The 144,179-nt window shown below is 40.7% G+C and overlaps 2 protein-coding genes, 1 long non-coding RNA gene and 1 pseudogene across 8 annotated transcripts; 1 reads left to right on the forward strand and 3 right to left on the reverse strand.

Annotated features, from left to right (window-relative positions):
* Positions 1 to 22,422: 22,422 nt before the first annotated feature.
* On the reverse strand, positions 22,423 to 100,608 carry LOC127530710 (NACHT, LRR and PYD domains-containing protein 12-like). Its single transcript, XM_051938062.1, has 11 exons — positions 100,538 to 100,608; positions 47,458 to 47,666; positions 45,544 to 47,338; positions 33,489 to 33,662; positions 32,059 to 32,232; positions 29,858 to 30,031; positions 28,613 to 28,786; positions 27,828 to 28,001; positions 26,126 to 26,299; positions 25,341 to 25,514; positions 22,423 to 22,495 (listed from the first exon to the last, which is right to left on the reverse strand). The coding sequence occupies exons 1-11, from the start codon at positions 100,606 to 100,608 to the stop codon at positions 22,423 to 22,425; spliced, it is 3,366 nt and encodes a 1,121-aa protein (XP_051794022.1).
* Positions 75,702 to 87,022, reverse strand: LOC110945372 (NACHT, LRR and PYD domains-containing protein 3-like; annotated as a pseudogene).
* Positions 100,609 to 123,013: 22,405 nt separating the features above from the next.
* On the reverse strand, positions 123,014 to 139,714 carry LOC127530517 (NACHT, LRR and PYD domains-containing protein 12-like). 6 transcript variants are annotated; one of them, XM_051937422.1, is made up of 15 exons: positions 138,594 to 139,709; positions 138,435 to 138,515; positions 135,671 to 135,953; positions 133,186 to 133,269; positions 130,713 to 132,564; positions 130,462 to 130,635; positions 130,013 to 130,186; positions 129,564 to 129,737; positions 129,115 to 129,288; positions 126,656 to 126,829; positions 126,207 to 126,380; positions 125,758 to 125,931; positions 125,414 to 125,587; positions 124,811 to 124,857; positions 123,016 to 124,660 (listed from the first exon to the last, which is right to left on the reverse strand). In XM_051937422.1, the coding sequence occupies exons 3-15, from the start codon at positions 135,945 to 135,947 to the stop codon at positions 124,140 to 124,142; spliced, it is 4,173 nt and encodes a 1,390-aa protein (XP_051793382.1). In that variant the 5' UTR covers positions 135,948 to 135,953; positions 138,435 to 138,515; positions 138,594 to 139,709; the 3' UTR covers positions 123,016 to 124,139. The 6 variants fall into 6 exon arrangements, with proteins under 6 accessions (XP_051793387.1, XP_051793383.1, XP_051793386.1 ...); XM_051937423.1 differs by lacking the exon at positions 125,758 to 125,931 and having other exon boundaries at positions 123,015 to 124,660; positions 138,594 to 139,712; XM_051937424.1 differs by lacking the exons at positions 125,758 to 125,931; positions 126,207 to 126,380 and having other exon boundaries at positions 138,594 to 139,710.
* LOC127530518 (uncharacterized) lies at positions 135,961 to 137,240 on the forward strand. Its single transcript, XR_007937098.1, has 2 exons — positions 135,961 to 136,821; positions 137,171 to 137,240. It is a non-coding gene; the product is annotated as an uncharacterized LOC127530518 (long non-coding RNA).
* Positions 139,715 to 144,179: the final 4,465 nt, after the last annotated feature.

A 144,179-nucleotide genomic window follows, 5' to 3' on the forward strand; every position in this document is an offset into this window, starting at 1 on the left:
CCTTTATCCACTGGATCGTTAATAAAAGCTGTTCTACGCCAAAACTCGCTCGCTTACTGACTGAATGAATGAGGAAATGAAACAGCGTGTGGCTGAAAGAGGGCGGAGACGGAGAGAAACTCGAGGTTTTCTCAGATAAACCTGCTGGTGACCAGGTTAGAGTCATAGAGTCTGTTACTGCGGTAACTGACCGAGAGTTTAAGTTACCCCTCTTTGTGAAACAGGCTAGAGTTACCCCGCATTCCCTGGTTAGTTACCTCGCTTTGTGAAACGGAAAACTCTGAGTTTCCCCTCATTTCAGGGTTAACAAACTCAGAGTTTTCAATAAACCTGCTTCGTGAAACAGGCCCAATAAGTTAGAGGCAGTTTTCTTACTTTGTGTCTGAGGGTTCAGGTTCATTACTGAAATATGGAGGATCTCCTTTGAACCGGTCACTCTTCATGGACGCACAGCTGGAGGCTGCAGATTCTTCTCCCTGTCTGCTGAAACATGTTTGTAGTCTCATGAAACACTGATCAAGTCTGAGATGAAAACAGGACAGATAATTTTTATTTGTATCACAAAAACCTTTTTAAAGTGCATTTTAAATGAGCAACTAAAATCAACAACATGTAACCGACAGATGCAATTATGAAAGGAGACACATTAGTAAGTTAGAGGCAGTTTTCTTACTTTGTGTCTGATGGTTCAGGTTCTTCACTGAACCATGGAGGAGGATGATTGGACCGGTCACTCTTCATGGACAGACGGCTGGAAACTCCTCCTCCTCCTCCGAATCACTCATCTTGAGGACTTCAGTCAGTCTGAGAGGAAAACCAGCAACACTGACTGAGCTCAGGAAACAAGAGAAGTCAGAGGAACACACAAGTTCAGATTTGTCTTCATTTAAGTTCTATGTCCACACAAGTGAACTCTGAAAAAATTCCTCAGAGAGAAAACTGACTCAGTGATTGAGACTCGAACCAGCCTCTACAACCAGGATTCTTCCTCTGAGTCTGAACTACCCAACAGCTGGAGCGTTTCCTTCCTGTTCTCATTTAACTTCCACATAAAGACTTTAACTGGTTCTATTCACTACATTTACTAACTTTATTCATGAAGATCATGTTTCCCGACTCATATTTAACCCCCCTGCGAGCAACTCCAAATGTTTACGGCGTCTACAGTCCATCTCTGGCACGATAAACTCTTCATTTTTGTTGGAAAACTGTCGCACAAATCACTCGTTGTCATTGAAGACTTAAACAAGCAACATTGAGTCTGATACACAACGTGTGACGGGGCGGTTGGAGAACCCAGGCGCAGGCACAAACAGACAGGTGATCAGGAAAAGGGGTTTTATTAAACGAGAATCTAAACTACTATATAATTGAGAACAGGACTGAGGACGCAGAGCAAAAACCAAACAGCTGAAAACAACAGCGCTAAAGAGAGGTACTCACACACAGGGGAAACTAATAACCGAGGGAGCAAACAGGCTGAGGTCAATCCAAAACAACAGTCCAAGAGGGGGAATCCACAAAAGGGGAAGCAGACAGGTCCACAAACTGACACAGTCCAGAGGTGGTAGGTTGTGCGGGGGACGGAGTCTGGGACGACATGTGAGTCAGGCAACGATCCGGCAGAGACTGAGAGAAGGCACAGAGCTTATATAGCTGAGGTGGGGGACAGGTGAGTAGTGTTTTAGCTGATTACTGCAGCTGACACCCACAGCAGCAATCAGCAGGTAGGGAGGTGAGTGACTGGGAGAAAGAGACAAGAGGGAAAGATGACAGACAGAGGGAGCCAAAGAAAAACAAGTCAAAACACACACAGATGAGCAAAATGGGGAAGGGAAGGAAAAAGGAGGAAGAAGGGCAGGAGCTGGAGCAGGATCATAACACAACGAGAATCAGGGCAAACAAGTCTGTTCAAGAGTCACAGTTAAAACTTTCAGATCAAGAAATAAAACAGTCCAGAGTGGAACAAAGCCAGTCAACAGTCCACCTGGTAAATGAAAAGATCCACAGACTGAGAGACTCTGACAGGATAACAATGATAATATTGGACTAACACTCGCCTTGTTGTTGACTCCACTGTAAAATGGAGTCTGAACTCACTGAAACTTTTATTATACAAGGCCAGACAGTGTTATCAATTCCACAAATTGGACCATAGATTTGGAAAAGAGGTGTTTCATCTGAAAATGAACAACAATTATCCTGAAGGTGTCACTGCAAAACAGAAACATGCAATCAAAAGACAAGCTGAGACCTTCATGTTACACGGTAAGGGAGTAGGATAAGGCTTTGTAGTTTGACAGCTACACCGTCTAAACTCTGGACTTTCATGGTAAATGTGCTTTACATCCAAACAGTCTGAGCAACTCCCATAAGTCATTTGCTCTGCCAATGAGACGAGCAACACTTTCCATGAATTTCATGGTAGTACTTTTGGGGGCCACTGTGGTTGGGAGAAGACCAACAGTGAAATCATCAAGCGTTGTTACTGGCCTGGCATGGAGACTGACAGCCAAAAGTGGGTGAGCTGACATCTTCATGAGTTTTAAAATACACATGCAAGTGCATTGTTAGTGCATAGATGTAAAAAGGCTGTCTGAGGTTCTCAGACTAACTCATGTTCTGCAGGTGTAATGACTTCTGATGCTTATCCTTCTTGTTGATTCTCAAAGTTCTACTTTTAGTTTTCAGTATTAAAATTTATTTGCACTACAATCTACTACAGTGGATCATTAGAGAGCAAAACAAAAAGATTCCAATTCAACAATTAAACCAGATCTTTTCCTTCTGTCACCCATAATTAATAAGTCCCACCTGAAGTTGGTCAACTGTTGTCAATCTGTGCTTGTCTGCAGAGCACTGGTCCACACAAAGAGTCCTACAGTAGGAAAGTGGACATGCTGGACAACGCCTCATCCCAATCAGCAAGATTCAACATCATGTGGTGTATTTCTGTGCAAGGTAAGTGTGTGATTATGTGTACACGTGGTCCAATAAGTAATGTCGATCCTCAGGGCCAGTGACCCCCTAATTAACTTATTCAGCTGTCAGGGAATCACCGGACCAGCTCTCCATCCTTCGGGTCCGGTTCTACTGCCCCCTGAGATCTTACTCAGAGGGATGCTGCAGAACTGTTAAGCTGGTAATACGAGGAAAACTCGCCTAGCTGTCTCACTGCCTTCATCCGGACGCCTATCCCTGCTTCCTCTGATAATTAATTTAACTGAGTAGCCACTTCGGTATAGTTAAATTTAACCACCAGACACGCCCGTTAACGGCAGCCTTTCCTCTCATAGATCTTACACTTGGTAAATTGCTAGGTTTATTCAGAGATTATGGACATATAGACAACCTCTAGGATATGTTTATACTGGGCCAACCTGACCCCTATGATTAGGTAACCTTTCAGAACCTCTACTATTGTTATGCACGCTGTAAACTGACTTTTTACATCCAGAGCTAGATGTATAAGTATTTATTCAGGGATAATACAGAATAGAAATAGAAATTAAAAAATAAAAAATAGCACTTGCAATTTGTTGTCTTTAATTGCAGAATAATGCTTTATTAATATATTTTTAGCAGGGCAAAAGCATAGCCAATAAATCATCAGACAAATAATCAAACATTAGATAATATTCAACACACTCAGCCTAACTCCCGACTGGTCTTATGCTTTCTTAAAAGGGGAGTGTGAGTTACCTAATGTAACCTGTAATTTGGAGGGAGTAGAACAGCCGGTGTGGCCACACCCGGCTGCTCACCTGAGCCCGCCAAGGAACCCAGGGGGAAGCTGGAGAGAGCGTTAGTCCAAATTTCAGGTCTGCTTGTAATCCAATTTTGTGGTTTTGGGCCAGGAAAAAAAACTTTGTTAATCCATTCAGGTGTTATTCCTCTGGAAATAATAGAATCCAGTGACACTCTATCAGTCAATTGTCAAGTCCAGATCACAGTCCTGTAATCCTTAACAATGAAAAAGATGCAGTTCCTTTAGTCCATTAATCCATCAGAATAGTCCTTCCTTCTGCAGACCAAGTTATTCCACTCATCCAGAGTTACGTGGTAATCATCCCCTGTGCTCAGACTAATGTCTGGATTGCATCCAGGCAGATACCCGCAACGATCTCCCACGAAATCCTTCCAATAGGTACAATTTATACATCACAGCTCTCTTAATTTTGCATACGTGTTGACAACATACCTCAGCCCACGCAAACAAATTACAGCCACGTCCTCCCCCCTCCGCACATGTGCACTTCCTCATTCCTCACCCAGTGACCTTCGCTTGCCCCAGACATGTTCTTGTCCCTTTCTTCACCCCTTTTCTGGTTTCAGGAACTGAGAAAAGTGAATGTCAGCAGCTTTAGAAGTTGCTGACATATGCACCACACATTTCAGCACGGTGCACACAGACTTACAACACTCCCCTACCCTATATACAGAGCTAATAACCCCATGACCCTCTAAGGGCATAATCTAACACTATCCTATCTTAGCTCTTTTGAATTACTCACTAGTATAGCAATTCATTATCTACTCAGGGTGATCAAACTCTTCTGTAAACATTCTTGTTTCACAGTGATCCACCCCTTGAAAGCATTCTCATTTATCTAATAGCAGCAAAACCCTATTTAACTTTTGTCCTGTCCTGTTAACCAAAGGCCCTCACAGCTCCCTGTGAGGTGCTGCCCTCAAGTGGTTACTTCCTAGAATACAGTTACTCCTCTCTTGCTGAACCCTACCAGACCAGTATTCATTACTCAACATCAAACAACGCAAAAAACAATGATATATGTATATATTCCAGAATAAGAAGATAAAAAGACATTCCTCAAAAATAATCAAACCATCACTTTTTATAGTGAGACACGCTTCTGATTTTTACACTGTTTCAAAATTTTAAAAAAATAATAAAAAGACATCCTTCCCATATAATCAAACCATCATTCTTCTGAATAAGGCACTCTTTTGATTTCTACACTGTTTCAACATTAAAAATGTAAAAATATAAAAATGTAAGCATTTGATTAATTCACACACATTCACTTGGTTATAGCGTACTGCATTTTAAATCACAGGTTATAATATCATACCGCGCTCTCTCATTCTGCCGCCGCTCCTTCATAATTCCATCCTTATGGCTGACTAGGGATCCCATATCCATGACCAGGAATATTGACAGTAATCACATTTACATTTATAGAGAAGGTACAGTATCCTGTGGACCAGGAGGGGATGGACAGGCTGAGGCTGGACATAGCAATGTCCTTGATGAAAGACTCCGGCAAACTTGAGGAGGTAAATGAGGATGTGTTTGCATTGAACTATCTTGCATGTTTGCAATTTTTTTCTCTTTTTCCAGATGACCTATCCCAGATGTATCGGGCTTATGAGGAGTCCAGCTCAGGCGAAAAAGTGGATGAGTGGGAACGAACATACGAGAACGTTCTGACTCCAAAGACCCGTAATTCAGACTTCTACACTGAGATTTACAACACTGGACAATTTTTAAAACATGGTTGTATTTAAAGTTTGTCTTTGAATTTCTTTAATGGACACTTTAAACTGTTTAAACAAACAAGTATATTTTGAAAGTAATGTTGTTGTCTTCTGTATGCAGACAATAAGTTAGCTAGTTAGCATCAACGCTAACCCCAATGCCGGGCCGCTGTGCTACGATAACTCCATCCACAATGAGGTGGGACTCAATCGTAATGGAAAACTACCGAAACAGAGTCCAGTCTAGTAGAGCTGAGCCGAGTAGGTGCTAGTGGAAAAGCGCCTTTAGATGTTAGTGAATTTGAATAACCCAGTACTGCAAAAACTTGACCTAAATCCGCCAATACTGCATCAATATATTGATATTCTATTTAAACATTTGATAGTTGAACGGTTGACACTGTTTATCATGCTTCTTTGAGGTTTATTACTAATTGTAAAGTGTCGACGCACCACTACGAGTTCTACTCTCGGGTTGGATGGCCAGCTGTAACCACCAGGAGGATCTGTCACTGGTCTACTTTCATAAGTTAATACTTGGACTACTGCCCATCTACATTTGCTCCTTAACTGCACAGAAAAGTTCTGATCTTTAACCTCTCCGTTCACAGGATCATTTGCTGCTTTCTGTTCCATATGCCCGTACTGAATTGGGGGAAAGTCTTTTGTTTACTCTGCACCTTTTGCATGGAACATGTTGCAGAAAAACTTTAAACTCATCGAGTTAATCTCCTTGAGCGCTTTTAAATCCAAACTGCAAGTTCTTGAGGCCGGTTCCACAACATGCACTTGGTTGTCATAATTTGCTTGTCAACGTAATCTTTTTAGGGTTTTTTTGCTCGTGTCTTAATTGTGTTCTAACTGTGTAATTTTATTACTGTGTTCTGTATTTGCTGTTGCCTATCTCGGTCAGGAGTCCCTTGCAAAAGAGGTTGTTAATCTCACTGGGATTTGTCCTGGTTAAATAAAGGTTAATAACAATAAACAATAAATAATTCTGTTTAGTTTTGCTCATGTCAAAATAAGGTTCTTACCGTGTGCTGGTCTTCTGTCTCTGCTGCTTTAACGTGTTTTAACAGGAATCAGTGATCACAGCTCCACTGGTTCCAACTGCACACGCATAGTTTCTTTCCTGTAGCCCGACAGCTTAGAATAGAATAGAATAGAATAGAATAGAATGACTTTAACCTATGAGCTTTAAAACAAAAAGCCTCTTATTTTCACATTATTTCATCAAAAGTGAAAACAGCAGAAATCTCATTTTACAGTAGGCCTGTCCTGATAATCAATAAATCAATTAACCGAACGATAAATAAAAACATACTCAATAATTTTGTCGGCCTCGATAAATTAATATGTGTGGGCATCATGTTTGTTTCCTCCTCTGAGCTATCAACCACGCTGGATGCCAAGAGAGGGTTCACTCTGTGCATTATTCTTGAAACCTGGGTGCATTGGATCTATAGCGGAAAGAACATACATGGCAATAGGATATTCTGATTTCAGCTGAAAACTATTGACTTGACGGGGGGGGGGACTCTACACTTCATGGTGATTCGATTACAGTACTGTACATGACTGCTCTCACTGAGTGGCAGCTAGCATTCAGCGCGGTGGATATTAGCAGCCGTTCGATATTACGACTCGCCGACCATAAACATACCTCACCCCCCTCAAAAGTTTTCTCCTCGAATTTAGACGATTCACAAGAATGACCCTGGCAATGATAAAATCCGCAGAATTCCGCGGATCCACGGAAAATTCTCATCCCTGCTTATTTAAATGTAGGGCACAGTAGCACTATCATCTCTGATAAAAATGACATCTCCTCTATAGGCCTACATGTTTTTTTTCTGCTTTTTCATTCAAAGTTTGAGTGTTTGATGAAACATCTCCACATGAAGTTGCCCCTTTCTTCCAAAGTATTCCTACTTTGGTTTTAGGTGTTACCTGCTGCTTTATTCATCTATGGTGGATATATATTTGTCAAATCCAGAACATGAATTAGGCCTACCAGAGTAAAAAGTGAAAACCACCATCACATTACACAAAACCAGGCTATGTTGTAGCCTCTTTCTCTCATATATATATATATATATATATATATATATATATATATATATATATATATATATATATATATATATATATGTATATATGTATATATATATATATGTATATGCATATATATGTTTATACACATAAAAAAATGTGTTCAGTGGGTTTTGAAAAGCTTTATTTCATCAAGATTGATCTCCTCTGGGCCACAGTAGTGTGACAAACTTCAGGGTGAGGAAAAACAGTCATCAACCACTGCAGTTGTGGGTTATCCCTAATCAGTGTCAAAAACTTACCCTCTGAAAATTAAATTTTCAGACGTGTGCGTGTGTGTACGCTCAGACTAAGTGCTTCATTAAAAAGAAAATAAACATGCATTTAAACGGTCGGCAATGCTTTGCCAGGCAGCGTCTCGAGCTTTATTTATCAACCGTGTTGCCTTTTCTTGTGATAATCTCCCTGTAGTCCTCGTACAACTCCGTGAGAAGTTTCTGCTCCGCCGAAGAGAAATTCTCCGCTCTGTTTTTAGACATAATATCATCATTTCGACGATCGACACGTCTGGGCTTTTTATCTCCCCCAGACGCGCGCTCAGCCTGGCTTGGATCAGCCTGGCTTGAATAAGCGTCTCTGAAAAACAGCTGAGCCTCGTTTGTGGAACTACTTGCAGCTGAGATTAAAGTTGTCGCTTGTTCAAGCCACGCTTACCGGCGTAAGCCCAGCCTGTTTTAGCCAGCTTCGTGGAATACCCCCCAGGCAGAGCCCTAGAGATAGTAAGAGTTGCGACACTCCCATAGGGTGCCGTTGTACGCTTTCTTTCGGTCTACTTCCGGGTTGTGGAGGCTTGTTTAGTTCCAAGCACCGCTTCTACAGTGACAGCCACCGTTCATTTGCACTGCAGGTCGTTCAGTATATGTGGAGGTAAGTTGATGAAATGCCTTCCTCTTTTGAATTGTCAATTGCCTATATTTATCAGAGGCTCTTTATGATGCATATGCTGAGCTTTACTTGTATTTGCGCAGCGTAATTATATATATTTTTTATCTTGGTAGACGACCGAATTTCTGCTACTTTTTTTTTTAGCTCGACTCTGCTGTTAGCTGTGAAGTTATCTCCAGGGATATATTGACGGATTAATTGTTGATGAGTCGCTGCCTCTTTTTAATTTTAACGTCTTTATATTATATCAGAAGCCCTTTGTGGTGCAGACATTTATCTGTATTTGTGAATATTGGCAGATGACCGACTTTCAGGCATTGCCTTGTGCTTGTTAGCTCTTCTTTGAAAGCTACCTAGCTACATCGCTACCTCTTTTTAATTGTCAAGACTACGTCCTTTATATGAGACCCTTTCAGGGACGGACTGGCCATTGGGCAATGTGGGCAAATGCCACTGTGGCTGCCTGGTGATGCGGCCGCTCGCGGCGTGTTGGTGCGCTTTAAAGACGGGGCATTCCTGGGAGGCAACTTTATAGCCACCGTTGGAATAGACTTTAGGAATAAAGTGGTAGATGTCAACAACTTTAAAGTCAAAGCTGCCTGGTGATGCGGCCGCGAGCGGTCTGAAAATATAAAGCGGAGCGGAGCGGCCGCATCAATAGGCGGCCGCAAATGATTAGGCTAAATAAATAAATAAAGCGAACCGGCTGCGTCAATAGGCGGCCGCAAATCAATAAATGAATAAATAAAAATAATAAAAAATAAAGCGGAGCTGAAGGCGGCCACAAAAAAGAGGGGAAAAAAGCAAACAAAAAAAACAGCCTGTTAACTCTGACAAATAATAGGCCTATTCAACTAAACAATAATAATGACGTTTTTTATTTTTCCTGTAAAGGACAAATAGCGTGAATTTATCTAATGTCTAATCTATTATAAGGTTTTTTGGATGTTTTTTGGTCGTCAGTGGATTTTCTCGCGATTGTTGACCTGGTGAGACGACGGGTCAAATGACAATTGAATGATGGGTAATGCGAGCAGGTCAACAACACGGAAAGAAATAAAATGGATCGAGGAGGGAGAAAACGGTGAGTAGAAAAGGGTGGAGCAGAAAAAAAAGAGAGAAGAAGCGTAAGGCTTTATTGGCTGAATCTGGGAAAAGTGCAAATATTGTGGAGTTATTCTCTAAAAAGCCTGTGCCCGACGATGTGCCCAGCAGCGCTCCTGCTGCTAGCACAAGTGATAAAGGTGACATGATGGCAGACAAGAGTGGGAGCAGGTCTGAAGAGGAAAAAAGAGAGGAGGAATTAGTGGAGGAAGAGTCAGCAACACAGACTGTAGGCCAAGAAATGGACGCTGCCGTCACACCTGCACCTGCTATTGCAGCCACAAGTAGAGAACAGCTGCTCCAGTGACAGAGGTGATCCAGGATGAATGTAATTATTTCAAACGTCCAAAATCCAACACACTTGAATTATTTTTCAAGTTTCACCCAAATCAGCCTTCTGGTGCACAAGAATCTGTCAAGAAATCATACAGACATAAAGATGGATCACAAAGAAAATGGATGAGTTATGATGCTGAGAACCACTCATTATTTTGTGCAGTTTGCATGGCATTTTCTAAAGAAGACAAATGTGGCCTCTCTCTGTCAAAATTGCCAGGGCCTCTTTTTGGTGCCAGTCCGCCACTGGACCCTTTATAATGCATAAACTTATACTTGTATTTAACAAATATATTTATTAATATCTATCGTATCTATCTATCCTCCAGTATCCCGAGAGCCCTCACTGAAGACACGAAGACCCTCATTGTTTCTCCCATTGTCAATAAACATACTATTTCATTCATCAAAGCATAATGAGTTGTTATTCTTAAATATATATATAATTTTGTGTATGTCTTAAAATGGTTATAGTGAGTCAACTCCTGCCTCATCAGAAGTGGCTGGACACTATCTGCTGAATGGACTGTTGTTACTCTGCTTTTCAATAACTCCCAGACTACGGGTAAGTGAATCAGAGAAATATAGACATTGTCTGGAAATACAATAATCCAGCTGGGCAAAAATTAACATCTTCAATCATCTTACATTTCTGTGTAAAAGTCGATTTTTCATGCTAACACGAATGTGAAACATTCCCTCCAAAACCCCAAAAGTGTCTTTAATATGTCACCTTACGGCTCAAAATGTAAAACTGACATTTACATACATACTCCAATGAATTAATAATCAAACAAGTACTTGGAGGTGTGATTTTATTCCTTTTTTACCGTGAAATCGCCGCTCTCAGTCCCATTGAAAGAAATGACAGCGCTGCCTGTTTGGAACTATTCAGGCTTACATGAACCACGTGACCGCCCCGCTGCGAGAGCAGGAGTGTCGCAACTCTTACTATCTCCAGGGCTCTGCCACCAGGTACCCCTTGAACGGCTTGGAGCAGCTCGTCCCTCCGCCTCCTCCACAGGATGATTGAGGCACCAGAAAGTGGAGATACACGGGAAAAACGACCGTATCCGGCTCCTGACCCCCTGTTGCCTTTACTGTACTGTTATTTATACACTTCACTGTCATTTATTTATGATTTTATTCGACGGTTTCCGGCCACAAACATAAAATGACGGACACGTAGATCGTTCAACTTCTTCAACTGAACCTTCCAGCTCCAGAGAAAGTTCGCAGCGAGCGTCAAGTTCCTGCTGCTTTTCTAAACAAATATCAAAACATTAACGTGTTAAAAGCTGCTGACATTACCATGTCACATGGAGGCTTGACCGGAGAACACGAACGCTGCGCCACATCTCAGTAAGAACGAAAGTGAAAGTTTGAGAGGCGTTTAGGTTCAAGTGAAAAAAATCAGACATCAGAGAGTTGAGCTGGAGATGAACCGCGTTTAGGAAAATAAAACACCGTTTAAGATCTCTAAATGTTTGTTTTTATCGTTGTAATCTGACACTTGGGAATCCAAAACATGACGAACCATACATTAAAGAATTTATCCTACTTTTATGTGAGCGTTGTTGTTATTATTGTTGTTGTTGTTATGCATTTTATACTCTGCTGTCATTCTTCAATGTCTTCATTTATTTTGATGTCAAGACACATGAGAGCACTACTGATTATTAGTAAAGTCGCCCTTGTTCATACAGCACATGAAAAATAAAAACAGATGTTGTTGCTTTCCTGTCGACAAATAAGATCAGTTTGACAAATTAAATATACAAGTTTAAATACTGAGGTTCAGACCCTACAGTATTACCAATCACAGACCAATCATGTTTAAATGTGAGGTTTAGACCCAACAGTGTATAAATTATGGAGATTAATCAGACTCATTTAAATATTAAGACAAAGACCCTCCAGTATTAAACTACAGCGATAAACACATTTAGAAATAAAGTATTTATTATTAGTTTAAAAGTGACACAGAACATGTTAAGACAAAATGTCCCAGTGAGGAAATGCTGCAAGAATCTATTTTTTATTTTTCTGTAAAACAAATATTAATGTATAATTTTTTCCTCCACTTTCACCAAAATCCCTCCTGATGCTTACGACTAAATATACATTAATTATCAGGATTATAGCCTTTAAGTGCTGTTACTTTACCTGGGACCACTGTTGTTTTTCCAAAATCATTTTAAAAATGGAATATTTTGACATACTAAAGGTAAATAAACATTAGTAAAATACCAACATTTGCTGCTGATTGAAATACAACAAACAAATAATGTGAAAGATGTGCTGTTAATGTGGTTTTAAAAATGATAAATAATAATAATATAAAAGGTACCATTGGTAAAAAAAAAAAATAAATACAGATTTTTGACTTGGTCTGTTTTTCTTTCTTTCTTTCTTGCTTGTTTTACAGTTAACATGTAAATTATGGTTTTCCCTTTGATTTTACTGTAATTAATCAAAACGTGAAAATCATTGAAATTACATTAAATTGATCAAAATGACAGATAAATATTTATTATTTACAGTATTTACTGTACGAAAGGACAATGAAACATCAAGTTACCTTCTTTTTAAAATAATTTCCAAAACTGCCGACACTGAGCTAATATCAGTTTGAAAATGTTCCGTTTATTAAAGTAATCTGATTACAGTCAGAGTGTCGTGTGCATTTCTTCCAGTGATAAACCAATGCAGGCCAGCTGCTTATGAAAGCTACAACGAACACACATGACTAAGAAGTGATTTTTGGAGTCCAGAAATGTTTGTGGATCCTAGAAATGCCGTTGATCGCAAAGCTTGTGGTGGGAGCTCTGACAACAGACTGCTGCTTGTTGAGCTTTATCAAATGAGCGATGGGACCAACAGACAGGACGGACACATATCAGCCTTCTGTCACGTCACTTGGTTCTTCCCACGGTAGCCGTCTGCTGTAACTGTGACAGACAAGAAAGCAGAATAAAGTGTGAACACGAAGACAACGTGTAACAGACTCAGTAGAGCAGTGATGGTGCTGTTAAGTGATGTATAATATACATGCTGTGTTTTATTTTATTGTTCTTTTGTTGTATTACACAAAGTTTGGGTCTGCCTCAAGAAGCTGTTGTGTGGAACCTTTGCTGGGGGCTCTTATCCCTCCGTGCAACTTGGTGTCCGCCACAACAAGCTCTATACATGTATTTTCCCGCCTTCCTCTCCCCTTTGTTCGTTTGCGTTTCAAAAGAGAAGGGAAGCGATTGTGGCAGCCTGTGATTTGTGTTTAATGTTTCTGGAATCATGAGTTGACTTCCGTTTCTGACATGTTCGTCTTTGATTTTTTAGGGGCTCAAACTGGATCAGACGGGTGATTTTGGTGTGTTTTTTTTTTTGGTTCTGCTGTAAAAATAAACGTAGATCGGCCTTTCAGTGAGATATACGTGTCAGAGGTCAATCACAGCGCAGAGAAAGAAGCCACCGGGTTACAATATTTGAGCTTCCTCTCTGATACCGACGCATTTCGTCCTCATCCCTGGTTCAGAAAGTCATTTTAAAAAGATGTAAGTCACTCATTTAACAAATCTACTAGAAGAAGAAACAGAAAGACAAGACAAATTCTAGCATGTTCTAAACAACAAAAAGCAATTCTGCCGTTTTGGTTTTCTTGCATGTGCTCTGGAGACGCTTGTGAAGATCTCAGAACTGACCTTTTCTCTCATGTTTCTTAGCTGTACAGTGGAGTGTTCACCTCACATCTTCCAGCAATGCGCTCAGCAGAGAGAAATGATGACGGATATGAGGCGTCTGGTCCCTTCAAGTCCAAACTTCTACTGACCTTCCATGGAAAAATGTCCGTCTGGATGGGGATAAATCCAGAAACTCCTACAATTACATGTCTGTAAGTGGTAGTCTTTGACGTGACATTAATATCTATGAAGTGCTTTTATAATGGCTGGTGGTGGTTCTGTCAGAGGGTCTAGGACGGGTTCTTTAACCCTCGTGTCATCCTGCGGGTCAAATCGACCCGTTTGAACGTTTGAAAATGTGGAAAAAAAGATATTTTCACAGTGAAACTTCTGATGGTCACATCTTCATCATTTTTGGGACATTTTATGAACACGTCTGGTGTAAATAAAAAAAGAAAATGTTAATAAAATGTTTCTTAAGAACATTCATAAAAAATCAACCAAAACCCAGCGAAATTCGCTGGATTTTGGTTGATTTTTTGTGAATGTTCTTAAGAAAATATCAGATGTTTTACTGCTATATATGTAATCACTTTATATATTTTTAGGATTTTTGGAAGATTTTTGCAAGAATTTTCTTTTTTATTATAATTTTTGTAAGGGAAACTTTTAAGAAACTCTCTGAACTTTCTTCCTGAAGGTTTTGCAAATTTTCATTGAATTTTTGGATTTTTTTCAGACAAGGAAACAATAATTTTGGTGTCCGTAAATGAGGACAACAGGAGGGTTAAAACTGTTGAAACCACCTGTCATAGACACATTCTGGCCTTTCTGCTCTCGATCCGTTGTTCAAACATGTCACGAGTTTGCATGAAATGGCAAAACGGTCCACTGTAGTTGGGTCTTCCAGAACAGGAGGACATTTGGGCTTCAAAAGTTTTGAAAAATGCACCTTCTCTTTTACAATTTTCTGCTACATATTCATCATCATATATGCATTATAATCAAACATATAAAAACATTTATATTAAGTGTGATTATTGCCAACAAACTTTTTTTCCTAATATCTCTAAATAAGAATGCTGCGTTAAATACAGTGAAATGTTGTGATTTTATGATCAAATGTTGGAAAAGAACAAATTACTGAACGAGTAAACACGAAATAATTCTGCAGATTTTCTCAGATAATATCCAGCAAAATTATAGAAAGATTAATCATATCACTTTAGACACTGCAGACCAAAACAGCAAACAGAATTACTGTATTTTCAGAAATATTAATTTGTTCTTTTGCAGCGTTTGTAGTTTCTGTTCTGTGAAAATCTTTCTTTTACAGATATTTAAGAAAGGTTGATGCTAGAGGTACGGGCCCGTACCCGTAGCATCTGTGCTACAGGTACGGACCCGTTAAGGTCACTGAAGAGCTGGCGCCGGTTAACTACTATTTGCTGCACATTACAGGCAGTTTATATGAATAACTTTGACGGCGAACATTGTATAATTTAACTAAAAATACACCGTCTCCTCTCACACTTTAGACAAAGTAGTTTTTACGCTTTTAGACGCCGTGTCTAAATTGTTTGAAGTCCAGCTCCTATTAATTAGTTTACCGCGTTCAGTGGTGGAAGCGGCTGACGAACTCCATTGCAAATGTTCCCATTTAATTTCGGACGCTAATTTACAAGATAAAATTAAGGATGTCGAATATGAAACAAACATTCGTGAATGGTGAGGAGCAGCTCTTTAATTCGGCATGAATTAAAAAAAACCACAAACCGAGTCCGCTAACATTAAAGTGACTGACGTGCAGTGTCTGTGTTGACAGACGTAGAAAATACGTCAGGGTTTTGTTTAGGTTGTTATTATGTAATAGTCTGTCGCTACTTTGAAGGTAAAAAAATACTTATAGTTTGCTGGCTGTTAGTTCCGCCATTCATTCCTCAGATTCACCTCGAATCACGGAAGCGCCTTCATCAGCGTCGCCGGCTCATTAATATTTATGTCCGTCGGATTACCAGCCAATCACGAAGCGCGTTCATCAGCCGGCTCATTAATATTTATGTACGGCTCATTAATATTTATGAACGTAGGATTACCAGCCAATCACGAAGCGCGTTCATCAGCCGGCTCATTAATATTTATGTACGGCTCATTAATATTTATGTTAAGGGAAAGTGCCGTATCCGTAGGCCACAGGCTACGAGTACGGTCCGTATCTGTAGACACTACCTTTAAGAAAAAGAAATGTGGTATGTTATAGACTGAAAAATACCTTGATTATATCATATATCATTTTATAATTTCTGTGTCTTAAATAAATATAAAATTAAAGTGTGAATAAATTCCCAGTATTTCTGTGCTCTAGTTTCGCCCCCTGCAGGAGCAGTCAGGAGCTGCAACGACACTGATCCAGACTGCCGATAAGAAATATTCACCTCCTTGGATGTTTCACTCTTTGTTACTTTAAAATATGACATCATGGTCGAAATAATTAGTTTTTTCTGACAAGAATTGCAAAAATACTAGTGACAATAATATCAAAGTGAAAACGGATTTTTACTAAATCACATCAATGAATGTAAAATATATAAGATGAAGTGAATGATTGCATAAATATTCATCCCTTTAAAGTGGCTGACCTAATTCAACAGAAGTCCAGCTAGTTGATGCAAGTGATGTCACAATTATTGAAGTGGAGATGACCTGAATGCAGTTCATGTTTGTCAGTGACTGTAATATGAAAACACTTGTATCTGGAAGGTTCAGTCTCTGGTTCATCAATATTCCAGCTACAACTAACATGAAGACAAAAGAACACTCCAAGCAACTCCTAAAAAAGATGATTGAAAAGTAGAAGTCAGGCAGTGGTGGTTCTGGACAGTTTCAGCTGGAGGGGGGAGTTCAATCAGACTGAGCTTTCTGTGTTTATACAAAGTTGTTGTAGTCACTGTATTATAGTGGACATTAAAGAGCAAAATCACATGGCTTTTTAGTTTAATGGATGCTTCTTGCAAACAGATAAATAAAAAGGATTTAAGTCTGTGGCTCAACAAATTTAAACACGTCAACACCTTATTTATAGTCTTTAGTCATGAAACTTTTTCCATCAATTATTTCTATCAACTCCACTCAACAGGTTTTCTTGTGTCGTGCAAACATTTAAAGAAATGCACATTCAACTCAGACTGGAAAAAAGAAAAACTATCAGCATGTTATTTCTGCTCAGCTTTAGTTTGTTACTTCAACTGAATTCAGAGGTTTTTATGGTTTCTTGCAACGATGTCAACAAATGCATGAAGATTCAAAGACTTTGTCCTTCTTGACTCAAAGCTTCAAACACCTAAATGACTCAGTCTGTCATCTGCCACGGTGGAGCTGAGGGAAGTTTTCAGCAGCTTCAGAGCTGAAAAACTTTGTTCACAACAAGTAGTACTAACTGGAACTGAAACTGCTGCACATTTAAAATAAAACACAAAAACTTCTTGATCAGGCTCAATGAATGATGTCAGCTGTACAACACCAGAGGGTCTCTGCTTACCATCATGTATTTTCTGTTTAAAATTCATCTGAACTGATGTAGTTTGTGCCCCAAATCCTCAATGTTTGAATCTTACATTCCAGAAAATGCAAACAGAGCCTCATGGAGAAATGCATCACAGTTGGGGTTTAATTCAATTCAATTCAATTCAATTTTATTTATATAGCATCAATTACAGTCAAATTGTCTCAAGACGCTTTACAGAACCCATATGCCTGACCCCAGAGCAGCCCAAAGGCGACAGTGGCAAGAAAACACCCTTTTAACAGGGAAGAAACCTCGAGCAGAACCCGGCTCTATATAGGGGGACCCATCTGCCTGCTGGCCGGGGGGGTTGAGAAGGACAGAGGAGGGCAAGGGGAGGGATGGGAGAAGAGGGAGGGGTGGGAAAGCAAGGAAAACACAACACACATTTGGATACATGCATGACAGGATATGTGACACAGACAAAGTATAAGCTAACATTGAAAACTGACTCATAGTTTACTCTGATGATGTACGGCTCTGACATTAAACATACTCCATATATAGCTAGCAGTAAAATTCAAACAGTATGTAAGTTAGCATAACAGTATAGTGAAGGCGATGCAGAGTTGACTGGTGGAAAAAGGGGAGCTGGAAGCAGAGGGCTGGAGGAAGGTCAGCAGCAGCATCCCACAGTGGACATGATGGAGACTAGACCAGCTGGTGGAACATCGACCGCAGATCTGAAGCATCCAGCTCTGGGACCAGGGACACTTGGAGAAATAGCACAGGGGGAAACAGAGTGAATGTACTGCAATAACGGTATACATATTAAATGTAAAGGTAGATAGAGAAGGGCTCAGTGCATCAAGAGATGTTATGAGTGATCGAGCAGCCCTGTCCCAAGATGGCCGCCATGTGGCGACGTTGCTCCCTATAGGCTGACAGCCATAGATATATACAAACACGAGATGTCTCATGAGCGCTGTCAGCCTATGGTAGAGTGCCTGTATAATGAGAGTGGCGACAACTGGGGATTTGATGCCATTTTGTTTCCATTCACTCAATATGGGACGCGCAGCGCGAGGTGCACATTCACGAAAACTATGGATTGTTTACTGATTTCAAGACATGTTTTGGACAAAATAATTTACTGGCTTGTTTTGTTTGGATGTCCAAGGTTGGATTATGGCCGTTTTGTGGAATATTTTCATCTGTGACTAGTTTTGAGCCTTCAAAGGTGAGTTGTGCTGTTTACGTTATTTGCTGTTTATTTGCTTAGATTCTCATGAATCCGCCGGTATAAACCACTTTCAGATGTGATTACCACAGCGGGTAATATAAACACATTTGTCCGACAAAAACGAATATTCATCCATCCGTTCTGTATACCCGGCTTCAACATACACAGCGCGACTCACATTTCCGGGTTCATTATTACACATGGATGAAAAGATTCCACAAAAAACGGCCATAATCCAACCTTTTACATCCAGACGAAACAAGCCAGTAACATATTTTGTCCAAAACATGTCTTGAAGTCGGTATATCCTCCACGAATAGGTCGTTTTCAAGGAAATGCACCTCGCCGTGCGCGTCCAATATTCCCTGTATTTTTATGTCATATTTTTATTTACAAATAGAATGTTAGCGATTTTTTGTACTGAAAATGTCTGGAATTGACTGCAGCTTAAAGGGTTAGTCGAGTTCAGCAAGACATTTTATAGTTGTAGTTTTGTTTGAACAAAATGACAAATGCTTGGATTTCCTCTATATTTGATTAGATGTCAAAAAGGAATAACAAATGATTGAAGAGTGCACGGATTGTTGTTATAGTTTATCAGATATTTGCTGTTTGATCAGTGACTATGCACTAATATTCCCGATCCTCAGCTCAGTGTGAAACATTTTTTTTCATCTAATTTTGGCAATCCACTGAGCCCGCAAATGCCGGTCTTTTGGAAAACGGTGAAGGCTTATAGAACCGTTATAAACACCAGAAGCACAACATAATGGTACACTACAGTACCTCCCATATCGACCTTGAACACGCTGAAATCTGATTTTTTGTTTTGCCGAGAAAACAGTGTTTTTCTTTTTTGATTCCGTGTGATCCATGCTGCGAAATAGCCTCCGGAAGGACCTGTAAGCCCCTCCGGTCAGAACCCGGAAGTTAGCATTTTTGACGTGCACAGGGTCTATTATACAGGCACTCTGGCCTATGGGGAGCAACGTCGCCACATGGCGGCCATCTTGGGACAGGGCTGCTCGATCACTCATAACATTAAAGTCAATGGAGCATGGATTTTAAAATCACTGTAGATTGCTCAATTTTCAACCGATTCTACAACAGCTTGGTTTGTTATAAACATCAGAGATGTACTTGTTTTACTGCTTACATAAGAATAATTAAAACCATTGAATTCATATAAAAATTATAGGTAATAAAGAAACAGCTATACACACACAGATATTATACTGTCAATCTTTAATATTTACAATATTCAAATAGACAAAATACATAAATGATGAGTAAATAAGAAAAAGTAATGCTAAAATGAAAAAAAAACAAATAATGACATTTGAACAAAAATAAATAATGAATAAAGAAAAATAATAACAAGGTTCCCACTCTTTTCAATAAATCATTTTCCAGGATTTTTGCAGTGTCCCATAACCAACTGAAGTTACAACAATGGAGTGGGCAATTTTTAAGTTAATCTAACCTTCTTAAAAAAACAAGATTAAAGGTTGATGACCAATATCTCTAACTAGCTGCACAGAATCATGTTAAGCTTTTGAATTTATTTATTTCTAAATCTCGGGCATGAAAATTGTCTGCTAGCTGTCTTTTTTAGTCAAAGGTTATTTAGTGTCTTATTATTCTTAATTTATGGTTTATACTTATATTGTAATCTTCACAGTTTTATCCTGCTGGTTTGAGGACTACAGCGAGGACCTTCCACTTCTCTAAACTTCAGGCTGCCACTGCAAAAAATAAAAAATGAACACAGATATCATCTTTTTTCAGCATAAATGGATGTAAATGTAATTTTATTATTTAGCATTGCACTTCTTTATTACTATCAGCTTTCTAATGCACAGATAAAAAGAGATGATGTCTTTTCTTTTCATGAACCTGGTGCCTACATTACCCACAATGCATTTCGGCTGCAGGCTAACTAATCCAGGCATAGATGTATACAAACAATAAGTCTAAGGTCTCAATCAAAGTCTCTTAACAAGCAAACAAATACAACCACAACCACAAAGAATGTAATTTCACCTAAAGATTCGGTTCTAAAAAAACGCTGGTATCAGGAAAACCTAATAATTGAAAATCAGATTGTGTTCTCAGCCTTGAGTAGTCAGGCAGAAAAAAACACACAACTATGCCGCATTTTTCAAAACGAAAAGCTGCGATTTCGGAATTGAGCCTGAATCATAGCCACGTTAATAAGGTTTATAATAAACTAAACCGTTTGTAAATCAATCAAGAATTGAGCGAGTTATGAGTGTTAAAGTGAGGAAATCATCCACCTTACCATTGACTACAGTACAGTGCGCCAGAGCAGTCCCCTGTCCTAAGATGGCTGCCAAGTGACGACGACGCCAACTCCGTCTGGAGACATCTAGGCTGAATCCCAAACCGCCCCCTACACACTCTCCCTACACACTACCCCTCCGTTTGCGCGTTCCGTGGAGGGTCCTCCATATTAAGGGCCGTCCCAAACCACGTAGTGCGGAGGGGGAGTGGACTGTTCAGCCCTTAAATAGCGAGTCTGCATCGATGCTCACTCTGGACAACTTTTTCAGGAAGTGCAACGTCGAAATGGAGGAGGAAACAAACATGCTGATGTGAGTTCCACATGCGTCCTTTATTTCTCCCACGCCTTTATCACACTGACAGAACATCACAAAAAGAGTGGTGAAAAAGATAAATCAAAAGAAACAAATCTTCTTCTCTGCTGACGTTTGATTTAATTGTGCACCCCCTGACACCTTAAAATTTGAACACAACTGACAGAATTCATTTATTCATTTGTTGGATTTGAAATGCCAGATAATAGGATTGGAAAACGTGAGTGAAAAAAAGTGGGACGCTTTCGTCTTCTGGAAGCAGCAGCGATCCTTGTTAGTTGCAACCTGTGCCACAGCGCTACAGCCATGCACAGTAGGCGTCTTTGTGTTACCATGGCGATGACGCCTTCCGTTTTCCGGTGAGGCGACAGGGCATCCCATTCCTGATGATCGTATTTATACCCTCCCCCTTCAGTAATAGGTGCCCTCCACAGCTGCGAGTGTGACTTCTTTTGGAGTGACACTCGGTAGTGGAGGGGGAGTGTGTAGGGATAGTGTGTAGGGGGCGGTTTGGGATTCAGCCCTAGTGTTTGTATAAATCTATGTGCAGGTGAGCTCAATTTGAGGCAATCAACAGCACACACCAGAAACCAAACAGCATAAACACCGAAACAGTCATTCTGGCTGGCGAACGGAGCAACAGTGACAGAGAAAGAAACCATTGACTAAAAAAACGCATGGGGAAAAAGGACTGAAACCAAAAGGGGCCACCGGTAAGCTCATGTGTCTCTTACTGCACTGGTTGAAGTGTGCTTTCTGGCTGTGTTGCTGAAGACATGTACTGCTTGGTTGATGTTGTTTGTATGGATGGAAGTTCTGTTCAGGTGGGTTGTTTTGAATGCCTGCTGTTTATTTGGATGGAGATATTTGTTAACATTAATAGATGCAAAGTAGGAAATGAATGGCATTATCAGAATGAGGTTTGCTTTATTTTTAATGAATGGGTGAATGCAAAGAGCTGGTGAACTGTTAAAAAATGCCAATGTAAAATCTGTTAAATGCATGTAAAATTAATTCAGGTAGAAATTGGTTAATTTAAATGTTCTAAAATGTAGGATTCAATTTGTTTATTAAGCCTGATGATGTATTTGGTTATGCAAATATTTGCTTTAGCTGAAAGCCTATGTATTTATATGTTTATTTTTAGTGTTTAAAGGTTTTTCACCTACTACTTCTACCTTCACTGCATAAATTAAATAAAAGAAGAGAATGAAATCCTGTTGCACGTCCAGTCCTTCTTTTTCAAGTGTGGGAAGCCATTGTGTTAAAAAGACACCTGACAATGTGTTTAAACTTTTTCAGCATGTGCAGATGCCCAGTCTTTTATTTATTATATACACCCTTGGTCAAAAGTTTTGAGACTCTTTCTCATTCAAATAAATGAGAACCAGTCTCAAAACTTTTGTCCAAGGGTGTAAATATTATTGTGATGAAGTGAACACATGATCATTTAGTTTCATTGATGACTTTGTACTCACAGGTTTTGTTTCTGGAAGTTTCAAACACTCTGCCATCGACTCTGCAGCAACAAGCACATAAACAGCAAAGTAAGTGAGAAATAGTCAGACTTTTCTTGAGGTTAGCTTCATTAAACCAAACAGTGACGATTCCATCAGTCTGTCTCATCATGAACATCAACAAATTCTGTTTCAGGCAAAGCTTTTTTTGCTTGTTTTTCTTTTTTGTTTTAGTTCAAATTTGTGAAAAATCTTTAATAAAAATTTGAAAACAAATTCTGTTTCAGTAGACCTGTTTAACGGGTTAGTCCGCCAACTAGACACCACATGACATGATTCAGTCACTCCCCATAACCCTTAAATATTGGTCCACTCACCGTCTCCAGTGCTGTGAGTCAGGAGGGTTACAATTATCTTGAGTTTTAGGTTTATCTTTTGCTGTCTTCCATGCTAAACATCCCCAGCATGACAGTGCAGTTTCATTCACCGCTCAGCACAACAAACACAGACACACTCCTACCGGCTATCCTGCTTTTCCACAAATAAATCAACTGTACCAAAAATAAGAAAGCTGAACCAACATCTGGGACGCTGAGCAGGGCAATGAGCAAACGTAAAAGAATAGAATTTGACCAAATAATCTACAAAGTTTGACCCAAGGCACAACATACATAATCAAAATAGTAAATACAATAAAGTAAATGCAAATGTACACATTCATACACAAATATAATGCTACAATATTTTATTACTCTGCCAAGGAACGCAACAGAGTTATGTGACGATCGACGTACGTTTGTCTGTGAATCTGTCTGTCAGCAACATTACTCAAAAACGGACCAACAGATTTGGATGAAATTTTCAGGGAAGGTCAGAAATGACACAAGGACTAATTGATTAGATTCTGGCAGTGATGTGGCTGATAGTCTGGATCCACAGATTTGTTGAGGATTTTCCATTGTGAGATTTAGCGTTCAGCACACAAATGAACGCTGTGTCAGTTACCTGCTGATGATCACATGATTGCGCTCCGACTGCAAATTCACCATTGCTGATTTATTTCAGTGGGCTGCACAGTGCCGTAGTGGTTAGCACTTTTGCCTTGGAGCAAGAAGATCCCTGGTTCAAATCCCGGCCCGGGCCTGGGATCTTTCTGCATGGAGTTTACATGTTCTCCCTGTCCATGCGTGGGTTTTCTCCGGGTACTCCGGCTTCCTCCCACAGTCCAAAAACATGCTGAGGTTAATTGGTTACTCTAAATTGTCCGTAGGTGTGAATGTGAGTGTGATTGTGTGTCTGTATATGTAGCCCTGTGACAGACTGGTGACCTGTCCAGGGTGTCCCCTGCCTTCACCTGAGTCAGCTGGGATAGACTCCAGCACCCCCCATGACCCTCGTGAGGATAAAGCGGTTTATAGAGAATGGATGGATGGATGATTTATTTTAAGTGAGCCAAGGAACAAATGATTAACTTGTGGGGGTGTTTCTGAGTCCCATCAATTCCAGCTGCAGGCTACATATTTAGGTCAGGCGATTCAGTATCTGTCCATAACGTACACATGCAGAACACACACCTGTGTTCAGCACAAGGTCAGGGAATGAACAGTCTTGGTGGAGTACTGCGCTCTCTGAGTGCTTTTCTTGTTGATATACATTTTTAGGCTTTTTAAATCCTCTCCACACATCACAGCAGAGCAACACTATGCAGCAATCAGACATCTGTGTGAAACGGACAAGGTGAGATGCTGAATGCTGCTATACCACAGACTGCATAATGAATTATAATAAATAAAAGCATACTAATTATACAGTCTATGTGCTATACACAGGACAGAGGAAACTGATGCTACGGTCGCTGAGCCAATCAGCAGCCAGCGCTGTACACTATGCCTTTTATTTCGATTAAATATTCTTTTAATGTTTTATTTCTTATTTCAAATTATTATTTTTATATATTTTATATTGTTTTCGATTTTTTAGGCTAGAAAATGCTCATTTTATCACAAAAATAATTAAGATAATGTAGCGATCGCAGCGTTGGTGGCTATGACTGAACTGTGCTGCAATGCACCATGGGAGTTGAGGGTGATGGGGGCTTAAATGTCATTATTGTGGTTTATGTTAGTGTTAGTCTTTGAGTTTTATTGTGTTTTTGTGGTTTAGTCAGCCTAGTTAGTTTGGTTAAGTGTTATGTTGACAGGACCATGAGTGTAAAGTGTCTTTGATGACTTTCTGCCACATTTTCAGTCATGTCAGGGTCTCAGTGTCAAAATAAAAGCACCTGACAGTTGCATAGTGCATAAAAAGAAGATCTCTGTTCATTGGTGTCATTCCTTAATGCAGCTTGCCACAAAAACAAGAAAATATCTATACTGCAAAATTCCACGATGTAGCAAAAAATGTGCCAAACAGTGAAGCCATGAAAAGCGACCGCCATATGGCAAGTGACCACTGTACTACTTTCACAACCTTATTGGCTACAGTAGTAGCTGCCCATGCCGGCCGGAGAGGCACCAGTTCAGCCCAATTATCATCAAGCACCTCGCACTCATCCTGCAGTACAGACTCACAGCTCTTCCCAACAGTCTCATTTCACCATCGTGGCTCCAGTCTGTCAGCCATCACCAGCCTTATGCTTCCAATAGCCCACCAAGCTCCATCACCTGTGATGTTTAAAGTCAGCCTGCATCATCCATTAACTAACCATCTGGAGCCAGTCTTTGTCCTTTTTGAAATCTATTCCAAGCAACCTTCCTCAACCAGCTTAACATCTGTGAATTTTATGAGAAAAATGGTAAGAGAGAACCAACACGCTTCATCTGAATGGAGGTGATGCTTTAACAGTCAGTTTTATTATCTGTAGCTGAAAATAGCCTCATGTAGCAGAATTTAGACATGATGTCTGACCTCAGAGTCTTCAGGATGCAGTCTGGACTCTCCAGAAGATCCTTCAGATGTTTCACTCCTGAATCCTCCAGGTAGTTGTAACTCAGGTCCAAATGTTCCAGATGTGAGGGGTTGGACTTCAGAGCTGAGACCAGAGAATCACAGCTGATTTCTGACAACCTGCAGCGCTCCAATCTGAATAAAGAATCAAAGCTGTGTATAAAATCACTGATGATCCATCAGATGTGTTCAGGTTCTGAATGTGCAGATCAACATTACTTTGTCCTCATCAATCAGCTTTTCTCTAAAAGCAGCACAGTGACTTTGTCCTTCTCTTATTGTGGATCATCATCATGTCAGCCTTCTACAAACATCATCCACATGTCAGCACAACATTCATCCACCTATTCATGTCCACACATCAGTAACATGCTGCATCATCAATAGGATCAGGATCAGTCAAATAAAACTCAACACAAACCAAAGAAATATTTAGACTTCACTCACTAAACTTTGTCTCTTCAAACTGATCTGAGTTCAGAGGATCTTCTGGATCCAGATGTGACTCTTCAGCTCAAACTACAAACATTCATTTACTTTAACAACTAACACTCAACATTTTATACACTTTCTGCTACAAACACTCCACTTTTGTGACAACAACCTCAATTAATGACAAAAGCAGAAAATGTGAACCAGAGCAGATTTACAGCTTCATGGATGGAAGTTCTGTTGAACAGAAATGAGCTTCAGTTGTCATTAAACACATCAGATCTACAACAGAAACAGACAGTCAGTGAACTGACTTCAGAGTCTTCAGGATGCAGTCTGGACTCTCCAGAAAACCACTCAGATGTTTCACTCCTGAATCCTTCAGGTTGTTCCCGCTCAGGTCCAGATGTTCCAGATGTGAGGGGTTGGCCTTCAGAGCTGAGACCAGAGAATCACAGCTGACCTCTGACAAACCGCAGCCCTCCAATCTGAATAAAGAATAAAAGATGTGAGTTGAGGAGACAAAGTTCCTGATTGAAATCATTCAGAGTTTCATTATGCCTTCAGAGCTACAGAAATCTGGATTTCTTTTTTTGAAATTCTCTTTTCATTTGAATTGAAAAGGCAAATTACTACGATTCCAAACATAAGAAGAAAGGCTCATCTCCCTTCCTGATTCAATCAGCTTCAATATGGAATAATCCAAGTTTAAAAATAGGAGCAAAGGTGTTCTTTTGGAAAGACTGGCATGCTGGGGGGATCCAGTTTCTTGGATGTCTCTCCCAGAACAACACCCTGAGAACATTGGATGAACTGAGAGAGCTCTACAATATCAGAGGAGAGACTTCTGGAGATTCCTGCAGCTTAGAGACTGTCTATCTAAGAAAACCTCCACAGGCAATAGGTTCTCTAGACAATGCTCTTCATGCTCTCAATTGAAATTGTTGAGAAGTCGTCCACACCTGGAAAGACAAATTTACACATTTGCTATTGATCAATGTTGTGGTGCTACCAGAGGTCTAAAAGCTGTATGGGAAAGGGATTTAAAGAGAACATACGAGGATGAAGAGTGGAATAACTCACTGAAACATTTGCTGAAACCAATGACAGATGCCAGCTCTAAACTAATTCCATTTAAAATATTTGACAGATTGTACTGGACACTGGTGAGAATGTAAAGGACAGGAATGGGACGGTCGGACCTCTGCTGGTGATGCCATACAGACAGAGGAGATCTTGTTCACATGTTCTATGGCTGTCTGAGCCTAGCTACCTACTGGCAGAGGGTCATGGTGAAGATCAGTAGCAGTGTGGGTACAGGGGCTGATTTTACTCCTGCTCTTTACCTCCTGAACAGCCTGAAAGGAAACCAAAGGATGGACAGGAAGAAAGCTCAGAGGATAAAGGTTGACCTTAGTACAGCTCAGAGGGTCATACTGAGGCATTGGAGGGTGGACTGCAGCCCTGTTTATTCTGAATGGATCACTGTCTTGGTAGAAACTGCCTCTTATGAGAGACTCATATACAAAATAAATGGGAATATAGACACCTGTGCAGAAACACCAGGGAATCAAACTTCAATGATACTTGACATATACATGAACCAAAACCTAGCTGACCATGCAGGATGTTCTACTGGTGGGACGGAGATGGGAATTTAGGCAGGGAGAGAATTGTTTCCTTCCAGACATGCTTGATATATTATTTATAATATTGATTTTTTTGTTTCTTTCATTTTTTAAGTTCTCTCCTAACTTGTCATGTACTCTTATATTTAAATTTACTTCTAAATTGTTCATAAAATTCTACATTATTATCATTTTTATTTTGTGTTCAATGTATTTATGTATCTCTGCTCTCCTGTGTAATGGATGTTTCTGGAGGGAATAACAAAACGTAGAATTCGGGGAAGAAAGAGAAACTGTTCGGATGATTCACAGCAGTCATTAAAACTGATGGGAAAAAAGTAACATCCAAAGATGGGAACTTTGAATCACTGAAAACATGATGTCTGACCTCAGAGTCTTCAGGATGCAGTCTGGACTCTCCAGAAGATCCTTCAGATGTTTCACTCCTGAATCCTTCAGGTCGTTCCAGCTCAGGTCCAGATGTTCCAGATGTGAGGGGTTGGACTTCAGAGCTGAGACCAGAGAATCACAGTCGATCTCTGACAAACTGCAGCGCTCCAATCTGAATAAAGGATCAAAGATGTGTATAAAATCATTGATGATCCATCAGATGTGTTCAGGTTCTGAATGTGCAGATCAACATTACTTTGTCCTCATCAATCAGCTTTTCTCTAAAAGCAGCACAGTGACTTTGTCCTTCTGTTATTGTGGATCATCATCATGTCAGCCTTCTACACACATCATCCACATGTCAGCACAACATTCATCCACCTATTCATGTCCACACATCAGTAACATGCTGCATCATCAACAGGATCAGGATCAGTCAAATAAAACTCAACACAAACCAAAGAAATATTTAGACTTCACTCACTAAACTTTGTCTCTTCAAACTGATCTGAGTTCAGAGGATCTTCTGGATCCAGATGTGACTCTTCAGCTCAAACTACAAACATTCATTTACTTTAACAACTAACACTCAACATTTTATACACTTTCTGCTACAAACACTCCACTTTTGTGACAACAACCTCAATTTATGACAAAAGCAGAAAATGTGAACCAGAGCAGATTTACAGCTTCATGGATGGAAGTTCTGTTGAACAGAAATGAGCTTCAGTTGTCATTAAACACATCAGATCTACAACAGTAACAGACAGTCAGTGAACTGACCTCAGAGTCTTCAGGATGCAGTCTGGACTCTCCAGAAAACCACTCAGATGTTTCACTCCTGAATCCTTCAGGTCGTTGAAGCTCAGGTCCAGATGTTCCAGATGTGAGGGGTTGGACTTCAGAACTGAGACCAGAGAATCACAGCTGATCTCTGACAAACTGCAGTTCCTCAATCTGAATAAAGAATAAAAGATGTGAGTTGAGGAGACAAAGTTCCTGATTGAAATCATTCAGAGTTTGATTATGCCTTTAGAGCTAAAGAAATCTGGATTTCTTTTTTGAAATTCTCTTTTTCTTTGAATCAAAAAGGCAAATTACTACGATTCCAAACATGTCGTATTTACAGCAATAAAGACAATGTTGTCTTTCCAATATTTTCATTCTTTACATCACTCTTTTTGATGCAGAACAACAACAGAACGGGGGAGCCAGACATTTGTAATCATCTTCACAACATTTGAGAGAGAAAAAATGAAATAAAAAGATTTTCTCAGGACCAGTCCTGAGAAAACTTGAACAGTTCCTAGCAAACATCTATGAATAGGTTTGGCTTTTAAAAAGCCTCACACTAACTTAGACCCAGGAACCAGCAGTTTAAACATGTATAATTTGATTCCAAATCTTTTCATTTGAGTGGAAGTTACTCTTTAGGCATGACAGACAGACTATGGTTAATTAAGTTACATGGAAAACAGTTACTGAGCAGTGAAGTTTTTCATTTATTTGTATCTGAGTCTCTTATGAGAGACTCAGATACAAAATAAATGGGAATATAGACACCTGTACAGAAACACCAGGGAATCAAACTTCAATGATACTTGACATATACATGAACCAAAACCGAGCTGACAGTGCAGGATGTTCTACCGGTGGGACGGAGATGGGAATTTAGGCAGGGAGAGAATTGTTTCCTTCCAGACATGCTTGATATATTATTTATAATATTGATTTTTTGTTTCTTTCATTTTTTAAGTTCTCTCCTAACTTGTCATGTACTCTTATATTTAAATTTACTTATAAATTGTTCATAAAATTCTACATTATTATCATTTTTATTTTGTGTTCAATGTATTTATGTATCTCTGCTCTCCTGTGTTATGGATGTTTCTGGAGGGAATAAAAAAAGTAGAATTCGGGGAAAAAAGAGAAATTCTTTGGATGATTCACAGCAGTCATAAAAACTGATGGGAAAAAATTAACATCCAAAGATGAGAACTTTGAATCACTGAAAACATGATGTCTGACCTCAGAGTCTTCAGGATGCAGTCTGGACTCTCCAGAAAACCACTCAGATGTTTCACTCCTGAATCCTTCAGGATGTTCTCACTCAGGTCCAGATGTTCCAGATGTGAGGGGTTGGACTTCAGAGCTGAGACCAGAGAATCACAGCTGATCTCTGACAAACTGCAGTTCCTCAATCTGAATAAAGAATAAAAGATGTGAGTTGAGGAGACAAAGTTCCTGATTAAAATCATTCAGAGTTTCATTATGCCTTCAGAGCTACAGAAATCTGGATTTCTTTTTTGAAATTCTCTTTCCATTTGAATTGAAAAGACAAATTATGACGATTCCAAACATGTCGTATTTACAGCAAAAAAGACAATGTTGTCTTTCCAATATTTTCATTCTTTACATCACTCTTTTTGATGCAGAACAACAACAGAACGGGGGAGCCAGACATTTGTAGTCATCTTCACAACATTTGAGAGAGAAAAAATTAAATAAAAAGATTTTAGACAAAGAAAACTGATTGTATCTCGTTGTGAGTAGATTCAAGTAAAATCATGCCTCATGGCTTTTACAGACTCAGTCCATCTTAGAGAACTTCTCTTTTTGCACTTTCAGGGAAAATGTCAACTTTTCCATCATGTAAACCTCGTGTACAATGTCAGTCTATTCCTCAGTAGTGGGTGGTTCCACTTTTAACCACTTTCTCGTAATGGTTTTCAGAGTCCTTACCAATAATATACAAAGTCATTTCTTGTCATTAACATCACAGTTGTCAAACAGAATGTCACCCAAATACATGACTTCACATTGAAAAGGAATATTCTCCCAAATAGATTAATTATGTGTTCATGGACCCGTTCCCAGTAAGGTCTAATAATCTGGCAGTCAGAACACATCAAAGTGGTTGGCTTCATTAGCTCCACAGAGTCTCCAACAGGTAGCACCCCGACCCAGACGTCGCTTCTGAACAGGTGGAACAAAAAAATCTCATGTTTTTCCAGCTGAACTCTCGCCATGTATTTGAACCTGCTGAGACCCGCTGTAGCCGACATGTTCTCTCCCAGCTCTCACTAGATATTGAAACATTTCCTTCTCTTTCCATTTCCTCTTCATCTATTCTGTCTTGTCTTTTTCAACTGTAAAATGCCATGATAGAGCTTAGATACAATTTTGTTGCATGATCCAGATATGAGTAAAGATACAAACACCTGTAGGAACCCTGTAGCTCCTCTTCCAGGTACCACTTTTAAGTTCTGCTTAAAGTCATGTCTGACCTGCAAGTACCTGGAAAAGTCGTCTGACTGTAATCCGTGTTTATTCCGTAGTGCTTCAAAGCTTTGGAATGTACCATCATCATGGATAAAGGAAACAATAGTCTGCTCCAACTTTAAGGTCCAATTCCTAAATCTGCTGTCGTACTTATTAGGTGTAAACTCCGAGTTGTACGCACACCACCTCCACATTTTGGGCAAGTCTCCCAAATTGCAGATTTTCACAATTTCCTGCCAGGATTTCAAAACAATGTCTGACAGGGTTCCTCTGAAACCATCAATTCTTTCTGTAGTTTGCTGTCTGCTAATAGGGCCATTACTGGGATTCCTTTTACTATTGGACCTTCTAAGTCCTTCCATCCTGCCGTGTATGTTGGTGAATACAAACAAATTAACCATCTCTGCTGGGCTGAGTAGAAATATTCTTGTAGGCTGGGAAGGCCCATTCCACCCCTTTCTTTTCTTAATTGCACAGTTTTAGATTTTATCCTGCCTCTTGTACGCTGCCATAGATACCTTGAAATTACCCTGTCCCATTCTTCAAATTGATTGTGTGGTATTTGGACTGGTAGACACTGAAACAGGTAAAGCATTCTTGGGAGCATGTTCATTCTGATTGACTCAATCCTGGAGTAGAAGTTGAGCAGATAAAGCCACTGTCTTTACTTCAATCATCTCACAGCTCCAAATGCTGGAAAGGATGAAGGAGAGAGTTTGTGCCACTGGTGAGCTTCCAGTTAAAGTGTTGCAGTGATGTGACACACAACAGGTGCTGACAGGTGAGGAGAGTTCTTCTACTCACTGACTTCTATCAGCTCAGCACAGAGAACTTTAAGGACACTTTAGCTTTGACTCTGGACTGAGTCTTGACTTTATGAGTCCCTACTACATTTAAAAAGAGAAACTGGTCGGATGATGAGCAGACATTAAAACATAATGTCTGACCTCAGATCCTTTAGGATGCAGTCTGGACTCTCCAGAAGATCTTTCAGATGTTTCACTCCTGAATCCATCAGGTTGTTCCAGCTCAGATCCAGATGTTCCAGATGTGAGGGGTTGGACTTCAGAGCTGAGACCAGAGAATCACAGCTGACCTCTGACAAAATGCACCACTCCAATCTGAATAAAGAATAAAAGATCTGCATAAAATCATTGATGATCCATCAGATGTGTTCAGGTTCTGAATATGCAGATCAACATTACTTTGTCCTCATCAATCAGCTTTTCTCTAAAAGCAGCACAGTAACTTTGTCCTCCTCTTATTGTGGATCATCATCATGTCAGCCTTCTACACACATCATCCACATGTCAGCACAACATTCATCCACCTATTCATGTCCATACATCAGTAACATCTGCTGACCTCAGTCCACTCTCTCATCAAAGGATCAACATCAAATCTCTTCATTCTTTCATTTATTCCATCACTTTCTTCTTCTTCTTCTGTGGAAATCAGCTTGCTAGCTTTGTCTCCTTCACATCTTCCAGTGTGTCTTCAACAACAGTCACATGTCATCTGTACATTACAGAGGGATTCTGATTCCTGCTGTCCACACTGACTGTCCACTGCTCTCTTCCTAACACAACTCCACTGGAAGGAATCACTTCATCAGCTCAGCTCACACTAACATCAAGCTTCAGCTTCTGACTCACACTAATCAGCTTCCACACTGTTGAAAACGAAACTCCTCTTTGACTTCCTGAGGCTCCACTGCAGCTCAGCACAAACACTGTGGAACAACCCGGTCTCACAAGGATTCATGAAACTGTCACGTAAATTAATCTATGGTTTCGTGCGCACCAACACGATTTTCTCATGTTTTTCGTGTTGCTCACAATGAAATTCACACCAATGTATTTCAAGCGGAGGACTTTTCGTGCCACTCAGAACGTCTTTCAAATGAATGGGTATATTATATTTTTTATGTAAAAGCGTTGCGAATCCAACGCTATATTTTGCATTACATCGTCCCATATTTATAATGTAATGCAGGGGTCGGCAATTAGATGTGGCTAATCAACTTCCACACTGTTGACAACTGAACTCCTCTTTGACTTCCTGAGGCTCCACTGCAGCTCAGCACAAACACTGTGGAAACACAAACATACTGACTGGATGTGTGGAAGTCACACTGCTGAAGCCTCACATCACTTTCACATCAGCTTTACATTCAGACACACAGCAAGACTGTGGATTCTGTCCTCCATCTGGAACTCTGCAGTCAGCTCATCAGGGGATTCATTCACAGACGGCTCCAGAAAATAAAATGTCTTCAGACTGTTGCAGAAAAATCCTGAACATTTATAAACCAAAACTTAAAACTACAGTTAAGAATCTGAACTGAATAAATTCCACCAACAGTCAGTGAACTGACCTGAGAGTCTTCAGTTTACAGTTTGGGCTCTGCAGTCCATCACAAAGATGTTTCACTGATGAATCCTGCAGGTAGTTTCTACTTAAGTCCATTTCTATCAGATGGGAGGGGTTGGACTTCAGAGCTGAGGCCACGACTTCATAGTGACTCTCTGAGAGTCTACAGCCAGAAAGTCTGTAATGAGACATAAATGATAAAACATGTTGTTATGACAGAGGACACTTGATATTTCCTGCTGAGAACATTTTCTGTCCTGTTTTTACTGGACTCAGGATGTTGTGACTGAGTTGAGTTCAGTCAACAGTTCCAGTAGAAAGATGATGATGTCTCTGCTGTGGACCTGCTGCTGTCAGCTTCACCTCCATCACTCAACATTTACAGTCTGCTGTCAAACGCTACACAAACCAAACTGATCACACCTGAACACCATGAATATGAACATCAGGAAATATTCTGATGTGATGACAGACCACTGAGTCAACTTTAGTCCTCAACGTTCTTTAATGAGATTCTGACAAACTTGTTGAGCACAAACACAAAGAACAAACCAGTAAAGTTGAATTATTTCTACCATATTGTCTCACAAATGTGTTATCAGAGTTTGTAGCATCAAAAACACAACTCTAAGCTTTGTGTCCATCACATCTCTGAAAACAGTCTGACTTGTAGCATTCTGCTCCGATATATTCACACCTCTGAGCATTTCCTGATACGACTCTTCTCTGCAGCAACAACACACAAAACACCAGAGTTTCTCTGTGAGGAACAGGATATCAGGAAAGATGTCACATCTGGACTCTGGAACACGACTTCCCTCTTTAAAACCAACAGCTGAAGGCTCAGTAGTGTGGTTGATTTGTTTACTGATGGTCTGAATGTCTCCTGTTTTAAACAGTGTTTTCTTTTCTGTAAGTGGCAGTAGGGATTGGTCAGTTTGTTTTATGGGGGTGGGTTTTTTAATTGATATTTTTAGTTCTTTTTATATTGTTAAAATTTCAAGAAAGATATCAAACACTAAATCAGTAAAATGCTCCATGACTCAGTCCAACACACTTTGCAGCATCAGTCTTTGTCTGATCAGTAGTTTATGGAGCCTCATGTCCATGTTAACAAGCTTTAGATGGAAACTCTTGGACAAGAGATTCAATCACTGCACTGATCTCAGGATTATTCTCCACCTGAGAAACCAAATCACTGTTCCAGCATCAACATCATCTCATCATTGTCACATGTGGCCACAGCAGCTGCTTCAGCTCAACTTAGAAACTCACTTTAAATCATCACATTCATTTTTCTATCCAGCACGTTTCAGAAACAACTTCTAAGTCCTTTAAAGGCAGAAAAACTCAACGGACACGTGACACTCAAAAAGAAGAAATAAAGAGTCAGCAAAGAAAGCAGGAATAATGATGAAATAAAAACAAAGAACTCAATAAAAATCCATTCTTAACAGTGACAGCAATAAATTCATCAAATTCATTTTTCCAGACTTAAAAATGTTGTTTGTAAATGATCCAGATCTTATTTTAAACTCTAAAGAGAGAAATCAGGTCAAAGCTGTTTGTCTGATCAGAAAAGATTTCAGAACCTCCTCAAGTGAAACTAACTTTACTGCTTCACTGAAAACTGGAAAATGCTTCCACATAAAGAACCTCCACAGTTGTTCATGAGTTTCAGCAGATCTGCATGTTTCCTCCATCAGCCAAAGGAAGAACCTCAGAAGAACAAACTGTCTGATGGAACAATTATTAGAATGAAACAGAAAAACTGTCTTCATTCATTTATCAGCTTTAAACTCATGAAAATGAAAAAATCTACATTTTCACAGCGTTTGAAGCAGCTGAAGAACATCCGAGACTAAACATATGGAATAAATTTCCTATCATAATTCAAGAGCATTTTAAATTGATTTGAGGGCAGCATTTATCCATTTCATTCTCAGATTTCGTGATATTGTCTCTCAGAACTCTGCTCTCGCGCTCAAATTTGCTCTGCGCGTGCTCAAACTGTGTCCTCGCACTCGGTCACGATGCTGCTCGCCAGAGGCGTCACTAGGTTTTAAGGACGGGGTGGCTTCGCCCCCAGGAGATGCACAGGATGTGAGCGAACATTTAATTTCACAGCTGTGATGGCCCCAGCCATCTTGGGGTTAACTGGTGGGTCTGGCCTGGCAATCAGGGGCACCTGGGCCCGGTGCTCCTCCTCGCCCTTTAAAATCTGCTCGACTCATATCCTTGTCTCTCTCCTCTCCTCAGGATGCCACGCTGGACCATCTCTCTCCGTTGTGCAGTGAACCGCTAGATATATCGTTTATTTTGTGTATCGTAATATATCAATGTAAAAATAAAACGCTATATTTTTTATAACTCCTGTGTCTTCCACTTTGTTGTGGCCCTGTGAGCCAAAGGTGCATAACAAGTGGGGGCTTGTCTGTAAATTTTTTTGTTTGCGATCAGTGTGTTTTTGTTAGTTAAATTGCGTTCAATTTGTTTAGTTTAGCTAAATTTTTGTTACAGGCTTTTTGTTTTTTCTTTGGCCTGTGCCGTGTGCACTGATTGCGCGATTGGAACCCGGTGCGCACCTGCTGTGTGTGCTGCGTTTTTGTTTGTGGAGACGCACGAGTTGGAAGCCTTTGCTTTTTTGATTTCTGTGATCCGAAGAGAATGTAAGTACTGCCCCACTTTATGGCATTTTAGGGGTCCTTCGTTAGCCTGTAGTGTTGTTTCCCACAAGGGGATCCACCTATTTTTTTATTTTTTTATTTTTTGTTCGATCAGGGCAGTGGTGAATGTGGTTGAAGCTATATGCTTGGGAGCACGCCATGGGATTGGGGGTGTTCATTCACCTTCTGCCCATCGGTATCTGGCGCATAAGAACCCGCGGCATGTGACTGCTAAGAAGACCAGGCGAGTAAGCTAGGTCTTGGTTAGGTGGTGAGGGCGGGGGACTCCTGAGAGTCACGTTGGCTCTCCGTCACTTTACCTTCTGTGGGGTGTGTGCTTGAATTCTGTTCGGTTCGTATTTGTTTGGTTTAAATTTTATAGTTTTTTTTCTTATAATGGCTTCATTTTCAGAGTTTTTCTTTGGCGCCTTCAATAGAGTTTTTGCAATCTTGTCAAAAGAAGCTATTGTTGCAAATAGCTACACACTATGGCATCAAAGTTTCTGGTAAAGGTTCTAAATTGGAAATTTTAAATTCTATTATCACCGCACTGACTGGAAAAGGTTTCCTGGGAGAGGGAGAGCTTCAGTCGGGTTTTCCCGTAAATTCAAAACCCGAGCTGACTCCTCCACCCTTTGAGGGGTTGACGTTTGAGCAGCGTAAAGAATTAATGAATTTACAATTTGAGCAAGAACAGATGAGAATAAAAGCTGAAGCAGAAAAAGAAAAACAATTGGAACGTGTTGAACAAGAAACTGAAAAAATGAAATTGGAGTTACAACAAAAGAAATTAAATTTGATTCATGATGGGAAAATTCAAAATGATGCGTCTTTGGGTGATCAGTCATTTTCCACTTGTTCTAGTAGTCTTTTAGATATGAGTTTGTGTTTGCATTTGATGCCAAACTTTAACGAAAAACATCCGGATACTTTTTTCGTCCTATTTGAACGCATTGCAGACGCAAAAGATTGGCCTGGCACTGACAGGGCCCTCTTGTTGCAGTCCGTCCTGACAGGCCGCGCTCAAGAGGCCTATTCCGCTCTCAGTGCAGTAGATTGCCAGGATTATTCAAAGGTGAAGGCCGCAGTGTTGAAAGCCTATGAACTCGTCCCAGAGGCGTATCGTCAAAAGTTCAGAAATTGGGTGAAAAACGAACGTCAAACACACGTTGAGTTTGCTCGGGATTTATTGTCCCATTTTAGTCGTTGGTGTTCTGCTTTGGACGTAGACACCTTTGACGCTTTGTCTGAGTTAATTGTTCTTGAGCAATTTAAAAAGTGTCTGCCTCAGCGTGTTGCAACCTATGTAACTGAGCAAAAACCAAATACTGTCCTAAAAGCAGCTGAACTTGCTCATGACTTTGTTTGGATGCACAAAGGAGCGCTTGGGGATATTTTTCCTCCTCGCTTTAAACCTTTAAGTAATGAAAGTCGCCCTCCATACATTGCTCAAAATAGGTTAAATACATCTAAAAGTGAAACAAGTAGGTGCAATTACTGTCAAGCTTCTGGCCATTGGAAAAGTCAATGCCCTGTGCTAAAAACAAGGAACAGATGTAGACCTTTACCTGGTACTCCTGCTCTGTCGTGTTCAAGTAATAAATCCATTGAGGTTGTTGATAAAGGTTTTGCTCCGTTCATCCATGATGCCCGTGTGTCCGTGCAGGGTAGCGAGGAGAGCGTGCCCATAAAACTTCTCAGAGACACAGTTCAGTTTCATAGTTTCCTCAGTGTTGCCTTTCTCTGCAGCTACAGAAACGGGAGACTTCGTGTTGATGCATGGCATGGAGCTTGGGGTAGTTTCTGTGCCCAGACACACCATCATACTGGATTGTGAGTTTGTGCGCGGTCCAGTCATCGTCGGTGTGCGGCCTGCTTTGCCAGTTCCCGGGGTCTCGTTGATCCTAGGCAATGATTTGGTCGGGAGTATGGTTTGGCCAGTCTCACCTTTGCCTGTGGTCACGATAGATCCGCGTGCACCTCCTCGGTTTGATGGGGAGCTGTCAGATGAAGTTTATCCTGTGTGCATAATGACGCGTGGTCAGCTTCAGCGCGCTGCGGTGCGCTCAGACGAGGCAAAGGAACATTCTGTCCCGTCACCAAAGCTTCCCGCGTCAATTTCAGTGGAGAAGTGGGTCCAAGCTCAAAAAGCTGACCCTTCCCTTTCTGACTTGTTTGAGAATGTTTTCCCAGGTGAGGATGTTCAAAGCGTAACGCACGGGTACTTCATCCAAAATGAACTGCTGGTGAGAAAGTGGGTGTCGTGTAACAGTGACATCATTGGCGAGCCCACGTTCCAAGTAGTTGTTCCAGACAAATTTCGTAACGAAGTGTTAAAGATTGCTCATGATGACAGTGGTCATTTAGGAGTGAAAAAGACCTATGACAGAGTGCTGCGACATTTCTTTTGGCCAAGGCTTAAACGTGATGTTTCACAGTACATAAAGTCTTGCCATGTGTGCCAATTAACTGCAAAACCTAATCAGTTAATTAAGCCTGCACCTCTTTGTCCAATCCCTGCAATAAGCAAGCCCTTTGAACATCTGATCATAGACTGTGTTGGTCCATTGCCGGCATCAAAATTGCACTTATCTGCTCACTGTGATGTGTCAAACGACCAGGTATCCTGCCACTTAACCACTGCGCACTATAACGGCTCGGTCAGTGGTTAAGGCACTGACTCAGTTTATTTCCATCTTTGGCATCCCACGTATTTTACAGACAGACCAAGGCTCAAATTTTACATCTCGTGTATTTGCACAAGTGTTAAAAGAGCTTAAAGTGAAACACAGTTTGTCATCTGTGTACCATGCGCAAAGCCAAGGCGCGCTTGAAAGGTTTCATCAGACATTAAAATCATTGTTCAGAGCTTACCATACTGAAATGCGTGGGGACTGGGAAGAGGGATTACCGTGGCTTTTGCTGTCAGCTCAAGAAGTTGTGCAGGAAAGCACGGGTTTTAGCCCTAATGACCTAGTGTTTGGCCACACTGTGCCTTTGGCAGTTTTGAAAGATGATTTGGTAGAATCTGACCCGCCGAAAAATATCATTGATTATGTCAACGGGTTCCGTCACCGTCTGTATACTGCCGTAGAAAAAGCACGGGAAAATCTGGAATGTGCTCAGTTAAAAATGAAAAAATGTTATGACCTCAAAGCAGAGCGTCGTGAGTTTAGTCCCGGGGATTTGGTCCTGGCACTAACTCCTTTGGTTAATTCACCTTTTCAGGCAAAATTCTCTGGCCCTTATGTCGTGGAAAAGAAAAATTCTGAACTAAATTATGTAATTTCGACACCAAATTGTCGTAAATCTTCTCGAATGTGTCATGTCAACCTGCTTAAGCCATACTATTCTCGTGGTGGGTTGGCCCAGGAGAATAGTGTCGCTGGTGTTGCTTTCACTGTCCACTCCTTGTCCTCAGGTCTGCAGTCTTCTATTTGTGGGGGAGGGGAGGCTGATGTCATGTGGCCTGATGAACCGATGTTGAGTGGCAGGCTCAAAAACTCTGAAACACTGGGTAATCTGCCAGCCCGGTCTCACGGGGATTCGTCAAACTGTCACGTCAGTTTTTGTTTCGGTTTCGTGCGCACCAACACGATGTCGTCATGTTTTTCGTGCCGCTCACCACGAGCGAAACCCGCTGTGGTAATCACATCTGAAAGTGGTTTATACCGGCGGATTCATGACGATCTAAGCTGTCCATCGGCGTTTGCGGCCGCCGCTTCGGCCGCCGCTTCGGCCGCTGGACATTCTTTAAATTCCTATGCAAATTCGGCGGATTCATGACAATTTAAGCTGTCCATCGGCGTTTGCGGCCGCAAACGCCGATGGACAGCTTAAATCATCATGAATCCGCCGGTATAAACCACTTTCAGATGTGATCCGGCCGCTATTGTGGCCGGATGTCCAGCGGCCGCAATGGTGGCCGCGGCGGCGGCCGCAAACGCTGATGGACAGCTTAGATCATCATGAATCCGCCGAATTTGCATAGGAATTTAAAGAATGTGCGGCGGCCGAAGCGGCGGCCGCAAACGCCGATGGACAGCTTAGATCGTCATGAATCCGCCGGTATAAACCACTTTCAGATGTGATTACCACAGTGGGTTTCGCTCGTGGTGAGTGGCACGAAAAACATGACTACATCGTGTTGGTGCGCACGAAACCGAAACAAAAACTGACGTGACAGTTTCACGAATCCCCGTGAGACCGTGTTGAATCTGCAGTCTCTTTTCAATCATCTGTCTCCAAACCAGGGCGCGGAGTTATCTGGTGTAATTGGTTCGTATCCTGAACTGTTTAACGACACTCCGTCGCGCACTCATTTCATTGAGCACGACATTGATGTCAGCAATAATCCTCCAATTAAACAAAGACTCTACAGATGTGCACCCCAAAAACTCGAAATTATGAAATCCGAAGTTCCGTATATGTTGGACAATCAAATTGCAGTTCCTTCATTCTCAAGCTGGGCTTCTCCCAGTCTGTTAGTTGAGAAATCGGATAAATCCCCACATTTTTGCACTGATTACAGAAAAGTAAATAAAGTGACAAAGTCAGATTCTTACCCTTTGCCTCGAATGGAAGACTGCATAGACCAAGTTGGGTCTGCAAAATTTGTCAGTAAATTTGATCTCCTTAAAGGTTACTGGCAAGTCCCTCTGTCGGAGATTTCAGCCTTTGTTACTCCATTTGGCTTATTTGAATACACTGTTATGAGTTTTGGTCTCCGTAACGCTCCTTCGACCTTTCAAAGGTTAATGAATATGGTGGTAGCTGGTCTCGATGGCTGCACCGTCTATCTGGATGACGTAGTAGTATTCAGTGACACCTGGGACTCCCATGTTGCGCGGATTCGTGCATTGTTTGACCGCTTGTCCTCTGCCCGTTTGACCGTGAATCTGGCGAAGTGTGAGTTCGCCCGTGCCACTGTCACCTATCTCGGTCGCGTTGTTGGCCAGGGGCAAGTGCGTCCAGTTGATGCTAAAGTCCAAGCAATTCTTCAATATCCACCTCCGACAACTAAAAAAGAGCTAATGCGATTCTTGGGTTTAGTAGGCTACTACCGCAGTTTCTGTCCCAACTTCTTTACTGTAGTTGCTCCTCTCACCAATTTGCTAAGACGTGACGTGCGTTTTGATTGGTCTATGGCCTGTAAAAGCGCCTTTAACAATGTTAAAGCCCTGTTGTGTGCTGCACCTGTTTTGGCGGCTCCAAATATGAATAACTCTTTTAAAATCCAGGTTGACGCCAGTCATGTTGGCGCAGGAGCTGTCTTACTCCAGGAGGAAGATGGTATTGACAAGCCAGTTTGTTACTTTTCTAAAAAGTTTAATTCTTACCAACTAAATTATTTCGTGATTGAAAAAGAAACACTTGCCCTTATTATGGCCCTTCAGCATTTCGAAATTTATGTCTCCTGTGGTATTGGTCCAGTAATAATCTACACAGATCATAATCCTTTGACTTTTCTGAACACATTAAAAAGTTCAAACCAGTGCCTTATTCGTTGGGCATTGTTTCTGCAAGCATTCAGCCTGGACATCCGGCATATTAAAGGTCGTGATAATCTATTGGCTGACGCTCTTTCTCGAGCTCCTATGTAAATTGTCCCCTGCTAATGATGTCCTTTACCCTTTCCAGGTTCGGAACTGTTGGGGGAGAGGACTAAAACAATCCTGTAGCTTACACTTCACGGTGACACTTTGGGGGTGTTATTGGGAATTCTTGTTCCTTTGGGCTGCTTAAATTTTTAAATATTTTTTGTTAAAAGAGAAAACTTTTGAAAAAAAAAATCTGGTGTTTGCACGCCAACTTTATCGGGGGGGGGGGGGACAAATCAGGTTGTAATATTTTCCAAATTACGGGGGGAAAGAAGTTATGACAAATTTTTTAATAAAAAAAAGGGAGATTACTATTTCTGGTCTAATTTGGTTGTCCGTGGGACTCCCTTTTCAAGAGGGGGGGTGTGATGGCCCCAGCCATCTTGGGGTTAACTGGTGGGTCGGGCCTGGCAATCAGGGGCACCTGGGCCCGGTGCCCCTCCTCGCCCTTTAAAATCTGCTCGACTCATATCCTTGTCTCTCTCCTCTCCTCAGGATGCCACCCCAGACCATCTCTCTCCATTGTGCGGTGAACCGCTAGATATATAGTTTATTTTGTGTATAGTAATATATTAATGTAAAAATAAAATGCTATATTTTTTATAACTCCTGTGTCTTCCACTTTGTTGTGGCCCTGTGAGCCAAGGGTGCATAACACAGCTAACAAAAACTGAGAAATTGCTTTTCCACATTAAGATTTTGATTTATTCAGAGATACTTTACTGTGTAAATGTTTTACACCACAGTGGCCATGACTTTTGCTCACAACACAATAACTCAGAGCTGCCAAGTTGTGACCAGACCTCAGAGTGAGATTTGGTTTGTGCAGGATGCTGATGGGGGGTCTGGGGGTCCTTCCCTAGAACATTTGAAAATTACTGGTCCTATTTCCTGCATTCTGGTATATTTTATGAGCATTTTGTTAAAATCTTATTATAAAGGGATAATAAAAAAACAACATTGAGGTAAAAAAAAAAATGCAAAAAAAAATTTGCAACGGCAGGCAGTATTGAAAATGGTTCTTCATGTAAAATATGGATGAAAGTTCTGTGGCTGGATGAGCACAACACATTTCAGCATTTTCCATAAATATCTGCATGATTGAAATAACTCCAGCAACCACTTTAACATTTGTCTTGGAGGATTCTAATGAACAACAGCTTCAATTTGACCACATCAGCAACTAAACAATAAAAAGTGCTTAAGCAAAAACAAAACATCTTTATAACCTAAATTATCTATTCACTGAACAGAATTACAATCAGACACTAAACTCTGTCTCACAGGAGCAGGGTGACATGGACTAAAATCAGGACTAAATGAATGAATAACTTATTAACGAGGCCCAAAAATAAATAAAGACTGTCAACTCAGAATAAATGGCACAATTGTAAAGTGGAACAGGAAAAGAACAGGGAAAAATGAATTTTTGTGAGCCATGTTGTACTCCCTGATGGCCTTTTCTGAAGCCTTGATGATCTCTGGGGTGGGTTCCCATTTATTGCATGGCTCCAAACCAGCCATTTTAATAGTCATAATAGAGGAGAGTGTTCCCTCTAGAGCCACAGTGCTCCTGGTCTTAGTCTTTTTTAGTCCAACCAGTGAAAACAGAGTCATATTAGGTCCAAAACTAGCAAAATTATTGATTTATTTATGTCGTATATTAGGCTTATATCTCTCTCTTGGCTATCTCCACTTTCCAATCATTACTTTAATAAATAAAAGCTCAAGTTAAACAAGTCTTATATGGTGCACCTGGACTGAAATGTTTCATATTTCATATTCATATCAAGTTCCATAAAAATCCAAGACTGTCTGCATCACAAATGACTCTCTCCTGTAAAATCCTTCAGACTCACCTTTCCAGTAGATTTCTCCTCTCTCACTCTCTCTGCTCCTCTGCCCTGACTCCTACAGGTCAATAGGGGTGGTGGAGTGATTATTATTATTATTATTATTATTATTATCATCACCATTATTCACATAATCATACGTGAATGAGCTCAGCTCCTGTTTCACTGTGTGTATCTGATACTGGAGCTGATGCTCCAGAAGGAAGTCACCCCAAAGATAGTATATGGTTAAAAAAAAAAAAGAGTGCACACCCAACTCTATGAACAACCAGAACCTTCACAGTGCATTTCAGACTAACTAGCTAGCTAAGTAGCAGCTTCTTTTAGAGCAGAAATGTCACTTTTGACCACAAAACAACAAAGGTAAGACGTGCACAGAGATACAGCAGCGTCTCACGCTGCCTCCTTTACAGGGGGCTCTGTCCTACAGAGTGAACAAGCCAGGTTTTTATTTGTCAAACGGAGCATTTGGTTCATTAATTACATGGGACTTTCTGCTGTTAGCTGGGGGGCTGGAGCTAACTTATTGTTACTATCAGCAGTGATGAATACTTACTCTCCTGAAAACATTTCGCATATCCATTCTTGTTCACGTTCTTCTCCTAATGCTGCTCTCCTCCGTTCTGTGTGCTCGTTCCCTATAAACACATGCTGCAGGTACCAGCAGCCTAGGTTGGAGGGAAAACGTGGACTGGATTTCAGTGATGTGGGCGTGCTCCATATGAACAAGTGGAATGGACTGGATAACGACGCACTGACTCTGACTCTCTACCTTCCACTATGAAGTGAAGAGAAACTAAGATTTATGATCGTATCTAAGTTAAAATGACTGGTTATGTGATTATGTATTTAAACTCATATTCTGGTCACATTATATGGAACTTTTTGGCACTTTTTTGTAAAAAACAAAAAACAAAAAACTTTTTAAAAAAAATAAATGAACATAAAATTATTTAGGGGGGCTTATGAATATTTTAGGGGGGCTGAAGCCCCCCTAAAATACGCCTAGTGACCCCACTGCTGCTCATGCAGATTTCCTGTGCTGACACTCAAACTCTTCCTCTTGCTCTCACGAACTTGTGCTCACGGATATCTGCTCTGCTCTCGGATTTTTTGTGTATCAGCGCTGTCAACCAACAGAAGGCCGGCGAGCTTTGACCAATCACATTATCCCTGTTTGTATACGGGTGCATTTGCTGTTTTTCCGAGGAGCGTCCCATAAGGGCGTGCATTCTTTTACCAGGTTTTATCCACTCCCTACGTCCGGGGCTGTAATAAATGTGATTTCTTTTATTTTTTGACCACTGTTGGAATAAAATATAATTCAATACATACAACAGCGTCCGAGCTTCTCATTAAAATGGCTATATTGTATAATAATAGCGGCATCGAACACTGCTCTTTGAGGTGTGCTGGTGGAGAAAACAATGTCACCATCCTGTGACGCTCCTCAGAAAAACAGTGAATGCACCTGTATACAAACAGGGATAATCTGATTGGTCAAAGCTCGCCGGCCTTCTATTGGTTGACAGCGTTGATACACAAAAAATCTGAGAGCAGAGCAGAGATCCGTGAGCAGAAGTTCCATGAGAGCAAGAGGAAGAGTTTGAGTTTGAGTGAAAGAAATCTGCGCGAGCAGCATCGTAACCGAGTGCGAGGACACAGTTTGAGCACGCGCAGAGCAAATTTGAGTGCAAGAGCAGAGTTCTGAGAGACAATATCACGAAATCTGAGAATGAAATCGATAAATGCTGCCCTCAAATCAATTTAAAATGCTCTTGAATTATGATAGGAAATTTATTCCATATAAACACAGCTGACATGATGTTTGAAATAAACAAGAGGAACATTAAGAAGAATGAGATGTTCTCGTGAGAACATCTGAAGAACTGAACTACTGATCTACTCTGACTGATCATGTTCATCACATCTGGACTCACCGAGCCTTTCTGCAGTTCCTCACAGCTGGAATCAGTCTCAGTTTTCCCTCCTTTGATGCTCTGTACTTGTCCAGGTCCAACTCATCCAGAACCTCCTCTGACATCTGCAGCATGTAGGCCAGAGCTGAGCACTGGATATCAGAGAGGAACTTCTCTGATCTGTTCTCTGACTGCAGGAACTCTTGGATCTCCTGATGTACTGAGAGATCCTTCATCTCCATCAGACAGTGGAAGATGTTGATGCTTCTGTCTGGAGACATTCCATCACTGTTCTTCATCTTCTTCAGGTTCTTGATGACTGTCTGGATTGTTTTTGGATGGTTCTCCGTCTGACCCAGCAGACCTCCTAAGAGTCTCTGGTTGGACTCCAGACAGAGGCCATGAAGGAAGCGAACAAACAGGTCCAGGTGACCATTTCTACTGAGGAGGGAATTCTTCATGACACTGTTCAGGAACATACTCAGAGTGTGTCTTTTCTTGACTTTCCAGTCTCTCAGGAACTTCTCCAACACCTCAGTGTTCCTGTTGGTGTAACAGTGGAACATGTAGACTGCAGCCAGAAACTCCTGAACGCTCAGATGAACAAAGCAGTAGACTGGTTTCTGGAACATCACACACTCTCTTCTGAAGATCTGGGTACAAACTCCTGACAACACCGAGGCCTCTGTCACATCCAGACCACACTGCTCCAGGTCTTCTTGGTAGAACATGATGTTTCCTTTCTCCAGATGTTCAAAGGCCAGCCTCCCCAGCTTCAGAAGAACTTCCCTGTCAGCCTCCGTCAGCTCCTGTGGACTCGTCTCAGGTCCCTCATGGTACTTCTTCTTCTTCCTCTGTGTCTGAACCAGCAGGAAGTGTGAGAACATCTCAGTCATGCTCTGGGGCAGCTCTCCTCTCTGCTCTGTGCTCAACATGTGCTCCAGAACTGCAGCAGTGATCCAGCAGAACACTGGGAGTCGACACATGATGTGGAGGTTCCTGGATGTCTTCATGTGGGAGATGATTGTGCTGGAGCGCTCTTCATCACTGATCCTCCTCCTGAAGTACTCCTCCTTCTGGACGTCGGTGAAGCCTCGTACTTCTGTGAACCTGTCCACATGTTTAGGAGGGATCTGATTGGCTGCCGCAGGGCGGGAAGTGATCCAGACCAGAGCCGAGGGAAGCAGATTCCCCTCCATGAGGTTGACCAGCAGAACGTCCAGCGATGACTTCTGGCTGACGTCAGACACAACCTTCCTGTTGGTGAAATCCAGTGAAAGTCTGCTTTCATCCAGACCGTCAAAGATGAACAAAAGTTTACAGACAGCCAGCTGCTCTGCCGTCACCTTCTGTAACGTTGGATGGAAAACATGGAGCAGCGTGAGAAGACTGTGCTGCTCATCTCTGATCAAGTTCAGCTCCCTGAACGGAAGCACCACCACCACACTGACGTCTTGGTTTTCTCCGCCCTCTGCCCAGTCCAGAGTGAACTTCAGCACTGAGAAGGTTTTTCCCACGCCGGCCACGCCGTTGGTCAGGACCACTCTGATGGCTCTCTGCTGCTCAGGTAAGGCTTTAAAGATGTCCTGGCACCTGATGGGAGTGTCATGGAGGCTCTTCTTGGAAGCTGTCTCCAGCTGCTCCACCTCATGTTGGACATCAGCCTCTCCACTGTGTCCCTCTGTGATGTAGAGCTCAGTGTAGATCCTGTTGAGGAGGGTTCCACCTCCTGCTTCATCACTTCCTTCAGTCACATGTTCACATCTCCTCCTCAGACTCATCTTATGTTCCTGCAGAACCTCCTGCAGACCAACACCTGCTCACAGACCAGACAAACAATCAGACTCAGCAAACACAAACATCTTTCATGTCTGGACAACACAACAACAAGCTCAGTTTCCACACATCAGTCCACCAGCAGATGTTCAGTCTTACTTTGTCCACAGCTGCTGCTTCTGGATCTTTCTCCACACTGGGGACAGGAGGAGTGTCCTGATGGAGCAGACTGGTCCCAGTATGAGCTGATGCACTGTCTGCAGAACCAGTGTCCACAGCTGCTAGAGACTGGATCCTTCAGGACGTCCTGACACCGAGCACAGCAGGACGGCTGCTCCTCCACACAAACTCCCCTCCTCTTCATCACTCTGTCAACACATTTATTCATCACATCTCACATCATCTGGAGAAAAACATCCACATGTGACTCCACAGAGCAGAAGAGAACAGTAAAAGTGAGGCTACTGTTCTGTCTGAGTTCAGCCGCTAATAAAAAGCTGCTTCCTTTTATTATCAACTCCACTCACTTCTTTTCCCATCAGCTGTCTGATTAAACTCTCATTCATCTGCCTGCAGTTTGCTGTTCATACAAACTCAACACTTTGTGCAGCAGCTTCACAGTAACAGCCTTCCATTACAGACAGCTGCTTCTGTTCTTCACTGCTTTACTCACTTTGGCAGCTCAGCTCGGCTCACTTCACTTTAACTCAGAGAACAAATCATGGAGAAACTGTGACAGAGCAGCAGCCTCAGACACACAGCGTTCAGCTTTCATTTAAACATCTGGATCATCTGGAGAAGGAATCAATGAAGACCAACCACAACATCAGCTACACATCTGGAGAACATTCTTTAACACACGAGTGCCAGGTTTTCAGCTGTTTTACCACAGAAACACCATCAGAAGTTCTGCTTCTAAAACCCAGACCAGGATCCATCTCAGTCTGAAAGAGTTCTGCATTCTGACCACTGTGTGACTGTTTCAGCAGAGCATCTTCCTTCATCCTAAAACCTTCATCTTCCATCAGGTCACTTTACAGCACAAACACTTTCTTACTTTGTGTCTGAGGGTTCAGGTTCTTTACATGTATTTTAAGTTATTTATTGTTAAACTATCATGTTGTCTTTTGCTTCAGCTATTTATTACTTTAACTCACAACAGAATGAAATATTTAGCTTAGTAAGCAGCCAACAGATTATTCAGCTACTTTTAGCAACAATGTAATGAATTATGAACCTTTTCCTGTTTTATTGCTAAGTCTTTATTTAATCCTACATGTTAGCTTTTTATTAGCTCACCATTTATTATTCCAGCTAACCACTCACTACTTTTACCTCACAGTTTATCCATAACTTTAGAATTCTTTTCTTTTAGCTCATCAGAAATGAATTATTTAGGGAAGTATACAACTTACAATTATATCATTTTTAGACATTTTTAGCTAAATGTTTAATTCTTAATTCAGCTAACATCTATTTTTTAGTAGTTAAGAAAATATATACTACAAAACCTTGATGAAGCCCTGTGACAGACTGGTGACCTGTCCAGGGTGTCCCCTGCCTTCACCCGAGTCAGCTGGGATAGACTCCAGCACCCCTCATGACCCTAGTGAGGATAAAGCGGTGTATAGAGAATGGATGGATGGATGGTTGGATTAAGTTCAAACAGGAAACTGCCAGAGAGGCTTTGGGGGGAAATTTTAAATATTTCATTTCTCCTGTTTCCTACAGATAAAACATCAAACTGTAACTTTTATTCTCAGAGTCTGAGTCTCATGTGCCCTAAATGTAGAGAAACACAGACTGAATAAAAACTGATGACTGAATGTCAGTGTATATATAATAGAGGCAATTACAAGGTTTAAACTCTACAGAGAGGTGAAAATGATGAGCTGACCGTCTTATGATCCACACTTCACCCCAACACTGTTTGATCAGAGATTCAAAAAATGGGTCCACCATCCTATCACTGCATTTAGTAGAATTATCTCAAATGGAGAAACTGAGAGCTTCTCTGGTCTGATCCAAGAACACAAACTCAACAATCAGGACTTCTATAGATTCTTACAAGACCAACATTTCTTTGTAATGAGATCAGAGATCCACAATCTAAACCTTTTGCTCACAACTGACTCAGATTTTCATAGACGCCTACAAGGAGGAGAACACTAAAGGGATTATGGGTAAATTATACAATGCCATCTTATCAGTGAAAGAAGATTGGACTGATTCTGTCAGAAAATGCTGGGAGAATAATATGAGGGTGGAAGTTCCTGAGGAGACTTGGTTGAAGTTCTGGAAGTCTCAGAGCTCCTCTACTAACTCTCTGACCTGGAGGGACTTCTGTTGGAGTCATTGATAAACATTTTTAGAACACCAAAGTAGAAATGATTGAGACTCAGTTAGCGTGGTGGATGGAGTGTGGATCAATGCCAGGATTCTGGCTGTGTCCATATATTAGACCTGCATCCAAACAGCCAGAACCAGATGGTGGTTACAGAGAGACCCCCCAACTATGGAATTTATATTTGTCTCAGACGATACGCATATCTAACCTCTTTGTATTTTGTTAGAACTATTGTTGTTGTACTTAAAAGACTCTAAAAATCTAAAGTTTAAAAACAGAAATCTCTGAAGTTGTTCCCACTGACTTGTAGCTTCTGAACAATCTGAGACTTCGTCTACTGAGAGCTCTGAATGATGTTTCTCTGTTAATGTTCTACTTGTGACTGTTTAACAGCTGAAAGCATCAAACTTTCTGACAGCCAGAAGAAAGAATCTAAACAACACATTCATTTAACAGAAGAAACAACTGGACACTTAAAGATGAACAATAAGATCAGTATTACTGGAAATGTGTGCAGCTTCAGTATCATGTGTAACATTCATTTACTTCCACAGTATCTTCACCAGTTTGACTTCTGTCTTTCTTTTCTCTTATTTCAGATCAGTTATTTGGATTCTCAATAACATTTCGTCCTTATTTCTTATCAGTTTTGTCGTCATTTTGTTTTTTGAACAGGACCTGCCATAATAATGTCCTTCAGGTTAATGATTTTCCATCTCATAAAGAATCAGAACTCATATCAGGTTTTATAGTTTTATACTGAGCCTGTTTAGAGTTCAGACCTTACAGTAATAGAAGCTGTTATCTTGGATTTCTTTCTGGTCTGTTTGACTATTTATCAGAGTTTTCAGTCTGTTTCTGTCCTTTTAGATGGACTCTTGTGATCAGCTGATTTCTACACAGCAGCAAACTGATGCTGATTTCCATCAGAGTTGATGTTCTCTGAACAAAAATATAAACTCAACATTTTTGTTTTTGCTTCCATTTTTCATGAGTTGAACACAAAGATCTCAGACTTTTTCTATGAACACAAAACTCTGTTTCTCTCAAATATTGTTCATAAATCATGTCTAAATCTGTGAGTGAGAACTTCTCCTTTGCTGAGATAATCCATCCTCCTCACAGGTGTGGCAGATCAAGATGCTGATTGGACAGTTGATTATTGCACAGGTGTGTCTCAGACTGACCACAATAAAAGGACACTCCCCAAAATACGCAGTTAAACGGTCGGGACGCCGTGGACAAAACAAAGCAGTGAGTACATAAGTACATTAATGTATACAGTACCGTGACATGCAGGTAATTGTACTGTTAAATGAGCCCGATCTCACGGGGATTCGTGAAACTGTCACGTAAGTTTTAGTTTCGGTTTCGTGTGCACCAACACGATTTCGTCATGTTTTTCGTGCCGCTCACCACGAAATGCGCACCAATGTATTTTAAACGGCGGACTTTTCGTGCCACTCAGAACGTATTTCAAAAGAATGTGTATATTATATTTTTAATGTAAAACCGTGGCGACTCCAAAGCTATATTTTGCATGACATCGTCCCTAAACATAACCCTAACCATAACCCTAACCATAACCTAACCATAACCTAACCATAAGCCGGTGGTACACTTACCAATTTGCATAGGAATTTCAAGAATGTCTGGCGGCCGGCGGCCGCAAATGCGATCACACAAGCAGTATACGCCGATGGACAGCTTAGATCGTCATGAATCCGCCGGTATAAACCACTTTCAGATGTGATTACCACAGCGAAAAACATTTCGTGGTGAGCGGCACGAAAAACATGACGAAATCGTGTTGGTGCGCACGAAACCGAAACTAAAACTTACGTGACAGTTTCACGAATCCCCGTGAGACCGGGTTGGTTAAATGCAAGTAATAGTACTACTATATCCAGAGTATAAGAATTCAAAATACTGTACTGTTATACTGAGATATACACACAAACTGTATGCATCTGTTAAAATGTAATTAAAATTCTCTCATTCATGTTGTCTGTATAAACATTAACAGTCAAAAGTTTGGACCTTGTAGATTAACATTGAAGACATCCAAACTATAAAAGAACACATATAGAACTATGTTCAATATTCAGTATTAATCTACAATGTAGAAAATAATACAAACAAATAAAAAGCACTGAATGAGAAGGTGTGTCCAAATTTTAGACTGGTAGAGTTCTGATATACATGCACTCTGTGTGTGTAGTAGGATACATGTACTCTGTGTGTGTAGTAGGATACATGTACTCTGTGTGTGTAGTAGGATACATGTCCTCTGTGTGTAGTAGAATGCATGTCCTCTGTGTGTAGTAGGATGCATGTACTCTGTGTGTAGTAGGACACATGTACTCTGTAGTAGGATATATGTACTCTGTGTGTAGTAGGATACATGTACTCTGTGTGTAGTAGGATACATGTACTCTGTGTGTAGTAAGATACATGTATTCTGTGTGTAGTAGGATACATGTACTCTGTGTGTAGTAGGACACATGTACTCTGTGTGTAGTAGGATGCATGTCCTCCGTGTGTAGTAGGACACATGTACTCTGTGTGTAGTAGGACACATGTACTCTGTGTGTAGTAGTATACATGTACTCCGTGTGTAGTAAGATACATGTATTCTGTGTGTAGTAGGATACATGTACTCTGTGTGTAGTAGGATACATGTACTCTGTGTGTAGTAGGATACATGTACTCTGTGTGTAGTAGGATGCATGTACTCTGTGTGTAGTAGGACACATGTACTCTGTAGTAGGATATATGTACTCTGTGTGTAGTAGGATACATGTACTCTGTGTGTAGTAGGATACATGTACTCTGTGTGTAGTAAGATACATGTATTCTGTGTGTAGTAGGATACATGTACTCTGTGTGTAGTAGGACACATGTACTCTGTGTGTAGTAGGATGCATGTCCTCCGTGTGTAGTAGGACACATGTACTCTGTGTGTAGTAGGACACATGTACTCTGTGTGTAGTAGGATACATGTACTCTGTGTGTAGTAGGATGCATGTCCTCTGTGTGTAGTAGGATGCATGTCCTCTGTGTGTAGTAGGATGCATGTCCTCTGTGTGTAGTAGGATGCATGTCCTCTGTGTGTAGTAGGATACATGTACTCTGTGTGTAGTAGGACACATGTACTCTGTGTGTAGTAGGATACATGTACTCTGTGTGTAGTAGGATACATGTACTCTGTGTGTAGTAGGACACATGTACTCTGTGTGTAGTAGGATACATGTATTCTGTGTGTAGTAGGATACATGTACTCTGTGTGTAGTAGGATACATGTACTCTGTGTGTAGTAGGATACATGTACTCTGTGTGTAGTAGGATACATGTACTCTGTGTGTAGTAGGATACATGTACTCTGTGTGTAGTAGGATACATGTATTCTGTGTGTAGTAGGATACATGTACTCTGTGTGTAGTAGGACACATGTACTCTGTGTGTAGTAGGACGCATGTCCTCTGTGTGTAGTAGGACGCATGTACTCTGTGTGTAGTAGGACACATGTACTCTGTGTGTAGTAGGATACATGTACTCTGTGTGTAGTAGGATACATGTACTCTGTGTGTGTAGTAGGACACATGTCCTCTGTGTGTAGTAGGATATATGTACTCTGTGTGTAGTAGGATGCATGTCCTCTGTGTGTAGTAGGACGCATGTACTCTGTGTGTAGTAGGACACATGTCCTCTGTGTGTAGTAGGACGCATGTACTCTGTGTGTAGTAGGATACATGTACTCTGTGTGTGTAGTAGAACGCATGTACTCTGTGTGTAGTAGGACACATGTCCTCTGTGTGTAGTAGGACGCATGTACTCTGTGTGTAGTAGGATACATGTACTCTGTGTGTAGTAGGATGCATGTCCTCTGTGTGTAGTAGGACGCATGTACTCTGTGTGTAGTAGGATACATGTCCTCTGTGTGTAGTAGGACGCATGTACTCTGTGTGTAGTAGGATACATGTACTCTGTGTGTAGTAGGATGCATGTCCTCTGTGTGTAGTAGGATGCATGTCCTCTGTGTGTAGTAGGATGCATGTCCTCTGTGTGTAGTAGGATACATGTCCTCTGTGTGTAGTAGGACACATGTACTCTGTGTGTAGTAGGATACATGTACTCTGTGTGTAGTAGGACACATGTACTCTGTGTGTAGTAGGACACATGTACTCTGTGTGCAGTAGGATACATGTATTCTGTGTGTAGTAGGATACATGTACTCTGTGTGTAGTAGGATACATGTACTCTGTGTGTAGTAGGACACATGTACTCTGTGTGTAGTAGGATACATGTACTCTGTGTGTAGTAGGATACATGTACTCTGTGTGTAGTAGGACACATGTACTCTGTGTGTAGTAGGATACATGTATTCTGTGTGTAGTAGGATACATGTACTCTGTGTAGTAGGATGCATGTCCTCTGTGTGTAGTAGGATGCATGTCCTCTGTGTGTAGTAGGATACATGTACTCTGTGTGTAGTAGGACACATGTACTCTGTGTGTAGTAGGATACATGTACTCTGTGTGTAGTAGGATGCATGTCCTCTGTGTGTAGTAGGATGCATGTCCTCTGTGTGTAGTAGGATGCATGTCCTCTGTGTGTAGTAGGATACATGTACTCTGTGTGTAGTAGTATACATGTATTCTGTGTGTAGTAGGACACATGTCCTCTGTGTGTAGTAGGATACATGTCCTCTGTGTGTAGTAGGACACATGTACTCTGTGTGTAGTAGGATACATGTACTCTGTGTGTAGTAGGATGCATGTCCTCTGTGTGTAGTAGGATGCATGTCCTCTGTGTGTAGTAGGACACATGTACTCTGTGTGTAGTAGTATACATGTACTCTGTGTGTAGTAGTACACATGTACTCTGTGTGTAGTAGGACACATGTACTCTGTGTGTAGTAGGATACATGTATTCTGTGTGTAGTAGGATACATGTACTCTGTGTGTAGTAGGATACATGTACTCTGTGTGTAGTAGGACACATGTACTCTGTGTGTAGTAGGATACATGTACTCTGTGTGTAGTAGGATACATGTACTCTGTGTGTAGTAGGATACATGTACTCTGTGTGTAGTAGGATACATGTATTCTGTGTGTAGTAGGATACATGTACTCTGTGTGTAGTAGGATACATGTACTCTGTGTGTAGTAGGATACATGTACTCTGTGTGTAGTAGGATACATGTACTCTGTGTGTAGTAGGATACATGTACTCTGTGTGTAGTAGGATAGGTGTATTTGCTTGCTTGTATACCTCCTTGTTAAAAAAATAAAAATAAAATAAATAATGCAGCAATTAAGAGTTCAACATGCTAAATATTTGTGTCAGCAGGTTCTGTATAAACTGGCCTTACCGAGGTCTACTCTGGCCGGGGCTTTTATGAAGTCGATTAAAACAGAATTTATCCATGAAGAGAACTCCTTTCCAAACTGCCAGAAGTCATCAACTGTCAGCAGGATCTGAGCTGATGGAGGGAACTTCTGCTTTATTTTTGGCTCCTTTTTTTCTGAACAATGTCTGACTCAATCCTGTCCTTCAGGTTAATGATTTTCTATCTTATAAAGGATCAGAGCCTCATATCAGGTTTTATAGTTTTATACTGAGCCTGTTCAGAGTCCAGACCAAACACTGACTGCTACTAAACAGCTCATTACTGCAGTAAATGTCTCTGATGGACTCCACATACATTTCATTCTTCAAGTTTTTAACAAAACCCAAACTTCTGTGAGGATTCTTCTAATAACATTTCTGCTGACAGTAATAAAAGATGTTCTCTTGGATTTCTTTCTGCTCTATTTGACTGTTTATCAGTGTTTTCAGTCTGTTTCTGTTCTTTTAGATGGACTCTTGTGATCAGCTGATTTCTACACAGCAGCAACAAACTGATGCTGATTTCCATGAGACTGGATGTCAAATGGAGGCTGAAGCATGAAAACAGCTCTGAGGTCTGGACCACCAAGCAGGATCTGAGCTCATGGAGGAACTGCAGCTTTACTGTCGACTTGTTTTGTTTTATGAACGAGAATTTCCTTCAGGTTGAATAATTTTCCATCTGAATCAAAGAGAACCAAAGTTCCACTCACTCAGCTTCTTCCTCTGCAGCTCTCTGCTGTGTGGACCAGGTCTGAGAGAAAATCCTCCTCTGTGTCTGCAGGCTGCCGTCACTCTGAGACACAAAGAGCAAAGATCAGCTGCTGCACCTTTAGATGACGTTAATATGAGACATGATGAAGCTGCAGCAGCTTCCTGGAAACAGCTGAGGACTAAGAAAGCTCCTCCTCTCTGACCACAGCCTCACTCTGTCCTTTATTTCTACACATTCACATGTTGATGAAGGAGCTGATCAGGAGTCTGTTTGTCTCTGACTTTATCCATCATGTCTGCCTTCAGACTCTCACATTATTTCATCTACTGTCCAACACTGCAGATCCTCAATCAAGCTAAATTTCAGGTTTTTCTTTAATATTACCAGAGAAATTGTCATCAAAACACAGTTTGAAAATGTAATGTGTTTAAAAACAGACATAAAGTGGGTTGATGGTCATGTTCTTAATACCGTTTTAAATTGTCTCTGATTACGGGTGAGTGGAGTTTTTTTTTAAATGAAGCTAAAGTCACATTTTTGAGCTCAATCACTGGGACTTCTAGCTTAGACAACCCATGGCAACAAATTTAATTCTCTGCCAGGGTGGGTCTAGTTACCCTCCATAAGGCTCAAGGTTGGATTCTCCTAAAACTGGCCGGACCAATCACCATGAAGTGTAGAGTCAGCAGGCGGGCGTAACTAAGTGACGTCAGAGGAGCGACGATTCTGACAGAAACAACCGGAAACAACTAGCCTAGCCACGCTAGACAACCCACGGCAACGAATTTAATTCTCTGCCAGGGTCGACAACAAAAACGACAACAGTCGTTGAGCTCCATTAGCACCGACTCTGAATAATCTTTCTGTTAACATGTCTGTAATATACTTGAGCTTCACCCATTGACTGTATAAATAAGGCTTCACCATCCTCTGATATCCGGCGCTCTAGGAGCCTATTTGTTGCACTGATTGGTTGTATACCTACCCAACTGCTGCAGAGTGATTTGATAGACAACCTTTTAGCCCGCCTCCCTCCCTGTCCAGCGTTCCTAGACCCTTGTGTCTTCAGAGCATGGGTCGAGCGCGGCTAGGCTATGGGACTTCTGTATTAAAGCATAATAATATACGACACTGTATGTCAGAAAAAGATTGTTAGATGGTACACAATTTTATCCAACTAGATCACATATTAAGATTATAATCACACAATATTATATTTAATGCAACTTTACCAGAGTACTGATATATTAATGGTAAAAAAAATCTAATATAATATAAAATGGAAATTTACCTGAGTAAATATTAAAAGATAAAACCAACAATATTGAATATTTCATGTTTGTATTGCATAAAACACTCATTTTAACATTAAAACACACAATGTTCTCAACTGTGTGATTTTAGCAGATAAATTATTCAGGTTCAAACCTGACAGGACCATCTGTTGCACATGTTCACCTGACTCACTGAAATACTGAGGAACAAACTCTGTACTGTACTTGACTAATTTAAACATTTGTTCATAAAAATGAATAAAGTACAAATTTATCTGAATACATTAAATATTAAGGTTAGGACCTGACAATGCTACATATTATAAAAATGTACTGACTTAAATATTAACAGTCAGACCCTGAGATGTTACATAAAATATCACCTCATTCAAATACTGAAGTTAAAACTCTACAATATTACGTCTGTGTAGATTCTCAGTCAAACAGGTCATGGGAACCCAGAAAGTTTCAGTTTCTTCTCGGTTCTTGTTGACGTTTCACCTTCGTCTCAGAGGGAGCTTCAGTTCTCACATTACCTGGATTTGGTGGGACCAGCTGACCAATCAGAGCAGACTGGGCTTTTAGGTGGGAGGTCCTAAAGAGCTGTAAACTAAAACAGAACGTTTCAGACATGTAATGTGTTTAAATTATTCAGCATGTAGATTTATTGTATAGAGACAAATAATAACCCTTTGAACCTGAACATGAGCAGAATATGGACTCTTTGGTCAGAAGAACAGAATGTAGTCTCTGTTACAAGCAACTTCTGTGGAAGATTTAATAAACATTTCATTTCCTAAAGACCATTCAAAATAAAGATGATTTGTTTTTACCAACAGCTTTTTATTAGCTTTGTTTGCAAAAATATCAGCTTTAGAATTCTACACTCTACAACATATTCAAGTGTGGGAAAAGTAAACGGCTGTAAACTGTCTGCAGTGGCTATACAGCGAATGTTTCCTTTGTTTTGGCACAACTAGCTGCAGATTTCTGTCCACCCTGGATATTTATTTCATCCTAAAGAAGAAAAACCATATCAAAGACAAAAGTAGAAATAAAAGTCCTCCAGTCTGAAAAAAGCCTGAATACAGCATATTAATGTTCCGTCTAAAACAGACACTGCACCACCAGTGTCCATGTAAAAACATGGCTGAGAAAATACATTTTAGAAAATAAAGATTTTATCAGAGTCTCTGTGAGGATGAGGTGTAGAATCTGCACTCATATCTTTGTGTTGTTTCTCTGGGTTTCATTCCTGCTCATGCAGCAGAGATCCGTCTCCATCTAGTGGCAGAAACAAAAACTCTGAGTCTCATCTTAGATTGAACCACTTCATCTTCATCTTGGATAAATCCAGAGACCGACTTCCTGCAGACACACCTGGAACCTGTTCAACATCTCAGAAGCAGTCCAGGTTTAGTTGGATCACAGGGACAAAATCAGTTTCAGAGTCAAAGTCTTTAAACAGCAGAACTGGTCATTTAAAGGTAATGTGAGTGTCCACAGGTCAGCTCTTACAGGGATAATCATCTGTTCAGTTCAATTCAGTTTTATTTATATAGGGCCAAATGCAGGTCAAATTGTCTCAAGACGCTTTACAGAACCCATATGCCTGAACCCCCAGAGCAGCCCGAAGAAAAACTCCCTTTAAACAGGGAAGAAACCTCGAGCAGAACCCGGCTCTTTCATCTCAACTCCTTTATAGTTTTACGTCAGGTTCAGGTTTCTGAAAAGGAATGGATCAACCTCACGAAGAGCAGTTTTCAGAACTGAAACAGCATCAGCTCCCTTTCTATGAACCCGGTCGATAAGCTGCCGTGCTTTATTTGCTCCGGTCTGTGCTCTGATGACGTCCTTCTCTTCTTCAATGATGACGTCCTCATCATAGAGTCTGTCCAGGAGTTAGTCCACAGTAACGTCTGAATCAACTGTGTCTGAACTGATGACAGCCACTCCTGTGGTTGGACTCTCTGCTCTGTGTCCCTTTCTGGATCTGGAAGAAAACAAGAAAAACATGTTTAATCACAAACTATCATTTCTACAGCAGCATTGTTCTGCTTCGGTTTGCTGCAGCATCCAGATGTGTTCTGTCCTGTCCCCTGTTCTTCTTTTACCACAGCATCAAACACAAGTTATGTTCTTTGGATTCATGATAGCTCACTCTAGTTCTGCGCTCTTTGCGTCCTTCTGCATGGCTGAGGACCACGTTTGGATCTTGATGCTTTAAACAGTGAAGTCAGTGTTGTAAAGGCAGAGTGGGCGGAGCCACAGACTGAACAGCAGCCCACATAGAGGTCAGTTTATGGCAGGGACACGCCCCTCCTGCTGCTGTCAATCAAACTAACAGAGACACGACCCTCCTGCTGCTGTCAATCAAACTAACAGGGACACGCCCCTCCTGTCAACTAAGTGTTGTCTGTTTTTCTCATGTTTCCACATGGACAGTTTTCTTCCTTATAAGACCAGCGTTACATGTTCCATGTCAGCCCGATCTCACGAGGATTCGTGAAACTGTCACGTAAGTTTTAGTTTCGGTTTCGTGCGCACCAACACGATTTCGTCATGTTTTTCGTGCCGCTCACCACGAAATGCACACCAATGTATTTTAAACGGCGGACTTTTCGTGCCACTCAGAACGTATTTCAAAAGAATGTGTATATTATATTTTTAATGTAAAACCGTGGCGAATCCAACGCTATATTTTGCATGACATCGTTCCTAAACATAACCCTAACCATAACCCTAACCATAACCTAACCATAACCTAACCATAAGCCGGTGGTACACTTACCAATTTGCATAGGAATTTCAAGAATGTCCGGCGACCGGCGGCCGCAAACGCGATCACACAAGCAGTATACGCCGATGGACAGCTTAGATCGTCATGAATCCGCCGGTATAAACCACTTTCAGATGTGATTACCACAGCGAAAAACATTTCGTGGTGAGCGGCACGAAAAACATGACGAAATCGTGTTGGTGCGCACGAAACCGAAACTAAAACTTACGTGACAGTTTCACGAATCCCCGTGAGACCGGGTTGTCCATGTCCATGATGACCCAGAATTTATGACGATGCTGTAACAGTTCACATGCTCAGAACAGGTCGATAATCAACTCGAACCACGTCTAGAACAGAGTTCCACACTGACTGCAGCTGACTATGAAATAGGACAATAACACCAACCATGCATGTGTAATGTCTGCAGCCGACTGTGTGCAATCAAGGCTTTTAAAACAAACTATTAAAAACACACTGAAACAAACTGGCAGGAGTTATATGTGGAAAGGAAGGGAATGAAGGTGATATCAGCTGACCTTCAACAAAATATCCCTGTAGCAGAAGAAGTCATTTCTGCTGCTGAAGGAGGGTGAAGCCTTTACCTTTCAGATGAACATTACGTTTCCAGACTTCTGTCTTCTCTTGGTCTTGGACCATCAAAGTCAGAAAATCTGGATTTGTATTCAGGAAAACCTCAAATGTTGGGTAGAAATTGGGTCCAAAATGTGAACAAAAATCTGCACGTTGAAAATCAACACAAACACATCACTATGACAGCAGAAACTGTGAATGAGTTTTAAATGTCATTTTCTTTATAACCATGTCAGATTTCTTACTGCCGGCTGTATTTCCAAACCGTCCCGTTCACAGCGGACACTGTAACTCCGACCAAAGCTGAACAAACAGTCAGCTGAGATCCTGATGTTTTCTGCATTTCCTTGTTGGGCAGCAACCTTCAAGAGAAGAACACATTTATCATCATGTGAATGATCAAGTAGTCAACTCTATTTATTACCTCCGTCAGGAGGTTATGTAATCACCGGAGTTTTTACCTCCGCCAGGCGGCCATCTCTCAATTGTCCTTCGACCTTCAAAAAATTCCTGGATCCAGACGGTGATTCAGATCACCTCCAAAATCTAATCGATTCTTACTTGTGCTCTTCTGGACATCCTGTAAAAATTTGGTGAAAATCCGTCCATGACTTTTTGAGTTATGCTGTTAACAGACAAACAAACAGACAGGCACACACACACACACACACACACACACACACACACACACACACACACACAGACGGACAGACAGACAGACAGACAAACGGCATGGCAGAGGTATGCGCTCTCCGAGTGCTTTTCTAGTTTACAGATGTTATTTAGTGTTTCCTCTAGGACTTTAAGAAAGTTCCTTGAAGACGTTTCACCTCTCATCCAAGAGGCTTCTTCAGTTCTGGTGGTGGTTGGTGTTGCCTCAGCTTTTAAACTTCTGTGAGGTGTGTCCAGGGCTATTATTCCAACGACCGATACCAAAACTCTTCTGACTACTCAACGATGGTCGTTGTGAGTAAATTTCAACGACCCCCACCGATACTCACAACGACCATCATTGAGTAGTCAGAAGAGTTTTGGTATTGGTCGTTTGGGACACTGAGAAGGAGGAACCCAGAGCTTCTCCACACCACGCCACTGACTCAGCATCTATTCAACGCAGCGGGCCCTTCACAGGGCCCTTGCGGGTACGTCTCTTTCCCTGTATTCAGCTTACTACAAAGCAGAAAAGCTTGCAGCAATCTCACTTACCCCTACTTTGATATCTGTGCACTGGCCACAAGTTTTTTTCTTTATCACAGCTGATAAATGATGGCTCAACCTACCTCATCGTCAGATTGTAGAGGCTGTGCTCACTTCGCTGCCAGACTTGAGCAGCTGGAGAAGGTCGTCTCGGTTCTATCCCGGTCCTGGATACCCATGGACGATTCCATTGTCGCCTTTGGTCCAGCTAGGGGCAATAAAGATGTGGAGGGTGCAAACACCACAGTGCCTGTTTCCCGCTCGCCTTCTCCTGCGGGCGCTGATCAATCTCTGGAAACAAGCCTGAAGGCTTTGGCAAATTCCACTCCGACGCATGCAGCGGCTGAACAGTGGCAGGACGTTGTTGTCGGGAATAAGCGAAACAATGCCCCTCAAATGCAACCCTCTTCACTACTCCAAACAAGTAATCGATTTAGTGCTTTAGCCTCTGAGAATTGTCCACCGGTAAAACACGGTCTGGTTTTGCTTTGCAGCAAGCCATCATATACTCCAGCACCAGGCTTCTCAGATGAAGCAGCGCGACACTTTCTAAACTCTCCACGAACTGGGTTGGGTACTATCGCTAAAGCACACCGTTCCTCTCGCTCCTCTCTACCCGTTGAACAGCCAGAACAGCATGCAAATACATCTGTCTGCGAATCCGGTCCTGGTTCTGTACGCGAGGTCCATCAGAATTTTCCTCAGATTAGCCATGTGTCTGGCAATGCTGAAGGTGCACGTGTCCGGTCTCACGCCCCCTCACCTACAGGCCAACAGAGTCCTACGGAACCGCCCCCTAAACGTTATCCATCAACTGTTATAATAGGACATTCTATAATTCAGAATGTAAAGAGAAAATCAGCTCGTACTTACTGTTTCCCAGGTGCTAAAGTAGAAGATATCAGAAACAGATGTGCTGAATTACTTTTAAAGTTTCCAAATTCACAAAACATTGTAGTGCATGTTGGTGTTAATAATATTAGAGAAAGAAAATCTGAGCTCCTAAAAAAGGAGTTTAAGAATTTTCTTGATTTACTCAAAGACACCGAAAGAAACATTATAATTTCTGGACCCACGGCACCTTATGGACAAGGCAGTGAATGTTTTAGCAGGATCCTTAGTTTTCACACATGGCTACAGATCACCTGTGCTGAATATGGTGTACACTATGTTGACAACTTTAATCTCTTTTGGAACCGCCCCTCGTTTTTTTTCTAAAGGATGGCATTCATCCCAGTAAACTCGGTGTGCGTGTTTTGACCGATAACATTTTTTATACTGTCAACATAAGTATGAAGCATTGACTAACCCTTCACCCTAAAAGTAGAAATAGGGGGGTTAAATTACCCCACCCTTCCCCATCATCACCAAAATCTCTTTTAGCTACATCATTGCTCTCTATGGACTTGACAATATCAAATTCAACTAAAATCTCTAGCTTAATTACAAATAGGGCCAAACAACGTCAATTAAAAAAGAAACATGTCAGACAATGTAACTTAAGCAATTTAATCCATATTCCATGCAGTGAGATTGTCTCTAATACCCTGAATCACAAATCACTTAAACATGGTGTTCTTAATGTTAGAGCACTGAATAATAAATCATTTTTAATTAATGATTTTATTACCTCTAATGAGTTAGATTTTATGTTTCTAACTGAGACTTGGTTAGATGAGACTAACGCCAATCAGGTATTAATTGAGACTTGCCCACCTAACTTTCACTATCTGTCAGAAATAAGACAGAATCAGAGGGGCGGGGGTGTTTGTGCCTTTTTTAGGGATAACATATCGTTTCACAAACAGTCATTTGGGACTTTTTCATCGTTTGGTTACGTCTCATTTAAAATTAAGATTCAACATGCTTCTCTATTGTACATTATTATTTATAAACCTCCAAAAATTCCTTTTATTTCAGATTTTACTGAGTTTATTTTATCCGTATGCTCAAAATTGGAATATGTAGTTATTAGTGGTGATATGAATGTGCACGTTGACATAGCTCATGACTGGCATGCCAAACAACTTTGTGATGCCTTTGAAACATTTGGTTTGACTCAACATGTGACTGGCCCTACACATAATGAAGGACCCACTCTAGATATAATCATTACTAAAGGTGTTGACGTTACAAATGTAAATATTGTTAATCCTGCTGTCTGATCATTTTTGTGTCTTTTTTGAGCTTTTGGTTACACCAGTGTCAGTCGCTAGCTGCTCCACTGTGATCCAGAAAAGATTTATAAATGATAATACGAAGGCACAATTTGTGGAGAAGGTTCACTTTGAGGATGCTCAGTGTTTAGATGTCAATTTGCTGCTGACTTCCTATTCAACTAGTGTTCTCAATACTTTGAACTCTATTGCTCCTGTGAAGACCAAAGTTGTTAAAAAGAAACAAAAGGCTCCATGGCATAATGAGGCTTCAGTCAGAACGCAAAGGAGAGAGTGCCGGTGTGTTGAACGTAAATGGCACAAGTCAAGGCTTCAGGATGACTACGAGACATGCAAATCAAAGCTAGTTATGTTCAATCAAGCTGTGCGGCAAGCAAGAGAGAGCTATTTTTCTGAATTAATTTCAAATTGTAACAACAGTTCTCGAGTTTTATTTGCAACTGTGGCCAAATTAATAAACCCCCAAACCACATCAACCCATGACCTAATGACCACAGATAAATGTAATGATTTTGCATTATTTTTTAAAAATAAAGTCCAATCTATAAAAAATTCAATAACCCCTACATCCCAAACGATAACTTTCCAACCAGTTGGACTCTTACAACTTACACATTTTTCAATGGTAAATGAAAAAAGAATTGAAGATGTTGTTTTTAGTTTGAGCTCAAGCAGTTGTTCTCTTCATGTATGGAATCACAGGAGTGCCAAATGAAAATATAAATAAATAAATAAATAAATGTGGAAATATAAAGAAATCATGCTAATAAATTAAGTACAAAGAACTGAATTAGCCAATATACTGGAGACCAAAGCTATTTAACTTGATCAGTATAACATTGTTTGGTAACATTTCAATTATTTGAGAGCAGTCCTAAAGAATTGCCTGTAATCCCAATAATAAAATGGGTTTGGAGGAAGAACATAGATGGTAATCTGGATATATATGAGTTAGGCTTTATAAGTACGATTGGTAGTATTGGTGGTATTAATAGTAATGCTACTACTAGTGGTAATACACCAACTACTGCTGCTGATACTGTCACTGCTACTACAACTTGTACTACTATTACACATGCTGATACTACTTCTACTACTCTAACAGCTACTTATACTACTACTGCTGCTTGTACTTTTCGTATTACTGCTTGTACAGCTATACTACAGCTACTATTAATCGTCTGGTATTTGGTTGTCCAGCTGTTAGCTCGTGTTAGTGTTTTGCTAATGGCTAAATAGTTAGCTCTCATAGACCTTCAACAAGATTTAATAATGAAAAATGAGCCCAAAACTATTCTTACCTGTGGAAAGTTATTCCAGGTTTCCTTGTCTTGATCGTCCGATGTAGTGTGGAACTGTATGCCATACAATGAGCCGGCATTCTTCTTGTTTGAATTTTCGTGCCGTACATCAATGGAAAACACTGAAACTTTGCCCCCACTAGCTTAGCGTCTCCGTCGGGACGCCGCTCAGAGGGGCGTGTCGTATCTACTCTCATATGCCTGTGATCAGGAACGACGAGGAAGCCCCGCCTAGAGCCATTTGATTGACAGCTCAGTCCACCAAGGGAAAGCAAACTGATTTGCATTTTATTTCTTGGTGGTTATTTCATAATGGCCTGACACCATGAAATAGAAAAATGCAAATCAGTTTGCTCTGGGCGGGGCTTCCTTTTCGGGGGGGGGAGTCGTACCCGCACACAGGCTTCTGTCCTGACGCCAGCTCCAACCACGGCTGAAGTGAAGCCGTGTCACCGTGGAGCTTCGGCTGATTCTGCCATCAGACACTTTAAGGACGCTGCTAATTCGGTAAATAAATGTTTATTTTCTTATCAGTGGCAGAATCAGCTGAAGCTCAACGGTGACATGGCTTCACTTCAGCCGTGCTGGGAGCTGGTGTCAGGCAGGACTCCTGTGTTCAGAATCCCCGCCCAGAGCAAACTGATTTGCATTTTTCCTTTTCTTGGTGGACTGAGGAAATATAAAGGGAAATAAATAAATAATTAAATAAATATAAAAATGTGAAAATATAAAGAGAAATAAATAATTAAATAAATAAATGTGGAAATATAAAGAGAAATAAATAATTAAATAAATAAATAAAAGGAAAAAACAGAAAAGGTAAAAGCAAAGACAAACTTTTCCTTTTTATTTATTTATTTATTTATTTCTCTTTATATTTCCACATTTATTTATTTAATTATTTATTTCTCTTTATAGTTCCACATTTATTTGTTTATTTATATTTTGATTTGGCACTCCTGTGACTCCATATTGATGAGCTGCCCACAAGCTTTTTAAAGTCCGTGTTGAGCAGTTTGTTACCACAGCTCATTCATCTAGTCAACACCTCATTGCAGACAGGAGTATTTCCAGACGTTTTAAAAACCGCTGTGATAAAGTCTCTTTTGAAGAAAATCGGGCTCGACCCTTCAGTATTAAATAATTATCGGCCCACATCGAACATACCTTTTATAGCCAAGGTCCTGGAAAAAGTTGTCTACAAACAACTTACTGACTTCATCTTACTTAATAAAAGTTTTGATGTTTTCCAATCAGGCTTTAGATCCTGCCACAGCACCGAAACAGCTTTAATTAAGGTAACAAATGACATCAAGGCAAATTGGGATGCAGGCAAGGTCACTATATTGGTGTTGCTGGACTTGAGTGCCGCATTTGATACGGTGGACTGCAGGATCTTATTACAGAGATTGAGATATTCTGTGGGAATCCATGGTAAGGTCTTTGAGTGGTTTGCATCGTATTTTGAGAACAGAGAATACTTTGTCAAGATTGGAAACTGTGTCTCAGATCACATGACTATGGCCTGTGGGGTCCCCCAAGGGTCAATTCTGGGACCGCTCTTGTTTAACTTTTACATGTTGCCATTATGGCAACTAATACGGGAAAACAATGTTACTTATCATAATTATGCAGATGACACAGATTTATGTGTCACTAACAGCAGATGAACTCAGTCCAGTGAACTCCCTTTATCACTGTATTGAGCAAATTACCACGTGGATGCAGAATAACTTTCTCCAGCTAAATGCTGACAAAACTGAGGTTATAGTTTTTGGCCCACGAATTCAAAGAGAAAGGATTACTAGTCACCTAGAAGCTCGCTCATTACAACCTAAAGATCAGGTTAGAAATCTAGGCATGATCCTGGACTCAGATTTAAAATTTAGCTGTCAAATTAAATCCATGATATCTTCAGCTTTCTACCACTTAAAAAACTTAACAAAGATTAAATCAATAGTTTCAAAACATGATTTGGAGATATTGATTCATGCGCTTGTTTCAAGTCGATTGGATTATTGCAATGGCTTGTTCACTGGGCTTACAAAAGAAGCCATACAACAATTGCAAAGCATCCAAAATGCAGCTGCAAGGGTTCTGACTGGAACCAGGAAATATGACCACATTAGTCCAGCGCTTAGATCACTGCACTGGCTTCCTGTTGCCCAGAGAATAGACTTCAAGGTAGCTCTATTAGCCTATAAATCTCTTCATGGTCTTGCCCCAAAGTACATTTCTGATATGTTAGTACCCTATGAACCATCCCGCACTCTGAGATCCTCAGGAAAGGGTCTTTTGGAGGTTTCCAAAACAAATTCTGAGCGTGGTAAGGGTACGTTTCAGTATCACGCGGTCTGTATCTGGAATAGTCTTCCCATTGAAATTAAACAAGCCTCAACTTTGGCAGTTTTTAAGTCTAAACCGAAAGCTTTTTTATTCTTTTGTGCTTATGGAAATTGAATTATTTAATTGTATTTTAATTTGTTTTAATGTAACTTTTATCAACTTGTTTTTATTTTTGTTTTTGAATGTATATATGCCTTTACTGTAATGCACATTGGGCTGTCACTGTTACATGAAATGTGCAATACAAATAAAATTGCCTTGCCTTGCCTTGCCTTGCCTGCTGATTACCAATGAGATGCACCTGCTGCCAAGACTCTGTGCCTACATACACCTAGGAGAGAGAAAAACCAGGGCCAGAGGAGGGGAGAGCACTGCCACTAATCACAGCCTGTGGCTGTAACAGAAAGGTTCAAATCTCAGATGGAGGCTCTACAAATAACCTGTACAGGTCCCTTAAAACACATTAGAAATAAAAAAAAAACTATTGGATGAGAAGGTGTGTGTATATATATATATGGCATGCCGCTTAGGAAATTATATATTGAATGAAAGTACGAATATATTGAATGAAAGTCGGAATATATGGAACAAAAGTACCCATATATATAACGTTCAGACTTTCATTCCATATATTCAGACTTTTTCCTACGGACATGGCAAACAAAAACAGGAATCTTACTGGATGTTTGCTCTTCAGATTAGCTCTGCTGCGATTAGCTATCTGTCTTCATCGTTGTCACGGGCAACGGCGACTACGTTTGAGAAGACAGGTAATTTTTAGAGATGTTTTGATTCTGAACACTGAACGTGTAGCATTAGCTTAGCTACTTAGCTTCGACTACGTTTGCATCCACTACGTAGCGGTTAAACACACGCTATATGTTGATGATCATGGTAATATCTATGTTTATCTTTATAGCTGGTCTTAAGTCTAATTACGAGGCAGAGGTCAGCTGCTGTCTGGACACATCCACCATCACGCCACTGGTGAGACACAACTGAAATGGATTTCAGCTGAAGGCTGCTGTTCTGTCCAAACTGTCATGAGACATTTTTATTGTGACATACCCTCCACTGTTCTTAGCTTTTGATTCAATAAATTTTTTGAGATGAGGAATTCATTATTGCATGTTTCTACTTAGGGCTGCACAGTGGAGTAGTGGTTAGCACTTTTGCCTTGCAGCAAGAAGATCCCCAGTTCAAATCCAGGCCTGGGATCTTTCTGCATGGAGTTTACATGTTCTCCCTGTGCATGCGTGGGTTTTCTCCGGGTACTCCGGCTTCCTCCCACAGTCCAAAAACATGCTGAGGTTAATTGGTTACTCTAAATTGTCCGTAGGTGTGAATGTGAGTGTGATTGTGTGTCTGTATATGTAGCCCTGTGACAGACTGGTGACCTGTCCAGGGTGTCCCCTGCCTTCACCGAGTCAGCTGGGATAGACTCCAGCACCCCCCATGACCCTCGTGAGGATAAAGCGGTGTATAGAGAATTGATGGATGGATCCAAACTGCTCTTCATACTTTTGGCCACCAGATGCCACCAAAGAGGACTGTGTTGAAAAATGTCCAGTAATACAAGCTTCAATGATTCACAAAGGTTCATTTGACTTCACTAGAAACATCTGAGGAGCCGACAGAGCCAGAACTCCCATCACTAGAAGACAACATGGAAACACGGAGAACCAGTTTGTCCATCAAAATAAAATGGAAACTGCAGAGAACAAGAGAAACAGGAGAAAATCTGCTGTTTTCTGGCTTTACTGAAAATTCTTCAGTCATTATTTTCTTGATCTGTGGTACATTCTAACAAAGTCCTCCATAATTACCACCAATACGGAGAACAACAGAAAAAGACAAGAACTTTCACTAAATTATTTGAAGAATGAAATGGTTTTAGTTAAAGTGAGCGTCAGAGGAGTACCAAATTCTGATTTTCACTCTCAACATTTGACTGGAAAAAGACGCAAACACCACATTTGGCTCCTGGAATAATCACAACTTCCATCTTTGAAGAGGAACAAGTTTACAAGGAATCATTTAGAAGGATTTGACAAAGAAACACATTTAATCCATGAATGTAAAACATGTTTGTGAGGGACAGAGTCATGGAGAGACTCAACTACGTCTAAGTATTTTATACGAGTCTATAATTTGGTATCTATTCATAAATAGTCATTATTTTACGCTAAATATATATTTTTAAGTAAATCGCAGATGATCAAGCAGGAACTGTCTATGAGACTCAGTCACTCGATGCTGTAAACTAATTTCCCTTAACTTTTTTCATTAGCTGCTGAATCAGAAATAAACTTCTTCAACAGGAACTGTGTTCAGCTGCTGACCATCAAATGACTCAAACACATGCAGACACTAAATGGAGGACATGATGAACAGCTGTTTGTCCTGACTTTACAGCTGCAGTTAAAGTGCAGTGAAGGAGGAGCTTTCATCTGTTAACAGAATTTACCAAGTTTACCAGAAAAAGCTGCTGTTCTTACCTTTATGAGGAGCTTCACATGGAGACAAGAAGCTGTGTCTCAACCTTCATGAAGAGGAACTGAAGTTCAAGCAGGAAACCACCAGAGAGGCTTTCGGGGAAATAAGTTGTGAATCTTTCATTTCTCCTGAAACGTAGAGAAACACAGACTGAATAAAAACTGATGTCTCTGTCAGTGTTCTATGTTTTGGGCACATAAGACTCTGGGAAGAATCATTCCACTGAAATGTTTTATCTTTTGAAAAAAAGGAGAAATGAAAGACTGTTTTGTTCTGAGTTTAGGTTTAATTAAAAACTAGAAGACCTGAAAGTTCTGAAGGGTTCATGAGATAAAAGCAAATCAGATAAATATGAAGGATAAAGACCATTAAGAGCTTCATGAACTCATGAAAAGATCCTCAAACTAGTTCTCAAACAGACAGGTAAGATACTTGGTTCAGGTTGCCTCATAAAATAAACACACTGCTAAAGCTTTGTGTTTCAAGAAATCTAAAACTGTGACCTAAGAAGAAATAAAAATGATTTCAGTCTCATTCAATAAATTCCACAGAAGACATCAACATTTAACAGGTGAATAAGAGAAGACAACATTTGAAAGGAAGTTTAGCTTCTATGACACATAAAAATTAGGATTTTTTCACAGATAAACAGTAATTTAGTGGAATTTTATGGATGTGTGTTAGAGTTCTAAAACAACCACCATGAAAAACTGTAAATATCTGAACACACAGAGGCTCATTTAAAGCCACGACAAAGATCTGTTTTCCCAGAAGAGGTGAGAACATAAATCATCAGACACATGTATTAATTGTAATTTATGATCCAGATGATAGAAGCTGAAGTCAGAGGTCTCCTGACTTCTTCCTGTTTCTGTTCTGAGTTTAAAGCTGCTCAGCCAATCACAGACGGGGGGCTGCTCAGCCAATCACAGACAGGGGCTGCTCAGCCAATCACAGACGGGAGCTGCTCAGCCAATCACAGACGGGAGCTGCTCAGCCAATCACAGACGGGAGCTGCTCAGCCAATCACAGACGGGGGCTGCTCAGCCAATCACAGACGGGGGCTGCTCAGCCAATCACAGACGGGGGGCTGCTCAGCCAATCACAGACGGGGGGCTGCTCAGCCAATCACAGACGGGAGCTGCTCAGCCAATCACAGACGGGGGCTGCTCAGCCAATCACAGACGGGGGCTGCTCAGCCAATCACAGACGGGGGCTGCTCACTCATATTTACATGTGGCCTGAATAAAAAGAGTCTCTCTGCTTTCATTCAGAGGTTATTTCAGTGACAGAAGAACATTTCTGAACCTAAACTCTGAGAAATTTCCTGTAAATTTACAGTAAAGAGCTGTCAGCTAAAGTTTCCAGCAGGACGTTGTTATTCTGCAGTAAACCTGCTGCATTCTACCAGTTTATTACCGTAAAAATATCACAGTATTGTGCTGTTTACAGTTCATGCTTTCAGTATGTTACTGTCAGTGTTCTGGTGCCATTATACTGTTATTTTACGGTTTGTACTGTAGTCTTCATCAACAGTTTATTCCTGTAAAGTTGATATCAGAGAATGTGATGAAAGAAAGTGATAAAAAAAAATCTCAAAATGAAAGTTCCTGGAAATAGAACAGCATAGAAATGACTCAGACAAGAGAAGACTTTTCAACATTAAGCTTTTATTAAAGCCAACTCTGCATCAAACATATTTCATTTTATTAAACCATTAAATGTCAGTACCATCTCATCATTTCCTCATGCTGAACAGGTTCTCATTCTGCATGTTCTAGTTCAGCTGCTCTGAGTTTGGTTTCCATTTTTCCTGAACTGTAACCAAAGATTCCTACATATCATTTAAATGATTTAACTGCTGCTTTGAACACAGTCAGCAGTGAACAAATTACAAATAAAATAAAATCTATAAACACAGTTAATGATGTTTAACAATCTGTTTAAAAATGACAAATCCCATTTCAGGTAGCCTGCCTTCAGAATCAGTCTCTCATAACTCATGATCATCTTCAACAAACACCAAGTCATGGAACAAACCTGGAGCTTCAAAACCCAGACAAAGATAATGAAGAAGAATATTTACCTGATCACAACACAAACTGAGACTTGTTACCTTAGAATGCCAGCATGAACATGTGGCTGCAGACGGGGCTTTTCCTTTGTGAAGGTGAGGTCCTGTGTGGGGAGGTGCTGTGGGTTTACATGAAGCTCCACTCAGAGTCCATGAGTCTTTTATAAGGGAGGCTACATGTGGATTTACAGTAGATGCTTTATTCTGGAGCAGCTTCCTGACCTCATGGACATCACCTTCTCCTGGCTGCCCTTTGTTCCCCTCTCAGGGTCGATACCAAGAAAGCACCAACAGAGAAAGAACATTTTAGGTGTGGCAAAGATCCCTTGAACTTAAAATGGAACTCTGTCACAGTCATCAAAAACAAACAAAAACAAAACAGGAAACTCAAATTATTAAGCAGAACAGAGGCTTCCACTCAGAACAATAATTTTATATTTTTATTGTTCTGCAGTCATAAAATGATGAAAAATGTCATCAAATGTAATTCCAGTTTGTCAAACCAACATCCAAACAGCTCAATAATAACTTATAGATCCAGTTGAAGGATGTTTAGGAGTGCTACAGCAGCCTTCAGTGTTCAGTCTCTTTGCTTCATTGACCTCCATAGATGCTCATTTAACCGCACTAACTCACTGTTTGACCTGAATGAGGGACTTTTAACAGGATTGTTTTAGTCTCTCTGTCTCCAGCCATCAGGATATTAGAAGCTGTTTCTACGTCATCAGACTGCAGGACGTCATTCAGTCAAACTGCTTTAGTTTTTAAACATCAACAACTTTGACACTGATGTCTGTGGAAAAACACTTCATTAGTGAGTTCTCCTACAGCTAAAGTCAGGTTATGATCTGATTGTTCCCACATTAAAATATTTAGTGATTCTTTCAGGTCTGTCAGTAAAAATGAGATCTATTTGATAAAAAATGTCAGTTACTCTTCGTGATGTTCCAAACAACAAGTAAATAATCACAAATTATGAGGAAATAAACAAGTAAAAATGATTTAAAGTCCTCAGAGTTCTGGATCTAGATCTGACTCCTGATATTTAGATCTGTGGCAAATAAAAGTCTAAAAACATTCAGAGGATGAAATGTAAAAACCTGAATGAGACGAATAAAATAATAAAACTGCTGGATTAAAGAACAACACTGACATGGAGGAGCTGTTTGTTGTTTGCTCAAAAATAAATAAATTAGACTTCAACAAAAGTCAGAAGAATAATTTTCCTCCTCAGAAAACTGCATCCATCTGGACCAGAACAGAAATGATTCCACAGAAACATTTAGAACGGCTGAATTCACTGTAAATCTGTATTTGACATTAAATGTTCAGAGACACATTAATATTAATGCGTCACTAGTTTGACTTCTGGTGGAACACAGTTAAGTTGTGCAGCTGATTAGGACTCACTGCTGCTCACATTTAGTTTGTCTTCATGGATTCATTCAATCCTGTGTCAAAAAGACTGAAAGCTTCCAGGTTTTAGTGACATCTGGTGGACAACTGAAGTCATAGCGACCTTCTCAAAGCTGGACTGAAGCACTGACTCTGTTTCAATCCCATGTCAGCAAGAAAAGTTCAGAAAACACTGTGTTCATTCATGTTTCCTTCATTTACACTAAACAGTGATTAAATCATCATTACACGTTAAAATCAATGATGCTTGTTAGACTCTTAAAAGTACAACTCAAGCATTTTTTTTAAAAACAACAACAAAAACTAACATGCAGACACACTCACCTCTAAAAGACGTTCCAGATGAAGTAAAGAATAAATGTAAATGACAGAATATGAAGCGTTAAATGTTGGTTCAGGTTCATTTGGAGCTTTAAGCTTCATTTAAAAACTGGACTAAAAGTGTGGAACAGATCAGAGATCCTTCCTGCTTTGTTTTGTTCTTTAGTGTTTTATAGAAAACCTTTAAAGCTGATGGTTTATCAGTCATTTGGGGACTCGTAGGATCCATCAGGAATGTTCATTCAGAGGCCAGAAGTTCCACTATAAACAGTATGTTGATACAGACACATATCTAAAGAGACACACGTTTATTCTTCATTTGGACTCATTTCTAGCTGACTGTCAGGTTTCCAGTGTTGACAGGGTCACTGGTTTGCTGTGCAGATTGTCCTCATGTTTGGAGCATCTCAGTGTGGATGAGGAGTTTTTCCTGTGTTCAGAGCAAACACCACACCTACAAATAATTGTAATTTCTAGACCCATTTAAGAAAGAAAAACATAGTTCAGTAATTAAAACACTAAATGTAGGACATAAGAAGCATTCCACCTTATTTGATGCTCTAAAATCTAATTGATCCCAAACCTTTGATCACCGTTTACTGCTTGTATTTACCATGAAAATCACCAAAATACTCCAGATTCACTCTCCAAAGCTGCATCTGCTCACAGCCTGACATTTCAGAAGAACAATGAAGCATCTTCTAAAGCTGATATGGAGTCAAAGCACTCAGAAGTCAAACCTCTGTCAAGCTGTCATCGGCTCATTGAAACTTTCTGAACCGATGAAACGCTTCAAAACATTTAGAAAATATTATTTTAAAAAAAGATATTTATTCTTGGATTGGGACATGAAAGCATTTAAATTTTTGATCCATATTGAATTAAAGTGGTTTGAAAATAAAAAAGACTTGATTTAAAATAAAATAACATTTATTTATACAGATTATTTTACACAGTATTATTTAAATCACATAAACTTATTTTTGTTTCAAAGATTGATCAGAGCCCAAATTAACATATAGTTTTCTGTTTATTCTTAAAAGTCTAAAAATAAACAAAGTTCTTCTTCCTTCTCTATAAGAAGGACCAGTAAACTCACTGCACTGATGCACTTTATTCATCAAGTTTTTTATTTTTTATTTTTTCAAGTGATTCATTACTGAGAGAACCAAATTTAATGACAATATAATCTTTAGTTATTCTCACTTGGATGTAAATAAAAGAGAACTATTATTATGAACCAACAGTAACACTGAATTAAACGACTATTTAACAGGAGAACAGAGAACTGATAACAGATGTGAATTTCTCCTTGAGAGAAAATCCATCGTTTATAAATTTTATCTCCTGGTTATAAATGAACGGTTCCAGATTTCTGCAGTTAAAACAGATTTCCTCTAATCTCTGCATCTAAAGTCTCTACTGAGTGACTGTAAAAAGACACAACAACAGAGAACACTAAGAAAACAGAAACATTTACAGACAACAACAGAAACACAACAACTGACCCAAACTAAACTACACACAGCACATCACAACTGTGGACGTCAGAGAGGACAGGAGGAGACAGTCTCAGTGGGCGGAGCCAAACTCAGAGGCCCCGCCCACCACATGGATGAAGCTGTTCATTAATAATAGTGTCAGTGACAGAACAAAACATGGAAAATATCATTTAGCTCATAGTTTTAATGTAATAATGTTAAAGTGTTGAAGTTTCCATCTCAAACATAAATGTTTCTTCACACAACATGATAAAATATTGGTTTAATATCAGAGAACCAAATCAAATAAGACACTAATCCCATGAGAAAAATAAGAATTACTAGAATAAAATAGGACCTGATCCTCTACTGTAATCATGTTCATACGTAATCAGATATGGACCTCAATAAATCAGCATCATTCTGGTCTGTTTATGGAACAGAAATACAGAAAACACTTTTTTTTTCAAATGTTCACATTTATTGAACTCTCCTTTTATAAAATATTTTATTAACAGCCTGAAATCTGAGTTAAACAAGTTTCAACAAAATTATGCTCCAGTTTCATTTACACATGAGCATGACAACTTAAAGATCAGAGTGGATCTACAAAGGGAAAAAAGGTCACACGGCACTGAAAAACAACATATTTTACCTCCTGATTAGAAAAACCTTTCAGTATCTACAAATTATTTGTAATGTACATACACTTACACATCTGTGTAGTAATCCTGACCACCTGAACGGACTCACCACATCAGACAAACTAAAGTGGGAGCTACACAGAAAGAAATGAAAAGAAATGAAGAAACTTATAATGAAAAACAATTCAGAAAAGTTGTGGCAGTGTGTGATGGACAGAGTTCCACCAAACCAAGACTTTCTGCTGAAGCTGAGATTTACTGACATCAACACGACAAAAATACTGATGCTAACATGGGCTTCAAGGAAACACTCATTAAGAAATCCATGATTAAATATGAAATGAATAAATTATTGAAGGCAAGTACAGAAATAAAAAGTTCCACATATAGATATAGAGTTTTTTGTTTAAAAACGATTTACTGAGACATGAAAATAATCATCTCTGCTGGACAACAATTTCATAAAAAGTCAAATGCAAACAAAATGAATCCACACAAACAGGTCAGACCACTCACATCAGGATCAAGTGTGGCTGCATAAAAACCTGATTTTCTCTGGACAATAATGTGTGAAAGTCTGTCAACAGTTTGTAAATTCACTGCTTCCTCTCTCATTTCACACTTTGTGCAGCTCAAATGCTTTTAGTTAAAGTGAGCGTCAGAGGAACACCACATCCTGATTTAACTCTCAACATTTGACTGGAAAAAGACGCAAACACCACATTTGGCTCCTGGAATAATCACAACTTCCATCTTTGAAGAGGAAGATTAGATTTAATCCATGAATGTGAAAACATGTTTGTGAGGGACAGAGTCATGGAGAGACTCATCTATCTGTTCAACACTGTTTCTGTACCAGGAGGAGACTCTGGAGACTGAACTCAGCACAGAAACACTGAGGAACCAGGATACCAGAACCCAAATCCAGGATACAGAGTTTCAGTGAATGTGGTGTTGAAGGTGTGGAGGTGGATCAGAGAGTCAGAGGAGACTCTGTAGAAGGACAGAGTTCCAGCATCAACGTCCACATAAACTGAAACTCTGTGAGAGACTGAGGAGGAACTGATGGATGTTTCTATGTTTTTGTGTCTGACAGAGTAACCACCATTGGAACAGATCAGACTCCAGGACTGATCATTACGTCCAAACATAAAGTCATCTCTGCATCCTTTCCTTCTGATTCCTCTGTAACTCACTGATATAGGAACCTTTCCACTCCACTCCACCTCCCAGTAACAGCGACCAGTCAGACCAGTTCTACACAGCAGCTGACACCAGTCAAACCTGTCTGGATGATCAGGATACGACTGAACCTTCTTCACACATGTCACCTTCCTGTTGTTGTCAGACAGTTTTAGGTTTGTGTTTACTGTGTTTGTGTCGACGGTGAGTTGACAGGAATCTGATGGAGAGAACAAACACAACACAGCTGCAGTTATTGATGGATCATGTGATCAGTATTAAAGCTTTGATGATGACCTCAGAGATGTGACACTTTGAAGATGCTTGAATGTGCTGCTTTGTTTCCATCAATCCATTAAAACACACTTACACTTCCTCAGACCTGGTGTCAACCATCGGACTCCAGCAGGCGTCACCCTGAAAGGAGGAGGACGGTCAGAGCAGCAGAGACTCTTTCAGCAGCACACATGGACGTTACATGGCTCTCACACTGTTCCACTGATAAAGGACCAGTCCAACATGGAGACACAGACACCTGAATGCAGCATCTCTAAAGTCCTGTCCTGTGCTGCTCACGTTCCAGCTCAGTTTACACTCATTATTCAGCTTTACTCATTGATGTTTCTTCCTTTCATGGAGTTAACAGTTCATCCTGCTTCCTGTCTTTGTTCTTAGCTAGGCTAACAGTTTATCCTGCTTCCTTTCTGGTGCTAAACTAGGCTAACAGTGTCCTCCTGCTTCCTGTCTTGTGCTAATCTAGGCTAGCAGTATTCAACTGTTTGCAATTTTTGTGCTAACATAGGCTAACAGTTTCCTTCTACTTCCAGTTGATGTGCTAAGCTAGGCTAATAGGTTCAATGTGCTTCCTGTTTATAAGCAAACTTGGGCTCAGTCCCAAACTGCCCCCTACACACTCCCCCTCCACTATCAAGTGTCACTCCAAAAGAAGTCACACTCGCAGCTGTGGAGGGCACCTATTATTGAAGGGGGAGGGTATAAATACCATCGTCAGGAATGGGACACCCTGTCGCCTCACCGGAAAACGGAAGACGTCATCGCCATGGTAACACAAAGACGCCTACTGTGCATGGCTGTAGTGCTGTGGCACAGGTTGCAGGCAATGATGTAGGGGCTACATTCTGCTTCAAATAATTTGAAGTCATCCCACATGTTTTCCAATCCTATTATCTGGCATTTCAAATCCAACAAATGAATGAATAAATGAATTCTGTCAGTTGTGTTCAAATTTGAAGGTGTCAGGGGGTGCACAATTAAATCAAACGTCAGCAGAGAAGAAGATTTGTTTCTTTTGATTTGTCTTTTTTCACCACTCTTTTTGTGATGTTCTGTCAGTGTGAAAAAGGCGTGGGAGAAAAAATGGACACATGTGGAACTTACATCGATATGTTGGGGTAGTGTGTAGAGATAGTGTGTAGGGGGCAGTTTGGGACTGAGCCCGAGGCTGATGTTTCCCATCCTCCCTCCAGTAGTCATGTTAAGCAGAGCTAGGCTAATAGGTTCCAGTCTTTGTGCTCATCAAGGCTATCAGTGTCCTCCAGCTATTAGTCTTTGTGGTAAGCTATGTTAACAGTTCTCTACTGCTTACAATTTTTGTGCAAAGCTAGGCTAAGAGCTTCCCTCTACTTCCAGTCATTGTGCTAAGCTAAGCTAGCAGGTTTCCTGTGCATCTGTCTATGTGCAAAGCTAGCCCCTGCTTGCTGTGTTTGTGCTAAGCGAGGCTAACAGTTTTCTCTGCTTCCAGTCTTTCTGCTAAGCTAGTGTTACTGTTCCAGTTTCATCAGCTTCCGAACCGCAGTTGGACAGCCTCAGGTAAATGCTAGCTCTTGTAGTGTGACCCGTTGTTGGTAACAAATTGTATTCAGAGTCCGGACCAACTCTGCGGTGCAGGACGAGGCACTTTTTTAAAGCTCTGCAGCACACTGTACACACACTCAACTTCTCCAGAACACACTTTGACATACTTGTCTGTACGATAACATGTGATATGACTGCAGCTGCACCGTACACATCACCCTTTTTCAGCTTCATTGTTCTTCTTCTTACTACTGTAAAGACTTCCTTTTACATCTCACACATCACACAACCTATCGATGTAAAGGGGCAGACTTGGCATGCAACACTAGGCTAACAGTTTCCCTCTACTTCCAGTACTAGCGTTAAGCTAGGGTAGCAGGTTTTCTCTGCTTCCTGTCCATGTGCTAACCCAGACAAACAGATCCAAATGTTTTCGCCAACTATAGACCAATATCCAACTTCCCATTTCTCTCTAAAATTCTGGAGAGAACAGTTGCAGTCAATTATGTGAACATTGACAAAGGAATAGCTTGTTTGGAGAGTTTCAGTCAGGCTTCAGAGTGCATCATAGCACAGAAACAGCTCTGGTGAAAGTTATTAATGACCTTCTCATAGCATCAGATAATGGACTGGTCACTGTACTTGTTTTACTGGACCTTAGTGCAGCATTTGACATCATCGACCACAAACTTTTATTACAGCGACAAGAACATTGTATTGGCATTAAAGGGACAGCACTGGACTGGTTTAAATCCTACTTATCAGACAGGTTTCAGTTTGTGCAGGTCAACAATGACTCTTGTGAGCATACTAAGGTTAATCATGGAGTTCCTCAGGGTTCTGTCTTAGGACCAATACTGTTCACATTATACATGCTTCCTTTAGGCAATATTATCAGGAAGCACTGTATTCATTTCTACTGTTACGCTGACGACACTCAATTGTATTTATCTATGAAGTCAGATGAAACTAATCAGCCAGCTAGACTCCAAGACTGTCTTAAGGATATAAAGACTTTGATGACCTGTAATTTCCTACTACTGAATTCAGACCAGACTGAAGTCATTGTATTTGGCCCCAAACATCTTAGAAACTCACTTTCAAAGCATATAGTTACTCTGGATGGCATTATATTGGCCTCCAGTACTACTGTGAGGAACCTCAGAGTTACAGTGCCTTGTGAAAGTATTCGGCCCCCTTGAACTTTTCAACCTTTCGCCACATTTCAGGCTTCAAACAAAGATATAAAATTCTAATTTTTGTCAAGAATCAACAACAAGTGGGACACAATCATGAAGTGGAATGAAATTTATTGGATATTTTAAATTTTTTTAACAAATAAAAAACTGAAAAGTGGGGCGTGCAATATTATTCGGCCCCCTTGCATTAATACTTTGTAGCGCCACCTTTTGCTGCAATTACAGCTGCAAGTCGCTTGGGGTATGTCTCTATCAGTTTTGCACATCCAGAGACTGAAATTCTTGCCCATTCTTCCTTGCAAAACAGCTGGAGCTCAGTGAGGTTGGATGGAGAGCGTTTGTGAACAGCAGTCTTCAGCTCTGCCCACAGATTCTGGATTGGATTCAGGTCTGGACTTTGACTTGGCCATTCTAACACCTGAATACGTTTATTTGTGAACCATTCCATTGTAGATTTGGCTTTATGTTTTGGATCATTGTCCTGTTGGAAGATAAATCTCCGTCCCAGTCTCAGGTCTTTTGCAGACTCCAACAGGTTTCCTTCCAGAATGCTCCTGTATTTGGCTCCATTCATCTTCCCATCAATTTTAACCATCTTCCCTGTCCCTGCTGAAGAAAAGCAGGACCAAACCATGAGGCTGCCACCACCATGTTTGACAGTGGGGATGGTGTGTTCAGGGTGATGAGCTGTGTTGCTTTTACGCCAAACATATCGTTTTGCATTGTGGCCAAAAAGTTGGATTTTGTTTTCATCTGACCAGAGCACCTTCTTCCACATGTTTGGTGTGTCTCCCAGGTGGCTTGTGGCAAACTTCAAACCAGACTTTTTATGGATATCTTTGAGAAATGGCTTTCTTCTTGCCACTCTTCCATAAAGGCCAGATTTGTGCAGTGTACGACTGATTGTTGTCCTATGGACAGACTCTCCCACCTCAGCTGTAGATCTCTGCAGTTCATCCAGAGTGATCATGGGCCTCTTGGCTGCATCTCTGATCAGTCTTCTCCTTGTTGGAGGTGAAAGTTTAGAGGGACGGCCGGGTCTTGGTAGATTTGCAGTGGTCTGATACTCCCTCCATTTCAATATGATTGCTTGCACAGTGCTCCTTGAGATGTTTAAAGCTTGGGAAATCTTTTTGTATCCAAATCCGGCTTTAAACTTCTCCACAACAGTATCTGGGACCTGCCTGGTGTGTTCCTTGGTCTTCATGATGCTCTCTGCACTTTAAACAGAACCCTGAGACGATCACAGAGCAGGTGCATTTATACGGAGACTTGATTACACACAGGTGGATTCTATTTATCATCATCAGTCATTTAGGACAACATTGGATCATTCAGAGATCCTCACTGAACTTCTGGAGTGAGTTTGCTGCACTGAAAGTAAAGGGGCCGAATAATATTGCACACCCCACTTTTCAGTTTTTTATTTGTTAAAAAAGTATAAAATATCCAATAAATTTCATTCCACTTCACGATTGTGTCCCACTTGTTGTTGATTGACAAAAAATTAGAATTTTATATCTTTATGTTTGAAGCCTGAAATGTGGCGAAAGGTTGAAAAGTTCAAGGGGGCCGAATACTTTCACAAGGCACTGTATCTTTGAACAGGACATGTCCTTTAACTCACACATAAAACAAATCTGTAGGACTTCATTTTTCCACCTGAGAAGTATTGTAAAAATCAGGACCATCCTGTCTCAGAGTGATGCAGAAAAACTAGTTCATGCTTTTGTTACTTCTAGGCTTGACTATTGTAATTCATTATTATCAAGATGTCCCAATAGTTCTCTCAAACATCTACAGTTGATCCAAAACGCTGCAGTCAGAGTACTGACTTGAGTCACCAAGAGAGTTCATATTTCTCCTATACTGGTTTCTCTTCATTGGCTTCATGTTAAAGATAGAATAAAATTTAAAATCCTTCTTCTGAATTATATAAAGCTCTTAATAACCGATCTCCATCATATCTTAGAGATCTGATAGTACCATATTATCCTAGTAGAACTCTTCGCTCTCAAGCTGCAGGCTTACTTGTTGTTCCTAGAATTTCTAAAAGTAGAATGGGAGGCAGAGCCTTCAGTTATCAGCTCCTCTCCTGTGGAACCTGCTCCCAGTTTGGGTTCTGGAGGCAGACAGCCTCTCTGTTTTTAAGACCAGGCTTAAAACCTTCCTTTTTGACAGATCTTACATTTAGGGCTGACTGGGTGACCCTGAGGGAGTCAGCTGAAGTCTTCCTCTTGGACGTCCCTCAGTTCTGCCCCTAGTTCTGCTGCCATAGGCCTATGCTGCTGAGGGACCTCTCTGGATGCACTGAGCCCTTCTCTATCTACCTTTAGATTTAATATATATACCGTTATTGCATTACACTAACTCTGTTTCTTCCTGTGCTATTTCTCCGAGTGTCCCTGGTCCCAGAGCTGGATGCTTCAGATCTGTGATTGCTGTCCCACCAGCTGGTCTAGTCTCCATCATGTCCACTGTGGGATGCTGCTGCTGACCTTCCTACAGCCCACTGCTTCCAGCTGCCCATTTCCACCAGTCAACTCTGCGTCACCCTCACTATACTTGATATGCTCATCTACATACTGTTTGAGTTTTACTACCAGCTATATATGTAGAATATTTCAGTCCAGAGCTGTACATCATAACAGTAAACTATGAATCAGTTTACATGTTAGCTTCTACTTTGTATGTATCATCTGTCTGATCATACATGTATCAAATTGTGTGTTTTATGTTTCCTGTTCCCCACCCCCCCATCACTCCCCCTCTCTACCTCTACCTCTCCACCAATTCTGTCCCTCTCAACCCCGCTTCCAGCAGCAGATGGTTCCCCCACATATAGAGCCGGGCTCAGCTCAAGGTTTTTTCCCTGTTAAAAGAGTGTTTCCTTGCCACTGTTGCCTTAGGGCTGCTCTGGGGGTTCATATGGGTTCTGTAAAGCGTCTTGAGACAATTTGACAGTAATTGATGCTATATAAATAAAATTGAATTGAAATGAATCTGATGTTTTTGTGCTAAGCTAGGGCAAAAGTTTCCTTCTGTGTCCATCCTTTATGCTAAGCTCGGCTAACAGCTTCCCGAGAGTGTCTGTCTGTACCTGAGAGTTTCCAGTCTGCAGTGTGGATCCTCCACTTTAGCTCTCAGCATCTCCTCTCCTGAGTCTCCTGGATGGTTGTAGCTCAGGTCCAGCTCTCTCAGATTTGAGGTCTTGAAGCTCAGAGCTGAGGCCAGAGAAGCACAGCCTTCCTCTGTGACCAGACAGCCTGACAGCCTGCACACACAAAACAACACAAACCTGATGGACAACACTTGGCTGAAAGTTTCTCACTCTTTGCTTTCTTCTTTGTCTTTCAGCTACATTTTGCTGCAGATTTGATGCGCCTGAAGCAAATCAAGAATCAATCTTCTATTTTTTTTTAATTTCAAAATGTGAGTCCTGACCTGAGAGCTTCCAGTTTACAGTGTGGACTCTCCAGTCCAGCAGAAAGACTCTTCACTCCTGAATCCTGCAGGTTGTTGTTACTCAGGTCCAGCTCTGTCACACTGGAGGACTGGGAGCTGAGGACTAATGACAGAGCTGCACAGCTTCCCTCTGACAGATTACAGCCACTCAGTCTGAAGAGACAAAAATAATAAAAAAATGCATTAAGTGCATTATTTTCTGTGCTGTTGAAAAGACTGCGGTGAATTTAACAACAAATACATCCCACTATGTCCAGAATACATCAGCAGTGAGGACAGTCCTCTGCAATATTATTTAAATGTCAAAATAATCTAAACTGTAGCACATTGCAGTAATCAGACGACTTTGAAGCTGAGCAGTAAAGTATTTGATCTGATAAAAAAAAACAACTCACAGTTTAGATGTACAAAATTAGGAATACAGAACAAACAGCAAGAAATGAATCCAATAAAGGTCAGTACAGCTTTCATTAATGTCATTATAATGTTGGATTTTTTCACTACTTTCCCTGTCCACGTATATTTTTGGATGACAGTAGGAAGAAACCACATTTCTGCAGAGATCTTCCACCATCTTCAGAGACTATCTCGTCATCTGCTCTTTGTTGGAGGATTTGTGTTGCTCTACCTTTGTCCTTAAAATACCCCAAAGTTGGTCTATTGGATTCAAATCCGGACACACACTTTGACAAGTCACAGTTTGAACATGATGAGTCCTGACCTGAGAGCTTCCAGTTTACAGTGTGGACTCTCCAGTCCAACAGAAAGACTCTCCACTCCTGAATCCTGCAGGTTGTTGTTAGTCAGGTCCAGCTCTGTCACACTGGAGGACTGGGAGCTGAGGACTGTGGACAGAACTTCACAGCTTATCTCTGACAGATTACAGCCACTCAGTCTGAAGAGAAAAAAAGCAGATTATACTGATGAAACAGCAGCAAAATGAAAAAGTATCTTCAGTCTCCAACTACTTACAGAACTTTCTTGAAGGCTTTGACCACTGGCAGCAGCCTCAGAAGAGCCTCCTCTGAAGCAGAGTATTTCTTCAGGTCAAACACCTCTAGATCTGCTTCTGATGAAAGTAAGATGAAGCTCAGAGCTGACCACTGAGCAGGAGACAGTTCATCTGTGGAGAGACGTCCTGATCTCAGGAACTGTTGGACCTCGTCCACTAGAGAAACATTGTTCAGTTCATTCAGACAGTGGAACAGATTGATGCTTCTCTCTACAGACACATCCTCAGTGATCTTCTTCTTGATGTACTCCACTGTTTCCCGATTGGTCCTTGAGCTACTTCCTGTCTGTGTCAGCAGACCTCGTAGGAGATTCTGATTGGTCGGCAGTGACAGACCCAGAAGGAAGCGCAGGAACAAGTCCAGATGTCCGTTTGGACTCTGTAAGGCCTCATCCACAGCTCTCTGGTAAAAAACTGTTGATTTACTTTGGGACACTGCAGATCGAGATGCTGTTTGTTCTTCTTCCAGCAGGTTGATTCCAGAGGTGATGAAGGTCTGATGGACATGAAGAGCAGCCAGAAACTCCTGAACGCTCAGATGGACGAAGCAGAACACCTTGTCCTGGTACAGTCCTCTCTCCTCTTAAAAGATCTGTGTGAACACTCCTGAGTACACTGAGGCTGCTTCCACATCGATGCCACACTCTGTCAGGTCGGACTCATAGAAGATCAGGTTTCCTCTCTGCAGCTGATTAAAAGCCAGTTTTCCTAGAGACTCAATCATCCTCCTGCTGTCTGGACTCCAGTGTGGATCTGTCTCAGCTCCTCCATCATACTTGACCTTCTTGACTTTCACCTGAACCACCAGGTAGTGGATGAACATCTCAGTCAGGGTTCTGGGCAGATCTCCTCCCTCTCTGCTTCTCAGCAGCTCCTCCAGAACTGTAGCAGTGATCCAGCAGAACACTGGGATGGTGCACATGATGTGGAGGCTTCGTGATGTCTTCATGTGGGAGATGATGCTGCTGGCCTGCTTCTTATCTCTTGATCTCTTCCTGAAGAACTCCTCCTTCTGTGGGTTGGTGAACCCTCTGACCTCCGTCACCATGTCCACACAGTCAGGAGGGATCTGATTGGCTGCTGCAGGTCGTGTGGTTATCCAGAGGCGAGCAGAAGGAAGCAGCTTCCCCCTGATCAGGTTTGTCAGCAGCACATCCACTGAGGTGGACTCTGTAACATCAGTCAGGATCTCAGTGTTGTGGAAGTCCAGAGGAAGGCGACACTCATCCAGACCGTCAAAGATCAACACAACCTGGAAGTCTTCAAAGCTGCAGATTCCTGCTGCTTTGGTTTCACTGAAGAAGTGATGAATAAGTTCCACCAAACTGAACTTTCTCTCTTTCAGCACATTCAGCTCTCTGAAAGTCAATGGAAACATGAAGTGGATGTCCTGGTTGCTTTTGTCTTCAGCCCAGTCCAGAGTCAACTTCTGTGTTAACACTGTTTTCCCGATGCCAGCCACTCCCTGTGTCATCACTGTTCTGATTGGTCCATCTCTTCCAGGTGAGCCTCTAAAGATGTCTTCTGCTCTGATGCTTCTTTCTGCTCTGTCTGCTTTCCTGGATGCTGCTTCAATCTGTCTGACCTCATGTTCATCATTGACCTCTGCAGTCCCTCCCTCTGTGATGTACAGCTCTGTGTAGATCTCATTCAGGAGGGTCTTCTGTCCTGCTTTAGCGATGCCCTCAAACACTCTCTGGAACTTCTCCTTCAGAGAAGATTTAAGTTCATGTTTACAAACTGCAGGAAGTTCTAAATGAAAACACAAGAAAGAAAGAGTGAAGCAAAAGTAACCTGGATATTTAAGCACCAAAGTAGCAATAAAGTAAAGGTAAAAGTTTGTCCCCTAAAGACTGATTCTCTGAAGATATTTTGAGCCTTTAGTAAATGTTCTGTTGATCAGCAGCTTCAGTCTTTACACAAATCCTCTTACTGCTCTGCAGACGGTCAGCCAGCTTCTCCTGCTTCATCTTCCTCAGGAACAACACTGTGATCTGCAGAAACATCTCTCTGCTGCTCCTCTGATCTTCATCATCACCCTCCAACTCCTCCTCATCCTCCCTCTGACTCTCTGAGCATTCTGGGTAATCTGGACTCACAACCTTTTGTATCTTCTTCAGCTCCTTCTTCACAAAAGTCACCATGTTGTCCTCCAGCAGCTGGAACAGAGAAATGTGTCAATGAGTCCGTCAGAGTCAAATCATGGAGCCAAACATCAGATCCATGTTTGACACACTGACAGTCCACTGGTCTACAAAGAGCAGCATGGAGACATCTGAACACAACAGATGGAGAACAACTTGTTGTCCATGAACTCACCATGAATATGGAGTCCAGGTCATGCTGCTGGACAGACTGAGCTCTGGGAACCTCCGAGTTCTGCTGCTCCACTCTGTGGATCAACATCAACAGTTAACTCTCACTTTATCACACAGAGACAAACACCAGCTGAAGGTCCATGATGTTCATTCGAGATTCCAACACTAGTCTGTTTTCCACTGCAGGAAATTTCTCTTCATTTTGGCTCATCATCAAACTTTCTGACCACAGGAACCGTCCCTGTAGAACCTCTTTCAGGACTGTTTCTGGGAGTTCAAAGTTCCTCCTCCAGGGCTGGTACTTCTGAAAGAACCTGGAAAACTGCTCTGTCGGTCTGGATGCTGACTGATTAAACTCAAAGAGGACAAGAAGAACCATTTTTCTGTCCTCAACATCCTCGTTCAGCATCAGTCGTCTCCATCAATGATATAAAATTCATCCTATAGGCTAACATGTAGGTTAACAAGTATGGTAGCATATAAGCTAACGTGCAGGCTAACATGTAGACTACCGTAAAACGGGGCTATAAGGGACAGCGGGGTAATAAGGGACATTTTTCCGGAAAATGTTTTCAATGTAATTCATTTTTATGTTGTGCAGGATGCGGTTTTGTGTTGTTTATATCAATTATCCATGAATTCTTAAAGAAATCTAGGTAAAAACCGCAGAATTACATTTAAAACATTTTCCGGAAAAGTGTCCCTTATTACCCCGCTGTCCCTTATAGCCCCGTTTTACGGTAACATTTAGGCTAGCATCATGCTAACATGTAGGCTACCATAAAGGCTAACATGCAGTCTGACATATAGGCCAACATGTAGGCTAACAAGGCTTATATGATCACAGAACCGGAGTTTTGTTCATGTAAAATTATTTCTTGACATTTCAGTGAACTCAGAGTCCTCAGAGTATCAAGCTAGCAGCTCTGAAACCTTGTTCTAACAATGTTACCCTTCTACAGCATGACATTGTTCTCCTTTAAATTCAGTAGAAACATCCTTAGACCAGTCACTCTTGAAGGACACACAGCTAGATGCAGGTCCAGGTCCAGAGGACTCTGGTCTTAATAAAAAACAAGATCACCAGAAACGAGAATTCCCTTCAAATTAAAGATTCTTTTAAAAACCATGGTGTCAGGATCTGTGCTCCTCCTTTCCCTCTTTAACCTTCTCTGAGAACTTCTTCCTAACCAGCTTAACCTGAGCAGAGGCTGGTTCTCCTGCCTCCAATCAACTCTCCTCTCAATCAAACTCCAGCTCAGACTTTACTCTCTGTCAGACTTTACACATCCCTCCACTGGTTTCCCTGCATTGACCTCATTCATTCCTGATTCAGTGTGTTCTTGTGTTTCTGGTAAGTGTTCTGCTGTAGTCCTGTTCTACTTGGTTCTGTTCAGCTTTAGTCTTTGTTTGCAGTTCAGCCAGTTTTGTCTCAAGTCATAGTTTTTTGCATTTTGTGTTTCTTTTGTCTCCGTTTGAGTTTCATTTTTTGGTATTCAGTTTCTGTTAACTTAGTCTTTAGTTTGTTTTTTCTTGTTCTCTGTAGCTCACTGCTCTGGCTCGTTTGGTTTACCTGATTGTATAGAGCTGTACACCTGGTTATTGTCACATCCTGTAAACATCTGTTTCATTTAGTCTCTGGTTTGTTCGTCCTCACTCATGGATTCTCCTTGACCAAAAGAAGTTGTGACACATGGAGGTGGTAGCAGAGCTTCAGAGTGATTTAATGTTGGAATATATTTGGAACAACTGACAGAACATTTGACACAACAGTCAGTACCGTAAAACGGGGCTATAAGGGAGAGGGACGTTTTGTGTTGTTTTTTAAAAACAACACAAAATCGCAGCCTGCTCAACATAAAAACCGCAGAATTACATTTAAAACATTTTCTGGAAAAAATGTCCCTTATTACCCCACTGTCCCAACCCGGTCTCACGGGGATTCGTGAAACTGTCACGTAAATTTTTGTTTCGGTTTCGTGCGCACCAACACGATTTCGTCATGTTTTTCGTGCCGCTCACCACGAAATGTTTTTCGTGTTGCTCACAACGAAACCCGCTGTGGTAATCACATCTGAAAGTGGTTTATACCGGCGGATTCATGGCGATCTAAGCTGTCCATCGGCGTATACTGCTTGTGTGTTCGCGTTTGCGGCCGTCGGACATTCTTTAAATTCCTATGCAAATTGGTAAGTGTACCACCGGGTTATGGTTAGGTTATGGTTAGATTATGATTAGGTTATGGTTAGTGACGATGTCATGCAAAATATAGCGTTGGATTCGCCACGGTTTTACTTTAAAAATATAATATACCCATTCGTTTGAAATACGTTAAGTCCGCCGTTTAAAATACATTGGTGTGCATTTCGTGGTGAGTGGCACGAAAAACATGACGAAATCGTGTTGGTGCGCACGAAACCGAAACAAAAAATTACGTGACAGTTTCACGAATCCTCGTGAGATCGGGCTGGCTGTCCCTTATAGCCCCGTTTTACGGTAGTTTAATGTCTTTGAAGAAGATGGAAGGTCAACATTAATGTTAAACTAAAGCTGTAATCAGTGATGAGGTCTTCATGCTCATCAAGGTGGGCTGATAGTTCCAGAATTTTACTTTTTCACCATCATCGCTCACCAATGGAACAAGTCAGTTTTTCTGAACTTTGTGGTTCAGAACATGATGTATTGTCTGTTTTATATGACTTCATGTGGTGCTAGAAAGCATGATGTCACTGAACCTCATGTGTAGAACACAGCATATAAATTTAATTTAAATAGTTCTAATTGTCTCCTAAGGCTGACTTACGGTGTCCAGTAGGTGGCGCTGTGACTATAACTCAGTGCTGAGATATAGATGTTGTTCGATAAAGTCACAATTCTGTTAACTTTGCATCAAAGACCTCTTGAGATGACATCAACCACATGTGAAGTTGCACTGATTATTTCTCTATGTTGAGGTAGAAACTCTGAATTTTAAGTATAGGAGGCGCTATTGAGCCACACAGACACCAAAGAACCATAAAAAATAAAGAGTTCCACCACTATACACGGCGTTCCAAATTACTATGCAAATTGTATTTAAGTGTCATAAAGAATAAATTTTTTGTTTTTCAGTGAAACTCATGGATGGTATTGTGTCTCAGGGCTCTTTGGATCACTGAAATCAATCTCAGACACCTGTGATAATTAGCTGACCCGGTGAGCCCAATTAAAGGAAAAACTACTGAACAAGGATGTTCCACATTATTAAGCAGACCGCCATTTTGATGCAATATGGGAAAGAAAAAGGATCTCTCTGCTGCTGAAAAGCGTGAATTATTTGAATGCCTTGGACAAGGTATGAAAACCTTAGATATTTCACGAAAACTTAAGTGTGATCATCATACTATTAAGAGATTTGTGGTTGATTCAGAGCACACATGGGTTCGTGCAGATAAAGGCACAATGAGGAAGGTTTCTGCCAGACAAATACATCGGATTAGGAGAGCAGCTCCTAAAATGCCATTGCAAAGCAGCAAACAGGTATTTGAAGCTGCTGGTGCCTCTGGAGTCCCGCGAACATCAAGGTGTAGGATCCGCCAGAGGCTTGCAGTTATGCAAAAACCTTCTTTTCGGCCACCCCTAACCAATGCTCACAAGCAGAAATGGCTGCAGTGGACCCAGAAATACATGAAGACTAATTTTCAAACAGTCTTGTTCACTGATAATTGCCGTGCGACCCTGAATGATCCAGATGGATGGAGTAGTGGAAGGTTGGTGGATGGCCACCATATCCCAACAAGGCTGTGATGTCAGCAAGGAGGTGGAGGTCATGTTTTGAGCCTAAATCATGGGGGGAGAGCTGGTGCGCCCCTTTAGGGTCCCTGAAGGTGTGAAAATGACCTCTGCAAAGTATGTAGAGTTTCTCACTGACCATTTTCTTCCATGGTACAAAAAGAAGAACCATGCTTTCCGAAACAAAATCATCTTTATGCACGACAATGCACCATCTCATGTTGCAAGGCATACCTCTGCATCATTGACTGGTATGGGCATAAAAGGAGAGAAACTCATGGTGTGGCCCCCAACCTTCCCTGACCTCAACCCCATTGAGAACCCTTGGAGCATCCTCAAGCAAAAGATCTATGAGGGTGGGAGGGAGTTCACATCCAAACAGCAGCTCTGGGAGGCTGTTCTGACATCCTGCGAAGAAATTCAAGCAGAAACTCTCCAAAAACTCACAAGTTCAATGGATGCAAGAATTGTGAAGCTGCTATCAAATGAGGGGTCTTATGTTAAAATGTAACTTGACCTGTTCAGATTTTTTTGATTGAAATAGCTTTTTATTTCGGTAAATATGACCTCTTAATGCTGCAAATTCAACAAATGACTATTTTCAGTTCTTTACAACCTAGAAAATGTCTTGAAACTCTGTTGTGCATAATAATTTGGAACAGTGCATTTTAAGTTTTTTTTATTTTTGGAAAAAATAGTGTTTTCATTGGGAGGTTTGTGCAATAATATTTGAATTAAACTTTAACAGCGGATGACTTGAAAATGATGCTGACTGTCATTTGCATCGACTATTCAGGAAAATTAGGGAAAAATATCATTTGCACAATAATTTGGAACGCGATGTAGAGGCATGGGCAAATTTTGAGGAGATTTAAAGCAGCAGAACAACAGAAATAACATTCAGATGAAGAGTGTTAATCACAGGAACATATATGAAAGGACATTAAGCTCTGATTACATGAGATGAAAACTAATCTGGATTTAAGAAAATATGTGACAGACTTCTGGAAAATCAATAAAGGGATAATTTGACCTTTATTCAAAACTTTATGTTCTTATCATCTTACCCCTCTGCAGCAGGATTTCTTTTAATATTTATTTCAAAATCCTTTGACAAGTCACTCTTCAAGGACACACAGCTGGATGCAAGTCCAGGTCCAGAGGATTCTGGTCTCTGATGGATTCTGGTAGATAAAGAGGAAACCCACCAGGTAGAGAAATTCATTTTAAATTATTCCAGACAGACACGAACAATGTAGTAGAGTTTTAGAGTGCAACATTTGACACAGCAGTCAGTAGTTTGATTTCACAGCTTACTTCTCTGCAGCAGGAGGTTGATGATCTTTAAAGTTAATGAAGTGATCCTTTGACCCATCACTCTTTAAGGACACACAGCTGGATGCAGGTCCAGGTCCAGGTCCCAGTTCAGGTCCAGGTCCAAGTCCAGGTCCAGGTCCAGGTCCAGGTCCAGGTCCCAGTTCAGGTCCAGGCCCAAGTTCAGGTCCAAGTCCAGGTCCAGGTCCAGGTCCAGGTGGATTCCTGTCAATAATGATGCAGCAGTGATGTGATGCTGAGCTTTGACATGCAGCAGAGTCCTGGACAGTTAGAGATGGTGGTCTCACCTCTGAGCTTTGCTCTGGTTCTCCTGTTCCCCACACAGAGAGCTTTTAGAGGGAGGGACTCCCTCCTCTCTGTCCTCACACTCATCCATGATGCTCAACTCACAGCAGCTCACACACACTTTCTACCTTCACCTGCACAGGAAACAAACATCATTGATCCACTCAGATCCTCCTGGAGAAGATCAGCTGCTGCACTTCTACTATCAGTCCAGCAGATGGAGTCATGGAGCTGCAGAGACTCACAGAGAACCCAGAGGGAAAAAAGACATGAAGCAGTTTATATTCTGAAGAAACAAAGAAACATCAGCAGCTCATCAAACTGACTGAAGTCAATCAATGATCTAATATAAATACTGACTGATTGCAGTGAATCAATAAGCTAATAATCATATTGATTCATGTTTAAACAGCAGTGATCCAAAGTTTGTGGTGAAATAAGAAGTGAACATGTAGAAACATGACAGAGCAGAAACAAACAGCAACATTACGGAAGTTAAAGCAGCAAACAAAGCAAACTTACACTTTATTCAAAGCGCTGAAGAAGAACAAAGTTTCCTGTCGACACCTCGGCAGGTGATCTGTTCACTGGAACCAGTCAGGACTCCACCTATGAGGAAGCAGCAGGCAGAGTTTCACAATAAGAGCACATTTTACAGGCTGATTCCCACTCATTTCACCCATCCATCCATTCTCTATACACTGCTTCATCCTCACTAGGGTCATGGGGGGTGCTGGAGTCTATCCCAGCTGACTCGGACGAAGGCAGAGGACACCCTGGACAGGTCACCAGTCTGCCACAGGGCTACATATACAGACACACAATCACACTCACATTCACACCTACGGGCAATTTAGAGTAACCAATTAACCTCAGCATGTTTTTGGACTGTGGGAGGAAGCCGGAGTACCCGGAGAAAACCCATGCATGCACAGGGAGAACATGCAAACTCCATGCAGAAAGATCCCAGGCCGGGATTTGAACCGGGGATCTTCTTGCTGCAAGGCGAAAGTGCTAACCACTAGGACACTGTGCAGTCACCCATTCTCTATACACCACTTTATCCTCACTCGGGTCGCGGGGAGTGCTGGAGTCTATCTCAGCTGACTCGGGTGAAGGCAGGGGACACCCTGGACAGGTCCACTGATTTCATGTGACGGATTATTTCAACATTCAACCTTTTTCATGTTAAAGACCAACAAATGGACTGAGTCTAATTAAAACCTGACTGAAGGAGCAGCAGAGTCACAAACTGCAGCTTCTGATCAACACACTGCTTCCTCCAGCAGCCACAAACTGACCGTCCACCCACTTTACTCTGATTTCTAACCACTGATTCAGGATCTGGAATGTTGGACAAACAGATGGAATCAGTTCTGATTATGGGGAGTTGGAACTTGAAGAAAAACTAAGGAGTCTTTTAAAGTTTCATCTTTGAGCCCATTAACAATAAATAAAAACAAAAAGATAATCCAGAAGACAGCTGGTGATATTTTGTGAACCAGGTGTAGCTGCAGGTCACAATACAGTTTTTCTCAATTGCTAAAACACTAAACTCTATTGTCTGAACCAAGTTCTCAGTTGCCTGAACCCACTTATTGAATCAGTCACTCTTCTGGCTAAACCATAAGCCCTTTTCACCTGTTTAGACACATCTTGTCAACACATTGTCATTGTGATGCACCTGTGTTGCATAATAGTGAGCACAGGTGAGCAAAAGTCAAACACAGTTAAAGCTCAGGCGTCACCGGTTGAACACAACAACTCAAAATGGATCACACTTGTGCTAATGATGTGAGGGTACATGTAAGCCAGAGCACTGGTTTGTGAGGCACTACAATGGACAGAAATCTAAGAAGAGGAGTATGGATACGGCATGCCAGGGGTTTATTCCCCCGTTGCCTGGCCAGAGAAAATGTGTCCTGTGATGTAGATGAAGTCCTGTGGCCTGACCCAGTACGGAGAAATGATGCTGTGACAGAGTAATGCACTTCTGTTCTTTGTGCTTCATTTGTATATTTTGTGCTTTATTTTTACGTACAAGTGCTACATGTAAATACACAGGATTTCTGTTTTTTTGCAAATTCTTTTTTCTATGTACAAGTGTTACAAATGCCCTGGGGCCTCATTTATAAAGCTTGCGTACGCACAAAACAGGGCTAGAAAGTGCATACACCACTTTCTATGCAAAGGTTGTGATTTCTAAAAACAAACTTGGCGTGAGAATGTGCGCACCGGTGCGCCAACTTTGATGCTTGTTTAAGCACATTTTGGAGACAGAGGGAACGGCAGTGCCGGAGGGTGAAGTGGTGAATTGAAGCCAGATTGATCTCAAACCTTTATTGTTTTCACATATTAGACTTGTAGAGCCGGATAATCATAAACCCTCATTGTTGTAGATGTTCATATAGTGCACCATTCGGCCTACGACTGTATTTGCAGAACTATGTTCATATACCAAACTTCCATCTTCAAATGATATAGAGCGGTGAGTGGCACTGATTGATTACTAATTTGGAAAAGGCCTGTGACAATCAGTCCAATCACTGATCAAGCGGATAAATAGCGGGTGACAGCCGTGCGTAATGTGGCACAATGGATGCGCTGGCATTGCTGGAAGTCACATCAATGGTAGATAAGAATGGAGAGGGATTTTAGGGATCACGGAGATTTCCTGGCCCATGATGATGACTGGCTAATAAGCCGATTCAGATTCCCTAGAGCAGTGCTCTTGGATCTATGTGCTGAACTGGGCCGTCTTAGACCGACCCACCCACCGAAACCATCCCGGTACAGACACAGGAGCTGACGACTCGGGGGTTTCTAGCAACACCGGCTCCTTCCAGCATTAAGTGGCCGACAGGTGTGTGTTTTATATGAAGAATATATGAGGTTACATTTGTTGTCTAAATCCTATCTGGGTCTGATATACAGTTAAATGATGTCCTTTAGGTCTGGGATATCACAACCCTCAGCGCAATAATGCCAGCTGTTTAGGATGACATTACAAACATGACCAGTCAGTACATCAGGCTTCCTTACACTGTGGGTGAACAGGCCAACATTAAACGGCAATTTGCAGCGATGTCCGGTTTCCCAAATGTAATCGGCGTAACTGACTGCACTCATGCTGCTGTAAGGGCTCCGAGTGAAGATGAATTTGTCTATGTGAACCGAAAAAAATGTACATTCAATCAGTGTACAAATTATTTGTACATCGGACATGATCATAACAAATTTAGTGGCAGGGTGGCCTGGGTCAACACATGATTCATTCATCCTGACGCACAGCAGTGAAAAGACTGCAGGGGGCGCTGTGTGAAATGCCATGGATCAGCAGCTTATTTATATACAGATACATTCATGAGTTACTTTGCATTGACCATTCATGGTAAAATGTGGGTGTGTTGTGGGCGGAATGTGAGGTGGATCCACCTGTGCAATCTTCCAGCTGGTGGGTGATTTATCTAGAAATTGCATGCAGCTGTGCTTACACACAGTTTTATAAATCAGGGGCGAAGGTCATACGCCCATTTCGTATTTTCGGCTACACAAACTTTAGTATGGATCCTACGCAATGTTTTATAAATGAGGCCCCTGGTATTTTGTTTTGCAACATGCATTATTTTCCTTTTTTCTATGTAGTGTTTAGTGACTACTCAGTAGAGTATTTAATTTCGATTGACTTGAGGCATGATTTGACAGCAAAGTTCAGTTTTGAGCACAGATTGAACTGTTTTGGGGTGAAAGTTTGGTTTTGCAAGAAGATTCAGAGGTAGCTTGAAAATTGGGTTTTGTGTTCACAGTTTAGGGAAAAGGAGAGCAGCTTTCCATGAATGTGTCTTAGCAATCGAGAAAAACTGTAATAGAAAACTAAACACATAAAATACTTCAATATAAAATCTGTGGACACTGCAGTAAAAAGATGATTTCACTGAACTTTCAGAACTGAGCAGTGAGTTGTCTTGTGTTGCACATTATATTTAGGTCCCACACACAAAGGACAGTTTGATTTTGAAGGGACAAAAAAGAGAGGTTTTTTCCCTTCGGGGTTTTGGGCGACAGAAAGTTGTTGTGTCCAGCTTTGTTTTGTGGTCTGACAAAAAGCAGAGCTGAATAAAAAGTTGCTGAGACTCCTGCAATTTTCGTCTCCTGTTCTTCATCCTCTACAGTATCATAAAAACGCTGACTGGATCGCAGGAAGGAGCTTAGTTTAGTTCTTCTGCTTTTAAAGGCTTCAAACTGGACTGTAAGTGTTCTGTAAACACACCGACTTACTCATTCATTCACCTTAACACATTTACAGATTTAATCCTCAAGTTAATTATTACAGGAGAAATTATTTAATAGAAAAGCCTGAAATGTTTTCATTCATTTCTCATTCTGTCATTCACTCAGAATCTGCATGTTGTAAAAGTAGATCCAATAATCTGTGGTTGTGGGTGAGTTGAGAACATTTTAAACCTCCAGAACTCTTTAACTAGCATCAGGCTAACACCAATATTTCTGTCTGGATGCATAAACTTGTCATCGCTGCTTGTTACTGTGGCTGGCTGCTGCCTCTCTCCTCACTCTCTCTGATCTCCCTCCTCCCTTTACCTGTACAACTGCAGCACACCTGAGTGCCGCTAGCACTTAGGGAGGAGGAGGGTATTTAGGGAGGCAGGAGAGGGAGGCAGGCAGAGGCATGAGCACCACAAAGCCACATGTCCTCCTCAGATAAACGCATGAAGGTTTTTTTGTGTTTGTGCAAATTTTCACGTTCACCACCCCTCTTTTGTTTCTTTTGGCCAGCAGCTACAGCCCTTTTCCTTTCACCATTATTTCTACCCTGATTAGTTCGATTACTCATAAATAAAGATGTTTGGTTTTTTTTCCCTTCACCATTTCACCTGCTGTGTCTGTGTCCAGTTTATATGTTGCTGGTCTCCTTGTGTCTTTGAGAGGAGAGCTCACATTACTCCGATGTTGAAGTCTCTGCATTGGCTGCCTGTATCTTTTAGAATTGATTTTAAGATTCTTTTACTAGTTTTTAAGTCTTTAAATGGTCTTGCTCCTTTTTATTTATCCAGTTTGCTTTTACCCTATGAACCCAGTAGAGCCCTCAGGTCTTCAGGTAGTGGTCTTTTAATAGTCCCTAAAGTCAGAACTAAAACATACGGTGAAGCCTCTTTTTATTATTACGGCCCCCGTCTGTGGAACAGCCGACCTGATGACCTGAGGGCAGCACCTACTGTTCATATTTTTAAGAGAAAACTCAAGACCTACCTTTTTAGTCTGGCTTTTAGCTAATCATATTTATCAATACTATTTGATCTTATTTATTTATTCATTTTTATTTATTTATTTTTATTGTTATTTTAGTCTTAGCTCCAGTGTTCCCTCATTTTTAATGAAAGATGGCGTTTCCTCAGTCCTCTTTTGTGTGTGTGTGTGTGTGTGTGTGTGTGTGTGTGTGTGTGTGTGTGTGTGTGGTGCTATACAAATAAAGTTTGATTGATTTGAGTCTAACTTTTTAATTTTTAAAGAGGCCGTAACACTGCTCCATCACTTCTGAATGTTTAGTTAAACTTTCTTTTACATGTTATTTTTGTGATGAAATAGTTCATGTTGAAAGTATTCCACATATGTTGTTTCAATCCGTGTATGGTTTGCTCTTTCATTTTTCTGTTTCAAAATGAAATGAAAAAAAACAAATAAGTGGGAGTGGCCAGGGACACCTGTGGCTCATTGGCAATCAGCTGGGAAGGTGTAAAGCTCAGCCACCCGGATCAGCGTCACCTTTTGGCCAGACCGGCAGCTGGAGTGTGTGTTGGTGACTGGTGTTGAGCCTGGACTTGGCTGTTGTGCATCAAGGAATGTGATATTGTTGGAACAATTCTTTTATGGTTAAGGACCTCATTTCCCTCATGTGGATCTCGGGCTTAACTTCCTGTGTAAATATAATTTGAACACAATTCACAAAGCACTGCACACTTGTGTCCAAAGCACACTTTGTCAAAATTAAGACACACGAAGCAAAACTAGGACACTGCACTGCTAAATACAAAACACTGCTCTCTCACTGTGTTTTCACATGAAGTGTAAAAAAATGATACAGTCCTCAAAAATGACAACTTTAACACAAATGCATCCTATAAATAAATCAGAGGTTCCACTGCAGTGCCTGACTGTACATTATAAAATAAAAAAATGTTGGACAAAAAATACAGCAGTGTATTGTACACAGTACAGTATGCAGATATTTACACCACGTCTGCATCAGTTCTTTCAGCCTGGTCAGAACACAGGACCTCATCTACATCACAAGCTGTGTTTTCTCTGGAAAGAAAGACCTAGTGTGTCTGATCCAGCCCTGAGCTGCATCAACAGAAACATCACCACATGCCAAGACCACTGACTGAAGAGATTTTCCCAAAGTATGGCTGCTGCTCATAAACCTTCCACCTGCATGTGGAGAAGAATTCTTCTATAGGATTCAGAAAGAGAGAATATGGAGCAGAAAAACCACAATAACTTGAGGGTTCATAATGAACCATTCCTGAATCAATAGTCCTCTATAAAACTAACACTGTTCCAGATGTATCATAAAAATGCAACTGAAAAACTCTCTGGAACAAACACACAGAACAGAAAAAGTCAGTCATGTTCACTTTCTGTAATTTAATCAGCACTTGTGAAGCAGAATGATGCATTCGATTTTGTTCTCAGAACATTTCTGACTGTTTGTATTGTTCCAGTATAAACATGTCACTGAAGAGACAAACATTTACACACCATGTAAACTACAATAAACCTGAAACTATTTAGGGTAACACGAGGCTATTCTGGCCCCCTTTTTCTGTCATATGATATTTGTACTGGTTAATATGCACAGAATCATGATAGAATGGTACACAATGCACCTCAACAGCACCATTTAATAATTTCATAAACATTTTTTAAACGGAAAACATGTAATAAATAAACTACAGGCTCATAATCAATGCAAGGGTTGGGGCCAGAATAGCCCCGCTGTGGAGGGGCTATTCTGGCCCCTAACTTTTAACTTGTTTAAACTCCACTTTTCATTAAATAAAACATGCAATATAACAAAATATTGTGCTAAGAAAAAGATTAAGCATGTTTAGAGCTCAGAGACAAGATTAGAGTTCAGAGTCTATGAATTATAATGTATCTAATTCATTTCACTAATCATTTGGTTATTAATGCAATCACCCAAAACACCACGACACTGATAATGTTAAACAAAGGTCCAAAATCTGCTGTCTTCAATGTATATACTTCCTGAGCTGTTCTGCTATCCAGTATGCATGCCTGAACTAGATTCCTTTAAGTTATCATATTACAGGATACACAGGGAAAAAGATCACAGTACTTTACTGGGGAAATCCCCTGTGACACAGTCCCAGTAGCCCATTTCATGCAGCAGGGGCCAGAATAGCCCCAGGGCCAGAATAGCCCCGCGTTACCCTACTTTACGCACCATCCTGATCATCTGCTGACCTCAACAACAGGTTGCATTCTGAACAGCTGATACTGTTTCCCATAGTGTGCAGTTCATTGGCAAAAGTGTTTTCAGTTTTGACCTGTTTTGTCTTCATTGTGACAGCAGTGTTGGAACAGTGTCCCAGTTCTGCATCCCAGTGTTCACTTTTTGAAAAATGTGTGCTATGAGTGAAAAAGTGTGTTCAAATGAGTAAAAATATGTTCAATCTTTTGCAAAAAGAGTGCAAGAGTTTTGTAAACTGTATGCAAACCATGAATAGTGTCCAAAATTTGGACAGCAGAGTCCTGTTTTTTGAGAAATGTGTGCAGTGAATGGAGTTTAGTGTCTTATCAACAGAGAAAAACTGTAATAGAAACTCAACACTTTGTGCAGCAGCTACACAGTAACAGCCTTCCATTCTGACATTGCATTCTGACCACTGTGTGACTGTTTCAGCAGAGCATCTTCCTTCATCCTAAAACCTTCATCTTCCATCAGCTCACTTTACAGCAGGAACACTTTCTTACTTTGTGTCTGAGGGTTCATCTTCTTTACTGAAATATGGAGGAATATCAATGGACCAGTCACTCTGCATGGACAGACGGACGGAGGCTGCAGACTCTGCTCTCTGTCTGCTGAAACACATGTTGTTACTCTAATCAATCACTGATCAAAGACAGGACAAAGGATTTCTATTTGTGTCACAAAAATCTTCTCAAAATTCATTTTTATCTACCCACTAAAATCAGCATCATATAATTGACAGATTGAATTAAAAAGGAGACACCTGAATAAGTTAGAGGCAGTTTTCTTACTTTGTGTCTGAGGGTTCAGGTTCTTTACTGAAGTTTGGAGGATAAATATCTTTGGACCGGTCACTCTTCATGGACAGTGATGAAGAAAGTAGGACACCTTTTGCTAGAGATACTTTGTAGTTTCACTCCATCATTCCTTTGCCCGGTGTTATTCACAATTATTTTGTCTTTTGCACCTGTTTGCCAGATCCTGTGAATCAACTGTCTTTTCCTCTTTGTTTAAACTCTGTTACTGATGAGCAGCCATATGTAAATTAACCATGATTCACCCTCATATTTACATCCTGCCCCTCCCTACCCTCTGACCATCTCTATGAATTGTGAACTCTCCAAATGTTCCGGGTTATCTTCCCTTCACAGACTCATACTCTGTGTTGGTCAGCCCACCGTATGTCAGAATACCAGTAAACACCCCACTACAGCAAACTTCCAAGGACTAAGAGTAAAATTTCTTCAACAACAGACAGCTGGAGGCTGGAAACTCTGATCTCTGTCTGTGGATCTGAACTCTGCAAACACAAACATGTTTCTGATCACATCAATCACTGATAGATTCTCTGATTTCAGAGTCATTTTAGGAACCCTCAACTGAGAGTGAAATGAAAGAAATTCACTGAAAGTCTAAATAAATGTGGACTGAATCAAATGCCTGCTGATGTGTCTGTGCTTCTCGTCCAAACTGAGAGTTTCCTTCAGTTCAGGTGGATTAGAACAAGAACTATCTGTTCCTTCATTATTGTGACCACAGCAAACATCACATCTCACTGCAGGATCCATCTGACCACCACATGAAGCCTTCACTCATTCTCTTTACTGCTTTTACAAACTTCACTACTGAATATTCTGTTTCCTGATTCCTTGTATTCCACCTCTGAGAACAAATCCAAACATCTACAGCTGATCTCTGACACGTCAAACTCTTCATTTATGTTGGAAAACTGTCATACAAAGTGTTGGAAATACTTTCAGATCCCAGTTTATCAAGGAGAACCCCAGCAGTGTTTCCTTCTTCTGGACCTGGTTCTCTGCTGCACCGACACACCTTTAGTTACTGACATCTTTAAATATCGAGTCAAGTTTTAATACGTAGAAGAAGAAGTGAAGCATTAAAGAAAGTAAAGATCATTGACCAGATAAAAGCTTCCTCAGCAGTCAGTATTAAAACACTCCTGTGATGTAAAAACACCAAGAACAGGAAGAAGGTTTTCTGACAGCAGAAGAACAATGAACTAACTCTCACCTTGTTGTCCTCCTCTGTCGACTGTAAAATGGATTCTGAACTCTTCATTTCCTCTTTCTGCTCTGGAGTCACTCAGAGCTGCTTCTCTGTTTCCTGGAAGTCACATGACTACAGGTGACTCCAGGTATCTGAGGGGTTTCCTGCAGCAGAACATGAAGAATGAAGCTTTACTCCTCACAGCCTCAGTGGTGCAATAAAATCTGATCAAAGAACTTTACTGCAGTTTGTAGACGGTTTATTTCACTGTTAATGATTTATCAGAGCTTCTAGCACATGTTCCTAAAAACATGAGTCAGAACTAATGAGCACAGAAACAGAAATGATTGTAAAATGACCACAAAGTGATAAAAATGACCATATTTCTGTTGCCAGGTCTTATCATCATCCGTCCATTATTAGTGATTAAAGTTTGTTCACACACTTATTGAGTGTGTGTTTTTGTTTTTATGTAGCGTATGACACCACGGGGTGTCGCCCTTCTCCTGGGCATTTTGCTTTAAAAAGGAAGTCGGCTGCTTGTCGAAGACGACGCCAGTTTCCTGTGGGGTGGCCTGAGTGTTTGCTGGGCACACACGCTAGGTAGGAGGATGAAATAAGATAATCCAGTAAATATTATTGTAATATGGTGATTGTTTTATGTTGTTTGGTATTTTATATGCATGTTGTATGGCAGGGTTTTATAGAATTAATGAAGAATGGAGTGATTGTGTGGCGCCGTGTGAGTGAACAACTGAGCGTGGGACGACAGCGTTCAGGTATGCGGCTTTTTAATGTTTTTAGTGATGTGATTAAAGTGTTTTTTAGCTTTTGGTAATGTTGTGTTTTTGTTTATTACAGTGTTCGTGTGGGCCGCTGCCTGCTGTCCTTTTGTAACCTCGTTTATATTTTTTTAATTTGAGTTATTTTGAATGAATTCATGCATGTTATACCTGCGGGTTGATCCGCCATTTGTGGTGCTGTGAAATTAATCGGGTCCGACGAGGTTCAGAGACAAAGTGATGAAGTAAGCGGGGACACCCACTTCTCCTTATGAAATAAACATTTGTTGAAAACTATACTGTTGTGTCCATCCTGGTATGTAACTCGTGTAACATTTGGCGTTGTCGGCAGGATAAAATTTGGGGAAGTGACCTTTTTTATTTGATAGGTGAGGACAGCAGGGGCGGCAGCGGCGGAGTGGGACCTTCCGTCACTGCACACATAGCAGAGAAATGTGGACCACATCTGGCTTGAAGCTGGCACAGGTGGCATGCAGTCGGCACTGGCATAAGGCATGTGAACCAAACATGGCCCAGATGTGGCAGAGGTGGCACCTTCTTTAAGGTGGCAAACCAAATGTGGGCCAGATGTTGAGTTTAGTATGTGGCCCTCATATCAAATTTGAGCTGTGGGCCACAGGTGGCATTCAGTTGGTACCACTTTAAGGTGGCAAAAAAGATGCGGGCCCGATGTTAAATTTAGTATGTGGCCCACACATCAAATTTGAACTGTGGGCCACATGTGACCTGGGTCTGTTGTTGTCATGATTGTTCATACCAAATGATGTGTGTAGTGAGAAATTACTGTGTGTGTGTGTGTGTGTGTGTGTGTGTGTGTGTGTGTGTGTGTGTGTGTGTGTGTGTGTGTGTGTTTTCAGTGTAGCCTTGGAACCGTATACAGTGCCTCATCTTTTTTGTGATTGCATAATAATAACCCAAATAGCAAAATTAATCTGGCCCATACTTGGGCCACATCCTTGTGTTTCCTCTGGCCCAGTATACGTCTGGTTCCACGGGCCAAGTCCGGCCCACACACTGCATGCCTTACAGGTAAAACATTGCTGGGCCGGATGTGGCCCAGTGTGTTTTTTACAGTGCAAAAAAACCTGTGGCCCACTACTGGCCCACACATCGTCTCATGTTAGTTATAATAATCCGGCCCAGCTCTGGCCCACACACTGCATACTGAAAGCAGAAAAAGTCTGCTGCTGGCCCAGCTCTGGCCCATATACTGCATGAAAGGCTGTTGTTGTCATGGGGATCTTCAATTCCATCCCATTTCAGGGCTAGCTTCTGTTCCACGTGTATTTGTGCAATTTCATTAGTATTTCTGAAATGCTGAAACATGATATTCCAAGTTGCTGTTAATATTATTAAATTAAATAAATAATAATAAATTAATAAATAATAATAAATAAATTAAATAAATAATTATTTTATTAACAAAGTGTGACTTGTTGAATGGAAATAAATAATTGCTGCCCCCTGTTTTGAACATTAACAAAATACCCAGAATATCATGTTTCAACATTTAAGAAACAACAGTTGAAAATACAAAAATACACATGGGAAACAGAAGCCTGGTAGGTGTGATGTTTTTGTGAAAATTAAAATATACAGGAATACACCATACTCAATTCACTTTGAATTCATCCAAAAATATAACATGTCATATCACTGAAAAAATAGATAACATTACCAAATAAATAATATAGTAAAGAACTGAGTAACAAAATGACCAATAATTAATAATTAATAAATAAATAATGATTACTAATTACTAAAATTCAAATACTAATCAATAAATAAAATTATATAATAAAATTATTATTATTATTATTATTATTATTATTATTATATTATCATTGCTATTATTTTTTTCCAAGATATATTTATTCATTTTTCATTTTGTAACAAAAACAAAAAAACAACAAAAAAACACACAAAAAAACAAACAAAAAACAAAACACCTGGTTATATTCAAATAAACCAGAGGTTCTAAACAAAAAATGAAATTCACAACAACAAATACAATCGAAACAATTAGTTCATTCACACTTGCAATATTATTAATTATTAATATTATCGTTGCTATTATATTATTATTATTATTATTATTATTGATGTTAGTAAAACAATTAAACAATTTATGTTTTTTATTTGTCCTTTTTTCTATATTTATTATTTTATTATTCTGTTATTTTTGAACTATTAACACATGACTTAAGTCACAACCTTAATCAGCCGTCCTGGCTCGCCTTTTCCTCCCCCCTTCCCTGTCAGCCGCCAGATGCAACCATCGTTTAATCCATGTCTCGATGTCATGTTGGGAGGCTTTCGACGACAGTGGATTTCTTCTGACAGCAGCTGATGTGGACAACAGTTTTGAAAATAAATAAAAATTACAAGACAAGGACAAATGCAATGCAGCAAAACTATATGACTCAGCAGAAATTTGAATGCATTGATAATTAGAATATTTACCAATTATAACAGCCTTCAATTGCAGGGAAGCCATTGATGTTTTGCCATTAACGCCTCTCCAATTGATTTCCATTGCCAGGCTGTTCGCGATGGTTTGCTTCATGATGCGCCAAACAGTGTCTTTGGCATCACAGCCCCCAACAAGGCTCAGGTGGTTTACCTGAAAGAATCAAATCATGCTTTTAAGTGTCTGATGACAAATATTCAAATGTTCTGAGAGTGTACTGTGACATGTATTAATTATTAGCAGTAATATGGGTCAATGTGGCAAGAGGGATGACAAAATGGAGAATTTGTTACTACGATTAATGTAGATGTGTGTAGATTTTGTGCCATATTCTATGTTTTGTCTCTGTAGTCTCATCTTTCCTGTTCCTTTCAAATTTTTCCCTCCTAGTGTTTCTGTTCACTTGTCCTTCCCGCAGTGTGGTCCCAAGCTGTGTCTGATGTCTGAACCTGCCTGGATTGTGTCCACCTATGCCCCATAACCCAGTGTATACTGTATCTAGTCTGTAGCTAGCTGTGGCTCAATTGCGGGTCTGCAGCCCACAGAGGAACCAGCCTGCACAGTTCAGTCAGTTGAGTCTGGGTCTCTCCATCGTAGCATGTTTATGCATATGTGTGTGTGGAAGTGATGTGGTACTTTTAAGGTAGATGAGGTAATCATCAGTGAAATGACTTGGTTTATTGACTGAGCACAACAAATACATGGCATGGAAATGACTTGATGAAGCCACATCACACCTCTGTTACTTACCAGTTTCATTTTGAAATCTGAGTCCTGTAGTTGGACTTCAAGATTCTGCAGACTTTCCTGGTCTTTTATGGGCAAAAGATCATCATTCAGACATGTCTGATACTCAGACATGTCTTGGTGTCTTGCTTGGAGCAGATGGAGAATGTGTTTCTGCTGGTCGAGAATCATTTCTCGCTTTGTCAGCATTTCCCGCATTAGTGCTGGAAAAACAAAAGATTGTATTTAATACAAAGCATTCAAAAAAACTCACACAGATCTAATTTTATCCCTAATTATTTAGAGGCATTAAATGGATTTGAAGGTACACTAGAATGACATCATAGGGTACCACTTTAGAACTAGTACTAGTTTTCACTCTTGAACTTTTGATACAGTTCAAAACTGCACATTTGACAGGGTTCATATTCAACCTCACGTTCTGTATATGCAACAAAACAAGAAGGTAAATTCAAACTTTAAACAAAACATACCAGGATGTTGTGGTAGTAGATTTTAGCATAATATCACATCAGATCAAATCAAACAGATTGATTTGTTTGACTTTATAATGGCATAAATGAACACAATTCAGAGCAAAGGAAACCATCTACTGAACCATCTACAACATATCTAAAACATCACTTACAGTTTGTAGTTTCCAATGCAGACCACGATGGTGTGGGCTGTGTTCTTGGATTAGGGTGATCTTTAAAGACAGAGTTATTTTAGATTTTATTTGGAAAATAATTTGTTAGCCCCAAAATAAGCATTTAAAGTATTTACACTCCAGACTTTTGTAAGAATTTAGTAAAAAAAAAAAAACAACTGCATGACTGATATCTACAAATAAAGTCATTTAATCTTTTTTGTATGAAACAAAATGAGATGGGTAAAATCTGACTGTAAACACCTACACTCAAACTGGGGTCCCCACTGCAAGCTGCTCCTCTGGTCCTGGTCAGTATTCCATTGGCTAGTGGAGGACAAACCCTCATGTCTCATCTCGTTTTGGTGAGACATCACGGGAGGATGAAGGGCTTGATATGTGGGTGGACAGACCGGTGGAGCACTGGCTAAGCGGTTGTCACACTGCTGAGGTCTTGATTCATCCTCACTGTCTGTTAGGTAACCGGCATGCAGAAGTCGGCTACTTGGCCTAAAAAGACATTACATTGATATTTTAGGTGTGGTTTTCTAAAAAGCAATTGTAATTTCACAGAAATAATATCATAGGAAGTTTTTTTTTAAGATGATAGGAAGTTTTTTTTAAAGATTATTTTACTATTTATAAGAAATTCAAGTATTGCAGCTCTTACAATAAGAACATACTCATACACTACTCTATCAAAGATTATTTCATACAGCTTCATGTCAAGAAATCCAAACTATCCCTTTCAAAAATACTGTCAGCCTTCTCATCCACTACACTACATTATACACTTCAATACATTGTTTTTTTGTTTTGTTTTTTGACACACTTATTTGCTGAGGAGGTTCATAAGTAATCTATACAATCTCTATAGTTTACAGATTGGGAGACATTGTGCATGTTTTGACCCAATTAATGATCTTATTATAATTTGCAATGTTTTTCAGAATTGTTAAGTTCGAATGCAGCTGTTCACAATACTTCTAGATTTTGCAATACCTACATTTTGCGCCTTGTTTTCCGTCCACTGCATCCCTCTACATCTGACTGAAGATCAGACCGCTCTTCAGCTTCTCTCACCTTCTGTCTGCCTTCCTGATAATTTTCTGTAAAACATTTAACAAGGTCAGTGAATTACAAAATGACTACTACTACTGTCAAGCCATACACTGTCAAACCATACAGTCTAAAAAGTAATTCAGGGCCTTAATCTCTGAAAATCGTTTTAGTGATTATTTGAGTTGCAAATATCAAAATAAATGCTTAGAAATCCAACAGGCAATTTTGCTTTACATTATATAGATGATATATTTATTATATTTATTTAACAAAACGAAAATTTGAATCAACTCCAAGTAATGGACACTGCAGTGAGAGCCATTTGGAGGACTACACTTCGGTAAGTAGAAGCTCTAACAAAATAACTTTAGCTAGTGATGGAGAAAACGAAGCTTTCTGAACCACTGAATCAATCTGAAGCAATTGTGTTGAAATGGTTCAGTGTTTTGAAGCATTTGAACCACTAAGTATACATTTTTGCGATGGTCCCTCAGCGCCTTGGCTGCAGCACTGAATTTTGGCGGACATTCAGTGTTGCGCCGTTCAATTTTCGCCATAACAATTGAGGTTGGTGAGTTAATGGCAACTGTGAAATGCCTCTCTGACTTAACTACACAAAGTAATACCAACCTGGCTGGAATTGGTGTGGTTATCTCGATGCTATTAAGGCTAGAAACTGGAAAAACAATGTCGAAAATAAAGTCAAATTTACCGCGCCGTATTTTAGTGCTATACATCACGTTTAGACACGCCCCCCTTTCCGCCATGTTTGGCCACGTCATAATCAAGCGGCAACCTCTGCACATACAGCAGAAAAAAACATGTTTACAGCCTGGTACAAAAAACTGTTTTGGTCTTAATGTTTAGTTTTCCCCTCCATGTCAACTGTACGGGGGTGAATTTTTTTTATAACTCGCTAGATTAATTTATATTAAGGCTTAAAGTTTGGCATACGTCACATGATAGAAATGTCTTTTGATACTAAATACATGAGCTAGTGAAGTTAACTTTTATTTATTTTTTTATCAAGCATGTTTAAAAGTTATCATGTCTCCTTTACAGCACTGAGACCGCCAAAGGAAAGAAGACAAAGATGTAACAACAAGGTAAATTGCATCTGTTTATAATTTTGTACAGAAAGATTTACATTTTGTGTTTACATTTTGAAAAAAAAAATGTAAACACAATGGTTTCTGCATGTTCCTAAAAAAACACTATTTTATGCTTTTCATGTGCAAAAAGGACTTGATATGCAGGCATTTTGCAAATAGGAGACATGGTTATTACATAGGCATACATACCAGTTGTAAACATCACTCTGATATTCCATGCCATCCAGTCTGAAGCAGGACTGATTCTTTGTTTAATTGCTGTCTCCAGTGCCTTTCCCCGGAGTGGTGGCCACAGGCATTCATGTTCCTTGACCCACGAACCAGGCACCAGCTCTACCTCGCTCGTCTCCAAGAATTCAACTATTTTAAACATCTCTCTGTCAAACATAAAGTAAGTCACTTGTCTATGGAGGACTTCGCTTCCCCTTCATAATTAGGAGCCCCTTAAGAAAAATGTACAAACTTTAAACTCTACATAGGTTGTCTGATTTTATTATTTCTCTTTACAGGAAAACCGATTAATATAAAAATGTGAAGCAGGTTGGAATAAGCTGTTTACTGTCTACTGTCCTCTGTCTACTGTCCAATGTCACTGTCCATTGTCCAGTGTCTGACTTCATCCAGTCAGCTCTCTTAATTACTTGTGTGCAACAAAGGAATAGCCATAAATTTTCTATTACATGGTAGCTTGACACACTTCACAATATCATCATCAATTTTTTTGGCTTTTACATGTTTAGACAAGTTACTGACAACATATATCCCAAGGTCAGTTGAGTTTATGGGGTAGTCAAAAAATGGCTCATGCTGCTCATACTCCCTGTACACAGTATGGGTTTCATCGTCAGACACAACAATATTTACCACTACAGCTATGCAGTTGTCAATTTTAACACAGCTGTCTTTCTCAGACTGGATGTTTATCATAGCACACCCTATGGCTGTCTCCTGAAACTGCTGAACATTTCTGAATGTGCCTGGTACAGGGCCATCTTTGTGTTCTCTCAGCTCTCTCATGTCCTTTCCCTGTATGTTTTCATTCCGCGGGCAAGCATTCCGTTCGGACAGTCTACGGATTATCTGAGGCAAAGGATGGTGGGGAGTCCTGATCATTCTCTTAATGCTTCCCAAGAAGCTCTCAAACGGAAAGCCGGATATTAAGTTGAGGTTACCATGCAGCCTCACATCCTCAGAAAGATGTGTCAAACCATGAATGTTGTACACAACATTCTCTGAACCATACAACTGACTGAAATGCTCCACAAAGGACACAAGCAGGCTGTGAGCAAAATCATTCAGGCTTAGACATAATGATGGACTTGATAAAATAAAAATGGCAACAGAGAGCAGCATGAAGTTCTGATACAGTGAAACTGCAAGTACCACTGGACCACTGGACCTGTGTACAACAAGAACTGTCTCAGCTCTGTTGCCTTCCATCTTTGCCTCTCTAATAATGTTCTAGGCTTTCGAGCAAAGTCAGCTGGGATGGAATTTTTTAAGACCATTAATGTGTTTGAAATGAGTTGACTCTGATGGGCAGAGATTCGGCAACGCAGGGGTCCAGAGCCATGCCAAAGGTCTAAAAGTTTCCTCATGACACCAAGACAAACAAGGTGCATATAATCATGAGAAAAGCATGTCACCATTCCGATATTTACATCTTTTAAAGGGGAAAAGTTAGTGTGGTGTCCCTCGTCAGTCATACTGATAAATGAGGCATCAGTTCTGCCAGGACAGTTGACTTCTGGAAAGGTCATTCTATGACTGATCCAAACCCCTGTCTGAACACATTTATCACATCCAGAATATCCTGTGTGTGACTTTATCCCCTTTATAAATGCTCTAGCTGGAGCGTCACAAATCACGGAGCTCACTTTGAGAAAAAAATTCTTGCCTTTTATGACAAAACCCTTGCCAAGTAATATTAATTCACTCACAAGATCTTTCAAGTATTCATTTAGTGAGGATGGCTTTGAGTTACCGCAGAAGAGTGCAATAATGACTGGCTTCTTTGAACAATCCAGAAGTAACCCCAAAATAGGCCAGAACTGGATATTAGAACTTTTAAAGAGGGGCAAACCACCAAAGTTCAGTTGCAGCCTAAACGTATGTGCATCTGGAAGTTTAGAGCAGACACTCTCAAAGGTTTTTGCAAGAGATTTTAGTATGCCAAAGTAAAAGTATTTACCACCAGCTAGGCTTTGTACATTATATACAGTTTTGGTTTTGAGGAGAGTTCTACCATCCCTGGGTAGCATAGGATGATAAATTCTCAGAATGGCCAGGAGAGCAGTCAAAGCAACCAAAGAGATATTAAAGTTTACAGCCCAGTCACACAAAGATGTCTCTAAAGAATCCCCACAAGTATTATCGTCTGATTGGCCATCTGAGTCTGCTGATTCAGACGAGGATGACTTTGCTTCAGACTCTGCTTCATCAGCCTGATAAATATCTGCCCCAAAATGATGTTCCTCATGTACAGCCTCTCTAGACTCAACATCATTTTCACTCATAGAAGATATCAAGGTGCTGACTTTTTTTACAGCTCGCTTTCGAACGTTTCTTCTGTCCATGGTCAAAAGTCAAGTCAGTACTAGTCACTGTGGTTAGAAAAACTAATAATAATAGTAAACCTAAATCTGTTGTGGTGCTGGTTGGTTCAAAGGATGAATTACCCGGTGAAAAAAAGATAAGCACATTTGTATGACACATGTAACACTTCATTAGGTATTCAATTTTCACTTTGTTATGTGATAATGCCACATTTTGTCATAAAAATGTTGAACACAATCATTAATTAACTTTTGTAACAAGTTGTTACATATTGCATAGGTTATTAGAAATTGTGTGTGATTTCTTTTGAACAGTTGTGACTGATTTTCCCTACTTCTGTCATATTATTATTATTATTTGTGCTGTCTAAACAGAAGGCAAAGCGAGAGACACGAAAGGGAATGACGTTTGTATTTTATTTCCCGACTTGTGTAAAATAAACCCACTGTAGAAAATCAGATGTAGGCTCGTTTTCCGTTTTTTGATTTTCGATTTCCAAACTTTACCTTCATCCAAACAGAAATCGGATGGTTTCCCAGTTGTAGTTCACCCATATCAATCCGGAAAACGGATGGCCGTAAAGTACACAAGTAGATTTGGCGCACAGGTGCTCGGATATTTTTTTACAATGCTGGTTTTGCCATAGATATATAGATAGATACTACTATTATTACTACTGTTAATAATAATAACAATTATTATTACTACTCTTAATATTATATCAATTATTACTACTATTACTGCTATTATTACTATTATTTTTATCATTATTATTACTGTTATTATTACTATTATATCACGTGTATAAATCACGTTCTTTGGGAAAGCTTAAACATGTGAGAAAAGTAGCTAGAGATAAAGAATTGTCTACAACAAAAATAGTTCCATCATAAATCAGGGCTATTAGATCAATCAGATGCTGTATTCTAACCCACCAATTACTGCAGTAAGTTGCTAGGAACGCTAGATTCATTACATCGAATTTTAAACAAAAAATTGTCTCAGATTAGTTATTTCACCGATAAGCAGCTGTGTAATACACAGGATGACGCAGAGAGCTGTTAGATCATGGGTAGAAGCCAGACACGGAGCTGAGGGGTTCTATCCGTCTTCTCGGCATTTATTTCACTCTAGCTATGACAACCTGCTAACAATATATTATCCTTACATACGTCTTACATGTGAAAAGTAATCCCACGAACTCTTGTTTCCTTACAGCGCTCATTAGAGCATCCATGGGCTGAACAGAAGTCCGGCATCTAAGTGTTGCGTGGAAAAACCAGCATTGTAAAAAAAATATCCGAGCACCTTGCATAGTAGCTACACGTGTGACCTTTCTAAAAATCAAACAGTTTGGCAATCGGTTCAAAATTCGTCGAATAATTCCACTTTTAGATTCAGCAGTACCTCTCTCCTCCATAGACTTCTATGCACCGCTGCCTCGGCTGGCCCCGGTCCAAGATGGCGGCGCTGTAAGCACGTCTCTCGACAGCCTATGAGGCGTCTACCTATATATGTCTATGGACATGATGGCCCACAGTCGATACATCGTTTGTGCGCCATCATGTCACTATCTTGCGAAGGAGCACCTGCGCGCCAAATCTACTTGCTCGAAGAACATTTGGGGGCAAATGGACTACACAAATCTTGCTCAGTGTAGAAGAGATTAAGTTATGCCAAGCACACATAACATTAAATAAAAACGGAAAGAAAATAAGTTTGTCTCGTGAGGTAGAGTTGCTAGTTTAACCGTATAACTGCCTCATCTGCGTTTGTACAGTATGACCCTAGACAGCTGTACTGCGCTGGAATAAAATTACATATTTAGAATAAGATACCTAACGTTATCTACACTTATTATCACTACAAATATCAGTGACAACACTTGTGTGTGAAACCCAACATTGAAGATAAATTACATGATTTACTCCCTCATCTGTGCTTGTGACTAGATAGCTATACTCAAACTGCAGTGGAATAAAATAACATATAGCTCTGGATAAATTGCCTGGTGTTATCAGCACAGCTTTTAAAACATATTTAACAACAAATATTAGTGACAACACATCAATCATGACGAAATTAAACATTAATTTGATAAGTAAAATGTTCCCTTACCTGATGTCAGTCGGCCGGCCGACGCAGTGACAGTAGTCTCGCGAGGTTTTTCGCAGAGGCGTTAAAAGAAGCGCTCGGTGTAACTACAGGTATGTCCCGCACGGGCGGTTATGTTTCCGCTCGGGAATTAATATACTGCTCTTTACTTAAATTTACACCGTGATTGACTGAATAATGATTACATTAAAACTGTGGAGATTCCAAAACTACAGGCTTTTAAAAAGTGAGCCTGTTTATATGCAATGTTTGTGGCAATGTATGTTGACACCGCCCCTCCGTAATTGGAGCAGGGTGTAGGAGCAGTGGGAGAAAAAAAAACTATTTCACCTTTCATGCCGCCTTTGGAGTTTAAAAAAAAACGCCGGCCAATGTACTGTATTGTCTGTTCTGGCCCGACAACGGCACTATGCTTGTGTACCGTCACACTCAGAAAATCTTGTGGGCCAAAAGTAATATCGCGTTCATGGGCCATATACCGTATAAAAGTTATCGGCCCAGTATGCTTATAGTAGACGATTGTTAGCATGAGGCATCCTCATCTGGACCGAGTCTGGCCCATACACAGATAATCTGTCTGGTTGTCAGCCAACACTGGCGGAAGAGAGCCGGAATCGGCCCAGAGGCGACTGCTATCTGGGAATAATAATAATGAAATGTGTTATTGCATTGGCATATCCCTAAACTGGCATTTAAATGCTTAAAATTATGAGCATTACTTCACATTTGGTATACATGATGAGAACTCAAAACATTTTGTTTCCATTTTTGATTCTGTTTTGTTTATTTATTAATGAAGTGACCTAAAGTCTACAAGAACAAATGTTTATTTTTTGAGGAATGGTGTAACAAGGATTGTTTGGGTGAGACGGTTATTCAACAGCAATGGTGTTTTAGTTTCTTATGGAGAACTTCTTCAACACAGTCAGATTCCAATAATTCCTAAACAGTTAGCAATAGTCTTCAATGCAATTCCTTCTGGCCTATCCTGTTCAAGAGTTGTATGTCTGTTAGAGTTGAATTTGTAAATACATTTATCATAATCGAGCCTTAGAGCATTAACTGTGTGTGCATAGTATTTTACATGACTATTTTATCAGAATACCACTCACTCACTTCTACCTGCACATATCTCTCCCTCTCTCTCTCTCCCTAGTCTCCATATCCCATATATTTCCACTCTTTCAGCTTAGCACACCCCCTTGTGTAACTCGAGCTATTTCTTATCTTATGCCATGTCTTCATTTCTGCTCGTGTATAAAATAAACTTCGTATGGGAGCAGTCTTTGTAGCTCGCACTAATGTGTCTTGTTACACTGTGCTGTGTTACCCTTGCAAGTAAAAATTACAGTCTCCGTGTCTTTCTGGTTCGGTGAATATCTTCTTATGTTATGTGGGAGCTCTCAGCGGAGCTTCTCTCTGACATATAACTTGGTCCTTCGAGCCGGATCCGAGGATTCCTTCCCGACGTCGAGGAGAGCCGACACCGAAGTCTGTCGACAGCGATCGTCGCCAAGCAGCGAGATCCGAAAATCCTGGGACGTGAATTTGTGGCCAGGTCGGTGAAAGGAAAAGCGGTCCCTCGGCGCTGGGTGTGAATCCAAGGATCCGATCCAGGAAGTGACACCGATCAGAACCACGGGTGAGAAAGAATTCTTTGAATAGATTCCGCCGGCATGATAAAATAGATTACGCCGTAATGACATGATAAAATAGATTACGCCGTAATGACATGATAAAATAGATGAGAGAGACATCTTAGAACTCCAAACTAAACTAAAAACTGAAGTCCTTCAGATAAAGAGTGAAAAAAAAAGAAGCACAGAAAGGATGCCAATACACCTGGGAACCTAAGGAGCTGTTCGAGGGAGACCGAAGTCTGTGCACAGCCCCCTGGAACTAGGTTTGGGGACGAAAGCCCTCCGTGGTTGAATTCCACGTCGGCCGGTTAAAACCCTGTCCGGGTTCTGCGGGGTTCCAGGTTGACGGCATCCGAACAAAGCGCTTTAGGAAAGTGAAGTCCTGAGCTAGGGAAAGCTGAAAACTTACAAAATGTGTGCATGTGTAAAACTGTGAGTGTGAAAGGACTGGTCAGTGATTGAAGCAGCGGACAGCCTGAAACCTATCGGTGTGAACATACAGCTGTTGTCAGTTGAAGTAAATCACTGAGTGTGAACAGTCATTAAGATTTAGGAGGATTTTGTGAAAACTCTAAAACGACCTTTAGTCCTGATATAGGACCCCCAGTGGAAAACCGGACTAGCTAATAGAGCTGGCCGAGAAGCTTGTTTTCCAAGGGCTGAATTTTGGCTTATGACGCATTGTTTTTCACAAATTCTCAATAAAATAATTTTGAAAAACACCACAAATTCTAAATAAAAATAATTTTGAACGAAACAAAACAAAAATGGGAAATAATCAGGAAAAAATTTCACTATAAGGCGATGCAAAATAAGCAGAACAGAACAGAAGCATCCAGATTTGATACAGTTCTTGTCAGATTGGGAAAAGAAATATGAATTTAATAGAAAATTAATAGTAGGAGGCTGCACAGAGCTATTTACAGAATTAACTGCAAAACAACAAACTGATAAAAGAAATCAAAAGAAACTGAAAAACAGTTTAATTATGCAGAGATATGGCTGAAAGAAGCACAAAGAAAAAAAAGAAATACAGCAACAAATTAAAAAAAAGCTGAGGCCTGTGCAGCCAGAGCAGAAGGCGATAAGATACAGCCATGGCCATAAGTTTGGACACAAGTAATGACGCTTGGGAATCTTAGAAAATACCACAAAATTGTCACTTACAATATAAATACCAGTCATAGCCATCAACCAAAATGAAATACAGATATTTCCAGTGCATAAATTTGATGTTTGACAGCAAATATTGACATTGGAATATTAACTGCAAATTGTTGCACAAATATCTAATATTATGTTTTGGGAACAAAGTTGTTCCAGTTGTTGGAATTTATTGATATTATATCCCTTGTTGATTTGTTGACTAATTAAACTGGTGCTGTGAAAAAATATTAGTTATGTTCTGTAATAGACATCAAAACAGACATAGGAAGTTATGCTGTGTCCAAACTTATGGCCATGGCTGCAGTGTCCAAAAACACAAAGACAACAACGATGGCCTGGTGCATCAGAGGCCGAAGGCGCCGCGGCAGCTGAAGCACCAGATAATGGGACCCCCCCCATACCAAGGGTGACAGATCACGAACCCAAGGACTGAATTTACACACTTACACTGTAAATATAAACAAAAAGGTACAGAAAGAGAAGATAGCACAGCTAGCGTCTTCCATCAAAATGATCACAATCGAAACTGTGGGGTGTGAGAAAATAGACAAAGGATTTATCATTTCTTCAGTGTCTCATGAAGAAATGCTCTTCTGTGTTGCAGAGATGAAACATTGTCTCCGTTCAGTAGGGGGTTAACCTCTGACATCAATTGTAAACTGCATTACCATTCATTTAGCACAACATTGTCTCCATTCAGTCAAAATTAGACCAGCTTCTACACTGAATACTAGCTGCAATAACTTGATAATGTAACTCTTATTATGGGTTGGTAGCTTCAGATTTAAATCCTAGATGTCAGTTTGTCTCTTGACACAGTTGCTCTTACTATAAAAGTATGGTTTTAGACACTAAAAATGATTATTATGTTTATAAAAGACTTTTTTTTACAAAAAGCAGAAAAGAAGCATGAATTGAATTCAGAATATCTGCACCACATGTGCTTCTCTTGTTTCTTACCTGTAATTTGACATAATTTTGTCATATGCAAGCATGATCACAGAAATTTCTTTGTGGTCCGATTTGCTTTGTAATATTGATTATAGAAATCTGCGATGGAGTTAGTGAAATAGGAATCTAATTTTCAGTTGTTCATATGTTTAGAGATTTGGGATTTTTCACTAACGAGCTGTTATGAGGTGTGTGAGATAATTGTTCCTGTAAGACAAAGACTGTATTCTTGCTGTTAGTTCATACCACAATGAGAACTCAGTGCTTAAAATGGTTTCTTTTCAGCTGCTCTTGCTTCAAGGTTCTTTTTATCTCTGGAATGCAGCTCAGCCTGGTATATTTCAAACACTTCACTCTGTATGCAGTATTAAGACCACAGGAACAATTATCACACGGTTCAACAGATCGAGCTAAAATAAAATTTCATGTTGATAAAGCATTGATGTGATAAAATATGAATGTATTACTATATAAAGATATTAATATATGGATGTGGTTGCATATTTCTTAACGGACGGAAAAAAACAAAAACAAACTCTATCCCATGAGAGTGCAGAGCTGAAAACCAGAGTAATAGCTAAACACCCGAATTACAACAACTTTTGCGGTTCATGAAACAGCCTCTTGGGTGGTGTGTAAAAACCACACCCTCCACACATTTGGATGAAAAAGAAACCTGATCATTATTATTATTTGTCTGTCTATAGAGGATTACCCAGAATTTAAAGAAAAAAAACCTGCCCAGTGATCTCTGGTCCACCAGCCCTACAGATGTAGGACTGATAAAAGATTTTCCACCTGTTGCAGTATAAGCAGCCACTCCATATCGACCACAGATTCCTCAATATCCTCTGAAACACGCAGTAATAGCAAGTATAAGACCTGATATACTTGCAAAGGTACTTGAGAAAGTTGTGGCAGAGCAGGTTATAGAGTTTGTAGAAACCAATCAACTTATTCATCCTAAACAGTTTGGTTTTAGACCAAAGTATTCAACAGAAACTGCAAATACTTGTTTTGTTGAAAACATAAAACAGTCTCTTGACTGTGGTAATGTTGTGGGGGCAGTGTTTCTTGACCTGAAAAAGGCACTTGACACCGTCAGCCACAACATTCTAGTTTCCAAGCTTTCATCTTTTAACTTTTCTAAAAACACAGTTGATTGGTTCAAGTCTTACCTCCTAAATAGAGAACAGTGTGTAAAAGTTGACGGACAAACATCACCATTTTTAAAAAACACAATGGGAATTCCTCAAGGGTCAATTCTTGGCCCTTTGCTTTTTAGTCTTTTTATAAATGATATGCCCAAAATGAGTCCAGACAATGGCATCCAGCTTTATGCTGATGATGGAGTCATTTATGCTCCTGCTAAGTCACCTAGCAAGGCAGCAGAAATCTTGACTGACCATATGTATGGAGTCCAGCAGTGGCTGGAGCTCAATCATCTTGTTTTAAACTTAAATAAGACGGTGTCAATGTGCTTCTCCATAAGGAAACGGTGCCAACTTGAAAGATTTTGTGTGAAAATAAAGGCTCTAGAAATACAAGAAGTCAATGAATTCAAATTCTTTGGAGTCATTTTAGATCCACAGCTCAGATTTGATAAACATGTGAAGAAAATCGCCAAATCAGTAAAAAGTAATCTGAACTGTTTTAAATTAATAAGGCAGTACATACCAATTCAGGCAGCTCAGATATTTATGCACTCTATGATCTTTTCTCATTTCTCATACTGTATGACAGTTTGGGCCCAGGGTTCACCTTCAACAATCAAAAGTCTGTCATCCTTGTATAATAAAGCCCTTAAATGGACAAAAAAACTCATCTGTTGGCACCACTGCCACATTTTGAAAAAATACAATCTATTGAGCTTTGAAAGTTTCATGCAGTTTTCATTCCTTAAATTAGTTTTCAAATGTATTAATAATCTTGCCCCCGAACCCTTATCCAAATTTATTCAAAGACAGAACAGTAGCAGAGTAACAAGAAGCAAGGTGAATGGAAACTGTAGCATACAAAAATGTAAGTCAACATTTGGACAATCAGCTTTCTCTTTTAGAGGCTTGAAACTCTGGAATTCATTACCAACCAATATCAAATTAATCACAGATTTAAAACCCTTCTCTGCAAAGGTCAAGTGCTGGCTAAAAGCAAATCAGAGCTGTAATCATTCTTAGTTTGCAATGTTTTTTTTATTAACTTATTTTTAACTGGTTTGTGTAATTATTTGTTTTTATGTGAACATGTATTTTATTGTTCTTTTGTAAACCTGTTATTTTATGATGTTATATATCCTGACTTTTATATTTAAAGGCCCATCTAGGGACAAGAGTTGGAAACTAGCATTTGCTATAAACTCTCTGTGCAGCATATCAGATTCATGCTAAGTAATGGAACTATGTTAAACTGCATCGTCCCTATCAAATAAATAAATTCAATACAATTCAATATTGCAGATATGGAAAAATCAGGGATTATTGTGAAAACGAAAGAGCGTGTTTGTAATACACCCATTTTCCCTGTTTAAAAGGCACATACAGGAAAATGGAAGATGGTTCAAGATTTAAGAGCAGTGAATGATGCTGTACAGAAAACTACACCCGATGTTCCAAACCCACATACATTATTAAATGAAGTGACATTAGATAAAGAGTGGTTTTCAGTTATATATTTAAGTAATACTTTCTTCTCTGCACTACTATACCCTACCGCACAAGACTGGTTCGGTTTGCCTTTAAAGGTGCACAGTACACCTATATAAGATTACCACAAGGCTTTACAGAAAGCCCCCCAAGTATACACTCGGGATCTCAGGTGCTCAATGGCAAAATTTCAAATTCCAGAACACAACCAAATTTTGTTGTATGTTGATGACATTCTTGTGACTGCAGACACGCAGGAACACTGTAAACAGACAACGATGGCAGTGTTACTGTCATACAACCAGGCTGAACTCGAGCAGAGAACCACACTACCAAGGCCAAAACACAATTAGAAGGTGATTTATTGGAGAGGGGGGACAACAGAAGAGTGAATCCAATTGAGTGAGTATCGGGGCCTTACGGGGGAAAGAGGGGAGTGAGTCCGGGTGGTCTGGGTTCCAGCCGGGGATCAGCGGCCGTAGGCTCTGGGAGGGGAAGCAGAGTGTGGTGCTGGGTGGAGTGGGATCCCTGGCGGCTGGAGAGGAAGCGTAGCGTGGGCAAGAGAGCAGAATGCTGGCACGGCAGGCTGGAGTTTGTTGGGGTGGCGTGGGTGGTCCGGAGGGAGTGATTCGGTCCAAAAGGGGAGCCGGAGAGGAACAGCAAGCGAGGGTCCAAGCAGCAGGTTTCTGGAGACAACAGGAAAACAAGGTTAGGCATTGGTTTCAAAAAACAACAGGTAAGAGGCTAGAAGGAGACTGACAAAGTGAGTCGAGTCTAACGATCTGGCAGGGTGTTGCAGGAGAGACCGGTCTTTTATTGTCAGAGAGATGATTAGCCAGATGATTGTCAGCTGCTTGGACTCTGGTGGAGGTGACTGATTGGAGAACAGTTTCAGCTGCTTGTTGTTAAGCTCTGCTGTCAGGGAGAAAAAGCAGAGTGATTACCAAAGACTGTCAGGTGTGGGTCAGTGTGAGGGGAGGGCCCTGACAGTTACGACACTTACATGAAACAGGTCATAAGGTTTCGCTAAACTAACTTCAGTTATGGGCTCCACAAGTAGTGTATCAAGGCCATATACTTTCAAAACATGGGAAAGCTCTACTTTCTGCAGGAAAACTGCAATCCAGAATGCTCCAAAGCCACAAACAAAACAACAAATAATGTCCTTTTCCGACCTTTGTAATTTCTGCAGATCTTGGGTTCCAGATTATGCAGTGTTATCTCAGCCACTGCAAGATTTGACATATGGCAAGGACATGTCATTAACAGATGAAATTACTTGGACTGAACATGGTGAGAAGGCTTTTAAAAATCTAAAATTAGCCCTGAAAACTGATGTTGTTTTGGCTCTACCTGACTATAACAAACCGTCTGACCTGTTTGAGTGCAACCCGGTCTCACGGGGATTCGTGAAACTGTCACGTAAATTTTTGTTTCGGTTTCGTGCGCACCAACACGATTTCGTCATGTTTTTCGTGCCGCTCACCACAAAATGTTTTTCGTATTGCTCACAACGAAACCCGCTGTGGTAATCACATCTGAAAGTGGTTTATACCGGCGGATTCATGGCGATCTAAGCTGTCCATCGGCGTATAGTGCTTGTGTGATCGCGTTTGCGGCCGTCAGACATTCTTTAAATTCCTATGCAAATTGGTAAGTGTACCACCGGCTTATGGTTAGGTTATGGTTAGGTTATGGTTAGGGTTATGTTTAGGGACGATGTCATGCAAAATATAGCGTTGGATTCGCCACGGTTTTACATTAAAAATATAATATACACATTCGTTTGAAATACGTTCTGAGTGGCACGAAAAGTCCGCCGTTTAAAATACATTGGTGTGCATTTCGTGGTGAGCGGCACGAAAAACATGACGAAATCGTGTTGGTGCGCACGAAACCGAAACTAAAACTTACGTGACAGTTTCACGAATCCTCGTGAGATCGGGCTGTTGAGTGACAACACCGAATGAAGAAACTAAACCACGACCTGATATTTTTGTTCTACCACGACCTGGTTTTATTGATATTTTTTGTGGACAGTTCCGCTTCGAACAACGTTCGAGACAATCATTGTGAGGGCTGTGCAATAACAGCAACTACAGTCTTAAAAGCTAACTAAACCTGCCGGCGTGTATTGAAAGTATTTTCTTAGTTTTATTTGGAGACCCATTTTCAAACTCCAAAACACTGTTCTATATGGAATAGGCACAAATAAAATCCATTTCTCATAGTAGCATTTATCTCAAAATACAAGAATCATAGTGCAGGACAGCATTATTATTACTGAGAGTGAATATATATATATCTGCTTTCTCAAAATCATTTTTCAGAGAGAATAATTCACATTCATAGAACACAGTGTGCAAAACAATTCAGTTCTAGCCTTTTACACATGTATAATCAAACACCAAAAGCTGGACCAGTAAAAAAGAAGTAAGGAAAGGAAACACTTCTGCACCAGAGAGGCTCTGATCTGTTCAAGCAATCAACAGTGAAACATACAATTAGAACATAACTGCACAAACTTACAAAAAAAAGAGACGGTTAGCAAAACGTCTAGAACTAGTAGCATGAATTTCCTTTTCTTGCTTTTGATACTTTACCTTTTGATGCACTACATGGGTCAAAAGTGACCCAGTCCAGTGGAAAATGGGAATCCTGACCCCCACTGTGCACCCAAGGGTTAAAGGAGTAATGTACAGATGTCCTGTCCTGTGATGCCAAAATATTTAACTGATGCTTAAAGTTGAAATCTGCTGAATATTAACACATTTTAAAGCAGTACATGCTTAGCTAATAGATAACCTGCCTCACATTTATCTACAAGTAATTGAAAACTGTAGAGACAAAAACCTTTAAAGTCTCTACTGAGTGATTGTAAAAAGACACAACAACAGAGAACACTAAGAAAACAGAAACATTTAGAGAAAACAACAGAAACACAACAACTGACCCAAACTAAACTACACACAGCACATCACAACTGTGGACGTCAGAGAGGACAGGAGGAGACAGTATCAGTGGGCGGAGCCAAACTCAGAGGCCCCGCCCATTAAATGGATGAAGCTGTTCATTAATAATAGTGTCAGTGACAGAACAAAACATGGAAACTATTATTTAGCTCATAGTTTTAATCATTATATTGTTAAAGCGTTGAAGTTTCCATCTCAAACATAAATGTTTCTCCACACAACATGATAAAATATTGGTTTAATATCAGAGAACCAAATCAAATAAGACACTAATCCCATGAGATAAATAAGAATTACTAGAATAAAATAGGACCTGATCCTCTACTGTAATCATGTTCATACGTAATCAGATATGGACCTCAATAAATCAGCATCATTCTGGTCTGTTTATGGAACAGAAATACAGAAAACACTTTTTTTTTTTCAAATGTTCACATTTATTGAACTCTCCTTTTATAAAATATTTTATGAACAGCCTGAAATCTGAGTTAAACAAGATTCAACAAAATTATGCTTCAGTTTCATTTACACATGAGCATGACAACTTAAAGATCACAGTGGATCTACAAAGGAAAAAATGTCACACAGCACTGAAAAATATTTGCATATTTCACAGTACACTTAGTAGAAACTGTCAGTATCTACAAGTTATTTGTAATGTACATACATTTCCACATCTGTGTAGTAATCCTGACCACCTGAACTGACTCACCACATCAGACAAAAAAAAAAAAGGAATTTACATAGAAGGAATGAAAAGAAATGAAGGAAATTCAAACTTTAAAAATATCCAGAAAAGTTGTGGCAGTGTGTGATGGACAGAGTTCCACCAAACCAAGACTTTCTACTGAAGCTGAGATTTACTGACATCAACACGACAAAAATACTGATGCTGAAATTTGGGCTTCAAGGAAACATTAAGAAATCCAAAATTAAATATTAAACAAACAAATTATTAAAACTAAGTACAGAGATAAAAAAAAATCCACACATACAGAGTTTTTTTGTTTCAAAATTATTCACTGAGACATTAAAATAATCATCTCTGTTGAATAAGAAATTCATGAAAAGCAAATAAAAATGAACTTAATCCACATAAACAGGTCAGTCTGCTGAAACCAGGATCAAGTGTGGCTGCACAAAAACCTGATTTTCTCTGGACAATAATGTGTGAAAGTCTGTCAGCAGTTTGTAGATTCACTGCTTCCTCTCTGATTTCACACTTTGTGCAGCTCAAATGCTTTTAGTTCAAGTGAGCGTCAGAGGAACACCACATCCTGATTTTCACTCTCAACATTTGACTGGAAAAACACCCAAACACCACATTTGGCTCCTGGAATAATCACAACTTCCATCTTTAAAGAGGAACAAGTTTACAAGGAATCATTTAGAAGGATTTGACAAAGAAACACATTTAATCCATGAATGTGAAAACATGTTTGTGAGGGACAGAGTCATGGAGAGACTCATCTATCTGTTCAACAATGTTTCTGTACCAGGAGGAGACTCTGGAGACTCAACTCAGCACAGAAACACTGAGGAACCAGGATACCAGAACCCAAATCCAGGATACAGAGTTTCAGTGAATGTGGTGTTGAAGGTGTGGAGGTGGATCAGAGAGTCAGAGGAGACTCTGTAGAAGGACAGAGTTCCAGCATCAACGTCCACATAAACTGAAACTCTGTCAGAGACTGAGGAGGACCTGATGGATGTTAGACTGTTCTTGTGCCAGAAAGAGTAACCATCATCAGAGCAGATCAGACTCCAGGACTGATCATTACATCCAAACTGACAGTCATCACTGTTTCCTTTCCTTCTGATTCCTCTGTAACTCACTGAAATATGAACCATTTCTCTCCACTCCACCTCCCAGTAACAGCGACCAGTCAGACCAGTTCTACACAGCAGCTGCCACCAGTCAAACCTGTCTGGATGATCAGGATACAACTGAACCTCCTCCACAGCTGTCACCTTCCTGTTCTTGTCAGACAGTTTCAGTCCTCGGTTTACTGTGTTTTTGTCGACTGTGAGTTGACAGGAATCTGATGGAGAGAACAAACACAACACAGCTGCAGTTATTAATGGATCATGTGATCAGTATTAAAGCTTTGATGATGACCTCAGAGATGTGACACTTTGAAGATGCTTGAATGTGCTGCTTTGTTTCCATCAATCCATTAAAACACACTTACACTTCCTCAGACCTGGTGTCAACCATGGGACTCCTGCAGGCGTCACCCTGAAAGGAGGAGGACGGTCAGAGCAGCAGAGACTCTTTCAGCAGCACACATGGACGTTACATGGCTCTCACACTGTTCCACTGATAAAGGACCAGTCCAACATGGAGACACAGACACCTGAATGCAGCATCTCTAAAGTCCTGTTCTGTGCTCGTCACATTCCAGCTCAGTTTACACTCATTATTCAGCTTTACTCATTGATGCTTCCTCTGTTCATGAAGCTAAGCTAACACTGTACCCTGCTTCTCATCTCTGTGCTAAGATAGACCAGCAGTTTCCCTCTGCTCCCAGGCTTGAATGCTAAGCTATGCTAACAGGTTCTCCCTGATTCCAGTCTTTGTGCTAAGCTGTCATAAAAGTTTCCTTTTGCTTCCATTCTTTATGTAAAACTGAGCTAACAGGTTAAATTTGTTTCCAGTCATTGTGCTAAACTATGCTAACAGTATCCTCTTCTCTTTAACCATGGTGCGGAGTTGAGCGAACAGTGTTCTTCTGCTTCCACTCCTTGTGCTAAGCTAGGCTAACAGTTTACTGAGAGTGTCTGTCTGTCTGTACCTGAGAATTTCCAGTCTACAGTGTGGATCCTCCACTTTAGCTCTCAGCATCTCCTCTCCTGAGTCTCCTGGATGGTTGTAGCTCAGGTCCAGCTCTCTCAGATTTGAGGTCTTGAAGCTCAGAGCTGAGGCCAGAGAAGCACAGCCTTCCTCTGTGACCAGACAGCCTGACAGCCTGCACACACAAAACAACACAAACCTGATGGACAACACTTGGCTGGATGTTTCTCACTCTTTGTTTTCTTCTTTGTCTTTCAGCTACATTTTGGTCCAGATTTGATACGTCTGGTGCAAATCAAGAATCAGTCTTACATTTTCTTTCACTTTCAAAGTGTGAGTCCTGACCTGAGAGCTTCCAGTTTACAGTGTGGACTCTCCAGACCAACAGAAAGACTCTCCACTCCTGAATCCTGCAGGTTATTGTTAGTCAGGTCCAGCTCTGTCACACTGGAGGACTGGGAGCTGAGGACTGAGGACAGAGCTCCACAGCTTCTCTCTGACAGATTACAGCCACTCAGTCTGAAGAGACAAAGAAATGAAAAGAAGTAATACATTAAGTACAATATTTTCTGTCCTGTTGAAAAGACAGCAGTGAATTTAACAGCAAATACATCCCACTATGTCCAGAATACAGCAGCAGCGAGTCCACCTATCAGGTGATCAGGCATCAAAGAGCCATCAGGATAAATCAGCATCTCTGCTGGTAAGAATGTGGACTGTTCAGGTAGTCAAATATTTGAACATTGTTTTCCATTTTAAATGGTCATCAGTTGATCAGGGTGATGAGTCCTGACCTGAGAGCTTCCAGTTTACAGTGTGGGCTCTCCAGACCAACAGAAAGTCTCTCCACTCCTGAATCCTGCAGGTTGTTGTTAGTCAGGTCCAGCTCTGTCACACTGGAGGACTGGGAGCTGAGGACTGAGAACAGAGCTCCACAGCTTCTCTCTGACAGATTACAGCCACTCAGTCTGAAGAGACAAAGAAATGAAAAGAAGTAATACATTAAGTACAGTATTTTCTGTCCTGTTGAAAAGACAGCAGTGAATTTAACAACAAATACATCCCACTATGTCCAGAATACAGCAGCAGTGAGTCCACCTATCAGGTGATCAGGCATCAAAGAGCCATCAGGATAAATCAGCATCTCTGCTGGTAAGAATGTGGACTGTTCAGGTAGTCAAATATTTGAATATTGTTTTCCATTTTAAATGGTCATCAGTTGATCAGGGTGATGAGTCCTGACCTGAGAGCTTCCAGTTTACAGTGTGGACTCTCCAGACCAACAGAAAGTCTCTCCACTCCTGAATCCTGCAGGTTGTTGTTAGTCAGGTCCAGCTCTGTCACACTGGAGGACTGGGAGCTGAGGACTGAGGACAGAGCTCCACAGCTTCTCTCTGACAGATTACAGCCACTCAGTCTGAAGAGACAAAGAAATGAAAAGAAGTAATACATTAAGTACAGTATTTTCTGTCCTGTTGAAAAGACAGCAGTGAATTTAACAACAAATACATCCCACTATGTCCAGGATACAGCAGCAGTGAGTCCACCTATCAGGTGATCAGGCATCAAAGAGCCATTGTTAAGGAAAAATTGTAGGTAATAGGTCATTTCGAACCAACATACAGAAGGTCATCCCTTGACTCTAATTGGAGACACACAGAAGCACACCAACTGCTCAGACAGACAACTATTTGCTGATATAGAAACAACAACAAGGTTAGATCCTGCCTCTTTTCTCTTTCAGACAGTATAAACCCTGCAAGGACAGAGAGACTCCTCAGAGTTGATACTGACAATGCACTTGTTATATCAATTCTCCTGAATTCAGTAAAGCATTTTTCTCTTCATCAGTCATCTGAGTGTTCCTGAGTTCGCCTCCGGTGTTTCCTCACCTGACATCGCAGAAATTCCCTAACAAATTGGCGTCACGAACAGGATCTCCACACAACAAAGACTGGTAAGTGTGCAAATTTTAATAAATTTTGCAGCCTACCATGTCTGAGTTTGGCGAGATTATGTACCTGTTAAAACTTTCTAACCAAATTTAGAAGTAATATTACACCTGCGATCGTCAGATAGGCAATTTGGACATTAAATGCTAGTCGACTCACGAGGCAAGTCCGGCGCAGTGCGCATGTGGATTTCAGTTAGATGTCTTTTCGGAACAGGGGTCTCAGACCAGTGCTAAATTTCTGATTCGGACTTGGGGTCATTTGACCAGTGCTAAAATCTACAAAGCATGTCCACTGCTGAAAGAGGCAGTGTAGAGCGTTAGGATCGAGTAGGATACCTGGGTCGCCTTTCGGGGAAGGGTAGACTCGACCTTAGGGGACACCCTATAAGCTAGTCGGCTCACGAGGAGTCCGGCGCAGTACGCATGTGGAGGGGGTGTCCAGCATTTGGTTCGGCGGGGTTTATAAGACTCAGAGGAATATTGTACCTGAGCTAGGTCGTGCGCAGACCTATAAAGTCAATATGTTGACACTCAGATCCAAAACTTGAAAATCCACGTTAATTTTGAGGAAACTCCATCTATGATCACACTCACAGGAGCTCAGCTGCAGTTGAGAGGAATGTGTATCCGTCTATTGTTTGTTTCCATTCTTGCTGGTGTGTGTGTGTGTGAGTGCTGATAACCATGGGTGTTTCACAGTCCAAGATAGATGACACTCAAAGCTCCAAAAACACACAGGAAAAATCCATTTCTACATCTAAAAGTAAAACAGATGCATCCACACATAGTGGTCCTGTAAACGATCCTCAATCTGAAACATACCGAGTGTGCTTTCCTATGGACACTCCGGCTGGAGAAATAGGAAGGGCGAAGGGCTGGCGTTATGTTGTAGAATTTAGTTATCAGATGAGTAAATGGAGTAAAGAGGAATGGAAATATGTTGGTTCTTTTGATTAAGAGAAGCTTGATTTTGCGGCATCAAAGCTAAATCCGCACTTTGGTGATCCACAGTAGGATCATGCATAAATGTGTGAATGTGTGAAGGTGTGGATTGATCTCAATTTCAATGTATTTAATTTTCTACAGGATTTAAATTTACCACAGCAATTGAGTTCATTTTTATTGTGTATTTGTGTATATGATTGTAGAATACTATGATTTTTAAAAATGAATTTCTAACGTGTTGAATATTAAAGAATCAAGTTTGTGGAGCTCTCTGGCAATAGTTTCCACACACTTAAATTTTTCCTTACATTTAGGTTTGATCTTACGATCAAAAAGGAGGGATTTGTTAAGGAAAAATTGTAGGTAATAGGTCATTTCGAACCAACATACAGAAGGTCATCCCTTGACTCCAATTGGAGACACACAGAAGCACACCAACTGCTCAGACAGACAACTATTTGCTGATATAGAAACAACAACAAGGTTAGATCCTGCCTCTTTTCTCTTTCAGACAGTATAAACCCTGCAAGGACAGAGAGACTCCTCAGAGTTGATACTGACAATGCACTTGTGATGTCAATTCTCCTGAATGCAGTAAAGCATTTTCTCTACATCAGTCATCTGAGTGTTCCTGAGTTCGCCTCCGGTGTTTCCTCACCTGACATCGCAGAAATTCCCTAACAGCCATCAGGATAAATCAGCATCTCTGCTGGTAAGAATGTGGACTGTTCAGGTAGTCAAATATTTGAACATTGTTTTCCACTTTAAATGGTCATCAGTTGATCAGGGTGATGAGTCCTGACCTGAGAGCTTCCAGTTTACAGTGTGGACTCTCCAGTCCAACAGAAAGACTCTCCACTCCTGAATCCTGCAGGTTGTTGTTAGTCAGGTCCAGCTCTGTCACACTGGAGGACTGGGAGCTGAGGACTGAGGACAGAGCTCCACAGCTTCTCTCTGACAGATTACAGCCACTCAGTCTGAAGAGACGAAGAAATGAAAAGAAGTAATACATTAAGTACAGTATTTTCTGTCCTGTTGAAAAGACAGCAGTGAATTTAACAAGAAATACATCCCACTATGTCCAGAATACAGCAGCAGTGAGTCCACCTATCAGGTGATCAGGCATCAAAGAGCCATCAGGATAAATCAGCATCTCTGCTGGTAAGAATGTGGACTGTTCAGGTAGTCAAATATTTGAACATTGTTTTCCATTTTAAATGGTCATCAGTTGATCAGGGTGATGAGTCCTGACCTGAGAGCTTCCAGTTTACAGTGTGGGCTCTCCAGACCAACAGAAAGACTCTCCACTCCTGAATCCTGCAGGTTATTGTTAGTCAGGTCCAGCTCTGTCACACTGGAGGACTGGGAGCTGAGGACTGAGGACAGAGCTCCACAGCTTCTCTCTGACAGATTACAGCCACTCAGTCTGAAGAGACGAAGAAATGAAAAGAAGTAATACATTAAGTACAGTATTTTCTGTCCTGTTGAAAAGACAGCAGTGAATTTAACAACAAATACATCCCACTATGTCCAGAATACAGCAGCAGTGAGTCCACCTATCAGGTGATCAGGCATCAAAGAGCCATCAGGATAAATCAGCATCTCTGCTGGTAAGAATGTGGACTGTTCAGGTAGTCAAATATTTGAACATTGTTTTCCATTTTAAATGGTCATCAGTTGATCAGGGTGATGAGTCCTGACCTGATAGCTTCCAGTTTACAGTGTGGACTCTCCAGTCCAGCAGAAAGTCTCTCCACTCCTGAATCCTGCAGGTTGTTGTTAGTCAGGTCCAGCTCTGTCACACTGGAGGACTGGGAGCTGAGGACTGAGGACAGAGCTCCACAGCTTCTCTCTGACAGATTACAGCCACTCAGTCTGAAGAGACGAAGAAATGAAAAGAAGTAATACATTAAGTACAGTATTTTCTGTCCTGTTGAAAAGACAGCAGTGAATTTAACAACAAATACATCCCACTATGTCCAGAATACAGCAGCAGTGAGTCCACCTATCAGGTGATCAGGCATCAAAGAGCCATCAGGATAAATCAGCATCTCTGCTGGTAAGAATGTGGACTGTTCAGGTAGTCAAATATTTGAATATTGTTTTCCATTTTAAATGGTCATCAGTTGATCAGGGTGATGAGTCCTGACCTGAGAGCTTCCAGTTTACAATGTGGACTCTCCAGTCCAGCAGAAAGACTCTCCACTCCTGAATCCTGCAGGTTGTTGTTAGTCAGGTCCAGCTCTGTCACACTGGAGGACTGGGAGCTGAGGACTGAGGACAGAGCTCCACAGCTTCTCTCTGACAGATTACAGTCACTCAGTCTGAAGAGACAAAAAGCAGATTATACTGATCAGACAGCAGGAAAATGAAAAAGTATCTTCAGTCTCCAACTACTTACAGAACTTTCTTGGAGGCTTTGACCACTGGCAGCAGCCTCAGAAGAACATCCTCTGAAGCAGAGTATTTCTTCAGGTCAAACACGTCCAGATCTTCTCCTGATGAGAGTAAAATGAAGCCCAGAGCTGACCACTGAGCAGGAGACAGTTTATCTGTGGACAGATGTCCTGATCTCAGGGACTGTTGGACCTCCTCCATGAGAGAAACATCCTTCAGTTCATACAGACAGTGGAACAGATTGATGCTTCTCTCTGCAGACACATCCTCAGTGATCTTCTTCTTGATGTACTCTACTGTTTTCTGATTGGTCTGTGAGCTCCTGTCTGATGTTCTCAGCAGATCCTGTAATTTGTTCTGATTGGATGTTAGTGACAGACCCAGGAGGAAGCGCAGGAACAAGTCCAGGTGTCCGTTTGGACTCTGTAAGGCCTCGTCCACAGCTCTCTGGTAGAACACTGTTGTTGGATCAAGTTTCTTTCTGAACAGTATAGACCACCAGGATGTTGTTTGTTGTTCTTCCTCCAGCAGGTTGATTCCAGAGGTGATGAAGGTCTGATGGACATGAAGAGCAGCCAGAAACTCCTGAACGCTCAGATGGATGAAGCTGAACGTCTTGTCTTCCTGTTTCTGTCTTCGCTCTGCTTTGAAGATCTCTGTGAACACTCCTGAGTACACTGAGGCTTCAATCACATCGATGCCACTTTCACTCAGATCTTTCTCATAAAAGATCAAATTGCCCTTTTGCAGTTGTTCAAAAGCCAGTTTGGCTAATGAGTTAATGTACCGAATGCACGTCTCTGGACCGTACTTTTCTTTTGTGTGATTAATCTGAAATCTTAGAAACTCTGCATACATCTCAGTCAGGGTTCTGGGCAGATCTCCTCCCTCTCTGCTTCTCAGCAGCTCCTCCAGAACTGTAGCAGTGATCCTGCAGAACACTGGGATGTGGCACATGATGTGGAGGCTTCGTGACTTCTTCATGTGGGAGATGATGCTGATGGCCTGCTTCTCATCTCTGAATCTCTTCCTGAAGTACTCCTCCTTCTGTGGGTCGGTGAACCCTCTGACCTCTGTCTCCATGTCCACATAGTGAGGAGGGATCTGATTGGCTGCTGCAGGCCGTGTGGTTATCCAGAGGCAAGCTGAGCGCAGCAGGTTTCCACTGATAAGTTCCCTCAGCAGGACTTCGATTTTAATTGACTTTGTTATGTCAATGGAGCGAATGTTGTCATGAAAGTCCAGATGAAGGCGATTCATATCCAGTCCGTCAAACACAAACAGCAGTTTGAATCTGCTCTTCTTGTAGCTGCTGTTTCCTGATGACTGCAGAGCTGTAAAGATGTAATTCAGAGCCTCCTCTGTGATGTCTTCAGTTTCTGGGATACAGAAATGAATGAGCTCTGCCAAACGAAACTTTTTTCCCTGCAGTGAATTCAAGGCACGGAAAGTGAACGGGAAAATAAGATGCACGTCTTGATTGGTTCTTCCTTCAGCCCAGTCCAACACAAACTTGCGCATGAGGAATGTTTTTCCAATCCCTGCAATCCCATTGGTCAGCACTGTTCTGATGGGTATGTCTTTTCCAGAAGGATGCTTGAAAATGTCTCTGGGTTCGATCCGTGTCTCTGTGTCTGATGGCTTCCACACCTTGTCAATCTGTAGGACCTCATGCTGTGTGTTGTCGTGCACGTCTCGGCCAGCAATGATGTACAGCTCAGTGTAGATATCAACCAGAAGTTGCTTATCTGCTGCCCACCCCTCTGTTGTAACCAGAAACGAGTCCTGGAAGTTCGACTGAAGCTTCTGTTGGTAATATGTGATGGGACGTGGTTCTGGTACCTTAACAGTCTGATCTGTGTCAAACATGAAGGGAACAGTGTGAGGTGTGTGTCTACAGAAACCTCTGATGTTGTTAGAAAAACACAAGCAACTCAAAGGAGGTTGACTGAAACTGACTGAAAGAGCAACTCAGCTAAAGTACTACCCAGATGGTTAACCGTCAGGGAAAACAGGACAGGAATTTGGATGGAGGCAATCAGAAAGTAGGTGAGTTTCCACAATTCCAATTTAAGCTGTTCTTAGAGTTCCTATAAGGCAAGCCCTTTTAGACAATAGAACCTAAAAACAGATATCTGGACCAGCAGCCCTGTTCTGGACTCCCTGGGGTCCTTGTCAAAATACATCTACTGAAGGAGTCACAGGAACCACAGCGATACAGGAGTGGAACTGGAGAATGTTTAACTTTCTAACCCAGCTTAAAATGGGCACCAGTTTTAAACACTGGATTTGAGGATCACCAGCAACAAAACTGACTATTTTGCTACAGCTACACTACAACCTGCTGCCTCATGAAACTCCATAGACAACCACTGTTCTGTGTTGTACAAAACAACCTGCTGAAACTCTGCTTCTATTTATGGCATGATGATCTGCTGCCATCTTTCTTTACATTCCAAAGAATCCATCAGTTTTACCTTCAGTCTGAGGAAGAGGAGGCTGAGTCTGAGAGGAGGAAGAGTCTCTGTTCCCTGAAGTCTCTCCAACATCACTGACATTCACTGACAGACAGTTAGAGATCACGTTTTATATTTTCCACTGCTTACTGCTTTGATTTATGTCTTTTTATTTCATTTACACCAGACTTAGAAGGGACTTTATGTTGACATTTATTGATGAGTTTATGGTGTTGACTAACTCTGGTTTTCTGACACCAAACTGCTCCTTCAAAGTAAAACCTAATGTTCCTCTGACATTAGTCTGCCATATCCAGACCATTCTGAAGAACAGAGTGTTCTCGCTTCACCTCATCATCATTCTGCTATAGAGGGAAGAAGGTCTGTCTTTTTAAAGCAGCCACAGTCATCCAGGGTGGAGCTAAGCCCAGGATGCAGCAACAGTGTCCCCTTAAGTAGTCAGCCAACATGGCTGCCTTACTGCTGGATCCAAACCCTCTGAAGACTTGACATTTTCAGTGTGGTAGGTCACTGGGAGGTTGTTGATGGTTTAAAAGTATAACATAATATTACATAGTACTACATACTAACATGTCAGATGGTACGCACAGAAAAAGATGTAGTCTGTCCGAATTTATATTACATGTGGACACAGGAGAAACTGACAGAACCTGAACTCTATCACTCTGTAACAGAACCATCATGTATCATTTTGACTAGGGATGAGCGAGTACACCACTATCTGTATCTGTATACCCATCCAAATGATCTGTATCCGTACCTGTACTCCGAGGGGCGTGGCCTAAACCACAGATGGGCGTGGCTTAACCTGAAATAGGGCGGGGCATACATCGGTACACTATTTTAAGTCTGAAATTGATATGGATTGCTCAGAAGTTGCTATATTTATTGTTTATTTGAAAACTATTTACAGAACAGTCTCAATGATACAATGTACAAGTTTTTTTTTCAAATTTTAGTCAGAACATGAATATTCTTAAAATTATATAAATGATTATTTATTCACACAACAACCTCAGAACTGAGATTTGAATATTTTTGATCACAATAGTAAAGGAACTATTTACAGAACAAGCATTTTTTTTTATTGAGTCAGAACATGAATATTTTTAAGTGTATGAATAAATTTACATAACAGCTTCATAACTGAGATTCATTGCTTTTGATCACAACAGTAAATGAACTATTTACAGAACTTTTTTTTTTTTATTAAATCAGAAAATGAATATTTTAAGTGCATGAATGTATAGAATGCATGGAGTAAGAAATTATGAACAAGCCATGCAAGAGTTGTCTTAGTTCTCAAAGTCAAAGTTATTTTTTTATTTTAATTTTATTTTTAAAAAAACAGACGGGAGTGGAGGCAGTGACGAGCCGTTTACAGCTCTGTCTTGTCAAATGCACCACGTAGGCCTACGTGAATAGAAGCGAGCAGAGAAAACCTGACCGGAGTGGAGGCAGTGACCGACAAGACACGAGCTGCTTTCAACTCTGTCTTGTTGAATGCACTGCGTACCTACGTCATGAAACAAGTTCACCAAGTAACTTTAAATATCATAAAAACAAAAATAGAGGCGAGCTGAAGAATACTGAGAAGCACTGTTCGCACTGTGAGCTAGAGTCATGCCAAGCAAGCACAGAGAGAACGCGTTGTCACTGTCTGAGTGAAAGCGACAGTGTTGCCAACTCCTCAGTAAGAAAAGTAGCTGTTGACTGTCCGAAAAGTCGCTAGAAGTCGCTAAATGGCGTCATCACCTAATTTGCATAATTTCCAGTTTGCATGTAATTTTAATCAACGTTGTAGGAGAGAGGAATAACGTTGTGGAAGAGACAAAAAGTGAGTATAAAACACCCAAAATATGTTTTTGAACTAGAGGCTAAATGTTGTGATTTATTTTAGTATGACAGTGAAGAAACGTTTTCATTTACATCTCCGCTTAAAGCCAGGATGGGATCTGCAGCGACTTTGCGCATGCGCGATTCATCTGCCGTCTGGCCACGGAGTGATGTGGGTCTGCTCTAAACAGACAGTGGGATGCTGCGGGGCTCCTACACGGACCGCCTGTGAGTGCTTTGGGACGGGGAGGAGCTCACAGCAGCACCGGCTGTTTGTTGAGGACAGTAGCTGCAGAACGTTCCGAACTTTCATGTCAGAATCTCTAAAACACCAGAAAAATTCGCTAGATTTGTCGCTAGTCGCTTTTGACAAAAAAAAGTCACCAGGAGGCTTTGGAAAGTCGCTAGATTTAGCGAGAAAGTCGTTAAGTTGGCAACACTGGAAAGCGAAAGACACAGCTTCTCTGGCTAGAGCCAGTCTGTGTAGGAGGAGCGGGCGCTGTGTGTGACTGGCCAATCACAGAGTGAAGACAGTAGTTGTTGCCCAATGAGGATTTCCCATCAGCATGAGTACGAATAATGACGAGTACTCGGCTCACCCCTAATTCTGACTGAAATGATATCATGTCGTTCTTGTCTTGTGACTGACCTTCTGGTCCTGAGCTGCTGGCAGGTAAACTCTGCAGCAGATCATTCCTGTGGATCTTCTCTAAAACCACCCTGGTCACCTGTACAGCTCTCTGAAGTCCATAAGTCCGCACCATCACATCCACAGTTTTACAACTGTCTGTTGTCTGTAGTTGGCTCTTTTTGATGGCTGGGAGGTCTTGAACATTGTTGGTCTTCTGCAGGAACCACTGGAATGTATGCAGTTCAGATCTACTCAGATCATCCAGGATCTTTTTGAGGTCCTCAGCCGTCATCATGGCTCCCTGATAAAGTCAAAGAATATGTCAGCAGTTAATGAACAGTTGTGTTGTTGGTGTGGTGGAGGTTGTTGTCTAGCAGCAGGACTGCAGTTAATCCTACAGGATCACTGACAGCAACACTGAGGGGAACCAGCAGGGGGCGCTCACTGCTGTCTGTTAAATATTACTCATGGAAGTCACTCTGCAGTCACTGGACCACAACAGAGAGACGATCCCACATTATTACACTTTGACCATCAGAGGCTCCAAATAAACATGAACTCTGATCCTTCACAGAACAAGTCCAGGATCAGAGTCAGACTGGAGTCCAGGATCAGAGTCAGACTGGAGTCCAGGATCAGAGTCAGACCGGAGTCCAGGATCAGAGCCTCATATCACCCTGCTGAAAAAAGTCAGAGAAACCATTAGGTATATTCTATTGGTTTCTAATGGTTCCTGATGGTTTGTAATAGTTTCTAATGGGTAGTTATGCTTTCCTAATGGTTAGTTCGTTTTTCTAATGGGATTATATTTTGTCCTACACAAATCAACATGACTTTTACTAATAGTTCCTACAGGAGTCTAATGGTTCCTACAGGAGTCTAATGGTTCCCACAGAAGTCTTAATGGTTCCTACAGGTGTTTTTATACCAGTCTAATGGTCACTATACAATGGTTTAGTGGTCACTACAGGGTGTTTTCTCTAATGGTTCCTATTGTGATGGGGGAACACAGATGTTATACCTGTTAAGAATTCTTCAAGTTACTGTTTTGTATTCATGCTTTTATTTTGGAAGAGGCGCTCTTATTGTTTGATTGTGTAGCCAGTTCCTTCCTGTTTCACGAGTGCAGCGGTCAACGTGTTCACAGCATTGTAGCAGTCACTGACGATGTAAGTCATGTTCATAATCACCTGAATCAAATGTGTACATGCTACTTACCTCTTCTGTTAGTGCTGTTTAGTTCCAGAGATGTGTTTGAACCTGTTAGAATGTCCGTTTTTCATTATTAGCATGATCGCTAACTAGCATCAGTCAAGCTAACGGAGATGACTTGCAGTGCTGTTAGTCTCGGTTTGCTCTGCTTACATGTGTATGATATATGTGTTTGATATGCGTTGATATGAATGAGTGTGTTTTATCAGTTACTGTGTTTATTGCTGCATTAGATTACAGTAGGACACAATAATGATCTTGTATTTGTTTATTTAGCATTCTTATTTGTTTATTTGTACATTGTAGAAACTGCTGCTGTTGATGCTGCCCAAGCTGATGCTGATGCTGTTCTACATACAGTAAACAGTTAAACGGCCCTCTGATGTCTCGTGTGCTCTCTGACCGGAGCCCTGCAGTGGTCAGTTAGATTAGAAATCAGCATTCAGAGGTCATAACTCCTCAACAATACCCTTCTTTAGTGATCACATCTTAGCTTTAATGTTTATAAAATATAATACGATCACCTTTGGCTTTTTGCAATTGAATTTGTGATTAAATCATATTTGGTCTCTTGTAATAAAATCTTTGTTCATGACTCGTCCATCTAAGAGGAGGAAAAGAAAAGAACACGACAGAGGTGCCAACTACAAGAGAAATGCAGGTCTTTTATTGACAAACATACACATACACAAAAACAACACTTTCATTTAATTTTATTAGTATGTATTATTATTCATTGTATCATCAAAGTCATATATCATAAGTATCATAAGTAATCATAGTATCATCATTAAAAAATAAATAAAAATGACAAACTGCAATGAGTTGTCACACCCCATATGTCCTGTTCCCAATACGGAGGGGACAATATTTGAATACATACACAATTACACACATGCATAGATGTCTGTGGTGCCCAGTGTTAAGATTTTTTTTTTTTGCATGAAGCTTAAGTAATGACGCCATGGTTGGTTGGTGTCATTTTTGAGCGGATTTGCAGACAAAAAAAAAGATATTTTTTTGTTGCAGCAATAGGTTTCAGTAAGTTTTAGTTTTCAGTGGGACCAGTTTTCTAATGGTTTGACATCCCAATGGGACCAGTACATTCCTGATGGTTTGACATCCTAATGGGACCAGTAGGTTCCTAATGGTTTCTTCTAATGGTTCCTAATGGTGTTCCAATTCCCATTAGACCAGTAGAATCCTAATGGTTCCTAATGGTTTTTCCTAATGGTATTCCACTGGATTTTTCAGCAGGGCAGGGTTTTATAGTTTTATACTGAGTCTGTTCAGAGTCCAGACCAAACACTGACTGCTACTAAACAGATTATTACTGCACTAAATGTCTCTGATGGACTCCGCAGCAAACTGTTGTGATGCTGATTTCCATCAGACTGGATGTCAAATGGAGGCTGAACCATGAAAACAGCTCTGAGGTCTGGACCACCAAGCAGGATCTGAGCTCATGGAGGAACTTCAGCTTTACTGTCATGTCGTTTTGTTTTCTCCACAAGCATTTCCTTCAGGTTAAATAATATTCTGTCTTAAAGAGAATCAAAGTTCCACTCACTCAGCTTCTTCCTCTGCAGCTCTCTGCTGTGTGGACCAGGTCTGAGAGAAAATCCTCCTCTGTGTCTGCAGGCTGCCGTCACTTTGAGACACAAAGAGCAAAGATCAGCTGCTGCACCTTTAGATGACGTTAATATGAGACATGATGAAGCTGCAGCACCTTCCTGGAGAAGATCAGCTGCTGCACTTCTGCTATCAGTCCAGCAGATGGAGTCATGGAGCTGCAGAGACTCACAGAGAAACCGAAAGTAAAGAAGACATGACGCAGTTTATATTCTGAAGAAACAAAGAAACATCAGCAGCTGATCAAACTGACTGAAGTCAATCAATAATCTAATAGAAATATTGACTGATTACAGTCAATCAATAACCTAATAATCATACTGATCCACGTTTAAACAGCAGTGATCCAGAGTCTGTGGTGAAATAAGAAGTGAACATGTAGAAACATGACAGAGCAGAAACAAACAGCAACATTACTGAAGTTAAAGCAGCAAACAAAGCAAACTTACACTTTATTCAAAGCTCTGAAGAAGAAGAAGAAGAAGAAAGTTTCCAGTCCACTCCTGGATGCTCAGAAACAATGAACTGTTAACTGGAACCAGTCAGGACTCCACCTATGAGGAAGCAGCAGGCAGAGTTTCACAATAAGAGCACATTTTACAGGCTGATTCTGACTGATTTCATGTGGCTGATTATTTCAACATTCAACCTTTTTAATGTTAAAGACCAACAAATGGACTGAGTCTAATTAAAACCTGACTGAAGGAGCAGCAGAGTCACAAACTGCAGCTTCTGATCAACACACTGCTTCCTCCAGCAGCCACAAACTGACCGTCCACCCACTTTACTCTGATTTCTAACCACTGATTCAGGATCTGGAATGTTGGACAAGCAGATGGAATAAGTTCTGATAATATGAAGGAAAACTAAGGAGTCATTTAAAGATTAATCTTTGAGCCCATTAACAATAAATAAAAACAAAAAGATAATCCAGAAGTCAGCTGGTGATTTTTTTGTGAACCAGGTGTAGCTGCAGGTCACAATAATAGAAAACTAAACACACAGAATACTTTAATATGAAATCTGTGGACACTGCAGTAAAAAGATGATTTCAACTGAACTTTCAGAACTGCGCAGCAGGTTGTATCATAAAAACTTTACTGGATCACAGGAAGCAGCTTAGTTTAGTTCTTCTGCTTTAAAGGCTTCAAACTGGACTTTAACAGCATTCTGTTGACACACCGACCCACTCATTCATTCATTCATTCATTCATTCAGTCACTTTAACACGTTCACAGATCGGATCTTCAAGTAATTTATTACAGGAGAAATTATTTCATAAAAAATGCCTGAAATTTTTTCATTTTTTTCTCCTTCTGTCATTCACTCAGAATCTGCACATTGTAAAAGTAGATCCAATAATCAGTGGTTGTGGATGAGATGAGAACATTTTAAACCTCCAGAACTCTTTAACTAGCATCAGGCTAACACAAATATTTCTGTGGATGCTAAAACTTGTCATAGCTGCTCCATCACTTCTGAAAGTTTAGTTAAACTTTCTTTTCATCTCATTTTAGTGATGAAGTATTTCATGTTAAAGTATTCTACATGTGTTGTTTCAGATGGTTCTGACAATATCACTGTTTTCATTGTTTTCATGACGTCATTATTGTGGATTCTGAGTCGAAATGATGAAAAACATCACATTTCAATGTGATTTTTCTCAGTAAGTATTTTATACATTAGTCTATAATTTTGTGTAGACAGTGAACCCTCGCTATAACGGGGTTCACCTTTCACGGCTTCGCTGTTTCACGGATTTTTTTAGTGCAGTTTTTTTAATGCTTTTTTTAAACAGTTCATTGTGTTCTGCATCCTGATTGGCTAAGGGACTGACCAACGTGAACGGTCTCTGCGCCTCGTCTCCTCTGCTGTACAGGCCAGCGCTGCCTGCTGTGGAGCGCTGGATCATTTCTCTCCTTGGTCTCCATGTCGTCAGACACCCTGAAAGACGGAGCCGACGGAGCAGCCTTATTCTTTTCCCCCGCCGTCTCTGGCCACCGCAGCCGCGCTCCCCAGGAGAAGAGCGCCGGCACGAGCCTTCCCCACCCCCGACTACTCCAATTGATTCAGCCGGCCCGCTCTCTGAGGCAAGAGTACCGCTGCGGCGTCCACCTGGCTGCAGCTGCAGCGCTCCCCCAAGTGCAGTATTGTATAATAACTGTAAAAAAATAAAGCTGACTACTTCACGGATTTCGCATATCGCGGGTTCTTTTTGGAACGTAACCCCCGCGATAAACGAGGGTTCTCTGTATTTTTATAAATATTCTTATTTTATGCTATAAAAATATTGTTTATTGTATATTTGTTTCTAAGAGCCCTGTAACAGTAAATTTCTCCTTTGTGAGATCAATAAAGTCTGTCTTATCTTATCTTATTCAAATAAATCACAGATGGTGGAACAGGAACTGTCTAAAAGTTTGGGTGATTTGAGTTGAAACGATTCATTAAATCTGTATAAAAAATGGGACTCGGTCACTCGATTCTGTAAACTAATTTCCCATAGATATACATAGACGCTGTGAGCCAATGAGGGCTGATGTCGCTATGCGGCGGCCATCTTTCCTAGGGGCTGCTGGCTCACTGATAACATTAAAGCCTATGGAGCATGTACTATTTAATTAACCAGAGCTTGCTCAACTTTCAACCAATTTCTAAACGGTTTGATTTGTTATAATCGCCAGAGATGTAGTTATGTTATGGCATATTTACGGATAATTATAACCATGGACTTTCATATTAAATTTAAAAAGTAGATAGTAGAGCATTACCTGCCATAGCTGCACACACACACAGTGAAATTAAATCATCAGTGTTTATGTTAAACATTTAATAGTTTGATATTTTATATTTGTAATTAATACATACATTAAATATAAAGGGGTAAGTTGACCCACATGATATTTTAAACTTAAACTGAACAAATAATGTATATACAATATATGAATTGTGATTCATATTGGTTCAATTTACCCCAAGGCTTTTGGTTCATCTTGCCCCATGGCCATCGTTTTGATAAGACCTAATTAATTTAATGATTCACAATGATCTTTTGCTAAACAATTCACATAGTTCTATACATTGAATGTCACTAACATGCATAATGTATAAGTTTAGACCTGGGTCCATTTGCTTTAGCATAAAAATAATTATACCACAAAAGTCAAAGAATTTCACAGCCAGTTGGAAATGATGTTTGTGTTCCTATTTTAGGGTCTCGTGACAACTCATGTGTATAGTTTTAAAGATCAAGGGGATGGTTCGTTCATCTTACCTGCTCTCCCCTACATATATTTCATTATACATTTTTAAATAAACACATTCAGTAACATGACATCAAGGTTTCTTTATTAACAGGTGCGCACAATTACAAAACAATTCAACATTCACTCCAAACCAACAGTAACACTAAACCATGTGTAGCGCTTTCTATGCATCACTGGCTTAAGACACAGCGCCCCGGGTTCTTTAGCTTAAACCTAATGGTTAATTTGTTCCTGGAATACTCCTTAATGTAATATGCCTGATGGTTTAGCCTAATGTTAGTGTGCTTTTCTATTCAAAACCATGAAATTCAGATACCAAAGTGTAGCAGTGTTTTAACCTTTCAGCAATGAAAAACCCTCTGACATTAACTATGAAATCAATCACCGGAAAATATGAATTTTAGGGTATTTATTGACAACGTCAATATCTCATAGGCTTGTTAGACTAAAATGAAATAAAATTAAATGATAAAATGAACTTAAATTGAACACCTTTGAGTGTATTAGGGAACCTTGTTTTCCAAAACTAAATGGAGGAACCTCCCTTTAAAGTCCAAAACTCAACAAGCTCTCAATACCCTTCAAACTTCTTAACCCTTTCTGAGGGTAAAATTAGCATCCTGTAACCCTTTCACTGTCCTTACAGATCTTTCCAAAAGTAGCAAAATCAACTAGACGGGTCAGTCCAAGCGCATTCAAACCTTAAACACAATAAATGTCCTCTATTAACACAACATGTGGGCCCACAAAAAACAACATAAAAGCCGGCAATAAATGTAACTCCAAAACCCTCGTTGCAGGCCTGAATGACGCTTGAGTGCGATGCAATTAAGGAACGATGGCGGCACTGACAACAATGCCGTTCTCACTCACCAGTGTCAAATGGCGATTCACTGTCTCTTTACTGTGACTGTCGATGATGAAGAATGAAGAAACACGGTCCAGAACCTGGCACAGCAACACTGAAGAAGCATTCACATCCCATCTCGGCGGTTAGCAACGATGTCCGTCCCTCAGCTCGGCGGCTCGCAGCGGCGTTCTCCTCTCGGCGGCTCGACGGTGATGTCCACTAGGCTGTATTGGGAACATGGAAAAAGTGCTTAGAAAGTGAATTTCGTTCCACTCACGTGGATCTACATGAACTCTGCTTTATAAGATATATCTATTGCTAATTAGTACCCAAAAAAAGTTTCTACTCACTTTCTAATAATTAGCGTTTTTGTGTCTGTCTTTTTTTTACTGTGGCGTAGTGATATTTACGTGGGTGGACTAAGATTTGCAGTGCGTGCAGCGGTTTTTGGTCATGTGGACCAATAGGAGCCGAGCGAGCCGAGTCCGGTTGCTGTGGTTTCAGAAAAACAACATGGCGTTGACCAGCGAAGATCACGAAAACAAAAGTAAACCGCCTTCAAAAGTTACTAAAAAAGGATCGAAACGATGCTATATGCATCTCACAGATGTCCAGGGCGAAGACGTGCAGGACTTTACACGGAAACGGTGGGAAACTTACAGAACCTGCGTTAGACAGTGGCTTTCTCCAGTTGCAGAAGGCTGTTGAGCTGAAGGAGGACACCAGCGTGCTTTTGCACATTAAAGAAACGGACTGTGTGGCCCTGGAGGTGCGGTACCACAGGACCTGTTACACACAGTACACAAAGTTTTTGTCAAGGCCTATGGAAACAAGTACTGCAACCCCAGATGAAGCGTGAGTTATTACAATGCATTAACATTTTATTACACATTGTACATTTCAAAATGTGGCATTGACAAACAACATAGTCTTTAGTTTGTTTAACTGTAGTTCCAAAAACCTATCTGATAATTTTATTCAGGAAAAATTGGCAGAATAGACAAGCTTAGATAATCTTGATTGGATGATTATGTAAATATGACATGGCTGCAACAGTTTACACATGGTTTGTGTGTGTGTGCATGTGTTTTTCAGAACTGAAACACCATTCACTGACAGCTACAGTTTCTTCTGTGAGACTGTCATCCGTCAAGGGATTATAGTTGACCAGGAAGTGCTGCGAATGGACAAGCTACGAAAGACATTCGTGGACATCTTGATGCTTCAGAATACAGGTAACCCAAATATCATGTGTCTCTCTCACGGTTCTTGTAAACCAAAAAAGTAAATACTACAAGGTTAATTGTTATTGACTTATTCTCAGAAAAAAAGGGTATACACGTATGTTTATGTAAACACACACGTGCGTGCGCACACACATACTCATCTTTCCTCATATTTTTTGTGTTTCAGGCAGGATCTACTGAAGAGGCGGCTGACTGTGACTTCCCGCAGCTCACTTTCCACTGCCCTGCCAAGAGAAACATCAGTGAACTTGTTTTTGTTGAGACACTGTCAGCTGATAGACTATTACAAAAGATACCTCCGCAGTCAGGTACATCTACTG

This window comes from Acanthochromis polyacanthus, chromosome 17, assembly GCF_021347895.1.
Source record: "Acanthochromis polyacanthus isolate Apoly-LR-REF ecotype Palm Island chromosome 17, KAUST_Apoly_ChrSc, whole genome shotgun sequence".
Lineage (NCBI taxonomy): Eukaryota > Metazoa > Chordata > Actinopteri > Pomacentridae > Acanthochromis > Acanthochromis polyacanthus.

Bases quoted from the DNA above. Each gene is read 5' to 3' on its own strand.
- LOC127530710 (XM_051938062.1), bottom strand. From the start codon at position 100,608: ATGAAGAGTGACCGGTCCAAAGATATTTATCCTCCAAACTTCAGTAAA. The intron at 47,667-100,537 runs GTAAGAAAACTG...ATGTGTTGACAG, and splicing joins CCTGAACCCTCAGACACAAA to AGTGATGAAGAGGAGGGGAG. The intron at 32,233-33,488 runs GTCAGTTCACTG...TTCTTTATTCAG, and splicing joins TGTAAACTGAAGACTCTCAG to ATTGGAGTGGTGCATTTTGT.
- LOC127530517 (XM_051937422.1), bottom strand. From the start codon at position 135,947: ATGATGACGGCTGAGGACCTCAAAAAGATCCTGGATGATCTGAGTAGA. The intron at 129,289-129,563 runs GTCAGGACTCAT...TCGTCTCTTCAG, and splicing joins TGTAAACTGGAAGCTCTCAG to ACTGAGTGGCTGTAATCTGT. The intron at 125,932-126,206 runs GTCAGGACTCAT...TTGTCTCTTCAG, and splicing joins TGTAAACTGGAAGCTCTCAG to ACTGAGTGGCTGTAATCTGT.